General features: G+C 36.1%; 1 protein-coding gene and 2 non-coding genes across 3 annotated transcripts; 2 read left to right on the forward strand and 1 right to left on the reverse strand.

Annotated features, from left to right (window-relative positions):
- Nucleotides 1-7,081: 7,081 nt before the first annotated feature.
- Nucleotides 7,082-115,634, reverse strand: ZNF438 (zinc finger protein 438). Its single transcript, XM_049777164.1, has 5 exons — nucleotides 115,559-115,634; nucleotides 40,308-40,374; nucleotides 22,669-22,752; nucleotides 9,278-11,036; nucleotides 7,082-7,791 (listed from the first exon to the last, which is right to left on the reverse strand). The coding sequence occupies exons 2-5, from the start codon at nucleotides 40,342-40,344 to the stop codon at nucleotides 7,176-7,178; spliced, it is 2,496 nt and encodes an 831-aa protein (XP_049633121.1). The 5' UTR covers nucleotides 40,345-40,374; nucleotides 115,559-115,634; the 3' UTR covers nucleotides 7,082-7,175.
- LOC126014839 (small nucleolar RNA SNORA51) lies at nucleotides 39,914-40,043 on the forward strand. Its single transcript, XR_007497813.1, has one exon. It is a non-coding gene; the product is annotated as a small nucleolar RNA SNORA51 (small nucleolar RNA).
- Nucleotides 115,635-142,499: 26,865 nt separating the features above from the next.
- Nucleotides 142,500-142,604, forward strand: LOC126015299 (U6 spliceosomal RNA). The gene has a single exon (XR_007498178.1). It is a non-coding gene; the product is annotated as a U6 spliceosomal RNA (small nuclear RNA).
- Nucleotides 142,605-144,179: the final 1,575 nt, after the last annotated feature.

Raw genomic sequence — 144,179 nt, forward strand, 5'->3', positions numbered from 1 at the left:
GCACTGCCCATGGGACAGCATGAATTCATGGGGTGTTACTTTTGAGTAGTTTGGGCCATGTGACAGCTCAGTGAAAAGCAGAGTTTGTTCTCATTTTAGGGCTGGGTATCTGACAAGAGCAGGAGCATTTGTTTGCATTGAAGAGAAGTTGGGTCTAATTTTAGAACCTTGTCCTAGAGAGAGGATCCAGTTCACTTTGAAGCCCACTGTGGCTTTTCTTGGACTGTTTCTACAGTTGTTCTGCCTCCCTGGCCAATGGCATAATACTCAAGAAAAGTGTGGCTTTGAGAGGAAAGAAGTCTAGCCCAATGTTTTCCAGGCCCAGGAGATAAGGTAGGTGGAAGGTTTAAGGAGATTCCCTCTTGCTCTGGTTCATATCTTTTCCAGAGGAATCCTTCATACTCCACCATTTTGTGTGAATTATGTTGAGAGACGGGAGATGGCTTCACATAACCCAAACCCAAGAGAAGGCCAGTTAGGTCAAGTCAAATGGAAAAGTTATTTGGTCAAGTCAAATGGAAAAGTTATTTCAAATGCTAAGTACTGATTGGGTCAATATCTCTGAGTACCTAAGTGAGGATTTCGCTTTTTTTTTTTTTTTTATCAAAACAGTTTTCACAACTTGGTCAGGCAGTTGGAGAGGTACTCAAAACCATAGGACTCAAATTCCCAGCAGCAGCTATCTCTTCAGCTTGAAAACACCATCAAAAGGCCTATAAAAGGCAAATGTGTGGGGTAAAATGAAAATTACTTGAAAACCCCATGATAGCAGGCACTTGAAAGAGGTCATGATGAGCAAGGGGAGGGATCAGTAAGTCACAGTGATCAATTTCAGTTGTATTTGCTCATAAGCAGGTCATAAAAGCAATTTACTGTGAGGTAGTCAGCCTTGAAAAATGAGTTGGGGGTCTGGAGATGTGGCTCAGTTTCGTGTTGCCTGGCAGCCATATTGTCGCTAGTCTAATCCCCAGCACCACCTTGTGTGCTGAATGCAATACTGGAGAAATGACTGCTTGTGACCCCTGGTGCCACACCTGTGAATAATTGCTGGTACACCACAGCCAAATGTGAGAATTCGGGTCAGTGTGCATTCGACTCTGGTCATCACAACAACTAAAAGGAAGGACATAATGTTAGAGCAGGTTAAAAACTGTGATGCAATGTGCATGACTGTATACACTATGATTTTTAAAAAATCAAATTAAATGTGGGACTTAATTGGAGGTACAGTTCAACGTACCTATGACATTTTTATAACTATGTATTTATATCAGGTAAATCTGGATGGGTTTTAAAGATGTCTCTTCACTTCTTGAGAATTTTACTGACACTGTTGTAAGAAACAATATGGCTATCACTTACTTGGATAAAACCATTAATTTAAAAAAAATGAACAAAACACGCTAAGAATGCAAAAGTAACTTTCATTTCTAATATTCTTTCTCAGAAGCATACATTCTTAATAAATAATTTCTTTCTTTAAACACCGTGTTTACAAACATGATTGTAGTTGGGTTTCAGCCATAAAAAAACACCCCTCCCCTTCACCAGTGCAACATTCCCATCACCAATGCCCCCATCTCCCTCCTCCCCACCTGTATTTGAGACAGGCTTTTTACTTCCCTTACATATTGACAGTGAAGCATACATTTTTTATGCAAGAAAAATTTATGCATACACCTGTACCTCTTTTCATTTTTCCTAAAGGCCAATGAGAGGCACTTTATATACTTTGTTTGTACCTTGCTTCTGTCACACAATACAGGCTGCAATCCATGATGTGCAGTGTCAGAGTCTGCCATCAGATGATTATATTGTGACTTTCTCTCACCAGCGCTGCTGAACATGGAAGTTGTGCCTCATTATTTATTTGTTTTAAACAATGCTGCAGGGAACAATCTCACAAGCCCCTCCAAGTACATTCTATAAGGCAGACCTCTAGAAGCGAAATTCTCGGGTTAAAAATTCTTTGTGGAGGAAAAAAAATTCTTTGTGGGGTTGGAGAAATTGATGAAGGGATTAAGGAGTTTGTCTTGCATGTGGACAACTCGGTTTCTTCCCAGCACCACAGATGGTCTCCTGAGTGTGCTTGGGGCCATGCCTGATTACAGAGCCAGGAAGAGCACCAAGCATACCACTGGTTGTTCCCAAAACAGCCCCCCCCCCCCCCGCCAAGAATGTCAATTTTCAACTTTCGTTTTTAGTGGATCAAAAAGAATCTTACTGAAAAAAATTTAGAGGTGTGTGTATGTCATGATAGAGAGAAAAAGAGGAGTATGTGGGCATATGGGCTTCTCTAGAGGGAGATATGGCTAGGGGAGAGAGGAGAAAGAGATAAAGAGATAGAGAGAAAGAGAGAGAGAGAAAGGGAGAGAGAGAAGCATATGTTCAACAGAGAACACACATTTTAGATTTTGGTAGACCAATTAAATCTGCTTGTTCCATGAGGTTGTCTGAAATGTTAATTGTAACTGCTGCCAGGAGACTGAGGTCAGAACATTGCAAGGCCAGAGCTTTAAACTGCCTGGCCTAGTTGGGTCAGTATACAGGAACTAGCCTTTGGGCCATCTGAGCATTGTTTAGGAGGCCCCCACCCTCCCCCCCAAAAAACAAGAACAAAAACTTCCTCACCCTCTCCCTAAGCCCATTTAATCATTTCCTATACTTTAACTTTCCTTGGGCATTACTATTGTCGAAAAGGCTGAATTCAATGAGTTTTAACTATTTTCATTTAAATTAGATAAGGAAAAGGTAGAGTTTAGCTTCTTAAGAACATACCAGTACTTTTAAATATTACTTCCAGATATAGTTGTGCTTTGGGATGGTTATCCTGCTCATATTTGAGCCACCTAGATCCCTTCCATGGCCACATTTTCACAGTAAAAGCTGCATTACAATCTAGGCAGTAATACGATAAAATTCATCACTGTTTCTGCAAATGCCTATAGGGTACAGAAGTCTCTGCAACTCCTAGGTGGAGATTAAATTCATATTTAATGAGAGGAGGTAAAAATATTTTATTATCGTTCTCTGAATAGTACTGTCCAAAAATATCTATTATATTGCTATGTACTTGAATTTTTGCTTCCAGAATATACTAAGAGGCAAGAATTTTTCTATTATATGGTTGATTTTTTTAACTGATAATAGAGGAGTGGGTGGTCAATTTGAAGATGAGATCAAATTTCGTTAAAAAAATAACCTGTTTAACTTCACTTCAAAATTAGCGCACATAATCTCTTTCTTTTTCAGTTGTCACACTTGGTTTCCTGCACTAGATAGCAATTTTTCCTAGAGTTAAATAACACACTGAAAATTTTCACACCCGAGTATGGAAAATGTGATGGCCTGCAAAGCTAACATCTGCACAATAAGCACAACTTTAAAATTGGCTCGTAAAACTGTGGTTATTGTTTTATTCTGAGGATAACTGTGACTATGACCAAATCATAGATACAATCAACATTTCACCTCTAACAGAACCTTCTCACAGAGATCAATATATGAAAAATATATATTGAATTATACCTCAAGTCTAGGTAAGCTGCTGATTGTTTCATGTTAGGAGAAGTAAGTATAAAGCTGAAGCTAAAAACCTTTTCTGCTAAATCCTACTTCATCCTTACCAGGGCACTTTTTCTCAGGAGCTCTATGAAAACTGGAGACTATAAAATATGGACCTAACAAAGCATGTCAGCAGCTTGAATGGAGCAAACTAGTCCAGATCTGAGAATCCTAATAAATAAATGAAGTTGAGCATTTATTGCCAACAGCCATGTCACTGGGGCCACAGAAAGCCGAAGCCGTGCAGCTGGGAGGCGGGAGTGCGGGGCCAGGGAAGGCGATGGATTATTTATGGTGTGCTGATGAAGAGACAACTTTCCATATGAGGAACAGCTTAGCAGAGGAACAGGCAAGATAAACCAGGACGAGGTCCAGAGAAAGGGAGAGAAACACAAAGGGATATGAATAAAAATGACAGCTCATAAAACAATACAAATCGAAAATGCTGTAACTTTCAAAAATAATTTAGGGCCAAAAGGGAAGAAAAAAAAATCAAGTTTTTCTGGCTCTGAGACAATTTTCCAAGAAGTCAGAGACATTAAGTGAAATGAATGTGCTCTACTGAAGACCCACCTTGCCTTGAAGCCTTCCTAGCTCCAAGTCTGATTGCTTCACAGGCTGGAATTATTCATAAAAAGGGAAGTGGCAATGTGTTTGTATTGAGCTAATTTGCATGTTTCAACAGACAAAGTGTGATGCAGTATTCCTTGTCACGTGCTGTGTGCTAAACATAGGCACATGGCCTACCCTCAAAAAGCTTAATCTAGTGTGAGAAGGTGGACAAGTCCACTGTCAAGTTGAGGATATAAATAGATGCTTGAACAACAGTTGGAGTCAGGCCAGGAAGAGCCAAGGAGAGAGGAGAATAAGGCTGAAAGTGGAAATAATTTAGTGGAAGTAAGTGGAGATAATTTAGTGCAGTCTTAAAAAACTCATTGAACAGACACTTCCCAAATCCCCATTTAATGTAGACCCCAACCTAATTAAAAGTGAATATAGTTTAATGCAAAAATACAAATATTTAGGGCTCTGAGTAGTTTTTGTCCTCAAATGTGGGGTGAGGCCTTTCTGAGCTGTTCAAAATAATTTTCCCAAGGTCTAACATGCTGCCTCTTCTCCCAAGCCTAGCCAAAGGCCCAGTCTCAGTCATCACTTACTATGTGGCCCAAGCATGTCAGATATTTAATTTGTGTCTCTTCAGCTCTTCAGAACTATGCCAATGAGGCATGACCATCGCTCTGATTTGACAGATGAGGGATGGAGCTCTGGAAAGGTGACTGCCAAGGCCAGGGGGAGGAAGTACTTTCTTCACCTCACTGCCTTTGGGATTAGTGAGAGGCTGGAACTGTGCCAATGACATGGCTATACCTAAGGCAAGTTCATCAATTAAAACTCCCAGGCTTTTGATTTGAGCTATTTCCAGAGTTACCTTTGCTAAAATTTCTCTTTACCTCTGCTCCTCAGTATGAACCCTTCTCAACATTCTCATGGAAAAAGAGTTACTAAGAAGGGTCAGAAATACCTTCTCTCAAGTGACATTGAGGGTTTGACCTCTTTTGGTCTTTCTAAAAACTGAGAGTTACTATAGGCTTTCTCTCCTGAATGAACCCAACCCAGACACCTAGAGAGGACTTTCTGCACTGAATTTCCTTTATTCTTAAATAAGCATCTTTATAGATGAGTCCCCCCACTACCTCTATACCCAACAGAGCAGAGTCCTCAGTGGAAGAGTCATGAGCCAATTATACCACCCACCTTTGCTCTCTGTCCCATTCCTAACCTGCTAACTCTTCCCGAAGACTCTTGATATCATTGCTGTGAGATGGTGTGATTAAACATTGGCCATAGACATGTGTCCCCATAACTTTGGGGAGCTGAGACTTTTCCTTGAGTGACAGATGGATAAGTTCTGGTGCTACTCTTTTACTAGCTTCCATACTAGGGAACCTCTCTTTGCCCTTGGCTAGTATCTCAGAAATTCTATTTAGTCTCTGAGGAGCCTATGAGTTACTTTACAGTTTGATTTCAAGTTTCATGGTATGCTTTCAAGCCATATTTTTGGTAGGATCTTAAATGTATTTAAGAATAAACTTTCAGAAACAAAATGGAACTACACCAAAATGGTCAAAGCATTTTTATTATCAATTTAGTTCTGAAAAAATTCAACAGTGGGATCTGAGAGTTTTTTCCGATATTGGGTAGGCAGGTGGCTAAACCATAGGAACATCTTTCAAAGAGTTCCATTCCTGTCCTCTGATTCTTAAATTTTAAACCTATTTGCAAGAATTCAAGGATTAAAAGCCCTATTTGTATTATTAGGATTCAAACTGTGCCCATGAATATATGCTTTTAAAATTCGACATTAAAACAATAATTGAAGACCTAGTTATTAAGAAGTCATTTCTTCCCCTCTTGTGGAGAAAAATGTTCTGATGATGCCTGAGCCAAGCTCTGGGCAAACAGAGACAGCCACATACACAGTACTTTGATCCAAAGGCTGAAATCTTAGTAGCAATGAGAGCTCAATCGGGCCCAAGAAAAATGATTTTGCATCCTTGATCGCCAAGTACTTCAAATTGGCAATTTTTCTGATTCAAGGTAATTTCCAAGGAATTTTAGAGGCAATCATTTACTCTTGATTTTCAAAGGGAACCTGGGCTTGAAAGGCCCAGTAGAATCTAAAATTGACCAGCTAGCAACAACACTATGATATAACTTGAGATGGGAGGAAAGCAGTTTAGATACTCAACATCTGGACTGGACTATCCAGTTCACTTTCCAGGTTGCAAATTTTCTAGCCTGAAAATAACATTTTTTACTTAAAAGGCTTCTTTTGGGGGGTTTGTTTTTCATTTTACTATTTGAAGTACTCAGAGTTTTTTTTTGTTTGTTTGTTTTTTGAGAACTTGAATACGAAACAAGATTGATCTATGACTTATCAGCATCTAATCTTCAGGATAATAGATACTTTAGAAAATACAGTAGAATTTAAAAAATATGAGTCCTTAAGACCTGGGTTTTAAGGTAGGGCAGATGAGAACTTCTTTAATATACTGTTCTATAGCATATTTAAAAGAGAATCAGGTTGCTATCAAAAAATTCAATAGTTGAGTCTAAAATGATTTTGTTACCTGGATTTTGATCAGATTTGTACTTAAACAGAACATCTTTAAATAAAAGGATACATATAAACTTTAAATAAAAGGGTATACACATATATACATGCTTAAACACACATTTTTACTGAAAACTCTGGACAAATGACCCTATATCCCCCAATTTTTAATCTACAAATTTTGATCTTTTAAAATTGACACTGTGGTAACATCTAAGACATTAAGTTAGTACATAAAATTTTAACATAAAGACTGCATTAGGGTTAGAAAAATATGCACCAAAGACATATGAATATATATATATTTTCTAAGAAAATAAAACTATGTACAAAAAATTGACTTTTGCTCATTAATGTTGATTCTACCCTCATTAATGCTGATTTTACCCTGTGTGATTTTCTTTTTTAATAATTAAGCACCACCAAAAAAAAAACCACAAAGTTCTGAGAGCAATAGAAGAATGCAAACTCTCCTAAAGGCCTCTTTCCCAGCATTTCATTTTTCAATTTCCTTGGAAAGCTCAATCATTCCCTGGGTGGAAAGTGAGCTTAAAATCGTCCACAGTTTAGGAGGGTCCTCACAATTGTGCCTCTGTTCCCAGTGCAGGAGCAATTCTTCTTTCTGTCCCCAACTCTGTGCACAAAGGATGCAGTTATAGCCAGCATGGGGCCCCTGTGCTCTGGGGCGAGGAGAGGGACAGTCAAGGTCCTGGCCATCTCTCCCAGGCTCCCTGGGTCCTGGCTGGGCTCTGGCATCTTTCACTAGCAAGTCCTTGTCATTCTGGGGCTGAAGACAGGGCTGCTTTTTCAACTTGGAAAACGTCTGTGGTTCCTCCTCACAGGGTGTGGCTTTCCCCTGCTTTCTCTTTTCAAGATATTTCCAGTGGGAAGCCATGGGTTTGTCCAGTTCTTCTGGAGTGGAAGTGCCCCGGCCTCCAGGTAAGATGGCTTCCTGCAGCCGGCCCTGAATCTCCTCTCCATGAGCATAGAGTAAGTGAAACTTGATTTCCGCGAAAGACTGGGCGGTGATCTGACAGCGCGCACACCTGATTTGTAACTTGACTTCATCTGCCTGGTTTAGGAGGAGGTCTTCCAGGCTGGTCTTGTTTTCCCTGAAAGGAAAGTGGGGGGAAGAGATGGAAGATCATGCAAACATCCGATGGAACCTTCCCTGTCAGCTCTCGCCTTCAAGGTCTAGACATACTTAGAAGTGCCCAGGCTGGAGTCAAGGGAGAATATGCAGACTTCTGTGAAGGCCGCTCTTGCTCAGGCCCAACATTTCTTTGGTTACCTCAGGAGCAGGGAATTGCTGCAGGGACACTTGTGCTTGGGTGGGAGGTCTCCACCCACCAATTGCATCACTGATTGCTCTCCCAGACCATGAGCAGCAAAACAATCAGGAAGGGAGGTACCTTCATGAGGGCAGTTAGAGAAGACCAGACATCAGAAAGGGGACAGAAATGCTTCAAGAGAAGATGGAGAAGGTAGAAAAGTCAAGAAGAAATAGAAATAGGACAGGCCTGCATCATTTCTTATGACTGTGACAGAACAAGGCAAAAGTGAATGGAAAATAATTGGTGCAGCGAGGATGAGCAAGATGGACAAGGCACAGAAGTGGTGGGCAATGGCTAGATTTCAGAGAGAGGAGGGACGTTCATTTCTGAGAAGCTTTTGGGCAGTCAGTCAAGTGGAAAACTGAGGGCATATCCTGGATGACTTAACTACTCTCAGACCCAATTACCAGACTCTCAGATGACCTTGCTGTTTTGTCTAAAGCAGTTACAGTACTATAGAAATCATATATATGGTTTATATAGCTATCCTAAGGAGCAACTCCTTCATTTACTCCATCATTTGCAATGTTGCAATATACAAAGGAACTATGTAGGGAAAGGTCGTTGGTTATGACAGGAAATATACTGAGCCAATGTGGGAGCACTTTAGGATATGGTCTGTGTTTAAACATCACCCCCCCCACCATCAGTTCCCCTGCCTCTAAATACTGGTTCACCTGGTGTGTGTGCTTGGACAAATAATGCAGTTTACAATTAAACTCTAGTGATACAATTCTATTTTTAGGCCATTACATATTCAATTATTGTTATTATTTTATCAGGAATGATATTTTATTGGGTTACTATGTTGTGTTTCTTTATTTTTAAATATCTTTATTTAAGGACCATGATTACAAACATGTTTGTAGTTGGGTTTCAGTTATAAAAAAAAGAACACCTCCTTTCACCAGTGCAACCTTACCACCACCAATTCACCCTCCCTATCTCCTTCCTACCCCTACCGGTACTCACAGGCATACTATTTCTCTCTATGTTGTTTCAAATACAAAATGCATCTCTCGTTCAACTCTCCCCAGCACACCTGTGATTGGCACTGGTCCCCTGACTGAAGGAGTGAGCATAAACAAGACTTATGACCAAACAGAAACTGAAGAGAAATGAGACCATTGATTCTATCAGCAAGTCAGTTACCTTATGAAATCTTCATTGGAGGTACGTTTTTCTGAACCCATTTTTTAAAGTAAAGTTTCCCCTAACCTAAACCTTCATTCTAGCTTCCTTCCAACCCCTCCTTGGCACTCACCTTTCCTCAGATCCCTCAGGCCCGCGCATATTCGTGTCTCTGTTCTTTGCTAGGTCCCCTGGCTGTGGTTCACTGGCAGAGGGCTCTGTGCTGATTACCACACGATGCACCTCTTTAAGGTGGCCAAAATAGACTCTGACGTGACCGAACACCTTTGCACAAAATTCACAGCACACCAGTTTCTTTAGGCGGGTCTCACTGTGGTGCAGTTTCATGTGTGTGCTCAGGTTGCCAGAACGGACGTAGGCCTTGAGACAAACCCGACATCGGTACAGTCGCCGGTTCATGTGTGTGTTCATGTGGTCTCGGAGATGTTGCTTGAACTGGAAGTGGTGGTTACAGATGTGGCACCTATGCCAGGAGAATCCATTCCGAAATCCGGTGCTGCGCTTGAGGCCGGTGCTACCATCCTGCTTGGTGGTCAGATGTTTGGGAGTGAGCAAGTTACTTACCAGAGGGTCCTGCCCAGGGCTGCCAGGAATGGGAGATGACAGCAGAGTGGTGGGTGATGTCAGCGCAGCCAGAGTTGGCACAACGAGCACAGGTTTGGGCATAATGTTGCGGTATTTTTTCATAGCCTCTGCTTTGTGGTCTCTGGATTCTTGGGGGCCACTTTTTCCTTTTTCTTTACTCTCACGACACTTATTCACGAGGCCTTTTCTCCTTTTTCCTTGAAATGCCAAAATGTCATCAGGGACTTTGCGCTTTCTTGTCCTTTGCTTGGTTGGACCCCCGTTCAGCTTGGCTTTGTGGTGGAAGTCGAGCTTGGGGGCTGGACTGAGGGAATTTCCACAGAGGTTCTGCTTACAGGACAGTGGGGCCACAATCTTGTCGGCTGCTTTGGTGGTTCCCGTGACAGAGGACATCTTTCCGCAGTCTGCCTTGAGCTCAGGCAAAGAGAAATCTGTGAGGTTGCCATCTAGTTTACTCCTGTGGATCTCCGCAGCTCTCATTCTTGAGTAAGGTAAGATGGGCAGCTTACCTTTGGGGATGGACGTGATCAGCTGAACTGTGCTACCCAAAATAGGTGGTGATAACACAGTCATGGCTTTGGCAAGATCAATTTGTTCTTTAAGTTTCTCACTGGTTGGTTTATTGGATGCCTTTTTGCTCACTGAAGTCTCCTTCCTGGATGTCTTTGTTGGGCATTGCTTGGTGGAGAGCTCCGGAGAGGTGGACAACGTGGGGTTGGAAGAGTTTGGTGCTTCTTGCTTGCTGGACACTGGCAACTGAGGGTCTCTGGGGCTCACACCAGCTGGGGCTTGGGCAACAGTTGGCACTTGCTCTGTAGAACAAGGTTTTTGTGGGGGTTCCTGCTGGTCAGGTGAGGAAGGGGAAGTCTGGATTTGGGGAGGCTGTTTGATGCTCTCTGAAGGGCTCAGAACTGCTTTGTTTTTTGTGACTCTGTTGTTTCGGGGGGGTTGGTATCGAGGGATAGGCAATTTGAGGTTTTCAGGTGGGGGCATTCTGGGTTTTTGGATGGGCTGAGCAGAGGCAACCTGAGGCAATGCGACGAGAGAAAAGGTCCCTTCCTGGCCAGCCACCTGCATTAGAGCGTAATTCTGGGGGGGAATCCCCAGAGGCTTGGAGGTGATGGGGGGTCCTGGATTCCCCCGATCGGAGAGAGATGGTGAATGACATGGAAGTACTCTGGACGGTAGGACCTTGGGTACGATTTTGGGTGCAATGCTCCTAAATTGACTCTTATTCTGCAAACCTTTCCCACTCTGAAGTATTCCAGAAGGGATGTTTGATTCACCTACAGTGACAAAAACAATAGAGGGAAAAACATGCAAATGAACTTCTTACTGTTCACTCAACAGAATTGTGGGCCCAGCCCTCCCTTTTTAAAAAAATCTCTCTGTTCTTTGAGATTAGCTTGATGACTAGCTCCTGCCCACTTTCCCCAAGGACTGATTTTTTTTATTATTCCCCTCTATGATTACAAAGTCCAGATTAGAATGTTTACCATTTCCCATAATAATTTAACTGAATACCAGCCACCATATTCTCTGCAGAATAATGGCCCAGCTCCTCCACCAAGCCTGAAAACAAAATAATGGCCACTGAGAATTCCCAGGTAGCTCAGTCCAGGCTGATACCTCTGTAGACTTCTACAGAATGGGTTGGGGAGCAGATTCACCTTTTCGTATCAACTATAGCAGCCCACCACCTCCACCCTCTGAGAGAAATGACCCAGTTCCTCAACTTAACCTTATCAAACTTCTAAGCCACCACATTTGTTTTAGATCTGTAAGTTCTGAATCATGAGATACCTCCATATTTTACAGCACTGTCCACCGATAGTATTACAGGAAATCTGATGGGAAAGTTATATAGAAATCTACCAAAGATATTTAAAAAAAAGAAATCTACCAAACTCAGTGAGCCTAAACACAGAAGGCTCAACTAGCACCATCCACAGCCCAGTAAATCCTTAGACACTGATTTCAGTAACATCATGGAGAGACAGACAATAATTTCAAATTGACCTGTGTTGATCTAAGTTTTGATAATGCCATTTACCTTTGTGTTATAACAAGCAATATGAAGTAAATTTGTTTGTACCTACATAAAGGCAGGCTATGGTGGTGGGTGGGAGACTGGGGACACTAGTGAAAGAAAGGTCACACTGGTGGTGAGATTGGTGTTTGAATATTGAATGCCTGTGTTGTGAACAACTCGGCATCCAGTCATGGTGTTATAATAAAAATCAGAAAAAATTTTAATTGTGTCATTATCACTGAATTTAGAGCTTCTCATTCCCTCAATTCTGATTCATTTTCATAGGCCAGTAAAACTTCTCCCTGCTTTCTTTATTGATCTAAACTGCAGTCTCTCTCATTGGTCTCCCTACCTCTGGTATGTTTTGCTACTTTATACATGTATTCTTTTTCTATTATTCTCCTCTATGATTACATAGTCCAGATTAGAATGTTTACCATTTCCCATAATAATTTAACTTTGGCCCAAGCTTTGTGAGGACAAAGCCTCCTTTTAATTAATATGGATGTTACTCATGGTATCTTTTTGTAAGAAACTAATGTTACTTGTATCAAACTCATTTTTCACTCCATTTCAGAAGGCACTATTTGATCCACTGGCAATGCAATTTGCTTTGTACAGTGGATGGATTCTAGACTGAATGCTAGCTTTGTAGCCATTTTCCCATGTGACCTGTGAATTTTTTCTCACACCTTTCAACACTTTATATGTGCTTTTGCAATTAAATCACCAGTATTAAAAAGGCTGACTTGACACCTTAAGAATGTTGAAGAAAAACAAAAAGATGCAAAGTGATAAGAAAAGATACAGAGACAAGGAAAAATTGCAGGGATCATACCAAAGAATACCATCTAAGGCACTAGGGGAACAACTTTAATTCATGAAATGGTATTTATGCTTCTTGGACTTACTACCAAGATCACTAACACCTACTCAGAGAGAAGCTTAAAGGAACATTTGAGGCACTGCTTCTATGATTGAATCATCTCTTACTCCTTGAGGCCCAAACTTTTTAAAAGCCTGGATATAAAGGTTTCTCCCTTCCTTACCTAACAGTAAGGCAGTTTGCATTCACTCTTCTAAAGACTGGCAATGAACTTCATAATTTCATCTCCTAGAACCTTTGGAGCCAGATGTGTTTTGGAATTTACAGTTATAATTGTAAGAAAGGTAATGAGACCCTTATATTAAATGTGACCTCAGACCCAAAAGAGGATGTAGAGCATTCATAATGACACTTATTTTGGCAAAAATCTTTGAGTATTTCTTAGTGGGACTACATGAAGATGTTTAAAGTTGTTTTACTTCATTCTGTTTTTACTTCTAAATAAATATTGATATTCATTTGTAAAACAATTTTGTTTTTAGAACATTTTTGACTTTGAAGTTTGATTTAGAAACGATATAGCAATTTGCTTTAGGATTGTCAAAGCTACGAAGATGAACAGACACAATTTCTGCTTTAGGAAATAATCATAATTTATAAAAATCAACTCTTACAGACCTAGAGTTAGTGATCTAACAAGTTTAGCAAAAAGTTGATTTGTCTGGCAAAAGAGTATTTCACAAATAAATAAGTTAGAGAATAGGAGTAGGGTAGAAATAGATATTGACCAACTTATATTAGGAAGTAATCACTGGTAATGGAAAAACGTATGTGAGAGCATTTCACATAGATGTTTGCATTAGGAAAAAAGACTACTATTGTCTAGAGAAATCTGATAAGAATAAGTATACAATTTGTTCGTTTCCTCTTCAGCTTTGCTACAATGATATTCATGGGCAAATGGATAGATACTGCACCTCATAAAAATCACAAAAATGGGTCCTCTCATTTGCTTCTTTTTCTACTTTGTTTTATTCATTTTTAAATTCTATTTTCCATAGCCCTGAAATATATATGGCTTCCTTTTGAAGCCTTTTTTTCTCACCTGTTCTGGAAGCAGTAATGAAGTTGTCAATAAATAGTTTGAATCAGGGTTGAGAGAGTTTGCAGAAAGGTTAAAATTATTGATAGCTTTTGGTGGCTTAGAGATATGGCTTATACTTATGTTAACAAGAACAAAAGTCTTTATATCTACACAACAGATGGGGGGTTAAGTATGGAGAGAAAACATAGGCTCATTTATATCTTATACACATGTTCCTTTATGTGTTAGATTAAGTCGAAAATATTTCCAGCAAGAAGAGCTGGATGACAGGTGATTTTATCCTTAACCAGTCATTAAATCCTTTGAAAATATGTGTTGAGAACAATATGCACAGCACAGGACACATCAACCCACAGGTCTGCCCCAATTGTCCAATGGCTGATCATCCCAGAAGCATATCTAAAGCCATTGTAATGGCTTGTAAAGGTTTCTGCCCTCTGGCTCCTAGGAACTACCGGGATCTTCTCCTCTTCAGGCTCACCAGCTTCAGTTAGGGATCCTTTCCCATAGTCTCAGTTTCTGCAGGTATCTCACAGCTTTGCCCTAACTCTTCTGAGACCAATCTCCAATTAGCTACATTTCTCAGGTTTTGTTAAATGTTGTTTTCTATGTGAGAGCATCTTTGACTATGTCATTTAAAATTGAAGCCTTGTGACTGAACTTGAGTTCTGAAAGTTTTTTTTTTTTTTGGGGGGGGGGGGGGGTTTGAGGGCAAACATCCAGAATTCATCAGGGCTGCTTCCAGTGGTGCTTTAGAGACCAGACATTATGGGATCATATCCAGGGCTCCTGGGTGTAAATTGCTCACTTGCAACCATATACATACATACATACAAATATAGCCAACCCCCATCCTAATTCCTTATCCCTCTTTCCTGCTTGCTCTAACTTCCAGATGATATAAATGACCCCTCTGACCCATGGAGTGGGTTCCTATGAAAGTATGGAGTGGTTTCTCTGAGGACCTGTGTCTTCAGAAACTGAAACAGTGGGTGCATGTGCCTTGAATCTAATAATTATGTACAGAATTTTTAAGTGGCAAAAAAATAAAAGTGATGGAGAGTGACGTAAATATAAATACTTCACTGACTTGGGCCTAGGGGTCAGTTTTAAAGTGGACAGTTTCCAACTTTGGGAATTAAAAAAATGAAAGATTTATCTCAAGAACACTATTTTTTTTTCAAATTTAATTTTACTCACTGACAGAATGAGGAAATAAGTTAACATTATGACCAAATGCTGACAGAATGAGGAAATAATTACGATCAAACTCATTGAAATAAAGAGGCAGGGGGTAGTGTGACTGACCAGTCATCTGAGGATATAATAACAGAGAAAAGTAAAGTATGTAGCTGGGGTATAAACTAAAAAGTCAAGGAAACAAACATTCCCTGATGAAGAAACTGCTTTAAAAGAAACCAATAAATACAGAGAGGGGGGGAAAAAGATTAGAGTAAGGAAAGGAACAACTTGAAATGGAAAAAACTGAACCTCAAAGGACTAAAATGGTCATGTCAACATGAAGGAAGAGCAGAAATAACAAAGAACAGAAGATGCAGCTGAAGCAACAAGCAGTGACCAAGGTCACCTCAGAGTCCCACAAGACTGAGGTTGGGAAGGCGCTCCCTAATCTTCTTGACCAAGAGTAAGAGAGCAAACACCAGACAGCTGAGATCTCCAGAAATGAAACCAGAGAGACAAAAAGAACCGTTCCAAAAGGAAGTGAGGTAATTAGGAGGCTTTTCAAGTTAAGGTGTTTGGATTGATCTTCAAAAGTTTGCATGCTAAAATGGAAATGAAAGCACACAGGAAGAGCGATGGTACTCAGAGGAAAAAGAGGCTGGTTGGGATCCAGGAGACAAGGAAGCTCTTTAGGGTAAACAGCTGTTCTATCGAGGAAGAACAGAGACAGTAGGCTTCTCCAAACCACAGGCTCCTGGATGACAGGGATGAGGGCCTGCCAAATGGGGCCTTTCTCAATTCCCTAAAATGATAAAAAAAAAAAAAAGTAGACTAGATAAGTTTATCAGCTGGCTGCAGGTCACTACCTACAAGTACTAAGTGGAAATAAAAACTGATCAGACAAACCCCAAACCCAAAGTCAACAACAACAGAATCAATACCCCATCGACAACAAGCTATACAGAGGAAACAGTTACACTAACACTCTGGGGAGGGGAGCAAAGGAGGGAGATATGGGATGCATGCTGGGAAGGGGGATGGAGGGAGGACAGCCTTGGTGGTGGGAATGGCCTTGATTAATTGTCACTATGTACCTCAAATATTACTGCGAAAGATTTGTTATTCACTTTTGGTCACAATAAAAATTATTTTTAAAAAAGGAAGCATAAGACGTATGGAAGTTTGGTAGAGCTGGTTCCCATTTCCCGTAATCTTTAGGCCATGTCTCCAATTATAAAGTACTTAAATATCTAGTAACAGGACACTGAGAAAATACTGTATTTTTTGCTCTATAAGATGCATCTGACCCTAAGATACACACAGTTTTTATCAAGGAAAACAAGAGACTTCAGGAGGCAGCGGCTGGGAACAACCAGCCTGCGAGGCTGAAGTATATTTACAATATGCCGGTCCACAGCTGGTTAAACACATTTACCTAACTTTTTATTTACATCAGAAAATTAAAAAAAAATTTTTTTAAATACTTTTTCATTAATATAAAAAAAAAGTCCCCTGCACTCAGGCTTCAGCTCCAGGTAGCATTTGTTCCATAAGACACAGACATTTTCCCCCATTTTTTGGGGGGGGAAAATTGTGTCTTATGGGACAAAAATACAGTAATCATTTAGCCATGTCAAGTAATACTATACAGTAGTAGAAAAGAAGAATGCATTTAATGTATTAAGAAGTGAGATTTATAACATGCTAATATTGGATTTTAAAAAAAGCATACATAGGGATGTGCATCTTTATATATACATAGATAATGTCTGGAGGGAAATAGAAGAAACTAATGTGTTAGTGGTGGCTTCTGGGAATTAAGTAATTGGGAGGGAAACACTGCTTATTTTCCACTGAATAGCCTCTACAACTGGAAACACTTAGAAATATTTGTTGAATGAAAGAAAAGAAAAGGATAGTTCCCCATTGTGTTTTCCAAAGGGGATTCTTTCAGGATATTCATGATGGGTGTGCGTGTACATAACGACTGTGTCTGCATTACGCACAAATGTCTTAGGCTTGTTATTTTGCTGACTGCCTAGTGAAAGATAAGGGAAACAATCTAATAATTTGACAGGTTGTGTCTAACTCTGCTGACAGTTAAGCACTAAGAAGTTATTAGAGCTCATTACCTCCCAAGGATAACTTGAATCCTGAGAATTGTTTTCCCAAACATTTGGCTCTCTAGGATTAAAAAGAGCAATTTGAAGTAATGGTCAGTTATGCTTTTTTTTAAAAATGAGTTTCAACAATAGGCATCTTGAGAGAAACTGAAATGTCATAAAGTTAAAAGAATTCAAAAACACCAATAGAGGCTGACTGTAGAAAGTGTTTATGGGTAATGTCACAGTCATGGCGGTTTTCTTCCCTACACATTTACAAGGCCTGTCTCAAAACCCTCACCTGTCACCTTTCACCTAGTAAATTACACGTCTCAAAGAACTGTACGCTAAGTAATGAGAGGTAGAAATTTCCACTGACATACATAATTTCTGGAAATCCTGAGAAATTACCCATACCACAGTTAAAGAGATTCATAGGAGTCTTAGGTACTAACCATGAACTTTTATGAACTGAAAACATAAAAGGCTCACTCAGTGAACTTAATTTTGTTCAGTTATACGAGTGAAGACTAAATATTAGGATTTTAAATGTGGACTGCTTTTAATATTTTAAGCACATTAAAGATAACTATTTTAAAAGTGACATTTGCATTTGGCAAGAAAGGGATCTAACTAAAGATTAAAGGGAACCTAGGAGATATTGAGTCTTTGTAATAATCTAGCATCTAGACAAGGTATTTTTATTTAAAACTAACACCAATTATTTGCTTCCCACTCAAAGATTAAGGAGGAGACTTGAATGGCGATTTAGCACCAGGATAAAGTTCATACCTAAAAGTCACACTAATTATCTCCAGAATACAGTATATTTGCATTTTAAGGAGGAAAAATAATAACCTAAAATGTCTAGAGATATTCCAAACTTTAATTAGCAGCTATTATTAGAGAAAATACACAGAAAATTATTAGGCATATGAAGGTAAAAGCAGATGTTTAAAACTGAACTGACCACTGGCTAGCCCTGGACTTTAGACACATCCAGTGAGGCTGCCAGGTATTTGTCTGGAAAAAGTACAACGTGTCCTGCTTCCCCCCTCTCCTCCACCACCATCAACATTTTTTCATCTGCTTGGTCTCAGTCACAGGTTAAGAGCCAGCAGAGAGGAGGAAAAGGGCTCTGGAGTAAGAAGTGCCAGCATAGGACCCTGAGGAGCAAAGAGCACAGCCAGCAAGACATCAGGAGACAATCCCATAGAGCAAACAACTCACTAGACAGCTGCAAACAACCCACTTCCTGATCTCCACTGGCAGAACCCAGCAGGCTTTGTTGCCTGGGAACAAAGATGTTCCCCAGGTTTGTTTGGGCCCTGTTCCATTATCCCATGTGTGGAGGCCCTTAGGCTGACCACAGAGCTTGGAGCAAGGGCAGAGAAAGGGAAGAGTTTGCTTTTGAAGCAGGGTGTGGGATCTGAGCTTGGATTCAAAGTGACAATGGATCTTGGTCACAAAAGAGTCAAAAACTTTGAGGTACTGTTTAATTTTTAGCTTTGTTTCACCAAAAATCCAATGTTCAATCTTATTTGTTGGCATCCCTCTTCTCCCCCTCCTTCTTGGCTTGCAAAGGACACATTTCAGTTGTGTTTTAAACTATTTCCAAAGATGGTTTCTGGTGAAACAATCTGGTAAAATCCTAGAGAAGTCAGAGTTAAAATAAATGCCTCCTAACATAAGGGGATGTAACTTAGTTTTGCTGAAAACCAATAAGCACATGTAGCAGTTGCCTGTCCTTTCTCCAAAGCACTGTCTAGGCTCCTTAGCAAAGGACTTAACAGGATTTCAGGCCACAAGGAAGGGAGAACACTGAAAAATGTACTGGCAATGGAAACACCTGTTTTTGTTTTTAAAGACTCAGAAAATTCAGTTTAATTTCTTAGCCCACTCTATTTGCTCTACTGACCTTTGCTTCATAACCAATTCCCTCCCTTCTCCTTCAGTAAGGATATCACTGATTGCTGGGCAACTTGCCATCAGGTCAGGCCTTTCGAGCTGCTTTTGACTTAAAAAATTGTATGGGGGCCAGAGAGATAGGAGAACAATCAAAGCTCTTGCCTTGCATGTGGCAAGGTTCTATCTCTGGATAGAAGACATGGTTCTATCTCTGGCACCATGAACTCCCAGTGATCACTGAGTACAAAGCCAGGAGTGAGTATTGGATGTAGTCCAAAAAAATTATGGTACTGGGGGTCAAACTCAGGGCCTCACAACAAGCAAAGTAAGCACTGTACTACAGAGCAACATCCCTGATTTTTTCCTGAGCTATTGTGCCAGTGAATTTATGGCCTATCTTCACAGAAAGGGATTTTTTACTCCAAGGGCAGGAGATATTCATCAACTAATAACTCCTCATAATTATAAATATTGTTTCTTAAATATTATCCCAATGGAAGGGAATATTTTCTGCCAGAAGCTGTACAAGATACTTTACATGGATGCTCTCATATCATCCCCACAACAAACTGAATTAGTAATTGCTGTTTTGTCCATTTTAAAGATGAAGATTTTGAGCTGGTATGTAACAGTTCTGAAATTCAAGTCATACACATCTGACACCACATCTAACTCCATATTTAGTTCTGTAAGCAGCTATGAAGCTAGCACAAAGAAATTAGGAATGAACTAAATATTAGACAACAGGGAGACTGCAGCGCCACAGATTCACAGCTAATCTCTGAAGAAATGCAAGCCAAGATGCTAAATCTCATGGTACCAGCTGAACACTGGGGGCCCTCCGAAAAGGAGATGGGCTGAGTTCCCACTCTGCCAAAATTGTGGCTGCCACATCCACACCCCATGGCTGCCACCATACTAATGGCCAACTTTACTACTTCACAGACAATCTCAGCAGAGATGCCACACCAATAAAAACTCTAGGTACATTGATCTTTAGACTGAAAATTCAGGTTTTCTTGGAGTAGGGGCAGCCGAACTTCCCTTAGTACTGCCAGAAGCCTCAGCAGCCGCATCCTTATTCCATAGCTGCCACCATGTAAACTCATCGACCCAGTTCTACAGATCATGGAGTTCTACAGATACATACACGTGGCTGTGTATGCAGTTGTATGACAACTCCACATTCCTCAATACTGACATCCCAGTAGAAGCACACCAAGTTAGATGAGAAAATAGCATAGGAGCCAACTATGCTCAATAAACAAAATAACACAGCAACAAACAGCTTAGTAAAACCTCAGACAATGATTTAATGACTTCACTGTGAAGCAATTTTCACAAATTTTCTTTTACTGATATATTTTTGATAATTCTATTAGCTACATGGTTATAACAAGCACTATACAATAAATTACTTTGTACCTACTAAGAGGGAAGGCTTGGGGGGGGGATGTATGGAAAACAGGACAATGATGGAGGGACTGTTACACTGGTACTGATGTTGGAACATTAGGTGTGAGAAACAACTTTGTAAACCATGGTGTTAAAATAAAATAATAATAACAGAGGGGCCAGAGAGATAGCACATCTGGGTGGATGCATACTTTGCATGTAGTGGGCTTGATTTGATTTCTAATGCTGCCAGGAGGAACTCATAAAAAATAAATTCAGTATAGCTCTAGCTCTCCAGCCCCCTCCCCCCAAAATTAGTTCTTTAGAAACCAGAAAAGTTGTCTAATTGAAAGCACCAAGAATGTTCCTACTTCTTTATACTAAAGAATAAGAGGGCTGAATCTTATATCAGAAACTTCTACTTGCAGTGACAAGAACTTCCATATAATCCAGTAATTCTACTTTTTGGCATCTACCCCAAGGACCCAAAAAAAAACTCTATTCAGAAAAGACATCTGCACTCCTATGCTCACTGTAGCACTATTCACAGTAGTCAAAATCTGGAAACAACCCAAGTGTCTAAGAACAGATGAGTAGATAAAGGAACTGATATATATCCACACACACACACACACACACACACACACACACACACACACACACACACACACACACACACACACACCAGAATACTAGTTGGCTGTAAGAAAAAAATGAAATCATGCTGCTACATGGATGGATCTGAAGAGTATCATGCTGAACGAGGCTAGAAGGAGACAGAAAGATATGGAATGATCACTCTCATATGTGGGATATAAAGAAACATAGCAAGGGAACATCAAATGGCCAAAGGCAGCAGAGCTCAAGAACTCATGTCCAGAACTGAGTTCACCAGGATGAGGTGAGGTAAATTGGATGAGGTGAGGTAAATTGAAGTGGAAGATACTCTGTTGGAAGGCATGGAACACTAAATGCATCTAACCCTATCTGTTGTTAATAGTATGAGTCATGCTACCTAACATAAAATAAATTAAAAAAAAAAAAAAACAGGGGCCGGTGAGGTGGTGCTAGAGGTAAGGTGTCTGCCTTGCAAGCGCTAGCCAAGGAAGGACTGCGGTTCGATCCCCCAGCGTCCCATATGGTCCTCCCAAGCCAGGGGCAATTTCTGAGCGTTTAGCCAGGAGTAACCCCTGAGCATCAATCAGGTGTGTCCCCCAAAACCAAAAAACCAAAACCAAAACAAAAACAACAAACCACTTCAGGGATTTATTGATCAAGTGGGTGCCCTCTAGTTCACAGTCCCCCTTTCCCAAAAAATGTACTTTCTTTTTCTCTTTTCTTGTTCTTGTGACTCTGGTAGACAGGATGTTTTTCCTTTTTGAGATGGTGAGGGGGCAGAGATGGTGGTGTCTATCTATCTTTCTTTTATATGCCAACCTGGCTTATTGTCAGTGATGCCATTTTGCTATGTATTACTAGGTGTCTAGTCTCTAGTCCACCCTGTGACTGTCCTTAGAGTGACAATTATGTATGCAGTGGCCACCATCATCGGCCAGTGAAATGATCATGCAATTGGGAGTTTATTCAGCAGTGCTATAAAATCTTGTTTCTGTCTCATTGCTTGGCCAAGTAATTCCGAACCTAAATTTTCTTCTTTGTGAAATAGTTTACTGGCTATAATGTCACTACTAAGATTGAAAAACCAAAAAATACCAACAAAGGTGTCAGGGTAATGCTTACTTAAATGCTTTCACTAGCCAGCATGCATGAGTTCCTGACATTTATTTATTTATTTATTTATGCGTGGGGAGAGTGAAGAACACTAATAATGAATACTAATTGCATGAAACGGTTTGAAATCTTTAAACCGCAATTTTGCATTTAAGAGATAAATGAAGAAAAGGGAAATATATGATTATTAATTGTAATACTCACAGTAAAACTACTTTTTACCTCCTGGCTCTTTCCTAATATCTACTTTGTCAGTTCAACCTTCCCCAATTATCTATTAAAACTCGTTATTTGCTGGCCCACTCTGACATTTTGGTAAACCTGTTGACAAAACTCTAGTTAAATGAATGATTTAGTGGATGGAAGTTATCACATATATTTTAGAATTGTCTTGAGAGGCATCTCAGTTTTTGTTTATGGAAAGTAGTGATGCTGCTTCCAAACCTAGAAGCAGCTCTTCACATGGAAATTTCTGCAATGTTTTATGGATTATCCACTTGTCTTTTATGCTCATGTCACTAGCACTGACATTTGTTTAGATGCACAGCAGAAATTTAGAAGAGCTTCATAATAGAACATCATCAAGACAAAGGCCACAGATCACTTCATTTTATGTCACATGACCCATAATAAATACCTGTGCAAGTTGTCTTTCGGGGAGATTCTGACATTTTCTGAGTCAGCTCTTTCTCCACAGCACTGCTAAGCCTGGAAACATCTCCTGTAAGAGAGTTTGAGTATATTACACAAAGCCATCATGGCAAAAGAACTATCAATAAATAAAGAACTTGTTCCCTTTTTTTTTTAAATCTTCACTTAAGTATCAGTTGGAACAGTTAAGAAACTAGGAAAACTAACAAGCTACAGTTGTTGAAGAAACCTTTTTCTTAGTGGGATCAACAGAAAGATAAAGTTGCAACATCAGAAATGTGCAGAAGGCTTAAATATTCAGAAGGATTAAAGAAGGACAGATAGAGGCAGAAGGCTGGAAGGGTTTATGCCTTTGGTTAACATACCAGGATGAGGAAATAAAACTGGAAAAGATCACAAAATTTCAATAACAACACTATTAAAATACAGGACTGGAATAAAAATATATTCTTATTTTCATATTGAAACTCCAAAAATGTTTATACATAGAGAAAACATATCTTTTATGAGTATAAAAGTGATATGTATAATTTTTTTATAAAAGCAATTATTTTAATGCTGCAGAGTAAAGTTTCACTGATGCTTTATAACACATTTTTCTGTAATTTATTTTTAGGTCTCAGCTTTTATGCCAAATAGTTCATGATTTGTAATACCAATGCACATGCTATGTACTCCATTTCTAGGTGGGTAATCACTCCTTCAGAATCCTGCTTGACTGTTAAACTTGTTTCTTTAATTCAGGGGTCTCAAGCCTGCGGGCCATTTGCAGCCCTCTGTACAACATTTTGTGGCCCTGCCCTAGAGGAATCTTTTTTTTTTGTTTGTTTTAGTTGTTTGGGTCACACCCCCCAATGTTCAAGGCTTACTACTGATTTTGCACACAAGGATCACCCCGACTTTGCCTCCTGTGGCCCCCAGGTAAATTGAGTTTGAGACCCCTGAAAGCTTCTCTCAACATTGATCTCCTACAGTCCTGACACTTTAAAGAAAAAAGAAAAAATGAAGCATTGATATTGATGTAGCAATTGTGGTTATGATCTTTGTGGAACTGAGCATACTAGCTGCATTGGGTTAACGGATTCTTGAATTCAGTCAACAGAACTGGATTCTAACCTGAACTATAGAATAGAGGAGGGCATCTGATCAAGTCTGAAAGCTGTAGGTTCCACTTTGGATTTCTTTTCTCTGAATTCTGCATGGCTTCTCCTCCATCAGTGTCTTTAGTGTTCAGAGAGAGGGGGACACGTCCAAAATCTGGTTGATTTTCTCACCCTGAAGAGATTAGTTATACTCTAATTACACATTTTTCCTGAAGAGAATGATTATGCAGTCCACCATGGATCAAAGGCCATGCATGTTTGTATGTGTTTATGTTGGTAGATACATCCAGTTCATTCATAGACACACTGAGCATATACTAGGGTTCACCTCACTACCCACTAATGGAGAAATCCAGGTATTGTGCATAATGAACAAATTTAAGGTTTCTAGTCTTGAATTGCAATAATATAAACTGTCTATAATCCATTTATCACTAATAGCTTCTGGTCAGTTCTCACCTAGGATAAGCCCAGATTTCTCCCATGACTTTTCTGAGGCCATGTCCCCTATCATTTCCTTTTCCCATGATCATTTCTCTTTTGCTGGAGAAGTTTTGATGTGGTCTCATTTGAGATTTCTTGAGAGAAATTACAAGAGCCAAAATAATAGCAAAAGTCCTCTGGCTTTATTTCCTCTGTTGCCTTACTTCCTTTCTATATTTTACGGGAAATTTTATTGTAGTTTATTCCCTGTCTCTATTCATCAAATTTCTTCTGCCCTCAACCCCCTAAGTTTTCAAATGCAACTATACTGAACTAAAATGTGCCTCTGTCAGTCTTCAGTTTAGGCCCTTAATCCCTTGAGTATAGATTTATCTGTGGAAAAAAATTACATAGAAAACCAATTACAATTTTTGTTGTATGGAATATTATGTAGAAGCAGAAGATTTTTCTTTCTTTCCTTTTTTTTTTTTACTGCAAATGATACTCTCTATGCATAATGTTTAAGTTAAATATTGTCTCAATTTGAACAAGTTAGCTCAATTGTCATCTTGCACTTAGGTTAAAAAAAAAGTGCAGAGATCCAGAGGGATGGTACAGTGAGTAGGTGCTTATCTTACCTGCAACTAATCTGCATTTGGTTCCCCAAGCCTGCCAGTAGTGATTCCAGCAGAATTAAGTTCTGAGCACAGCTGGGTGTGACTCCTATAACCCCCAAAAGTGCTCAGCAAGTCTCAATCCTCAAATGGCCCCTACTCTATTAATCTTACTTAATCTTTTCAAAATTCTTCATAGTAACATCTGTCTACAGAGGAAGAGGCTTAATACTTGCAATAGGTATAAAGCTGGCAAGTGATAGCAATATTTGAACTCAAGTTTGTATGGTACCAAACTCTTCTTTCCATTTTAATACAGTGTATTTATTAACGTGTATTGTAGTTAATTACTTCATATGTTAGTCTACTTTGACAGCTGTTGAGTGCCACATAATTCATATCTATGTTGATAAAATGATATTTTTTGAGTAATTTTTTCCCATTGAAGAAAACACCCCCTCCCCTTTTAACAGGAATATCTATTATAATTACTGATAAAAGACAACATGACTTCCAGAGATATTCTTCCTCATGCTCTAGTTCTTAAAAGTGAGTGGCCATAAGTGGCCTTTTCCTCTTTTGGTGAACAAATCAGGCTCACCACAAAAACATAACTTTATTTGTTTTGGGGTCACCTGGTGAAGTACAGGAATCTCTCTTGGAGGGGCTCAAGAAATCTTATGAGCTATAGGAATCAGATCCAGATGGGTTACATGCATGACAAGTGCCTACTTGCTACCCATCTGCTCTGGTTTCATTTATATTGCTTTGTTATAACAAAATAGTAAATAAAATTGTCAACAAATACTTCAGTATAAGAAAATTTGTGAAAATTGTTATATCACATCATAGTGTTATTCAAGTCATTGCCTAAAAAATTACTAAGCTGTTTGTTTCTAGTTGAGCCTATATTTCTGTTTGTTTACTGAATTTAGCGGGCTTCTAAACTATTTTTCCACCTAATCTCTTGTGCTTTTACTGGATGATTCTTTGACTTATCATCTCTTGGGATTGGTCATGAAGTGGTGAAACTGGCCCATTTACAAGCCATAGGCTATGGGTTGTGGTTGTGGTTGTGTGAGTGTAAGGGGGTATTGAGCATAAATGTAATCTTTTTTTTAGGGGGTCCACACCCGGTGATGCTCAGGGATTACCCCTGGCTATGTGCTCAGAAATCGCTCCTGGCCTGGTGGACCATATGGGATGCCGGGGGATGGAACCACAGTCCGTCCTAGGTTAGCATGTGCAAGGCAAATGCCCTACCACTTGTACCACCACTCTGACCCCTAAATTCAACCTTTTGAAGGGAAAATTTTCACAGTGAATCTCATGACATTTTTTGGGGGGAGTTTTGGGCCACACCTGGTGAAGCTCAGGGGTTACTCCTTGCTATGTACTCAGAAATTACTCCTGAATAATTTGGGGGACCATATGGGACACCAAGGGATCGAATTGCAGTCCTCCTAGGTCAGCCGCATGCAAGGCAAATGCCCTACTGCTGTACCACCACTCTGGCCCTTGAATCTCAAGACATTTTTAACTATTGATCTAAAGTCTGTTTTTTATTTTGGAGCCACTCAGGAGGCCTGGGGGCCCTATCAGCAATCCTTGGTCAACTGGGCTGCAATGAGATTCTCCCATTGCCTACTGGAATAAATCTAGCAAGAGTATAATCCCATTGGCCTTAGTTTCCTTTCTCTACCAAGAGGATTAGAGTAAATACCCATTTCTCAAAGTCTGGGCTAAAGTCTAAAAAGAGAGAGGTTTCCAATTTTCTCTTTTCAGACTAATATAAAAATGCCAATTGGCATTTCTGTAGCAACACTAATGGGAAAGGAAAAATGGGTCAAGAGCCTGAATGATGGCAGTCACTGAGAATTGTCCAAGCAACCAGATTTTCTTTACTGCTGACCACTCTATTGAGCAAGAGGAAAGCAGGACCAAAACTTTAGCATTTTTGGGCCTTGATCCTGACATGCATTTTCAATATTCTGTGTGATGAAATGGCTCATCCTCAAATAGCACGTGTGGCGTCTGCTGAAGCAGGGAGGTTACCTTGAGGAAAAGGTCTGAATGTGACTGAATAGTGAAGCCAAACCAGCTGCTTTTTTCACGGAATACATTTTTACTTGAAAGAACATCTGACAGACATATGTTCAAAGAAAATACTCAGACTCGGGTATTTGGCAAACCTTCTCTCAAAAGTGAACAACACATGGAGCATGTCACTACAAGGCAAAATACCTGACATCTGTTGCCAATAATAATAATACAAAAAAATTTTTTCAAGTGGCAATTAGAGTTCTGGAAAAGTTGACTCCATCAATAGGTAGTTAAAGCTTCCTGACAATGACTTTTCAGATGTGACTGGAGGTAACATTAACAACACCATCAAAAAACCCACAAATGACATATATACACATATTTCAAAGATCTATAGAGCTCAGCAAACTAATACTTTCTAAGTGACCAATAACCAATACTACATGGAAAGTTGAGCCAATTCTACATGAGGAGTTGAGACTGAAAATGAACTGAAAAAAAAATACTGATTTCAAACCAGAACTAAATTTCAAAAAATTACATGACATGTTTAAAGTCAGTTATCTATATTGCTTTTACGTTGCACCTAAGAAATACATCACCGATTACCTGAAGACTTTGAAAATACTCCCACCTTTTAGCTACTATAAAGATAGAGATTTGTATCACATATACAGACATTATAAGCAACACACTTAATATAAAGCCAGGTTAGAAATGCTAATTTTTAAATTTAGTTTTGAGAAGTATTTGCCAAAAAGAGAGTCAATATTAGTTTCCGCACTCATTTTCAGTTTGGAAAATATAATCAATTACATAAATTACTACTTAAATATTTAATAGATTCTTTTAAGATAAATTCACAAATATTTTAGTTAATAACCTTGCATATATAAACACCAACTGATATAACTTACATAAACAGATGTTCTTTCAAATACTCAATCATTTTAACAATATAAAGATGGGGAAGGGAAGGGATGGGAAAGAAACAATATAAAGATGTCTTGAAACTAAAAAGTTTGAGAACTGTTCATGGAAGCAAAGTTTAATATGCAAGCTCTTTTAAGATTCTCTAATTTTTTAAAATTGTATATGTAATACTATAAAATAAAACCTGGAGGGTATTACTTTATATTCATAAGGTTTTGCTTTATTTCCTTCACCATTGTTTATGAAAAAAAGAATGACGAGACAGAGGCTCAAAATATATTGAAAGTAAAACAGCTTGACATAATTTATTCTAATAAAATATCAATTATAATTAAAATGTCATTAGTCAGAAATGTTAGAATAAGAATAATAAAATATTTGACAAAAATCTTAAAAATATGAAAGGTTTTGAACATTTATTCTATTTAATTTGAATTTGTATTTATGGCATATAATAAGTTATATTTAATGATGTTGCATTTTTCTTCCCAACATATAAACTACTGATATAGGATGATCTTAGTAGTATTTATATATATTTTTAAAAAGAAAGTACTGTTTCTGAACCTTCTTTCACAGAGTATATGCAAAATCACTTAAAATTATTTTATCAAGATATTAAGACCATTTTTTCTTAAGTATAAATTGGAGTTGGAGTTTCTATAAATGTTTTTATGATTTTGGGGGCCGGAGGGATAACATGAAAGTAGGGCATTTGCCTTACATGCAGAAGGATGGTAGTTTGAATCCCTGCATCCCATATGGTTCCCCGAGCCTGCTAGGGGGTGATTTCTTAGCATAGAGCCAGGAGTAAACCCTGAGCGCTGCACAGTGTGACTCAAAAACTTCCAAAAAATGTTTTTATGATTTTTGATGCCAATCACATTGGTGATGGTAATATTCACTGGTGAAGGGGGTGTTCTTTACATGACTGAAACCTAACTACAATCACATTTATAATCAAGGTGTTTAAATGAAGATATTATAAAAAAAAGAGTAATGCATATTCTTTATTAAGCATTTTTTTTTTGAGTCACACCCAGCAGCGCTCAGGGGTTACTCCAGGCTCTACGCTCAGGAATCGCTCCTGGCAGGCTCCGGGGACCATATGGGATGCCGGGATTCAAACCACCAACCTTCTGCATGAAAGGCAAATGCCTTATCTCCATGCTATCTCTCTGGCCCCTATTAAGCATTTTCTTTATAAAGCATTACTAGATTGATGAATTTTAATTCCTACAAGTAATCGGCTTTTACAAACAAAAATGTTTGGCTTATATTTTCAGCTTGTATAACATCCTAAATACCTGTCAAACTTTTTTGCTTTTATCCCTGCTCAACTCATCACAGCAACCATCTGCATAAATAAAGATGTGAGCATCTGCTGGATGGCAAATGGTCTCAGGGCAGATGTTTCTATCCTTGTGTTCATGTCACTGGGACTGGATACATTATTTGAACAGATGTACACAATCTGAAAGTGTTATGTCCCACAACACTTGAAATGCCTCCAACTGCTTTCTATCAAAGTACATAAATGCTATTTACACCTGCATTTATGTTAACGACATAAAGGCAGCAGGGTTTCTGACAAAGCGAGATGTGATGCTATGAAATATATTTACATAGTTAATGGGAGTTTCTCAGAGACTTTGCTGCCAAATGGCCACACTGACACTGATACATGCCCCCAAAGATGATTTGATTAGTAAGCTGCCTTCTAAGCAGTAGAAAATGACTATTTCAAGCAACAAAAAATATCTAGCATCTGAATTTCTAATAGTATTTGGAATATTGATATTTTATCCCCACGCTGAAAAAAAGCTTCCAGTAGAAGTCTATTTACTGAAAGATTTTCGAGCACTCTGGTTTAGTATTCCATTTTGTTCTACAAGGATATTGTTATAGGTGTGTGTGTTTCCCATTTGTACTTCTGTCAACAGCTTAACATACTTATAACCCATCATGGTATTTTGTAGAGGTTATTACATTGGAAAGTTCCAATTTCCAACATTTAAGAACTTAACAAAAACAAGCTTGAAAACGTCAATTTGTACTTGGTCTGCAATGTAAAATGGTACCAAAAGTCCAAAAGCAGCATTTACACCACTAGTTAAGATCAAAATGTTTCCATATGAATGTCACATATTTGGAAATGTAATATTTTAGTAACACACATGAAATGTTTCCCCCAATAATGAGGTCACAAAGCCATGTTAACCACAAAATATACAGCATCAAGTTATAGTGGTTCTCCTTGCTACTGTGCATTACATGTAAAGGCTTGGGAGCTAAATAATTTATAATATATAATAAAAGTTGTATTTGTAGATTTACTGAGCTAAAAGCTTGTGGTCACTTTCAAAAAATATACTTGTAACTTCACTAACTTGAGTTATATTAACTTTGCACATTTGTCATTATGTCTATTAAATGTTTGCTGTGTTTGTTCTTCAAGCTATCCTGATATTCATATTGTTCTTTAAAAATTTAGAAGGTTTGGGGCTAGAGAGAGAGTAGAACAGGTAAGGTGGTGGCTAACCAGATTTGATCCTCATGGCACTCAAGCCCTGCTAAAAATGATCCCAGAGTGCAGAGCCAGGAGTAAATCCTAAACTCTGCTGGGTGTGACCCAAAAGACTATAACAAAACAAAGTTTGCAAGGTTCATTCATATACAGTCAATCTTCAGTATTCACTGATACTATATTTTTGAATTTTCTCACTTGCTAAAATTTATTTGGGATGAATTGTAAAACATGCTAACACTTTGGTGGTCATCTGTGGACAGCAGAAGGTGAAAAATCTTATGCTGCCTGGCGTATAAGGTCGTCTTTTGTTTTAACTCCTGGTCTGTTTTTTTGTATTTTTGTACTTGTGTTTAGAAGAGCCCTGTGCACTGAACTGACTTAGTCTAGTGTTCTCAAGTATAAGAAGTCTGTGATGTAGCTAATGGAAAGAGTGTGTGTTAGATAAGCTTTGTTCAATCATGAGTTACAGTTCTGTCTGTGAGCTCCATGTTAAGGAATGAACTAAATAACACATCACATGGGAACATAACTAGGTCCTAAACTGGTCACTGTATTAATTATTATGAAGATGCAGCAAGAGGCTTATGGCAACCTAATCTCAATTTTTTTCTAGGAGTTATTGTTCGGTACTTGTTAATTCAGTCTTTGTCGTGGCTTTATAGAACAGTAAGTCCTGTGACAAGAATCAACTGTACCAGTTTCAGTGGTTTAGGGCAACAATTATTATCCCCACTTGAAACATGATGGGACCCAAGTTTACGGATTTACTAAAGAGCACTGAGCCTAAAAAAGCTTCAGGTTTCTAACTCTTTACTTAATAGTGTTTCTTTAGAATGATAAGGGAGGAAAGGGGTGACAGAAAAAGAAATAAAAAGAATTGAAGAAACAGCTTTAATATGTTTGAAAATGAAACTAGATTAGATAATAAAACCTTTTTATAAACCATTTTTAGGTTTAATCCTCATAAAAAAAGTGAACTCCTTCTTGGTCAGACAGTCTATTTTTATGCTTGGTCAGGCAGTCCATTTTTATGACTTGAAACTGAGCCCTAAGAGAGTAGTACCTAGTTTGGGTTTCATTTCTTACTTCTGCTCCACGTTCCTTGCCTCTCCAAAGGCAATAAATATTTGCTAAATGAAACATGGACTTTTGAACTCCAGCTTGGTATTTCATTAAAAACAAAAATTAAAATATTTTCATAGAATTTAAGACATGATTTAGAAAATAAGAGTTTAAGCGCTTTCAACATAATTTAATATGTATTTGGTAACATGGTACATGCCAAGTTGCATGTACATGCCAGGTTGCCAAAGATGGAAGATTTATCACAACCTTTATGAAGAGTCTCATCATAAGGAGACTAAAGTAAGAAATATTTTCTAAACTAAAAATGATGTTACATGGTTATCCCAAATGTACCCTACTTAATTTTTAAAATACTATATTGAACCAAAATGTGGGTCTATAAAGATACTATTCATCTGTCTATACAATAAAGCACAATAATACATTTTCAAATGTCAAAATTATTTCTTTTTCAATTTGAACCTACCCAGGGTTACATCCTGTGTTTCCCCAATGATGCCCAGGAAGTCACATGATACGTACAGATGAACCCTGGGTCCAGGGCATGCCAGGTATGTGAACCATCTTCCTGGTTCCTGTGCCATATTTTTTAAGTTATTTTTTAAAGTATTTTTAATTTATTTGTTCAAATAAGAAATACAGGCTTTGTTTGTTAACAGATTAAGATTTGAAGTCAGAGGATAGCATGGTATTGGCTTTGTCATCAAGGAATGGGCAGGTTTTAAAGATTGTAAAATTGTACATTACAGTGCAGATTTAGTTAACTGCAAGGGTGCTGAAGAGGTCATTAAAGCTCACTGTATCTCTGCATCAAAGCCTCTCCTTGCATCCAATCCCACAACTTAACACTATTACGGAACAAACTCACAATCTAAAACCTGTCTTTAAACAACACAATTGTTATGACAGTAACAATAATAATAATAATTGGAAAAAGTGGTCCAAGATTCCTTTCTACTTGCAGTAGACGCACCTAGGAAAGGGCAACACTGATTTGTGAAGCTGGGAAAGACAGACTTACTTTTGAGAGACTCCAATAAAACAGACTCTATTGGCTTTATATTAAGATTCTCTTGACCTGTGAATAGTGGGACTTGTTTTAATCAACTGTGTGAGGACCTAAAATTCATCCTTCCTTCTGCAAGGTACAGACTTGAGTCCTTAATTGGCATCATCACAGTGAACATCCTTCTAGCATATAAAAAACATAAGTTGTCCCTATTAAAAAACCACTGGACACTCACTCCCTGTTTGCTTCCTTATCTGGCAAGTAAATAAATCCATTTGCATTTTAGTCACTATAGTGGTTTTGTCTTTCCTTCAGAGAATTTAAAGTGGAAGTTACTGAAATGTAGTTGGCCTTATTAAACTGTTTTCAAGTATTTACATTTCAAAATTATATTTGATCATTTGCCACGATTTAGTTCATATTAAGAACAAACTTCATGTGTTTATCATTTGAAAATGTCATATGAAAATAGAAAGATATTAGAAAACCTCATTTGGTAGAAAATACTGTGTCCAAATTCTAAATGAAGGAGAGGAAAACTTGTAGTACAACAAGCCTAATGAACTGGAGATTCTACAAAGGGAAGATGACACTAAATTACAATGGAAAGCTTTACTTTGAAGCAAATTAAATAAAACTCATTAGAGTATTATTATATTACATTTCTTTGTAAAAAGTTAGAAAACATTTAAATAAGCAGCAATAGAATGTTTACTTAGCTCTAGTGCTGAGCATCAAACCCATATTCCCTGACCTCTAAAATCCACTTGGTTGACTTTCACAAATGTGAAAATGACCTGAGCAAATGTCAATTCCTTCTAAATGTCAATTCCATTCTAAAAACTTTTGGCTTTGTCCAGATTCTTAAAGAATATCATATTTACATCTAGCATTGAGTCTTATATGACATATTTTAGTTAATTATATAAATAACTGTTCTAACAGGATTTTCTGTGTTTCATAAAAGCAAAGGTTCTATTTATCTTTGAATTATTTTTTGCCCTAGGAAATGTTTTTTTTAAAAATAATTTCTTTATTTGAAGCACCATGGTTACAAACATGTTCATAATTGGGGTTCAGCCATAAAATGCACATACCCCCCTTCACCAGTGTAACTTTCCCACCACCAATGTCCCTCATTTTCCTCTTTTCCCATCTGTCTTTGAGACAGGCACTGTATTTTTCTCTCTATATTTGTCATGGTAGGTGTTAATATAGTTATTTCTCTAACTGCGCTTACCAATCATTTTTTTTGGGGGGTGCCACACCCGCTGATGCTCAAGGGTTACTACTGGCTATGTGCTCAGAAATCACTCCTGGCTTGGGGACCATATTGGTCCCCGGGGATCAAACCAAGGTCCATCCTGGGTCAGCCACATGCGAAAGCAAACACTCTACCGCTATGCTATTGCTCCGGCCCCACCAATCTGTTTTTTTTTTAAATATATATTTATTTCAGCACTATGATTACAAACATGTTTGTAGTTGGGTTTCAGTCATAGAAAGAACATCTCCCTTCACCAGTGCAACATTCCCAATGCTCCCCATCTCTTCCTCCCCCATTCCCTGCCTGTATTTGAGACAGGCATTCTACTTCTCTCACTCAATCTTTTATTTAGTCTCTGACACACTGGTTGTTCAAGAGTAAGCTGTTTAATTTCCAGGTGTTAAAATTTTACTGTTTGCTTTTTATTCTATTTTCAGTGCATTATGATATGAGAAGGCAGTATGTACGATTTCTTTCCTCTTTATTAAGTATGGACTAGCATGTGTTCTATTTTGGAGAATGACCCATGTGCATTTGAGAAGAATGTGCAATGGAGATCCGTATACATATCTACTAGGCCAATTTCTTCCATTGCTCCTTTCAGTGCAAGTATATTCTTGCTAGGTTTCAGCCTAGATGACTTAACAAGTGGTGACAAGGCAGTGTTGAAGTCTCCCACTCTTACTGTGTTGTTATTGATATCTTCATTCAAGTTTGTCTGCAGTTGTTATAAATAATTTGTTGGTTCCTCATTGGGAGCATATATGTTTAGAAGTGTGATTTCTTCCTGTTGTATGTACCCCTTGATTACTAAGAAATGTCCATCTCTCTCCCATATAACTTTTATAAGTCTAAAGTTTGTGTCATCTGAAATTATCATGGTCATTCCAGTCTTTTTAAGGGGGTTGTCTGCTTGAATGATCGTTCTCCAACCTTTTAGTCTGAGACTGTGTTTGTTCAGACTGTTCTGATGTGTATCTTGTAGGCAGCAAAACACTGGATTCAGCTCTTTGATCCATGTTTCCACTCTGTGTCTCTTAACTGGGTGCAGTTAGGCCACTGATGTTGAGAGAGATGGTCATGGGATTTAATGTCATCTTTTAGTAGAAGTTTGGTGTGCCTGTGGTCTATCTTATCTTAAAGTAGATCTTTCAGTTCAACCTTTAAGGATGGTTTTGAGTCTGTAAAGTTTCTAACCTACTGTTTATCTGTGAAGCTATGTATCATTCCATCAAACCTGAGGGCATGTCTGGCTAGCTAAAATATTCTTGGCATTGCATTAATTTTGTTGAATTTTGTCACTATACCCCACCACTGCCTTCAGGCCTTCAAAATTTCTTGTGACAAATCTGTGGTAAAATCTTAGGAATGCTCCTTTATATGTAATTTTCCTTTTTGATCTTGCTGCTTTCAGTATTCCATTCCTATCTATGGGGTTCATCATTGTGACTAGGAATGTCTTGGGCACTTTTCTTTGGATATCTTTTGGCTGGCACTCTTCGAGCATGTAGGGTTTGGTTGCATGCAATCTTTAGCTCTGGAAGTTTCTCTGCAATGATGTCCTTGATTATTGATGCTTCTTGAGGGTTATATTCCTGTGTTGAGTATTATTATTATTATTATTATTGCTGTTGAGTACATCAAGATTTCTATCTTCATCAGTTCACATTCTTTGAGGACTTTCCCCATTGTCTGTATATTTTGAGATTCTTTCCAACCTCTTCTGTTGTATGTAGTTGTTATGCCTCTCATCTTCCAGCTCAATAATTCTATCTTCAGCTGCTGTTACTGTTGAATAGACTTTCCAGTGAGGTTTTCCTTTCACCTACCAAGTTTTCAGCATTGTTATTTCAATTTTAAGTTTTCTTATTTCTTCTCTCATATTCTCGATTCTTTTATTTTCATCATTTTTTTTTATCCTCTTGATTCTTATTTGTGGCACATTCAGTTTGTTACATGCTTTGAGTTCTGTGAGCATCCTCCATATTTCTTCTCTAAAGTCCGTCCTTATCTGAGAGACTAACTAGTTTGTTGGTACTTTTTAGGTCATCGGAACTACCATCTTCATTCTCTAAGTATGATGGAGGCCTGCATTGTTTCCCTACTATTGCTGGTGTAGTGAGGTATTTTCCATATCCTTCACTGTAGTTTCCTGACTAGGAGGAGTGTGTGGCCATGTTCTGCAGCTATAGGTCCCCACCTCGGATTCAGTCCCTCAACTGGGCATAACCATTGTGGCTTCCGGGCCCCCAAACTGCAGACTCCACCACTGTGGCCTCTGCTCTTTCCAGTACTTCTGCAGCTCTGTGTCCCCTCACTCAGATTCTGTCTCTTCTATCTTTGGATTCATAATAGCATTTGCCATAGTTCCTTGTACTAACCTTGGAGATTTTTCAATCTGTTTCTACTGTTGGGAATTTTGTTAGGATATATAGTGAGTTATGCAGATTTCCCTTGAACCTCATAACTCTTCTGGTGCTGTTCTACCAGAAATTCAATCATAAATGTGCATAATGTCTGTTTACAAGTCTGTTTACAAGTCTGACAATTCAATTTATAGGGACATACATGATTTATTAAATAAATCACTCAGCATTTAATGACATGCCCAGAAAACTTTTCATAAATGATTATATTTATATCTTACATAAACAGAATCTAAGAATAGATAAACATATTTTCCTTTCTTAACAAGTAGAGTTTGACACTGGATTGATATAATACAGCAGGTAAGGCACTAGGCTTGTGTGCCACCAAACCGGGTTTGACCCCTAGGACCCTATATATTCTCTTGAGGTCCACCAGGAGTATTTATTAATTGCAAAAAATACTGCCAGATATGGCTCTAAAACGAACAAAAAATAAAAAATAGTAGTTATTTTCCAGGATACACACAATATTTGAGCAATAAAGCAAATAATTTTAAAATTGGACAATTCTTTATATGTACTATATTTTTTCATTATTTTTGTAACTTTCCATAATACAAACTACTATGTCTAGTTTAAAGCAGCTTTAAATATAAATTCATATTTGAATATAAAATGCATAATATGTTTGATCTGAGAAAAAGGGAGATGACTCCAAAAGACATTAGAATTATTCTTAACACTTTTATACTAATGACATAGGACAGAGATGACTTCTGGATTTTGATACACATTGACTTTAATCTCAGCCCAATTATTGATGATTTCTTAGTGGGATAGATGGTGGGGATGGGGAGTTCAGGTGGCCCTGGGCCCCTCCTGCGATTCTTGGCAACTTCATGGTTCTATGTGAGGGTCTGAGGATGTGTTGATGCTCAGGCCCTATGGTACTACAGTGGGTCTGCTGAATATAAGACAAGAACTTCAAATCCTGTACTAGCTACTATCTCTCCAGGTCCTGGTTGGTGATCTTGGTAAAAATGCATCATCTACTGGAAAATTTAAAATAAAACTGATATCTAGTTTGGAGAGATAGTACAGCAGGTAAGGCACTTGTCTGTGTATACCTGACCTAAGTTCAATCTATGGCATCACAAATGGTTTCTTGAGCCCTTCCAGGAGTGATCCATGAGCATGCTGTGTGTATCCTCTCTTTATTCCCTCTCCCCAAAATATCTGATTGTTAGAATTCAATCAATGAAAGAATGGCCTCTTAACAATAAGGGGTTTGGAATATGGCTCAAAATAGATAGAGTAGGTGCTTTGCATATCCAAGGTCCTAAGTTCAATTCTAACATTTAATTCCTCTTTACCATTGATAACAAAAACAAAGTACACCTTGATGAGAAATTAAGTAAGCAATAAGTATACTAGTTCATTGCTTAATTACTCACACAGACTAAGTTAGAAAATAATAGCTTTATTATTCTTGGCTTTGGGGAAATTCAATGAGGAAATTGAGCTTACAGGCAATTTAAGTCTTCTGAATTTCCACAGCTGAATTTCCACAAAGCTTGGGTGTTTAATACTTTTCTTCGAAACAATCACATTTGTCTCAGCTTTCTCAGGTAAAGGTAAGAACAAAAAGAAAACCAGCTTTTCCAAATGCTTCATAAATTATCTTCTATTGCACAAATCTTCTGTAGATAAATGCCAGAAACACTCACAGGAATGAAACTTGAACCCTCCTTTCTCTCGTTTTCATCTCCTTTCTTGCCCATGTTCAAAGGCTGTATCTTGGGTCTCGAGGATTCTAACTTTTCTGTTCACTCAACATCTGGATGAAACCAAGCCAAGGGACTGAGTCGATGTTCACTTTCTGTAGTTTTCCACAGGCCATCTTCGATCCTCTATGGCCATTCTGCACCCTGACCAGAAGGCTCCTGTCCATCATACTGCAGTAGCCTCAGGAGCAGAGAAAGCCCCAATAACAGCAACTACTAAGAGCAATAGTCACTATCATCTTATAAGTGTTTACTCTGCAAAAAGAAATACGCTGGGTGACTGACATGTCTTATAAATAAGAAATTTGAGGTCAAGTGAAGTACCTAATATAAAACAATTCAAAGGTGGAATTGAGTTTCAAACCTAGATTTCATTCACTTAATGGTATGAGGTTCTTTATTTTGGTAGAGAGATCAAAGAATATTTGCTTCAGTTGGAGGCTTTTCACAAAAAATTTCCCCCCATTCACTAAAAGTTATATCTTCTACTAAGTCAGCCTAATTAAAAACCATCATCATCATTTCTCTCTCTTTCTCTCTTTATCTCATACACACACCCCCAAAGAAACTTCCCTTCTGTGTGAAAAGGAATATATTTCTTTTCTATTCTTTTTTTCTTTTTCTTTCCCCTTCCTTCCTTCTTCTTTTCCTTCCTTCCTTCCTTCCTTCCTTCCTTCCTTCCTTCCTTCCTTCCTTCCTTCCTTCCTTTCCTTCCCTCCCTCCCTCCCTCCCTCCCTCCCTCCCTCCCTCCCTCCCTCCCTCCCTCCCTCCCTCCCTTCCTTCCTTCCTTCCTTCCTTCCTTCCTTCCTTCCTTCCTTCCTTCCTTTCCTTCCTTCCTTCCTTCCTTCCTTCTTCCTTCCTTCCCCTCTCTCTCTCTCTTTCTTTCTTTTTTTTTGCTTTTTGTTTTTTGGGTCACACCCGGCAGCGCTCAGGGGTTTCTCCTGGCTCTACGCTCAAAATCGCTCCTGGCAGGCTCGGGGTACCATATGGGATGCCAGAATTCAAACCACCGTCATTCTGCATGCAAGGCAAACGCCTTACCTCCATGCTATCTCTCTGGCCCCTCAAATTCTTTTCTAATGGATAAAGTTCAACCTTTACAGGGAGAAATTAAGATTTCTTATATTTTTTTAAATTCTGAAGTTTATCAGCAAACTGCCTTTTTAAAGACTCTAGTAGCTTCTATTAAAAATAATTCATGATTTTCTGGGCTGGGGAGATGGGTCAAAAGACTAGAGTGAAAACTTGGGTTACGTAAAGCCCTAATTTCTGAGTTCAATCCTGGGTACCAATGCCCCCCCCTCACACCTGCACTGAGTGTATCTCTGATGACCTCTAGTACTTGTGGGTTTGAGCAGTTCACATTACCAGGATAGAGCACTGAACTATCTGGCATGCATAGCTGAACGGGAGTATCACCTGGAGTGGCCCCTAGGACATCTAAGAATTTCTTGGAGATGCCCTTCCTCCCAAACAACAACTATTTTTTAATTAAATTAGATGAAGGAAAAATAATTTTCCTTTTATTTCTTTAAAAATGAGTATTAGAGGGGGCTAGAATGATAGTACAGCAGGTAAGGCGCTTGCCTTGCACATAGTTGACCTGAGTTCAATCCCCAGTACCCTGTATGCTTCCCTGAGCCCCACCAGGAGTAGAGGAGTAATTCCTATGTGTAGAGCCAGGAGTAAGCCTTAGCACCATTGGGTGTCAACCCCCCCCCAAAAAAAAGAGTATTAGAGGAAACAATTCAAACATCAATAAGCACATAGCCTTTCCATGTGTATTTTAAGCACACATGTGAATGAAAATAAATATGTATACATGTATATATTCTCACACACAGAAACTATGCCAGTTTGTTTTTCTAAAGTTATCACACTCCATAATACCATTAATCATCTATTAGTACCAGTCAATTGTCAACTAGTAGGCTAGGTTGCAGGAGTGTTGTATAGAATGAGCTAACATTGCTGTCAAAAAGGAGACTCGTTCTATACAGTCAGTGTAAAGAACAGAGCCTGTGGTAAGCATTGGGAGGCCTTATCTTTTCTTTTTTTATATATATAAAAAAACCCTTCACCAGTGCAACAGTTCTTTACACTGACTGTATAGAAAGAGGAGGTACAGTAAATGCACACTCCATATACACCTCAACATAGGCTCTTTGCCTGGTCTGTATTGTGAATATGGGGGACAAAAAAAAAAAAGACTTGGGGAATGTAGAGACAGTACAGGGGTTAAGGTGCTTGTCTTGCATGTAGCCAACCAAATCAGGTAGTCCCTAAGCACCTTGGCCCAAACTTCTCCCACATCCTCCTTTCCCCCTTCCCTCCCAAACTCCGGAGGAGATATGTATACCTAGATTTCTTTTTATAAGTTCTAAGAAATAAATCATCTTATCTTAAGGGATAGTGGCATTTAATGTATCAAATGAAACAATTTACACATTAGTAGTTTCCTTACCTCGATCTTTTGGTGGAACTGATAAAGAATTCTGCATTATGAAGTACTTGACTTGAACAATCACACCCTAAAAATAATGAAGCATGATTGACACTTAGTAAATAACTGAGGTGCTACCATAATGCATACTAAAAAGTTCAGATGAAATATACTTTTAAAATACATTAGTAATTATTTATTTTATTTGCTTTTTGATTCTTGGTTAACAAGAATGTATATGTTTTAGAGTAGATTTTAAACATTCAAGAAATAGACTGAACTATGAAGATACTGATGTCTTATTTTCTTTCCACTTTTATATATTAAAGATTTTATATTTTACTTAATGTGCTCTTGTAGACTTGGGAGATGGAAGCAATAATACATAGAGGGGAATCTTATGTGCCAGGGAAATAATGAAGGCAAAGATAAGCTTACTTAAAAATAAGCCTGTGTGATAATTATGTTTCACATATTCTGAGAAGAAATAAATACATAATGAAAATGCTTAACAATGTATGCAAAGGTAATATAAATATAATATAATCATTTGATGAAATTTAATATGCTCATTAAAATGTAGTTATGAAGATTATGTAGCAACAAGGACTATAATGATATAATGCTTTAGATGAACATATTAAAAGACATATACTAGGTTTACAACCCTTAATTAGGATTACAATCATATAAAACAGAAACATAAAAATTGCATGGCAGAAAACAATGCTACGGTACAGAGAGAAAACACAGTGAATTGATTTCTGAGTATATTAAAAAATGATCACATAAAGTCTACCTACATTTACTAACTGTCCCCATGCACATTGCAATTTTTTTTCTTAGGATGACAATTTTAACAACCTTTCCTTAGCAATTTTCAAATATGCCCCTACAACTCACCCCCTTATTCCTGATTCTGGTATAGTTGATGTATAAAGTTACTGTACATCCTACCATCTAAGTATCTAAGATCTCCTTGTTCCATGATCATCCTTAAGTCGACTCTGGTTCTATGCTCCTGCCCCCATTGTTTGTTAATTGACATTTATGGTATTGGTAGGAAAAAAAGTAGAAAGAAGAGAAATCATGTATATTACTACCTGTGATGTGGTCTAATGTCACTGGAAAGCATATTATAATGTTTTTCTGTGTTTTTTTTTGGAGGGGCTGTTGAAGGGGTGAACATTCAACAGTACTCAGGGGTTTCCAAAGGAATTATTTGTGACAGTATTCATTTCTAGCAAAGGTCAGAAAAATGCGCCGTGCTGGAGATCTATTGTTATTCTTTATATTTAAAGACTTAAACACAGATTTAATATATGACAAATGTTTAAATCATTTCATTCCTTCCTCCCTCCACTCTCTCTCTGTACCTTTACCTCTCTTTTTATGCTACAAATTAGTAGTTTCCCTACTGAACATATGCAATATTGCAATAAGAAAAAAAAACATTTTATTTCTGATTTGCTTGAAAAAAACTATAAAATTCGATAATAAGTGCCATGAAAGTAATTTCAATCGTTTCCACAATAACTTGTTAATATTTAAGACAAAAAATTCACTTGAGCAGAGCTGATAGTTTTTCAACCACACAAAATATTGTCATATTTAATTCTACTATAATTTAAAAAGTAAATTGTGTAATAAACTAATGCTTATTAAGAAAAGCATCTCAAGAACCACAAAATTGCATCTTTTGATTGGCTGGAAAGTATAATTATATAAATGTACTAGAAAACAGGATGCCTAAAAAAGTCACAGATAACTAAAAGTGTTTTATAAATATTACACAAACTTAGTAATGGAGAGGTAGTACAGATGACAGGTGCTTGTCTTGTACATGGCCAATCTGTGTTTGATGTCCTGCATATCATATGGTTCCCAGGCCATACCAGGAGTGTTATCTGAAGCACAGAGCTGTTAGTAAGCCCTGAGCATCACCAAACCAAAACCAAACTAACCAAAAAAGGTTAGTTCCTCTTTGGAAACTTGGAAAAATTCATTAGTAAGCTCATCTGGCTCTGAGTTTTTGTTCTGGGAGAGGGAGGGAGAGAGGGAGAGAGAGACAGAGACAGAGACAGAGAGAGTCAGAGACAGAGAGAGACAGACAGAGAGACAGAGAGAAAGAGACAAAGAGACAGAGACAGACAGAAACACAGAACCAGAGACAGAGAGCGAGAGCAAGAGAGAGGAGAGAGATGTAAGATGGCTTTCCTAGTCCTTTATAGTCTGTTTGTTTGTATTATTGTTTTCCAGTCTTTTACTTTGAGCCTGTGTTTATCTTAATTGTTCAAATGCATCTCTTTTAAGCAGCAGAAAGTTGGATTCAATTTTCTGGTTCATCCAGTCACACTATATCTTTTCATTTTGAGTTTAGGCCATTCACATTAAATGAAAATAATTGAAATAAAGGAATTTGTTGTCATTGTTTTGTGTGGATTCTGATGTTTAAACAATGATAAGATCCTGCTTTTTAAGATTTTTGCATATAAAAGAGAACTTAATGCCTTAAGGTTCAATTTTGTTATGGCACCAGAACTGTTGTAAAATAAGCTTTTAGTACATAAATTCTGATTAATAGCAGTATTCACTTCATTACAATAAAATACTTATCCTTAATTATTTCCTATACAAAAATAAAATTTTCAAATTAGTATTAAGAGATTAGAAAAGTTTAAAGATAACCTATAGAATTTTGATTCATTTACAAAACATTGATATATATCTATATCAATTACCTCTTTAAATTCAAATATCACTTTTGTTTTTTGGAAGGTGATTCCTGGCTGTGTTTTGGGTCTATTTCCAGCTTGATGCTCCTGAGATCTGAGGACTGAAACTGGGCCTCCTGCATGTAAAGCATGAACTTTACATTCCAGCCCATTGACATATTCCTCTATCCCTTAAATACAGATATTTCTGAATGTCAGTCATTGGCAGAAAAAAATTTGTTTGAAAAGCATCCAGAACACTCCAATGTAACTTCTTTTCTATTTAGAGTTAGGAAAACGTTAAGAGTAGTGTCTGTCCTTTAATTTTTTAGTCCTAATTACAAGATGGTCTTACCAGATGCTGTTTCTCAAAACCAAATCACAATAAACTAGGCCCTTGATTTTAAAACCATGTTACAGTACAATTTCAAATATACAATGAATGAAAGAGTAAATAAATTAATCAACAAAGTGTGAGATGTATGTTTTTAATGGAAACTTCTTACTGTTTGACCTTGGACAAGTTATTGAATTTTTTTTATATTTCTCCATATCAGAGTAAAATAAAAATTGTAGTTAATTATGATAATAATTATTAATAATTAATTATAGTTGTAATCATATAAATCAAAAAATGCATGTATATACTGATACCTGTATTTTTTACCATTTTTTATGACTACATAAACCAGGTTATGTATATGAGGAATTTTTTTTTTACTTCAGTAAAACCATATTGAGAAAAATATGTTATAGCTTTATACTGTTATTTATTTTCCCTTAACAGTGTTTCAATGTATTTCTGCTAACTCCTGTGGCTCTCTCTACTTACAACTAAATTTATATTTAGTTATATACTAGTTCCTAAGTTCCAGGACAAACTGTGCTTCCTAAGTTCCAAGGCAATAATTTGCTTTTAATTATCTCTACTTGACTCCCTCTAAACCAAATGTAGCTCCAGCCTCTTCTGAAGTAGTTTTCAAAACCAACACCTCACTTCCATCCACCATTACTGTCCGAGATCAGATGTTACTGATATTATAACAGCTTTTTAAATTGTCTTCTTGCCTCTTTCCAATCTAACCTTTATGATGTAGCTAGAAAAATCTTTCCCTATTTTAATAAAAAAAGTATTTTTAGATTTATTGTAGCTTAATTGACTTAAAATTGCATATAAGTAAAGTGTACAATGTGCTAATTTAATATATTTGTGAATTTATACACAGATATACCTAACTTAATAATTACCAGTTAGATTAATTCGCATCTCTTACCTTACTCAATGTGTACAAGTGTACAAACAAAGTACACTTAAGATCTATCCTCTTTGGAAATTTTAAGAACTTTTATCTAAGCTGACACAAGTTCTAAGACCTTAGGACTTACTCATTTTCATTTAGTTAGAACAAAGTGCTTTTGATTCCTAGAACTAATTTCTATAGGTATCTATCCTTTATCTGCAGTAAATCATATACTTAATTTTATTTCTTGGTTATTCTATTTTATATCTATGAGTTCACAATGACAGATAGTAGTCAACAAAAATAGTGCTTAATTTTTTTGCATATACTTCCAAGTTGAAATCTTTGAATGCAGTTTTTTTCTCTATGAAAACACTATCTAAAATTTCACAATGAAGTATCTAAGCCTATTTTCATCCATTTGCTAACTGTCTGGGGAACTTTTCTATCTCAAAACTCTTATATTTAAGATATTGAGATATTTTCTTTATTTTTCTAAAATTTACTAATCTATTTTTCTCTGCTTTCCTCTCTTGAAAGTATTTCAGGCAAATTTATATTATATTTACTTATAAAGGATCTTTTTTTTACTGATTTTGCTTTGGGGTCATACCTGGTAGTGTTCAGGGCTGACTCTTGGCTGTACAACCAGGGATCACTGCTGGTAGGCTCAGGGGACCTTATAGGATGCTGGGGATTGAACAGGGTTTGCTATGTGTAAGGCAAAAGCCCTACCCACTGTTCTATAGCTCTGGTCCCCCATAAAGGTCTTTTAAGATGAAAATTTAATTTTTTTATTTTTTTGGTTTTTCGGGCCACAGCCAGTTGATGCTCAGGGGTTACTCGTGGCTAAGCGCTCAGAAATTGTCCCTGGCTTGGGGGGACCATATGGGATGCCGGGGGATCGAACCGAGGTTGCTATCTTTCCTTGGCTAGTGCTTGCACGACAGACACCTTACCTCTAGCGCCACCTCACCAGCCCCAAGATGAAAATTTAATTTTTTTAATACTTCAAGTCATTCAGTAGTTCCTTTGTTTGTCTACTAAGTCTAGCAAAATATTTTTTGCATATCATAGAAGGTCTATAGCTCTGGTCCCCCATGAAGGTCTTTTAAGATGAAAATTTAATTTTTTTAAATACTTCAAGTCATTCTGTAGTTCCTTGATTTGTCTACTAAGTATAGCAAAATAATTTTTGCATATCATAGGTCTTAGTCATAATTATTAAAGTGCTGCATTTCAGAAGTAGGTTAAAACAGAAGGGTTATTGGTGATGGACAATTTCTGAGAACTGTGACAAGAGTAAAGGAGTTAAGTCCAAAGTCCCCTCAAATAGGGTTATTAAGGCTTTATTTGAACTATGACCCGTTCATCAGTGAACAACACTTTCTTTTTATGAAAACTCAAAGACAAAAGTGATCTCCTAAAATGGAAGATCTTCCTAAAGTGGGAGACACTTCAGGTAAAATAGAATAGAAAGAAACCCTTCAATACATTTCTTTAAAAAAAACTAATTTTAAACATTTTACCTTCATTTCAAAACATTAAAGAACACACAAGTGTAGTTTGAGACTCTATTACTATGAAAATAGTGCTCTTTGTCTTACAGGAAATATTGTATTGACTAAGGAGCAGGTGAACCTAATTAACCCAACTTCTGCTTGTCTAGATCTAGTGGCTTATTTTAGATGTATACTACTCCCTAAATCCTTTAGGGTACAACATGGAAAAACCATAAACAGGCTGTAAAGGTCATGACATTAATTTTCCTGTCATTCTCATGCTTTAAATAGGCATCAAACCTGGAGGGGTGGGGGAACCCAATTCCTCTGGGATGGAAGGAAAATCTGAAACTAATTATAGTAGTTATTATTACAATACTATTAGATTAAATACTGTGACCCTGGTTAAGTTTATTTTGGTAACTTGTTAATGAACAAAATTTCTCAAATAAGAGTAGTATATCCTTGTGGGACAAAGTAGCTCCTCAAAAATGTGGATTTGCATTTACCTAAGGCTTATCTAGGGAGAGTAATATGGGATGGGGGATAGTTAGGAGGTTCAGGTACATCACTGTATGTTGGATGTGGGTGACACTGGCTGGCACCAAATGCTCTTCTCACCATATGTAGCCCTGGAGGCTACCAAGCACAATTTGGTCCTGGAGGCCAACTTGAGTAGGCCAGGTAATCCCTAGCACCTCAAGGCTTGAACAACTTTGTGCCTTCAGGTCCTAACACTAAATCATTGGCCTAGTAAGCTGGGTATCTCAAGGAGTTGTCCTTGGGCATGCTGAGCACCCAAAATAAAACATTTTACAGAAAATGTTATCTATTATGAAGTTCCAAACTTTAAATATTTCAGTAGGACAAAATAGTTTCTGTTGTGGTTAGCAAGCAGCCCAATTATGGAGAGTTGTTGCTTATTTTAATAATAAATTTTCTAATTAATACTACTATTGGCTCGACTGAGATTTGTTCACAGCTATTACTACTTACTTAAAGAAATAAAGGGAAAAAATAAATATACAGTTTTCTTGGCTCTTCTTAATTTTCCAAGGTTCAAAGCAGTTTTAGGTGTTTCAAAGACACAAGGGTTCAGAGGCAACAAGCTTACAAGATTTTCTATTTTTCTGGTAGTTCTGGCTCCTTTATCAACTCCTGGTGTGAGTCCTGGGTGGAATGTGACACTATCGGATATGACACACAGTTTCTTGTTGCTGCTTATGTCTTAGGGTTTTGAAAATAAAAATAGAGCCACTCGGTTTGCTTTATTTTAATAAACAAATGCTGGAGAAGAGATGAGGAGTAAGGACCATGAGAGAGAAACTTGGGTGAGTAGGAAGGAAAATTAGGTGAGTACAAGGACTCTCAGCATCTGTGTAGGACGAATGAGCAGGAGAGACGAGTAAGGAGCAATCACAGAGGACAGAAAAGGAAGTAGGAGCAGAAAGAAACTATAGCAATATTACTTTAAAAGAAGAAATTAAACATGAAGGAAAAAAATCACTTCAATTTGTTTCTTTAAATATCTCAGAAGATACAGAAAACCATTTAGGAATTAGCTCTTCATGTATTCTATTATAGCTAGAAAGGATTTTTTTTGGAGCAGTGTGAATTATCTTTAAAGTCAATAACTATTGATTGGATCCTCAAATCAAAAGTTATTGACCAGTTGTTAAATTGCTGGTCTATTACAATAGTGTATTAGCATCTGAGTGGGGGAAAAGGACAGTTAAATGAGGGTATCTTTTATTTCTCTAAAACAAAACAATATATCTAATCTCTCCTTGTTCCACAGTGTTAACTGATGGTGCAACAGTGCCACACAGGAAAGAGAAGAGAGGAAAAGAATGTGGATAAGAGACGGCTGTTTAGCTCACTGGGTTTCTCCAATGGTTTCCAGTTGAGCCACAGGGATTCCTATTAAAAAGGTAAAATTAGGAGTGCTTTCCTGACCCCCTGTTTGTAAGTATTTGACTATGTTTCTATTATGTATTTCTTTATTCTTTATAGATCCAAATCTCAAACTGCCTTTTTTTTTTTTTTTTTTTTTTTTAGTTTTTTCGGTTATACCCAGTGATGCTTAGGGGTTACTCCTGGCTATGCACTCTGAAATCGTTCCTAGCTTGGGGAACTGTATGGGCAACGGGGATCAAACTGCATCCTAGGCTAGCGCTTACAAGGCAGACACCTTATCACTTGTGTCACCTGCTCTGGACCCTCAAATTGCCTTTTGTGTTTTAAATGTTTATTTTCACATTAGCAGCTGAAGTATTTTTTCAAGCTAGTGTTAGCTGGTGTTGCCTAGCAGCCCAGAGTTTACTTAGAGACAATGATCACGGTGATTTTTATGTTTATATAAAATTATATAAAAATTGACTATTTAATTGCATCTTACTTTTATTTTAGAAAAATAGTGGCACTCAAAAGAATCAAAGCAAGTGTGATTATTAAGCTATCAAAGCACAGGCAACCGAGGTAAAAATCAAAATCTCCCATGTCAAAATAAAAAACTTTTATGCAACTTTGTCAATCATTCAGGATATGCCACGTGGGAAAGTCTTTAGCACTTATTGGAAGCACATAGACTAAGCCTACCTTTATGTGTTATAATGTGAAAGAAAAATATGATTGTGGAATGCTTATAATATTTATACTATATCTATGTCAAAATTAATGATAACATTTTAAGAAACTATTACTAAACAGCTATCTGGGTATAGAGTATCTTTTTTACACTGCGTTATACACAATTTCTGCATAATTTTTTAAAGAACTTGTTTTATATAAAAGTAAATACTGTTTATAGACAGGAAGTAGCAGATTAGGGTACCAGGGGGCCACAAGTAGATTGGAAAAATGTATCTGACTTCTTTCTTTCTGGTTTTCTCAAACAGGTATTTGTGCCAAGTTTTCTGGTTAGTTTATCAAAAAGGCAGAGGATTATAGGTATCTTTTGCTATGAGGCTACCTCCACATTAGCAGCTAAGGTAACAAAAAGTGCTTCAATAAATAGGATCAATAAATAGGTTGACTCAAGTAGGAGTCTCGACCCCACCTGATCCCCTTCCACGCAATTCCCCTATTAGCTACTTCTCACTCACCAGGGTCTGGTGCTATAATAGTCAAGGGAATCAAGTTAATACACGTGGTTCTAGATTTAAATAGATGTAAAGAACCTCAGAAACTTTTTTTTTTAATTGAGAATAGTATTAGATTGAGGTTTGAGATTATTTACCAAAGATCACTGATTCTTGGGGTCCCCAAGTACTAGGTCTGTGCTCCCTCTAGCAAATCCAGTAGTGTGAGCAGACACAGATAAAGTTTTATGGAGGCAGTACAGAGTAATGCAGGGTTTTCTGTGCCTTCCTCTGGGAAAACTCAGTTGCATTTTAAAGATCTAACACTGGCAAAGATGGATACGAACCACAATATGAAGAGTCACATAGCATGAAATACAAAATTGAAAAGCAACTAATGGAAAATCTTTTTTTTAATGTTGGTGCACAATATTAAATGCTGATTTTACAAAATCAATTGGTTGCTGCTGTAAATTCACTCAAAGCAATTTCCCTATAAATCACTAAGCAGGGAGTTAAAGGATGAATTCAAAGGATAAAAACTACATGAGTGGTTGCCTCTAGAACAAAAAGGTTTGGGAGGCATATTTGTAACCAACTTCCTCTATTTACTCTTCAGTAAATCTTTTGGATATTTCACAGTGTGCATATACTTCTTAACAAATGATCAACAGAGATAGTTCAAAGGGTTGGAGTAAATGCAGAAATCTAGATTCAAACTCAGGCACACTACAGGACCTCTCAGCACAGCCAGGAGTGACCTCCAAGCACAAAGGACTGAGTAGCCCATGGGCATTGGCAGGTCTGATCCCACCAAAAAAAAAAAAAAAAAAAAAAAAAGAAAAAAAAATCAACAAGATCAAGAATGAACCAAAGATAGAAAGGTAAATCTCTATCAATAAACAGTAGAAAGGAAAGATCTATGAAGCAATTCTATGAGAAGCAAATTGTGAAACACGTGGGTATTAAGATCTATTTGTCTTTTAAAAATAATGTTTATTACTACAGAGAAACATCAATAGTGGTTATATTTGGGGCTGTTTTGGAACTCTCCTTTCTCTCTGCAAGTCTGTCTCTCTCTCTCTCTCTCTCTCTCTCTCTTTCTCTCTCTCTCTCTCTCTCTCTCTCTCCTCTCTCCTCTTTTTCCTCTCTCTCTCTGTATTATTATATAACAATCTTTTTTTAATGTTAAAATAATTGCTCTTAAAGAAAAAAAGGCCTGCTATGAATTCACTTTAAAAACACAGTTTTATTCAAAGAAGACATACAGTTTTTTGTTTTGGGGTCACACCCGGTGGTGCTCAGGGGTCATTCCTGGTGGGCTTGGGGGACCATGTAATGCCAGGGATCGAACTTGGGTCAGCAGCATGCAAGGCAAAAACACCCTACCCACTGTACTATTGTTCCACCCCCCCAATAAAGAAGGCATATAGTTTTCAGTATTAATTGATAAGTTACTTTTCTCTTTTTATTTGATAATACCAAATCCAGGGTGACCAATTTATTTGATACACAACTGTCAAAATTAAATGCACAAGATTGATTAATCTTCTAATATTTATGAATAAGTGGCAATTTATAGATTGTGCTAATATCAGTGAGAGGAACATTAGATGTTATTTATTAAAATTTATTATTTCAATACTTTTTCTAAATCAAAAATAATTATCAACTTTGTAACAAACATCTAGTTAAATATGGCTTTTCAAAACGAATATAAAGATTTCCAAGGAAACAATATTCTCTGATTCCATAATATGCTTAGATCCTCTTCTTTGTGGGGATCAGCAGTGGGCAGTGCTAAGGGATTACTCCTTGATCTATGTTCAGAGATCATTCTTTGGGGGCCCAAAGGATGAACTGTGGTGTTGGAGATCAAACCTATGTCAGTTGCATGAAAAGCACCTTACCCACTAGATTATCTATCCAGTGCAATCTTAGGTCCTCATAATCTATGTTCACAAAGAACAATTTAATTCTCTTTCCCCAAAACTGATCATACTTGTAAGTAATTTAATGTCCATCTTTTCTGACAAACTCAAAACTCAGGGTTCAAATCAGTCTTGTTCCCATTTACCCCAAGGCTTTGGAGGAGAGTTCTTCAAAAATATTTGATGAAGTAGATATAGAAACCTAAACAAAAGTAGTTGCAAGATTTACAGATATTCAAAGGAAAAATAGATACTGAACAAAGGTTATACAGCCAAGCAAACAAAAAAGATCAATATAACAGTTAAAAATAGCATAAGGATAGAAGAAAAGGTTATTTGCCTAAATAATTGGTGTGACAAAATCAAAGCATATGTTCTCTAAGCACACTTGCCAAAGGCCTTCAGAGATTTGGCTTACTTAAAAATAATGTCTCTGATTGACAGAGCCAAAGACTAAAAAGACAAAAACAAAAAACCCACAAGTAATTTCTGAAATGGGATTATAATATCATATTGTTAAAGTATATTATCACTGAAAATTTTAACTTATTAAAGCAAATTGTTCCAGAATTGACTTTATTTCAATAATCTCTATCTGGGTGTGTGTGAATTCTAGCAGTGCTTGAGGGACCTTGCAATGCAGGAATTGCACTCCAGCCCTTTGTGTCATCTCCCCAGCATGAATTCAGGAAGAAAAATGTCCTCACACCCATGCACACATACATGCACACACATGTGTGTGAATTCAAATCACCTTTGACCCTGTGTTTTGATCATTCTTGAGAGAATTCCAAATCTTAATACTCTTTACTGAATATGCATGACTTTTGGAATGCTTTTCCTTAAGCAATCCACTCAACTTAAGTCTACTCATGAACTCAGATGCCAGTTTCAATAGAATTTCAACCAAGCTGGAAAGTTACACATTTTTATAAAGCAAAACAAAGCAAAAGCTTTCTGGCTACAAGAATAACTAATTAAAGACAGATGCCTTCTTATCCAAGTTTATATCTTTTGTCAAAGCAGGGTAGTGTAAAAGTATTAGTTCATTTTTTAATTAATGTAACTAATAACTCACAAACCAGGCATCAGAAAACCTTCCGTAGATGCTGAGATGATAAATATTTTCAGTTTCATGGACCCTACAGTTTGTTCCAACTGCTCCTTTTCACTGTTGTAGTATGAAAAGCAGCATAAACAATATAAATGAATAAATGTGGCTGTGTTCCAATAAAAAAATTTATGAGTAGTGGAACTTGAATTTTATAGAACTTTCCTGTCTCACAAAGTAGTACCTTCAATTTCCCCCCAAAATTTGATGCAGAAAATTAAAAGCCAATTTTTACTGGCAGGTCATACATAAACAGGACCATTTTGGCTTCAAACCATAATGGCATGTTAACCCTTGACTTAAACCAACGCTTGAGTAAATCTAGTTTCTACTACTTAGCATCCAGGGAGTATTGAGATTACTCCATAAACAGAACCTCCAAAGAAACAAAAACAATAATCATAAAATGAATTAACTACCTACATTTTCAGGTGGTTAGTCATTCTATTGGGTAAGCAACTAACAATTATTTTAAGCTTACTAAATTTCAAGTAGACTTCTAAGAGGCCACACACATTTGGCTATGTTGTCCTGCTTGTACATACTGGGGGAAGAGGAGGCATCACACTCTTTACTATGCTCCTCCTTGAACACATCTGGTTGCAATGCTTGTCAGATCAGACTTTGCTGTGACATTGTGGCACTTGGGTTCCAAATGGCAGCAGTGCCCAGACTGTGTTTGTGGCTTTGTGATAGGGAGGAGGTCTGCTGATTGCAGGTAGGTCCTTTGCCACTAAGCCGTCCCCTGAGGCCCTGTTCTAAGTATTTTTAATGTGGGCTAATATAAGTCAGACTGCAGCCCTGGCAAAGGCCTTTTATTCATAGGGTCTAGGCATAGAGAGGTTTGGAGTGCATCTGTATTCACACAATAAATTAAGGAGCTGGAGGGTGAGGACATTGGGTTCTGCTCCTAACCATACCTAACCAACCTCAATATTGCCCTATTATATTTTGAGGGTGGTAGGACCTCTTCATTGGTGCACAGGAGTCTGGGAGGTTACTCTTGTTAATGGGTTTAATGCTCAAATCCAATGACTCATGCTTCTTGGTTAGGTATGGCAGGGCCTAGAGCTACCAGAACTCCCTGAAAGCCCTCAAGGGCCATTAGGGCTTTATTCAGTGGTATGAGAGGGATCATGCATTGTCAGGAATCAAACTTGGTGCCTTTCGCAGGGAAGGCATGCACTATCCCTTTCAGTTATTACCAAGTCCATTCTGTAAACATTCCCATTTTCTATTGTAAAATAATTCTCAGAGTAGAAATGCTCAATAGGAAAAATACTTATGGTGATGGGGAAAGGTAATAGAGTTAAAGCTCATCAGTGAAGAGATGACTCTCATACTGAGCCTTCACTGACAATGAGAAAAATGAAACTGATTCCAATAGATGTGACCTTCAGTGTTCTTGTGGAAACTTTAGGAACCATACTCTCTGACACCCTCGTGGCAATGCTGCCTCATGAAAGCAAACTGTTGAAAATGTCCCAACAGGGCTCCCTGTGTGTGACACCAGGCGGGGAAAATCCGTGAAAGTACACCGGCCCAGTGGGGCCCAACTGTGAAAAACTGTGAGTGTGACCTGTCTATGTCTGTCTACTGTCCTCTTGCGTGAAACTCTTGCGAGTGGGGCAAAAAGAGGCTCCAGCGGAGCACGGCCGCTCCGCTTCGCTACGCGGCCGTGCACTCTTTCTAAGGAAAGATCTCCATTGCAACAAGAAGGAAAAATCACACTAAGAACGGTGCTATATCACAAAAGCAAACATTTCTCTCCGGACTGTCTTCTCTGTTGAATGCTCGGGCCTAAGATTTGACCCAGTGTGAGGCTTCATCCACGGAGGACTCCCCTCCCTTAGAGGCAAGTCAGCCCATCCAGAAAGAGAGGAGCCAGAGGAGTGTGCTGCCTGCATCATATAGACAATGAATACCACCACAACACGTAGAAAAACCCACAATACAGGTGTGACAATGGGGAAACAACGCAGGCCAGCATCAGACATAGAGAATGAAGATGACAATTCTGAGGACCAGATAATGACCAACCAATTAATCAACCTCTCAGATAAGGACTTTAGACTAGCAATATAGAAGATGCTCAACGGACTCCAAGAAACCATGGATCGAGTTGAACAGAACACTAATAAGAACCAAGAAAATATAAAGACAGAAATCACAAAACTCCAAACTGAAATAACATGTCAACTAACAGACCTGAAAAAATCAGTAAACGAAGTGAATGACAAAATGGATAAGCTCTGGGACAGGGTATCAGAAGCTGAGAATAGACTTGGTGCTGTGGAAGATGAGATACATAACAATTCCATACAGCAGGAGAGATTGGACAAAAAACTTAAAGCAAATGAGCAGACAATGGAAAAATTAGTCAAAGAATGGGAACAGACGAAAATAGAAGTCTATGATAAGATCAACAGAAACAACTTAAGAATCATTGGAGTCCCAGAGACCCAGGAAGAAAATTTCCAGGAAGAATCAAAGGTCAAGAACATCATTAAAGAGAAACTTCCAGAGCTAAATAATATATGTGATCAAATCCTGCATGCCCGAAGAGTACCAACCAAAAGAGACCCCAGAAAAACCACCCCAAGACACATCCTAGTCACAATGACAAATCCCACAGATAGAGACAGAATTCTGAAAACAGCAAGATCAAAAGGGTAAATCACGTTCAAGCAAGCTTCCCTGAGATTTACAGCAGACCTGTCACCAGAAACACTCAATGCCAGAAAGCAGTGGTGGGATATTGTGACAAGACTGAATGAAATGAATGCTTCACCCAGAATACTATACCCAGCAAAACTCACTTTCCGGTTTGACGGAAGAATACATGGCTTCACAGACAAAAAACAGCTCAGAAACTTCACAGACACAAAACCAGTCTTAAGAGAAAAACTGAAAGACCTAGTCTAAGACAAGACTACCCAAAAGACACACCAAATTTTGAAATAAAGATGGCGTTAAATCCCAGGACAATTCTTTCTCTCAACGTCAATGGACTAAATGCACCAGTTAAGAGACACAGTGGCTAAATGGATCAAAAAACTCAATCCAACCTTCTGCTGCCTACAAGAAACGCACCTGAATAGTCAGAAGAAACATAGACTCAAAATAAAAGGCTGGAGAAAAATTATCCAAGCAAACAACACCCATAAAAAAGCTGGAGTGGCCATACTAATATCAGATAATGCAAACTTTATACTCAGGAAGGTTGTAAGGGACAAAGATGGACATTTTATATTAATCAAGGGGTACGTAGAGCAGGAAGAATTCACTCTCCTAAACATATATGCACCGAATGAGGGGCCAGCGAAATATTTAATACAACTGTTGACAAATCTGAAAAATAATATCAACAACAACACAATAATTGTGGGGGACCTTAACACGGCTTTGTCAACACTGGATAGGTCAACCAGACTGAAACCCAACAAGAATATACTAGACCTGAGGAGAGAAATGGAAGAAAGAGGCCTAGTGGATATATATAGGACACTCCATCCCCAGAAACCTGGATACACATTCTTCTCCAATGTACATGGGACATTCTCCAGGATAGACTACATGCTGGCACATAAAACATACCTCCATAATATCAAGAGGATAGAAATTGTGCAGACTACCTTCGCTGACCACAAGGCTCTGAAATTATTTGTGAACTCCAAAGGGACTCAGAAGAAACACTTTAACACCTGGAAGTTAAACAGCCTCATGCTCAATAACCAGTGGGTCCGAGATGAAATCAAGGAGGAAACAAAAAGGTTCCTGGAAACAAATGACAATAAAGACACAAACTATCAGAACTTATGGGACACAGCAAAAGCAGTACTGAGAGGAAAATTTATAGCTTTGCAAGCACACATCAGGAAGGAAGAAGGAGCTTACCTGAGTAGCTTAATGACACAGCTAATAGAACTAGAAAATGCTCAACAAAAGGACCCAAGAATAGGAAGACAGAAGGAAATAACAAAGCTGAGAGCAGAAATCAACGAAGTGGAAACCCAAAAAACAATCCGAAAGATCAACGAAAGCAGAAGTTGGTTCTTTGAAAAAATAAACAAGATTGATAGACCACTGGCAAACCTAACAAAGAAAGAGAGAGAGAGAAACTTGATAACTCGTATCAGGAATGAAAAAGGAGAGATCACTACTGATATGACAGAGATTCAAAGGGTAATCAGAAACTACTTTGAAAAACTCTACGCCACTAAAAATGAGAACCTGGAAGAAATGGATAAATTCTTGGACTCTTATAATCTTCCACGGTTGAAGGAAGAGGATGTAGCATATCTAAACACCCCCATCACCATTGATAAAATTAAAACAGTAATCAAATGTCTGCCGAAAAACAAAAGCCCAGGTCCAGATGGATTCACTAATGAATTCTATCAAACTTTCCAAGAGGAACTACTGCCAATCTTGGCAAGACTGTTTCATGAAATTGAACAAACAGAAACACTTCCAAATAACTTTTATGAAGCCAACATCCCTTGATACCTAAACCAGACAGAGACGCTACCAAAAAAGAAAATTACAGACCAATATCACTGATGAATGCAGATGCAAAGATCCTCAACAAAATCCTGGCAAATAGGATTCAATGCCTCGTTAAAAAGATCATCCACTATGATCAAGTAGGTTTCATCCCAGGAATGCAAGGCTGGTTTAACATCCGTAAATCTATCAACATAATACACAACATCAATAACAAGAAAAATAAAAACCACATGATCATATCAATAGATGCAGAGAAAGCATTTGATAAGGTCCAACACCCATTCTTGATCAAAACTCTCAGCAAGATGGGAATGGAGGGAACCTTTCTCAATATAGTGAAGGCCATCTACCACAAGCCAGTGGCAAATATTATCCTCAATGGAGAAAAACTGAAAGCCTTCCCTCTAAATTCTGGCACAAGACAAGGCTGTCCTCTCTCACCACTCCTATTCAACATAGCACTGGAAGTACTTGCTATAGCAATTAGGCAAGAGAAGGATATCAAGGGAATCCAGATAGGAAAGGAAGAAGTCAAGCTCTCACTGTTTGCAGATGACATGATACTCTACTTAGAAAACCCTAAAGACTCTATCAAAAAGCTTCTAGAAACAATAGACTCATATAGCAAGGTGGCAGGCTACAAAATTAACACACAAAAATCAATGGCCTTTCTATACACCAATAGTATTAAGGATGAAATGGACATTAAGAAAACAACCCCATTCACAATAGTGCCACACAAACTCAAATATCTTGGAATCAACTTGACTAAATATGTGAAGGACCTATACAAAGAAAACTACAAAACTCTGCTCCAAGAAATAAGAGAGGACACACGGAAATGGAAACGCATACCCTGCTCATGGATTGGCAGGATTAACATCATCAAAATGGCAATACTCCCCAAGGCATTATACAGATTTAATGCCATCCCTCTAAAGATACCCATGACATTCTTCAAAGAAGTGGATCAGACACTTTTGAAATTCATTTGGAACAATAAACACCCTCGAATAGCTAAAGCAATCATTGGGAAAAAGAATATGGGAGGAATTACTTTCCCCAACTTTAAACTGTACTACAAAGCAACAGTTATCAAAACAGCATGGTATTGGAATAAGGATAGGTCCTCAGATCAGTGGAATAGGCTTGAATACTCAGAAAATGTTCCCCAGACATACAACCACCTAATTTTTGATAAAGGAGCAGGAAATCCTAAATGGAACAGGGAAAGCCTCTTCAACAAGTGGTGTTGGCACAATTGGATAGCCACTTGCAAAAAATTGAACTTAGACCCCCAGCTAACATCATGTACGAAGGTAAAATCCAAATGGATTAAAGACCTCGATATCAGCCCCAAAACCATAAGATATATAGAACGGCACATAGGCAAAACACTCCAGGACATTACAGGCATCTTCAAGGAGGAAACTGCACTCTCCAAGCAAGTGAAAGCAGAGATTAACAGATGGGAATGTATTAAGCTGAGAAGCTTCTGCACCTCAAAGGAAATAGTGCCCAGGATACAAGAGCCACCCACTGAGTGGGAGAAACTATTCACCCAATACCCATCAGATAAGGGGCTAATCTCTAAAATATACAAGGCACTGACAGAACTTTACAAGAAAAAAACATCTAACCCCATCAAAAAATGGGGAGAAGAAATGAACAGACACTTTGACAAAGAAGAAATACACATGGCCAAAAGACACATGAAAAAATGTTCCACATCACTAATCATCAGGGAGATGCAAATCAAAACAACGATGAGATACCACCTCACACCACAGAGAATGGCACACATCACAAAGAATGAGAATAAACAGTGTTGGCGGGGATGTGGAGAGAAAGGAACTCTTATCCACTGCTGGTGGGAATGCAGTCTAGTTCAACCTTTATGGAAAGCGATATGGAGATTTCTCCAAAAACTGGAAATCGAGCTCCCATACGATCCAGCTATACCACTCCTAGGAAAATACCCTAGGAACACAAAAATACAATACAAAAATCCCTTCCTTACACCTATATTCATTGCAGCACTATTTACCATAGCAAGACTCTGGAAACAACCAAGATGCCCTTCAACAGACGAATGGCTAAAGAAACTGTGGTACATATACACAATGGAATATTATGCAGCTGTCAGGAGAGATGAAGTCATGAAATTTTCCTATACATGGATGTACACAGAATCTATTATGCTGAGTGAAATAAGTCAGAGAGAGAGAGAAAAACGCAGAATGGTCTCACTCATCTATGGGTTTTAAGAAAAATGAAAGACACCCTTGTAATAATAATTTTCAGACACAAAAGAGAAAAGAGCTGGAAGTTCCAGCTCACCTCAGGAAGCTCACCACAAAGAGTGATGAGTTTAGTTAGGGAAATAACTACATTTTGAACTGTCCTAATAATGAGAATGTATGAGGAAAATGGAGAGCCTGTCTAGAGTACAGTCGGGGGCCGGGTGGGGCGAAGGGAGACTTGGGACATTGGTGATGGGAATGTTGCACTGGTGATGGGTGGTATTCTTTACATGACTGAAACCCAAACACAATCATGTATGTAATTAAGGTGTTTAAATAAATTAAAAAAAAAAAAGAAAATGTCCCAACAAAGGGTTGCCAAAGGCAGGTCACAAAGATGTTTTTCCAAAATTACCCAATTCCTGTAATTTAAAATAGCCTAAGTTTTGATGTATACTAATTCCATTGAAGGTTTATAGTGTTTATATTACTGACATTAAATCATAAACTGGAATTCTTATCAATACATTAATAAAGAACTAGTAACTAGGAAAAAACCCTTCTGATTTATAATAACCTAAATCACAACCCATTTGCAAGACAGGTTCTCCTCACAGGGTATTCTTCTGTCATTGGATTATGGGTCCTGACATTCCAAATCCAATTGGATCCCCAGTGACTAACTTTTCAAGGGCCATTTGCAAAGAAACATTTAGGATATAGATTAGACTTGACTTCAACATGGTTCTTAAGTTGCTAGAGTGACTTTTAGAAAGTCTAATAAAAAATTGTTTCTACACAATTGCAGAATAAAAACATCTTTGAAGAACCTGACATTTTCAGACCTTGGCTAGCCAAGGAAATAAGAACTGCCAAAACTGAATTCATCTCAGTTATTCCTCATTGGAAGGTGGATACTTGCCAGAAAATTATTTCAGAGCCTATTTTCATTACTTACACTAAAATGAGGAAACTTAAGTGACAGATGATCTCTACAACATTGCAAGCCCAAGAACATTAGAATAAGACACTGAAAATGTAGGCGAGGACAAATATGACTGCAAGAACAAAAATTCATCTGATAAATTTTTAATTGTCTATATTTCTGAAAAATATTTCATTCCTCCTTATAAGCTGTTACAATTACATCATTCTATATTATGTATCACAGTTACTTATAAAAATAAAAAATTTTGATAGGACAAATGTTCTTCAAAATAAAGTGTGTCCTAAGGGAAATTATTTTGGTATAGAGAAAAACCCTATAGCCCATTCACTCTGAAAGAAAAGCATCTATGCCATACTTTATACCAAAGCTCCCCTACATCATACACCAAAGCTTTCACAAGTCACCCAATGTTATCTCCAAAAACACCCTCAGATATGTCTACTTCTCATCTCCACTGCTAACATCCCTGGTGCTAGTTGCTATATTATCCCAAGCTTGCAATAACTTTTATAACTGCTTTGCCCATTCCTTCTCTAACCATTTCAATCGAAGTGGCACATTTAAGACATAAACTAGAACACATCATCCCAAAATAAAACCCTTAGAAGCCGTAACGAGATCTCTCTTTTTGCAGTCTAGTCCCAGCCTGCTGCCATTTCTTTCTGGTTTCCTAGGCTCTAACTTCCCAGGACCAACCCGCACTAGCCAGCCTTCAGTTTCTTGAACATGATATGCCTCTTAGGACACTGTCTGAGAACACGGGATGTCTTTGGTTTACACCTACCATAAATTTCTTTATGGTTCATTCATTTATTTAATTCTATCTCATACTTTTGTTAAATTTATTCCTAAGTATCTGTTCTTTTTTGAAGCTACTGTAAATGAAACTGGTTTTTTACAATTATTTCTAGATTGCTCATAGCTATTATATATGCATATAATTGATACTTATACAGAACTGGAATCTTTTTTTTTTTTTTTTTTTTTGGTTTTTGGGTCACACCCAGTGGCACTCAGAATTATCCTGGTTCTGTGCTCAGAAATCACTCCTGAAAGGCATGGGGGACCTTATGGGATGCCGGGATTCAAGGACTGGAATCTTTCTAATGAATTAATTTATAAGTTGAAACATTATTTCAGTAGACTATTTAGAGTTTTCCTATGCATAAGAACATGGCATCTGCAAATAATTTTGCCTGTCTCTTTACTCCTTCTTTTAAGCACTCTCTTTCTCCTTACCTCTTCTTTCTCTCCCAAGTTCAGCCCCTCTCCCCTCTACCCAACACAGACCTGGTTAGAATGTTCAAAGTGGCAAAGCTTTTAGCTTTTAACTGATATGTTATGATCTGAGTATGATATTAGCTGTGCGTTTCTGCAGACTCCTTCTATCAGGTTAAATGAGCTCCTTTCATTCTAAGTTCAGTGATATTTCATAAAAGGGCTCTGTCAAATTCCTTCTTTGGGTCTATTAAGATAATCATGTAGTTTTTCTTCTTTACTAATGTGACATCTTTTTCTGTTGATTGATTTTCAGATATTAGGTCAACCTTGCACTACTTTTTAAAAATAGGAGACTCCAAAGGCTCAGGGATTACTATCCATGACACTAGGTCAGTTCTTGTGTGACTGACAGTCTGGTGCTCAAGTCATTGATAAAGTGCTATATGGGCTGGCAATGCTCAAGGTTTTACCATTCACCAGGGCCACACCAGGCAGTATTTGGGGAGGGTACTAGGTAGATGATGAAACAGAGGGGACCTTGAGTGAGTAGAACTTGTTTGCCACCCTTTTAAATTCACTCTCCAATTCCAACTTTGTGTTTCTGAATTACGTTCCACTTGGCGTTTGATTTATTAACCTCTTTCTGTTAGTAGATTGAGTTTGACAGCATTTTGTTAGAATTGCTGCCTCTATATTTACATGAAGTAATGTTTCCTTCTACTATCTTTTTTTTTTGGGGGGGGGGCCACACCCGGCGGTGCTCAGGGGTTACTCCTGGCTGTCTGCTCAGAAATAGCTCCTGGCAGGCACAGGGGACCATATGGGACACCGGGATTTGAACCAACCACCTTTGGTCCTGAATCGGCTGCTTGCAAGGCAAATGCCGCTGTGCTATCTCTCCGGGCCCTCCTTCTACTATCTTTAGTTGTTGAATTAGAGCAATAAAAATAGGTGAATCTAGCAAATGAATTTGGAATATTTCTAGTTCTTAGAAGAATTTCATGACTTGGAGTTAACTATTCTTCAGTCTTTAATAAATTCACAAGTGATGCCAGCAAAGTCCAAGATTTTATTCTTGAATTAATTTTGGTAATATTTCTCTTTCTATTTTTTTCCTTAGTAAGTTTGAAAGTTTGTCAATTTATTATCTTGAAAAAGCCTTTCCTTCTATTAAATTGGTCCCTTTATTTTTTATTTTATTTCAATAATTTTATTTCAATATTCATGTTTCTTTTTCTGCTTGGTTTGTTAAGTTTCAGTGCACTTTTCTCTTTTAGTTTTTTAAGGTAGAGATTGGTTATTTGCATCTTTCCTTTAAGGAAAAAAACATATAAATTTCCCTTAAACAGTTTTCTGTAGTTGCACTCCCTAAATTTTGGTATACTGTATTTTATCTTAATAAAGATATTCTAATTTGCTTTCTTCTTTGACACACTGGTTATTTAGGAATGTGCTGTTGACTTCTAACATTTGTGTCTATTTCTCAAATTTCTTCCTGTTGTTTATAATTCTATTTTCTATTGTGATCAGAGAACAGATTTTTAATATTTCAATACTCAAAACAGTTATCAAAGTTTATTTTGTGACCTAGTAGATGGTTTATTCTGGAGGATGATCCCCTCTGCTCTGACAAGAGTATATATATTCGACATGTGTCAGGAGGAATGCTATACATGTGCTTTGTGGGTCTAATGGTTTATTGGCAATGGAATCCTGGCTGTTTGGTGTTATAAATAGTGCTTTTTAGTGCTTGACTATGCCATTTAATATCAACCCAAAGCTAAGAAGTATGTATAGCAAATCCTCATGTTCTATTTTTATGAAACACATCTAATCTGAATGACTCCAAAGATAGCAAGGTAGGAAATAAAGATAGCTTTCTTTCCTGGCCATTTTTATATATCTCATGGGCATATTATAACAAGTGGTTACAAAGTATTCTGAATATTATATATACATACATAAATAGTAAAATATTGTTTCAAGTATAGAATACTTTAACCAAGAACTTTCTAAAATATATCAATTTAAACAACAGAAATTCTTTTTCTCTTTTGTTTTTGTGCTACATCCAGTGGTGGTCAGGGGCTATTCTGACTCTGCAGTGACCCCAGGCAATGTTTAGAGGACCACATACAGTGTTGGGATTTAAACCAGTGTCACAGTGAAACCACCTTACTTCCCTCTGACCCAAAAGAAGTAAATTTATGATGAAATTTATTTATAAAATATGTTCTAGAAAGTAATGTTCAAGATACATTTTAAAAAAGACTTATAAGAAAAATCTGGGAATTATGATAATAGGCAAAAATAATATAATAAAATATTTTCCTTTTTGTTTTTTTGTTTTTGTTTCTTTATTGTTGTAGTTATTGTTTTGGGCTACACTAGGTGATGCTCAGGGGAATTACTCCTGGCTATGTGCTCAGAAATCGACCCTTCCCTTGAGGGACCATATGGAATGCTGGGGATTGAACCCACGTCCATCCTCGGTCAGCCAAGGCAAATGCCCTACTGCTGTGCTATTGCTCCAGCCTGTAATAAAATATTTTCATTGTTTTTGCACGAGTTTTGTGGTAGTTTTACTCAAAATATCTGTAATAGTAATTTTCAACCTTCTTACATATACCTGCATACTAATAAAAATAAGAAAATCATTTCCCAAATACCTAAGGTAAAAATAAAAAACATATAATTAATAATAGCATTTTATATTTTTAAAGTGTTATTTATTTATTTACTTATTGGTTTTGGGACCATACCTGGTGGTGCTCAGGGGTTACTCCTGGCTCTGTGCTCAGAAATTGCTCTGGCAGGCTATGGGATGCCAGGGATCAACCCTAGGTTGGTCCTGGGTTGACCAAGTACAAGGGAAGGCAAATGTCTTTCCCGCTGTGCTATTGCTTTGGCCCCAAAGTAAATACTTTAAAACTAAAATTTTGGTCCTATGTAAGATGTTTTAGGCATAGCTTTTTCTATGGAAAATTTCTAGCAGGAAAATTCATCCAACCTCTGCTAGTCCATGAACCAAGAGTTGAAAACCACTGGTTTAAAATAATTTTTTGAGTCTGTAAAATTTCTAAAAAAAATATTTGAGTTCTCAACTTAAGAAAAACACAAAATACATTGTTCAGATATATCATTAAGGATGCAGTACATTTATTGGAAAATAGAATCTTAAGAAAAATGCAGATAGTTACCTTTTCATAATGTATAATATAAATGTTTACTACCTTAGTAAAACACTGTGATTTCCTAACACTTGGTATGAGGAAATTAGGGATTGTACAGGAGTTGCACAGTAATTGCCTTTTATTGTGACCCAAGTTTGAATCACAACACCACATATGGTCCCCTGAGCATTGCTTGGGCCACTGCAAAACAGAAATAGCCCCTGATCACCACTGGGTATAGCCCCAAAACAAAACAGAAAAATGTTTGGTGTTATAAAAGGTGCTTTCCAGTCTATTCCCTAATACAACTGTTTGGCCATGGACCTATCTAGATATTCCATCTCAGTAAATTTTCCGTCTTCCATTCCCTCTTCATGAAGTCTATAATCCTACCACACTTCCAAAGTCATCCATAGCTGCTCTTCAGCCCTCCCCTTATTTCCTTCTCTAGACCCTCCTTCCTCTGAGCTTCCATCAACTGCAAATCTTTAACTTTTTGGCCCTCCCTGAACATTAAATCTTACATGGTTTTTTTTTTTTAATAATATATTTAAGCACCATGCTTACAAACATGTTTATAGTTGTGTTTCAGTCATAAAATGGACACTCTTTCACCAGCACAACTTTCCCATCATCAATGTCTCCATTTCCCTCCCCCTCCATCTGCCTTTCTAGGCACTGTATTTCTCTCTCTATCATTGTCATGGTAGTTGTTAGTATAGTTGTTTCTCTAATTGCATTCACCACTCTGGTAAGCTTCATATCATGGGCTGGTCCTTCTAGTCCTCATCTCTATTGTCCCTAGATATTAACATACTGTCTTTCATTTTTCTTAAAAATCATAGATAAGTGAGATTATTCTGTGTCTATCTCTCTTCCTCTGATTTATTTCACCCTGTATAATAGCCTCCATGTCCATCCATGTATAGGCAAACATTATGACTTCACTTTTTTTCCTGCATAGTATTCCATTGTATATATGTACCACAGTTTCTTTAGCCAATCATCTGTTGTCAGACACCTGCGTTTTTTTTTTTTTTTTCTTTTCCAGATTCTAGCTATTATAAGTAGAGCTGCAATGAACAGGTACCTGGCCATTAAATCTTGGGACTTTTTTTTTCTAATAAAGAATTTTATTTTATTTTTTATGAAGACAAAGATGCAAGGTGAAGTTACAGTGGGAAGAGGACAAGGTGAAGTTACAGTGGGAAGACAATCACCCATAAACAGAATTCTCAGAAGAAATCCCCTTGCTGACACCTTCATATTGAACTTTCAGGCAAAAAACATTAAGAAAAATAAAACGAAACACATGCACAATTACTTTGTCCCTCAAGTTCCCAGATTGTAGTACATCATAACATTTCTTTTTTTTTCTTTCACTTTTTTTATTGTGACTGAAGTTCATTACACAGAATTATTTACAGTACATAGTGACAATGATTGAAGGGCTTTCCCACCACCAATGTTATCCTCCCTCCACTCCTGTTCCCAGCTTGTCTCCCACATATCCTCCTTTACCCCCTAGAATCCTAGTGTAACTGGTCTCCACCTTACAGCTTGTTATAGGTTGGGTATCTATTCTGTTTGGTGTTCCAGTCTGGTCATTTTTTATTTACACTACATGTTCATATGACTGGTCCTGGTATCATTCTTCCCCCCCTCACTTTATGAGGCTGAATGATTCAAGTTATCTTGGGACTTTTCAAAATAAGCATGCATGAGATCTCACTTTATATTCACTTACTGATCATTGGAGCTTCACTACATTAGAAAAACATAGGAATACACAGGATAAATATAATTATAACAGGCTTTTAAAAAGCTACATAACTGTAGACTGGCAGAAGAAAAACAATTAAATAGCAAAACTGTAAGATCAGAACAAAAATCTGACTTGCACAGATCAGTTAGTAGTATTTCCCCCAATTTTTTTTTTATATGAAGAATGACTGTCAGGGAGTAAAACAAAATTTTTTCACTAGATACATACTTTCAGTACATAAGAAGCAATTCATCTGGTCTTAGTATGTTAACAAATAAATAAATCCAATCTAAATTACAAATATAGACACCTAAAATTTGTATGTAACTAATAGTTTGGATGCAACAGTGTTTTAAACGTCTTTAAAACTGATGTTTTATGTCACGTATGTCCATGTGAAAAACTGAAATATGTTTTGATCAAATACTAATCAACAGTAAAAAGAAAAACACTATTGAATAATACCCCAAATGAATATCAAAGGAATAATGCTAAATGAAAGTGTCACATAGAAAAAGTTAACATCTTCTACTATTTCATTCATATATTATTGAAATGACAAAATTATAGCAATGGTGAGCAGAGAAAAAGAATATGTCATAAAAGGCAACATGAATCCTTGTGATAGAACGGTTCTATATCTTGGGTTCATAAAAGGTATACAGGTGATAAAAATCGCAGACACTAAATACACAGACAAATGGATTTCAGCAAACTTAGTTTAATCTGAGTAAGACATAGTTTGTACCTTACTGGTATAAATAACCTGTTTGTACCAGTGTTAAATACTGAATATAATCATATTAGGGAAGCCATATATCTGTATATATAACTTTACATATGATTATATATAGCTTTATCTATAATGGATAAGATTTGCATATTTTTATAACTACATATAAAAATTTTAATTATCCCAAAATTTAAAATTTAGTTAAATAAGCTCCATTATTTGAGCTGCACAGTCACCAAGATCTCTAGATACAGATGTCTAATGTTAACATCCAAGACGAAGCAGAAGTCTTCCATATACCACAAAAGCACCAAGGGGAGAGTAAATGATCATGCAAGGAGTCTAGAGTTAATCCCGTGACAGGGGTGGAGACACCCTATATCTCCTAGGCCAAGGGAATTCCCTCTACAATATCCCCAATAGTTACTGTGCCTATGAAGGGGTAAAAGAAAAGAAAAAAAAAAGCACAAAACAATCATTATTCCACATATTTATTTATCGATAGATCGATTTTTTTGGATGTCTTTATTTTGGTGTAGAGATTGAAGTTGATGTCTCCAATATTATTTTATTTTATTTTATCTTATCTTTCTCTTTCTTTTTGCACTCCAGCATGATTTAATTTCAGAACCGAGACTATTGAATGGTGCTTGTCTTTATTGCTGTAGTGCTCACTGGATATTTAATTTGATATTTATGTATTGTTGTGGTGTTTCAATTACCTTTTTCACATCCTCTCTCAAACTGAGGTTGAAAGCCTCTAGAAGGACTCCGCCCATTTCCAGCATATTTGACTTTTTTTTTTTTGGTTTTGTTTTTTCTTATTTTGTACCCTAATCTATTGCTTTTCTTTCCTTCAAACAGAACCACATAACTCAATTTATCTAGCTCTGCCTCTTAAATAGAGGGGGAAACAAGGGAGGGTAACAGGACCAAACAGATGTATGATCACTAATAGTAAGTTAGACAAAGAGAGACCACCTACTCTAGCAGCCCAGGGGGGTGATGGTGGGGTATATGGGTTGCAGAAAGGGAACTGGGATGGGGGAGGACATATTTGGTGATGGGTATCCCCCTGATTAAATGTTAATATGTGCCTAAAATACTACTGTGAAAGATATGTAAGCCATTATGATAAAAAAATTGTTTTAATCAGAAATGTTCTTTAACTTACATGTATTATTATATTATATTAATTATATTATATGTTATGTTATGTTACTATATTATGTTGTGCTAGTTCACCTCAATATGTTAATCAATTTTGTCTCTTGAATAAATTCTTACAATTAAAAAAAAAAGCTCTAACATGCCTATAGCACATTATCAAAGACAGTTACTGTTACCGATATAGAATCTATCCCTGACTACAAAATTCTAAGATTTAAGAGTAGTCTTCCTTATGTGACAAAGGAAACTAAAAACAAAATACTTCCAACTTCCAATAATTAACAAATTAATAAACTTTCTTTAGTTTATCCACATCTCACCTCTGTTGGTGTAAGTTAAGCAGACGTAAGAAAAATGTCCTGCATTTATAAAGAACACTAAAATATATAATATTAATATCTTAAAATAGATCTTGAAATATGCTTGAAAGTTTGATATCATAATGACATAAACAAGTATTTATGACCTAAGGTAAATGTCCTTCATTGGTACTTTAAAGAATTAAAAAAAATCACATAGAATTAAATTACAAAGCTAACACATTTGTTTATGCAGCTGGTCTTTTTAAAGTCGAAGAATGTTAAACCTACAATTCTAATAGGCTTACTGGTGACACCCCAATCCTTTGAAAAATAAATGAAATATCATAAATCATCTGACAGTTTTAAGCTTAGAATTTTATCATCACTCAGAGGCTATAAAAATAAAAAGCAATATGAAAGGATAGGATCCTGTTTTGTGCCTTAAAATGTTTAAAATAGAAAATAAATCATACCATTAAACGTCATTTAGAACCCTAACTTCAATACTTAAGATTGAATTGGAATAATATTTTGGGTCATTCCTATGAGAATTCATGCAAGTAGAGTAGCTTTTCTTGCAAAATATTTCAGAAGTCTGGCACTTCCTGTGATAAATGAAGCAATAAGGCTATGGAATTGCAATTGGGTATATTTAAGTACTTCATATAGGCAACAGACGATGTCATCTTACTGGATAGTTAGTACTATAGATTTATTATTTGACACCCAATGGAATGTTTGAATACTTATAAAGAGTAAAAGGTTGTGGTAAGACCTTTTAATTTTAAACTACAAATTTAGGACCTGTATTATAGCTCAAGAGTTCAACTTTTATTTCTGGCAAGTTGATTGAAGGAGAATATTCACATATTTTGCAGGAAACGTTGAAATGAAAAAAAAATCTATAAATGTTCTGCAAATATTTAGATTCAACCCTCAGAAGTCTCCTGTTAGCATTAGGTGAAAGTTAGACATAAAATTAGGGGCAATGTATGACACTGATAATTTTCAATTTCAGTGATTTTATAATTCTTTTTTTGTTTTGTTTTGGGGGCCACACCCACTGGCACTCAGGGGTTACTCCTGGCTCTGCACTCAGAAATTGCTCCTGGCAGGCTTGGGGGACCATATGGGATGCAGGGGATCAAACCCAGGTCCAACACAGGTCAGCACCACACAAGGCAAACACCCTACCGCTGTGCTGTCACTCAGGTCCCCAATTTTTTTTTTAAGTAATAAAATGGTACTTTAGATAATATTAACCATGTCAGATCCTTTCAGGTAGTGTAAGGAATGGCATTTCATAAACATTTAACTAAGTGGCTGAATTAATAATACCAGAAAGCTTACTACTCACATCTTCTATCTCATAATATTAATAATGAGGGATTATCAATAATTAACTTTAAAATGTATGTTTTATCAAAAAATTAGTATCAAATACTAATATATACATATAAAATATTTTTAACAATGTAAGCATAGGACTTTGTTACCTGTTTCCAAGCTAACTTGACTTCTGGCCCACATAATCATGACCAAGGATTTCAAGAATATTAGAGCAAGAAGCATTTGGCTTTGACTTTTGAGCAGAAATCACACAAGCTCTTTTTCATCCGCATAATACAGGCTGTGTCCAAAGGCTTCTTATGTTTCCTACTTGGTCTTCTTTCCATTGCAACTCAAGTCGTTTCACTTCTGCCATTTTATTGTCCATTTACTGCCATCTTTTCCTGTCCTCTATATCTTCAGGGCATTACTACTAATTGAGTTTTCCATATCTGCATTCTTTGGGTCTTCAGGCTTCTGTATTTATCAAGATCTGAGTGTAAATAGATCAAATACATCAATCTAATACATCAATCTAATCCTAGAAAAATTCTTCGCTCGTTCATATTTGGCCTTTACTTGTCTCTTTTATGCTTCCTTTTTTGAAGTTTTTTTCTCCATTTGTTTTGTCTTAATTTTCTTTTCTTTTTGACTTCTGGGTCACACCTGGCAGCGCTCAGAGGTTACTCCTGGCTCTGTGCTCAGAAATCGCTCCTGGCAGTCTGGAGGGACCATATGGGATTCCAGGATTCAAACCGATGTCCTTCTGCATGCAAGGCAAACACCCTACCTTCATGCTATCTCTGCAGCCCATTAATTTTCTTCTCTGGTCACATTAGTCCTTTCCCTGAAGTCCTTCTTTTGCTTCTATCAAGGATCCTTTCCTTTATATCTGTCACAATATTTCCCAATGTTATTGGCTGCTGGTGAATCAATTTCCCTTCCTTAGTACACATGATTTTTCTTAATATTTCTTTCCCCTTCATTTTTTCCCACCCCCTCCCTCCTCAGAGTTCCCACCCTTCTTACCACTTCATTTCTGCAATTTCCTTTATTTTTTCTTTCTGTGCTTCCTGAGTATTTGGAGTGGAATGAATTTGAGGCACTTTTGTTTTTGCCATTCTCTTCCATTTTATTTAATTACCTTTCTCCTCCACTTCCCTTCTTTTCATTAATACCATGAGGCAACTTGTATTGTTACTTTCCTGCTTTTAATTGACTGAGAAATAGGTATTTTCTTACTGGAAAAGGGTTTCCATTCCTCCAATTATTCCAATACATCATTGGTGAGATACAGAGTCCTTTGGTCAGTTGTTTCTAAATTTTCTAAAGAGATTTTATTTAAGGTATCACAGAGCAAGAGGTGAAAAAAATATATATATATATATATTTGGGTAAAATATAACTTGAAGATCAAACAATCCATTCTTCATCTGAAACACTAATACATGTGGAGGGGGAAAAAAACCAATTCTGATCTCTTTCTTTTAATGTTGATTGTGAACTAAAAATGACTCAGTATTTTTATTTTTGTTTTTGTTTTCAGATTACATGAAGTTATCTGGATTGATTTCCTTCATGGGCATTTTATTCCCACTGTACTGTCTTTTTCCTTCACAGGAGTAAAATATAGTTTCAACATCATTCTTCAGGCTATCTGCTCCAAGACTACAAGTTGAGCAAATCTGAGCAAACTTAAGAACTCAATTCATGGGCTGAATGGTCATCAGCCCAACTATAATATTGACAGCATATCTGGCAGATAAATATACAACAGACATCCCCAACCCTCCCATTTTTAAACCACTGCTGTTACCAAAGAATTCCAGAACAGAAAGAGCAACACTTAGGCAATAGGAAACTCACTTTAGATATTAAGGCTCTTGATTAACTAGGAAAGATATATATGTATATGTAAATATACACATATTTTATATAATAATAAATTATATATTATACTATACACAGTAACATATATATCATATGATATATTAATGATCTTCATCAACTGGCTTTCCAAAAAGACACATAGAATTCTTTTTTTTTTTTTTTTTTTTTGGTTTTTGGGCCACACCCGGCGGTGCTCAGGGGTTACTCTTGGCTGTCTGCTCAGAAATAACTCCTGGCAGGCACGGGGACCATATGGGACACCGGGATTCGAATCAACCACCTTTGGTCCTGGATCGGCTGCTTGCAAGGCAAACGCCACTGTGCTATCTCTCCGGGCCCAAAAAAAGACACATAGAATTCTTAAGGTTTTACTACCATTCACATAGTTATGTTCCAAAGTGGCAGTGATATATTTCACTTTTCTCACCAACTTAAACATATTTAGAATTTTAGAAACTCAAACATATGTCATCTTTTAAAAGTCTGATTTGTCTAGGGAAAAAAAGCAAAGTATATGCATTGGGAGATTTTATTTTGTGGGTGTGAAAATTTTGGCGTGCTTTGGGGGTTGAGATACATATAGTGATTATCAGGGATTACTCCTGGCTCTGTACTCTGGAATTACTTCTGGAAGGTGCTCAGGAACATGTGGGATGCGGGGGTTGAACCCTTGGTCAGCTGCATGGAAGGCAAGCACCTTATCCACTGTGCTATCTCTCCAACTCTGAAAATTTATTTTTAGAATAGGAGGGGCCGGAGAGATAGCAGGAGATAGGGTGTTTGCCTTGCATACAGAAGAATGGTGGTTCAAATCTCAGCATCCCATATGGTGCCCCGAGCCTGCCAGGAGCAATTTCTGAGCCAGGAGTAACCCCTGAGTGCCGCCAGGTGTGTCCCAAAAACCAAAAAAAAAAAAAAAAAAAAGGATAGGATTCATATATCAGCAAGATTCTACTTTGTCATGAAGTAACCTTGGGAGACTGGTATCAGAAAAACTTACTGGCCTATCATTGTGTTGAAACATGTACTGTTTATCTTCCAAACATTCCTTTTCAAATTAAAAAAATTGTTATTTATATAAACATAGTTACAGTAGTTTTAATATTTACAGTTTTGATGACCAAAATCTTTTTGTTCTATCACCACCACCAAAGAAACAAAACATCCTTAGTGTCACATCTTTTCTGCTTCTTTCTTCTTATCCCATCTTTCCTCACTGTTTGGTAATCATTTTTATAATCTAAGGCCAAGTGTTGCCACATTTTGATAATGTCTATGAATGAGATCATCTAGTATTTGTCCTTTCTAATTTATTTCACTTAACATAATACTCTCATTTTAACTATGTTACAAAAAACTGCCAAGATTTCACTTTTTATAGCTGATGAATATTATATTATGGATATACATACCATGCTTCTTTAATCATTTCTCATTTGGGTGTGAGACTGGGTCGCTTCATTTCTCACTATTGTACTTAGTGTTATAATGAAAATATGTGTACATCTATATTTTCAAGTTAATGTTTCTGTGTTCTTTTTATGACTTTATTTAAAAACTATGGTTACAAAAATTGCTCAAAAAGTAGATAGATCTAGATAAATAGAGAAATAAAATATAAAATGTCTGTCTCAGAGCTAGGCAGGGAGAGGATAAGAGAAGAACTGGGAATATTGGTGATGGGAAATGTGCACTGGTGAAGGATAGTGTACACTGTATGACTGAAACTCAATTACGAACAATTTCTCAATTATTTTTTCTCATCCTAACCATCAATGATTAAGACTGTAAAGAGTCCAAACTCTTTTCTACTTTTTGGAGAACAAAAAGAATGTAGAGATAGATCAATTTCTCTCATAGGTAGTATTATGAAAACCCACACTCCATATGTCAAGTTCATTCCATGATGAAAGGTCACCAGTAATTGGGACAAAGACAGTAAAAAGCTTGTCATATTCTGTTCTAGTTGCTTCAAACACATATTACCTTTGAGAAAGAAAGGAAAAAAGTCTGTTATCTAGCATTTCCCTTAAAATGGTTCCAAATTTTCTTTCTTGACTCTTTTAAGCTCAAAACTATTTTTCTGTTACTTGAAGGACTGTTTGGAAGAACATAAAAATCTTTAACCTATCTATTCTTTTCCTGTATAACTTTGAGGGATACTCTATTATCTTGTATTAAGTGAAACCCGAGTCCCTTTCATAAATAACTCATCAAGTTTGCTTAGTTCCCAGTAGTAATTTTCCTTTACCTTTAAGGCCCAGCACCTTTACTAGACTCATACACACAATATGGCCCTTGTACTACTCAAACTCAAGCATTTTGTTTTACAAAAACTTAAATTCTAATTGATGATTTTATATAATTAATTGAAGTATCCTATCTATAATTATATACTTGAGCTATCCATCCTCTCCTACTCCTTGTCTTATAGGGAATGTTTCTTCAGCAAAAGTATCATGTATTCTCTTTTTGATCATCTTTTTTCCTTCACAATCCATTATTTTTCTGGTTCAGGAAAACAACCCATACCACTGACTTATCTTGGTAAGTGTACTCCCTGGGATGTGAAAATTTTCTAGATGCCAAATCTGTAAAACTTTCTTTAATTAATTTACTATAATTAGTTATTGTTTTTCTCCCTACTATATTATATATTTTTAAAGGTAAGAAATAAAGAATGCAAGCTGGTGCTAGTATAACATAAATCTAGATGAACAAGCAATAGGATATTTTTACTTAAAAACCTTACCTCTTCTGTCTGTTTATTATTATTATTAGGTATCAACTGAGAGATTTTAGAGAGCACAGATACCAAAGGCAGAAGCAACTTTTTGTATCTAGGCAACAAATGGTAAAGCTCTGTGCCTTACCTATTTATCTTTATTAGAATTAGAATTCAACTATGCGATGGTTGTCATGGAGACATATATTAACATATTTATTGAACAGAAAAATCAAATTGGACTTTTACTGACAGAAGAAAGACTGATTTGGAAGACGGGTTTAAAATTGAAGATTAGCTTCCTTTGTCAAGTAGATAAAATGGCGACCATTTCTCCTAAATGAAGTGGTCTACATTTATGATTATAAGGCTTTTATTAAAATGCATTTCAGAGTGATTGTTGGAACTGATGACTCTGGACAAGAACTGGTGTTGAAAGGGGATACAGTGACATGCATGGAACCCTTTAATTAATAATAGTACAAACCAGAGAGAGTCAAAGAGAGAGAGGAGAGAAGAGAGAGAGTGAGAGAGAATGAGGAAGAGAGTAAGAGAGAGTGAGAGAGATTGCGCCAGAGACAGGAGGATGAGGTGGCCAAGAGTTATATGGAAAAATACTCTGCATCAATTATCATAAGGAAAATGCAATGAGACACCATTGCATACCAGTGACACTTGCATTGTATATGCCCTGAGCCCACCAAGAAAACTCTCTGAGCAGAAAGCCAGGAGTAAACACTGAGCTTTCATTACCAAAAATGGCCCCCCAAAAGAAAAAAACAATCTAAGAACTGAAGCTTCACATGACCCAGTAATTTCACTTCTTGAGGTCTACTTCAAGGGTCCAAAAACTCTTCATAAAAAAACATTTACTCTCCTATGTTCTTGGAAGCACTATTCACAATAGCCAAAAATCTGGAAACAACCAAATGTTCAAGAACAGAACAAAGATATTATGGTGCATAAACAAAACAGAAAGTAATCCATTATATATGCTATGTGAAAAGACAAAATCATGTAATTTGCTGCTATGTGGATGAATCTGGAGAGCATTATGCTGAATGTAGTTTCTCAAAAGAGGGGAATAAAACAATGATGCCTCTCCAATGTGGGACATAAAGAATAAAGAAGCATAACTAGGGGCTAACAAATGGCCAAAGGCAACAGAACCTGAGAACTGGTCTGAGCAGCTGAACTCTTCCTAGTGGGAAGATGATCAGGGGTCACTGAGGGAAGAACATTCCCCAAAGGGCCTGGGGTTGGACCATTGTATGCTATGCAGAAAACCTTATCATTAATAGTACTGTAAATCATGGTGAATAAAATAAAGCTTTAAAAATATTCTACCTGTCGATGCTGAGTGATCATTTTAATTTGAATCATTTCAGAAATATAAGTTGGTTGGCTTTGAACCACAGAATATTTACCTTTACAATTTTTAATGTTGTTATAATAAAACAAAGGACTAACAAGAAAAGCACTGTAATACTACTATATTACTAAAGAAAAGTAAGGCTGCTGAATTAACCTTGTTAACCTATGGACTAGTCACCGCATTCAAACTTGACTGTTCTTCTCTCAATTGTTTAGTGCTTCCTGGTGAGCCAACATTTCCAAACCCATCTCCCACCACTTTCTTTATAGTCATGTCTTGTGAATCATTTTCTCTAATAGTTTATCAATGGCTAATTGAATGCTGGTTCTCAGATGGGGTCTTTTCAGAAATGCATGAAATCTATTCATGCTCTTTTCCTAGCAAGAAGGTAAAGGTTTTATAGGAAGGAATGATTTACCAGGAACTTCTTCAATGCACGGTCTCATTAGCAATAAATGTATGTTAGTTGAATGTATCTTAGTATATATTTTGAGGCTCCTTTATTAGAGCAGTTTACTTTCTCCCTATTTAACGTAAAAATGGTATTTTTAAGTGAGGTGCTGACCACATCCCCCAGAATCCTAAACTATACAGCAATTGTTTGGCAGTGAGAGAGCAGGAAATGAAGAAAATGAATAAAGGGTGGAATGATAGTTATGCTATGCAGTCACAAAACACTTAATAAAAATATTGCTGTGCTAAAAAGGATTTATGGTAATAGAAGTCAAAAAGAACGCCTCTAGAAGTCCAAACTAGAAAAATTACTATAGAGGCATCCAAATTGGGTAATGAAACAAATATCTTATTTGGTGTTATGGTTTCCACAGGCATACTGTTGTGATAACATATTGACTTGAATGTTTAAGAGCTTTGTGTATATTGTATATAAATGTTATGCAATGATTCATACTATTTTTTGGGGGGGGATTTGGTTCACACCCAGTGGTGCTTACTTCTGGCTCTACACTCAGGATCACTCAGTGCTCAGGAGACCATATGGGGTGCCATGGATTAAACCTGGGTTGGCCAGCTCCCTGCCAGCTGTAAAAACCCCAGGCCCTATAAGTTCAGTTTTTTAAAGTGACTTGGTAGCTTCAAAGGCAATCAAGCCTATGGCTATAGGAAAGAAAGTAAACAGAATATCAGAATTATTAGTAATACAGTAAGACTCTATATTTATAGAGAATTTTTTTTTCCTTTTAGTGAAGCAAGATAGTTTTCGCTGAATGAAATTTACTTAGAAAATTGTGAGGAAAGCAAAAAAAAAAAAAAAAAGACAACAACAAACTTTGAGACTGGAGTGATAGCACAGTTGTGGGGCATTTGCCTTGCACAAAGAAGACCCAGGACAGACCTGGGTTTAATCCCCCAGCATCTTATATGGTCCCCTAAGCCTGCCAGGAAATGATTTCTGGAGTGCAGAGCCAGGAGTAGCCCCTGTGTGCACTGGGTGTGACCCACCCAAACCAAAAAACAAACAAACAAACAAACAAAAAATGAAAATCATGAGGGGACAGAAGACAGGAATATGTGTTCAAGAGAGAACATGGGCTTCTCCAAAATGGAAAAAGCAGGAGAGAGATTATGTGTTTAAGGGAAAATATGGGCTTGAGAGAGGAAACCAGCTTTGTAGAAAATTTAAGAAAAATATGCCAACATATGTGACCTAACAACTTAAGAGCAGAAATTCAAAAAGAAATGGGTGCATGCAGTTACAAAAGCTGACTCTTACTAGATTTTCCCTAGTCAGACTGAAGTGTTTGAGTTAAAAGGGGGCTTTCTGTTTTCTCAGGTAAACAGGGTAGTCAGCCTAAATGCCAGATCTTTTAAAAAGGTTCACTTTCTGGGAAAGTGATTTCAGATGCCATATAACAGGCACCAGGTCAGCTCAGAGAGAGGCACAGTTAGAATCAGATAATTAATTGGGCTCAATATTATGGAAGTGCTTTTTTGGATAGAGCAACTATCATTTACTGTCCAAACTGGAATTATTTGAGGCTGTAATATCAATTAATAAGAGCAACAAATATAAACTGAAAGTATGTTTGCCAGCATGGGATATATAGTCACTCAAGTATTAGAACATGTAATTAATTACCAGGAGACAAATCTGAGTGAATAACAGTGCCAAGAAATCCACAAGCCGTTCCTATCTGACTTCTACTATCTGATGCTTAAAAGTGCCCAATTTGGCATGTCCTAAATCTTTGAGGAGGACATATACGCCCTTGATCATATAAGTCTGTGACCTTAGAAGAAAATAGAGAAGGAAGATAAGGAAGAACCTTCCAGAAGGCATACTCCAGTAGAGAACAATGAGCAGTGAATGGGAACACTTGAATCAAGGTATATCTCTAGGCAGGAATTCCTCAAAATGCTTCTTTTCATCCAGGCTTTTTTGTTACTCAGTGTTCTTGTTTCCGTTTTCTCAAATTATGAAAATTAAATGCAAATTAATAATGTGATAATTAGGCCTAATGGTTAATTAGGCATACACACTGTACACAATGTGATAGTGGTAAGGGAAAAAAACCAACTTGAATCTATTACCAAGATTCCTGAATTCTAGCCAGGGGACTGTCGATCTTATGACACCTTGTTTAATTATAAACTACACAATCATGGACAACTCATGATTTCCAGGATTTGGCATTCTTTATTTGTAAAATGAGTATGAGGATGTCTTCCAGTTTAATTATTCAAATGTAATATTCTTGACCTCACTAAACTTAAAGAATGGCAAAAATCCACTACAAAACATTGTCTGGAGAACCCCAAACAGCTGGTAATTAAAGCAAAGGTAATTTTATAGTCTAGAAAGCTATGCTTTCAAGAAAAATTCACGTAGCTTTTAATTTCTTGATTTTTTCTATATTACTTCATTCGCATTGCATAGTACATTAAGAAATAAAACATTTTTGAAGTGAGCAAAGATACTGCCTTTCATTTCATTAAGCTTTAGAAATCAAACCAATGGGGATGGGGCTGGAGCAGTGACGCAAGTGCTAAGGTGTCTGCCTTGTCCATGCTGGCCTAGGACAGACCTTGGTTTGATCCCCCTTCCCAGCCTCTTATATGGTCCCCCAAGCTAAGAGCAATTTGTGAGCACATAGCCAGGAGTCACCCCTGAGTGTCACCAGGTGTGACCCAAAAACAAACAAGCAAACAAAACAGGGGAGAGGCTCCAGTGCACTTTTACCTTCCATTCTTTTGTAATACTTATTTATTAAACTTGGGAATGCTTTAAAAACCAAAATATAATTTGAAGATGATCTTACACACACACACACACACACACACACACACACACACACACACACAAACACACACATACCACAAAACAAGCAAAACTTGGCTCAGCCTAGGCCTCTGATATGTAGGGATCATAAGAGGTCACAGCCAGCAGTGAGCCACGAGGGTCACATATATCAGTAACGGGATATGTATGAGTGATGCTAGGAAATGAACTCACAATCTTGCCTATTATAAGCATGGGCTCTACCACTTGAGCTATCTCCCACACCCCTGGAAATTTTTTAATCTAAATATACCATGTTTTATTCTCTATGTAGTCAGAATTTGTTGAAACTTAAAAATATTTGAAAAATATATGTACTGAATTTTAATTTTTAGAGCCCTATCTTTTGGTAAAAATAACACTTAGAATTCAATCATCTTGTTCCGCCTCTCAAATTGAGGGGGAAATAATGGAGGGTATCAAGACCAAAAAGTCATATGAACATTGAGTAGAAATAAAAAATGATCAAACTTGAACACCAAATCCAAAGCCAACTACAACAGAAATGCTACCCAATCTACAAGAGGCTAGACACAGAAGGAACCACTTGTACTAGCAGCCCGGGAGGCAAAGGAGGGGTGATGTGGGATGCAGGCTGGGAACAAGGGTGGAGGGAGGACAACATTGGTGGTGGGAGTGCCCCTGATTCAATGTCACTATGTACCTGAAATACCACTGTGAATGATTTATAAACCACTTTGGTCAAAATAAAAATTATTAATATAAACAACAACAACAAAAAAGAATTCAATCTTCCTCAATGTAACAGATAAGACAAAAACTAATATTCCACATGGATATTTGTAACAATTATTTAGTTTTACATGTTCCTAAAAAGAATAGTAAAATATTTTAAGAGAATAGGACACAAGTTATTTTTCATTTTAAATCACGATGTGTTAGGACAGAAGGAAAAAATGAAAACATTTTATAATTCCTGCTATCAGATGCTCTAAAATTACCCGTGAGTTTCTAAATCAGTCAAATTTGTAGCCACTGACCACACAACTATGAACTAGAAGCTAAATTATCATTAATACCATAATTAATTATGCACTACTTGGAGAAAAGAGTATTCGTTGGTCAACCAGTGAATCAAATATCATGATTCAGGGACAGATAGTACAGTAGGTAGGACACTTGCTTTGCATGCTGCTAACCTGCGTATGAGTAATTCCTGAGTGCAGAGACAGAAGTTAGCCCTAATCATTGCAGGTATGACGCAAATTTTCAAAATAAATAAAGACAGAAGTTAGCCCTAATCATTGCAGGTATGACCCAAATTTTCAAAATAAGTAAGAAAAAATTAAATAAAAGCAAACAAAAAAGGGTGAGTAGTCAGATCCAGGGGTCTGAGAGGTGGTACATGGAATAAGACTTGCCTCATAGATTCTGGTTCAATCTCCAGTATCACATATGATCTCTTGAGCACAGAGATAATCCTAAGCAGAGAGCTAGGAATAATCTTGGAATACCATCTAATGTGGCTCAAAACATAAAACCAAAGATATTAAAAAGAGGAACCATGAAAATACTCTAATATCTACAGTGAAAAATTTCAGATCAAAACTTACTTGTCTAGGTAGAATATTTTAAAACCAGTAAGGAAACTATTTAGTGGTATCCAAAATGACTCCAGTAAAATATTCTAATGATAAACATGATCACTTAAGAGAATACACTATATACTTAGATGGTTCCGTATCAGTAATGATGTCGCAAAGTCTCTCTTTGTTTTAATAAAATGTACCTGGCTTTTAGGATTAGGTTTGAGTGTCAGGTATCCAATGTCCAACACCATTTATTCACCTATGCATATTTCCTGCTACCAATGTTTGCAGTTTCCCTCTCATTGATCCTTTGCCTGCCTCTCTGGCAGACATTTTCTTCGCTTTCTCTCCCCATTTTTCCTTTTCGGCACTGTAGTTTGCAAATATTGTTACTAAAGGGGTTATCATAGGTAAGATGTGACCAATTTTCAAAAAGTGAGTCAGATAATTTGTTCCTGTCTTCCTTTGTTTTAGATAGGAAATTTTATTAGGAGAAGACAGATTTCTTTGCTACCTTAAAGTATTAGTCTCAATTATTTCACATAGTTTTTTTCTTTCTTTTTTGGGGGGGATGGGGGCACACCCAGTGATGCTCAGGGGTTACTCCTGGATATGCGCTAAGAAATCGCTCCTGGCTTGGAGGACCATGTGGGACGCTGGGGGATCGAACTGCAGTCCGTCCTAGGTTGGCACATGCAAGGCAAACGTTCTACCGCTGCACCACCACTCCAGCCCCTCACACAGCATTTTTTAATGGTTTGAATTCTCTGTAGTTTTGTTTTTTTTGGTGGACGGGGTTTGTTTTTTTGGTGAGCTGAGTCCAGAGTACCATATCCTTTCTTGTTACTCTTTTGGAGAAAGTCTCCCTCATTTCATGATATCTAGTGGGATTTTCAGTTATGGGCCACAGTCCTGGAAATGCCCCTACACAATACTGGGACGCTGACCTACTAGATTATCCTATTTCTGTGCCACACCTAGAGTCAAAATCAAGTCACATCTTTCCAGGGGTAGACAACTGGATATGTGACTTAAGTTCTCTTTCTAGTGGGATTCTCAAACACCAGGAAAATAATAGTCTGTGTATTGCTGACCATTTTACTGATCATATTCCTGTTTTTGAGAAAAAGGAAAAAAAGGTAAAACAGGTTTAGGGCCCATAGAGTACCAAATGGAATAAACTCAAACAGAACAAAACCAAGACACGTTATAATCAAGATGTCAAGAACCAAAGAGAGGGATATATTACTTAAAGCAGCAAGAGAGAAGCCAAAACTCAAATGTAAGGGAAACAACATAAAATTCATAAGAGATTCTCAATTGAAGCTCTACAAACAAGAAGTGGAATGAAATATTTCAAGTATTGAAAGAGGAAAGCCATCAAACTACAATTCTCTACCTTGCAAACATGTCACTCAGATATGAGGAAGGAACAAAAATGGTCTAAGACAAACAAGAGCTAAAGCCATTTGTTACATCTTAAACAACTCTGTAGAATACTGAATGCCTCCTATAAATTCAAAAAATCATGGAGTAACCTATTTAATCTGACTTAAACTTAACTTCCTTATCTACAAAAAAATGGGATCTTAGCATCTCTTAATAGAGTCCCCAACATAATAGTATATTCCTCCTACTCTTTGAAGTCAGTTTAGATTTACCATAAGTCGACATCCATCACCTAATTATCAGTTAAAAGGTTAAAACATAACAATGAAGTACTGCATTCACTAATGCAAAGGCATTTCTAGAAGCCTCTAGAAATAGATACATGTTTTTATATATGTTTTACAAGTTATATGAGTTATACAAGATTTTTTTAGGAAAATATGTAAAATTTTATTAGATAAGGAATAAGGTTTATAATGGAAATGGTATTATATTAGATGCATATGATCTGAAATACAAAGTAAAAGGACATTTGGGGGCTGTCCCAGTTTCAAACTCAAGAGGATCATTATCAGCATCTGTAGACAATGCTGAAAGGCACTGAATAAGCAGCTCTGTCATGATCATATAGTCATAATATGTCGATATTAACCTAAGCATTCAGAGTTTCTTAATCCACGAATCTCTTCTTAAACATTACTCTGAATGCCTCCAAAAAACATTCCACATGCAATGTTAAAGTTCCAATCCCCAACAGAAAAATAATATGGGCTTGAAAACAGCACAACTCGCTTTCTTATGAAATGAAAAAAAATCTGGACACAGAGGGAAGACATAAGAAGACGGGAAGATACTGAATCAAACTACTTCAAACCAAGGAAAGTCTGTGGAAAAAGATTATTTTAGAAAATTCTGAAGGAGGTTAGTCCTGTCCTGTCAGCAACTTGATTTAGACTTCTATTTAGACTTCTATCTTTCCTAACAGTGAAAGTGTAAATTTTTCCTGTTTAAATCTACCCAAATTATAGAAGTTTGTTATAATTGCCCCAGGAAACCAACACACTGTCTCTCGCTTACACTGAAACATGCCATACCTACCAACCTGTTACTTCCAATTTTAAAACAGATGGCAGTATAGGTAATGTTGAACTTTTATTAATTCTGTAAAATTATAATCTTACTTTTAAGTAAATATAATCAATGCCAGGATGGGACCAGCTTACAGAGACTTACAGCTTCTACATGGATGACTTTGGTACTTATGAGGCTTGTTGCCATTATATATAGAGGAGTGTCATTCATTATCCTATAACCTATGCAGGCTGCTCAAAACAGAAATCTGTTTTGTGAAAGAAGTTTTATTCTTTTATAGGCCCATTAGGATTTTCCCTTTAAAAGTTTCTTAATTCTCTTCAGTTCCTACTAAAGATTATATTTATAGGATTTATCCATTTCTTGTAAATTTTAAAATATATTATCACGGAATTATTCATTTTTTAAAATATTAATTTAAAACAGTTATACCTCTAAAAGTATTTCATTATTGAACCACATTTGCTTTTTCAACTTAGCATTGACTTACAATTTTGTAAATTTTCAGGAGACTCGTTCTGTTCATCTATGTGTCTGTAGATGTTACCACCTACATACACACACACACACACACACACACACACACACACACAAAATATCTCTCCCATATGTGAGATTAAAAAAAAATAAAGGTACAGCAAATAGTCAAAGTCATCTGAATGGAAAATTTTGTCTATATAACTGAGTTTACATTGGGCAACTGTTGTTAGGAGGGTTTTTGGGACAAGGATGGAGAGGGACTCTCTGGAGATGTGTGTGGTACTGGAATGATATGTGCATGAAAAATATCAACAGCAGCATTGTAAATCCCAGTACCTGAATAAAAATGTACTGAATAAAATATCAACATTATAAGCCATTATACAACAATAAAATAGATTTACACAAAAATTAAAATATTAAGAATTCTTTTGATAATGTTAGCATTGATTGTAATCAAATCTATTTATTAGCTTAGAATCTCTTCAATCTTTCACTGGCCATAAACAATTCTTTTAATACCTACCATAGTTCAGACCTATTTGAGATAATTTTGAGGTAATATAGATAGAAATTATTTCTTCAGGTAAATTAAAAAGGATTTCAATGGCTATCAGGATTCAGCTACATTGAGATATTAAATTAATTGAAACAGGTTGGTAAACTAGAAAATTTGGGATTTACAGCTAATGAGGTTTTTTCTTTATTGTTAGAATAAAAAAAAATCTCTCAATCTTCTATTGGCTTTCAATCATCTAAAATTATACTAAAAACTACTAGATTACTCTAAAAACAAACCCAAACATTTACTAAGGATCATTTTATCTACATAGGATAAAGAAACGAAACTGAAAATGTTCAAACTCATCGGAGAGTGATCACTTAAAAAAATAATCTCACACAAAAAATAGAAGTCACTTACAGAGCCATATTTAATTTTATCAATTAATAATTGATGTACAATTTTGTGAAATTCAGGAATTCAGCTTTTTTCACCTATGTGTGTGGATATTATCACCTTCACAATTAATTAAAAAAATTCTTTCATATGTGGGGTGAAACACAGTAAGAAATCAACAAATGTCTGAATGCATTGGAACTGGAGATTTTGTCTACAGTACCAAGCTCACCTGGAAAGGGAGGTGGTTAGGAGGGCCCTTAAGATACTGAGACAAGAAAGCACTCTGGTGACTGGTGTGGTGTTGCAACAGCATATGCATGGAAAGGATCATTAACACTATTGTAAATCATGATAACCTCAATAAAAATGATAAAGAAATAAACCCAAGTTCTGTGGCTAACTTGATTTTTTTATTAAATATATTTTTTTATTTAAGTAACATGATCATATTTGGGTTACAGTCATAACCAGAATGCCCCCCCCTTCACCAGTGCAACATTACCCCCTCCCCCCTTCCCATCCCCTGCCTGTTTTCGAGACAGGCATTCTACTACAATAATTTGTTTTTAAGTTCAGTAAGTTGTATTTTTTTTTTCCTTAAAGGATAAGAGTAAAAAAATATAGTAAAGGTGTGATAGTGGCAATCGTCAATGTTTGCATAGGTCCAGAAAAATGGAGAAAATGGGGGAAAAAATCCTTGACCTGATTACAAAAAGGCCTCACCCCAGAAGTTTATTGGCATAAGACAGACTCTGGGTTCCAGGCATACCAGTCTATCCAACTGCAGTCATTCTCAAGGTCCCGGTGAAACTTTTTCACACTTTAGCTATAGTTGGTATCAGACTTTTATATTTAAAGACTCTGGATTCTGTGCATTTCTTTCGTTGATGTCAGGCTGATGTGGAGCATCCTCTAGTTTCAACATATCATTAAATGCAGAGCTCTGCATGCAGACTGTTGCTGAGTTTCTTATTTCAAATCCTTTTGTTTAATTCACTAATTCCAAATTCCCTCATTTGTATAGTGGAGTTAAAATGATAAATCCATGTAAGAAACATGCATTAGAGCTGTAATTAAATAAATACTAGCTTCTTTCTCTTTTCTAGAAGATCTCTCAGACCAAAGATTTCCCATTGCCTGGATAAAATTGGGGGTGAAACTCACTATTAAAAGTTCCTATTTGGGATGATAAGTGAAAAAAAAATAGTTATAGAAAGTGATAATAAAACATGATGTAAAACAAGGGTCATTTTGACAATGCAATAGAACTTTGTAGGTTAGTACAGTAAGTCTTATACTCTGGTAGAGGTATGAGGTTTTAGAGAATAAACAAAAATTGTTTTTAAAAAATGTAGCCCAAGGGATGTGGATACATCAATGATAAAATAATTGTCACAGGCAAAGAGGAGCATAGAACAAAGAGTTGTCATGAGCACACTCAGCTCGGGGTGGTTCTTATTTTTTCTTTTTTAAATCCATAATATTGATTTCTTTTTAAAGAAACAGGTCACATCAAAACTTTATGCTTGTGCTCACTTGGGCAGCACATAGAGAAAGCTTCACACCTTGATCTTATTGACTGCTGGCTAATAAATATGGCTCACTGTTTCTAAACATAATAAGTGGAAAACACATAATTGGGTGTGAAATTTTCCCAACTTATGGTGTGGTTTGAGATTCCTGAATGTGGATATCCTAGCAGCTGTCATTTTCCACATGGGGCACAGTGAGAGTAATCAGTCTGTCAGTCCCCTAGAGAACTTTCATTCAAACTCCTTTGAAAACAGACTTAGCTGTTCACCTGCATGAAGATGAACTGGGAACACACATGCATGAGTCCGCACGGTGGTGGGTTTGCAATGACTGTGGCTATGGGCAAGAGAGATGGAGGTGTTCATCCTAAGCACAGCGACTGTGGTCAAGAAGCATACACAGATCTAAAACCAAAATCTGCAAACAATAATCAAAATTAACTTTTAAAATATTAAATGCAGAGCATGATTTAGAATATCTCTTCAAATTTCGCCTTAATGCTAGAGAACCATGCCAATAACTCTCACACATGTGGTTCCTCCTATGCAGAACTGAATTATGCTATGCAGAACCGGAGTTGTGTTATTGCATATGTGGGTGGTTATTAAATGCTTTATGATGATTATGTTAAAGGTCATATTTCTCATACATATAACTTCATTTACTATTATGAGTGAGATGTGTACATGGGCAGACAATGGTCTCCTTCCATTACATGTAAAAGCTTAAATTACTGCTTAAGTTGCCAGGTTGTAAGTGAAAAGTGATCAAATTAATGAGGGTGAAGTTGTATAATTAGTTTATAAAACATATCATGCCAAGGTCAAGCTGACACCAACCTCCTCCCACACATCCAAGAAACTTACAAGTGTTACTCTTCCCTTTTATTTCCCACCCCTACTGCTCTAACTCGGTCTATTTCTTATTTCTCATTCAGGGACATACAGTTGACAAATCATTTATCTTGGCAAGCAGTAGTTTGATCATGTCATGCACCTCAGAAATGTATGAAAGTTCTCACTGTTTCAGGGACAGAGGCCCAACTCCTCACCAAACTTGAATCTTCTATCTTTGGCTTATCTTGCTAACTCTGTGGTTTGAAATCTCTAAGGTTTATTTATAAAATATAATATATTTATTATAAAATATATTTTATTATAAAATAAAGCAGGATCGAATCTGAAGAGATAGTTCAGTGAATAAAGTAGTTTGCCTCGCATGCAGCTGACCTGGGTTTACTCTCTTGCACCACATATGGTCCACCGAGCCTGTCAGAAATGATTCCCTAGTGCAGAGCCAGGAGTAAACCCTGAACACAGACAGCTGTGGTCCCCACAAAAAAAAAACAAATAACCACAAAACAATAAACAGGCTTATACCATATGTTCCAGAAATTGTATTTATCATTTCTGCGTAAGACCCAGGCCTTGTAATTTTAAAATATCTTTGGATGACCTAATTCACTGCCAGGATTGAATAACTGCTATGATTCTCCCCTTTCTGTTATTTTGACAAACATGAATTAATGCTTTTGGTGTATTTGTATCATTAATTCTCTTTTCATACTATTAATCCAACCTGAGTTATCAGTTCCTCTCTCTATTTGTTTTTATCTTTTGGACCACATCTGGCTATGCTCAGGTTTCCTCCCAGCTCTGTGCTCAAGAATCACTCCTGGTGGTTATGAATATATACCAGAGACTGGTATATGATCATATGCCAGGGACTGAATCTGGGTTGGCTGTGTGCAAGACAAATATTCTATGTGTTGTGCTATAGCTCTGATCCCGCTCAGTTCTTTAAATATTCACTATTTCCTAAGATTAACTACAACCCCATCACTATTTTTTTTTTACCTATGAAGAATTTAAGGATATTGACTTTCTGACAATTCTAAGATTAGTTTGTTAATTTGACAAAGTACTTTCTTTCATTCCTTAATCTGTAGTACAGGTTACTGGAGGAAAGAAAACTTTTCGTAACTTTTATTTTTCACTCCCTCACCCTTTGCACTTACAGAAGTAATAAGCATAGAGTAGATATTTACTCATGAGCTCAAAGCTTAATAAGACTGAACAAATTAAATTCTCTAAATATATGAAGTGTTTTTCTTACAACTTGACAACATAAACTGTCAACCTCCAAGACTGTTTATGCTCACAGTGATGTGTTTTTCACAAGAAGCATAACTAAGCCTATGTACAAATGATAATTACTTGTCCACAAAAACTGATGTGATGTCAAATGGTAAATCTGGTGTCAATAATTTTTTTCTCTCTACAGATCTAAGAATCCTACATGTTTACAGAGGCAGTGCCACTAAATTTTGGAACACTAAGAAGAGTTAAGTTATAAAAAGTTTTCTACCGTTTTTACACTGAACTAAAAGTAATTTATGTGATTTTTGTGAAAAAAAAAAAAGTAATTTATGTGACTAGACATCTGAAGCCCTATTTACCATCCTGATCTGTTCTGGGGAGGATCAGAAGAGCAAGTATTTCCTTGTCCTCAATTTAGAATTAATACTGATATTATCAGTAACCAAGAGGCAAATGTCTCATATCCATATTAAAAACAAAACAACTACTAATAGGAGACCCTCCAATATGTCGATCCACTGGCAGAATGTTCTTGCTTAGATTCTTTTATTTGCTCCAAGTTGCCAAGAAATTTACCACTGTTTCTATGTATGGTAGATACTATGTGTCCAGATCCAAAGTTACAAATTATTTACAAAACACCTGTATATGTTTACTGGCTTTAAAATAACATAAGACTTCTGGTACATAAGAGTTAAACAGTCTGAAGAAAACTTGCTGAGAAACTACTATTTATAATATAGGTTTTTTTTTTGTGGAAGAAATGCACTTCAAATAACACAATGAGATATTAATTTGTGTAATAATCTTTGAATTTTACTTATTAAATTTGGAACTGACTGCATCTTGCTGATTACACTACGATCAGTTATTTTCCCAGGATAAGATTTTCCATAAGATATAAAGGTCTGCTAGGATTGCAAAACAGGAATGAACACTTGTCACAACTATAGACCCTATGAGCCTATAAGAATGAGAAATGGGTTAGGGGAAGGAGAAGTGATGGATGAAAAAGCCAGTCATTCTTTTTGTTATTGTTTGGTTGTTTATTTATTTTGGTTGCAGTTCTGACTATATTCAGACTATACCTGACTGGACCTGACTATGTTCAGGTCTTATATATATGTATACAAGTGTATATGTATATTCAGGGCTTTTATAAATATATACATATATATAAATATATATAAATATATAAATATATAAATAAAATATATATATTTATATATATATATATATATATATATATATATATATATACTGTACCTGACTATATTCAGGACTTAATTATGGCCCTGCACTCAGGGATCATTGAGGGCTCAGGGGACCATATATAATAGTGAGGGTGGAACCCTGGTCTGCCTCTGCAAGGCAAGTGCCCTACCCACTTTACTATTGTTCTGGCCCCAAGCAGGCACAGGCTTAATTTATTCAACAAATATTTACTAAGCACTATTAAAGGTTAAGCTGAGTTTTTTGAAAGCCAAAGTGAGTCCAACAAAATCTTTTTACTATAGTCCTCATAGACTAGGATTAAAGATAAAATCACCAAAACACAAATAACAAATTTGCATAATCAAGTATACCATAATAATGGCAATATTGAAATAGTGTTTTGGGAAGTATCAAGAGGGGTAAGAAAATCTTGGCAGAGCTAAACATAGGCTAATATCGGGGAAACTGTCATAAGATTTCAACAGACAGAGAAAACAGTAAGGGAAGAGCAGAAAGCATCACAGAAAATTTACATCAAGAAAAATAGAAAAAATTAAGACACAAGAACATAAAAGACAATAAGGGCTTAGAGAATATGAGAGTTCAGTTGATTTAAGTACAGAATATTTTTAGGAGTTTGGTAGAGGCTTTGAATGCCCGGCAAAAAGGAGCACAGATTCCCAAAGCAGTGAAGAGACTAACTACAGGGTTTTCAAAAATATTCGAGAGATTCAACAGGTAGATTTTCTGACACAATAGCAAATGAAAGAAGAGAATAAAAGGTTAGGTAAGATGATATTTGAAAATTTTCAAAAAACATTTATAGTTCAAGTACTAGTTAATTATTGAGTTTATACCTTTAATAATCAAAACCGTATAAATCATTTAAGACATCTATAAAAATACTTAAAAATAGAGGAAAATAAAGAATTAGCTACAATGGAAAAACCATTTGCTAATAGTTTGACATGAAACTTGACTATGCACCAAAGAATGCTTTCATTGGCACATCTGTAGGACTTTATGAAAAGACTCGATACAAATAAAAGAAAGGCCGCTTTGATTTTTTAGCATTATATTTTTGTTAAGCATATACATTTAATAATGAATCTAATAAATTTAAATTTAATAATAAATCTCTTTTCCACTATTTTCTAACACCAATGATTTGACATTCTGAGATACTTAAGGTCTATATCATAAAAGCCAAGGGACTAAACTATATTTTAACTCAATCTTTTTTACAACTAAGATGGATATGAACAGACTTACCCAAAGTGAATTCACTTAGACAATATCTTCTACACTTCAGGTTTTCAATATTGAACAAGTCAGAGCATTCATTTTTACCTGAAAAAAATATATAATGATAACAATAAAATAGAAAGAATCAATAAGTAGCTTTTTGAGGCCAGCACTTAAAGACCATAGTTACAGGAAATCCTATAGAATTGATATTATTTATACAAAAAAATGATATAAAAGTCTTTGCTTTTAACCTATGATCTATATTTGAGGAAGATTTCATAGTTAAGTTTTCTTTTATAATAGGGCCCACACTCAATAGTGATCCAAGCCTGATAAATCAGTGCTCAATCCAGAAATGGTGGGGGTCATTATGGCTATTACAGTGATATATATGTGTGTGTATGTGCAAGGAGGAGAGAGTATGAGATGTCATAAATCAAACTCAGACCTTGCACTTGCACTAGTAGAGCCAGGCATATGCTCTACTACTTGAACTATTTTCTAGCCTCAGGTCTTGCCTAGTCACCCAGTGTGATGATCTCTGCCTTTACAGAGTAAATTTTAATGATTTACACTTGATGTTATTACTTAAAAACTTGAAAAAATGTAACCCTATCAAAAAATAAGAAAAAGAAATAAACAGAAACTTCTTCAAAGAAGAAATACAGATGATCAAAAGGCAAAAGAAAAATGTTCCGGGGCAGGCGAGGTGGCACTAGAGGTAAGGTGTCTGCCTTGCAAGCAGTAGCCAAGGAAGGAACGCGGTTTGATCCCTCCGGCATCCCATATAGTCCCCCCAAGCCAGGGGCAATTTCTGAGCGTTTAGCCAGGAGTAACCCCTGAACATCAAATGGGTGTGGCCAAAAAAAAACAACAAAAAAATGTTCCACATCATTAATAATCAGAGAGGCAAATCAAAATGACAACAAGATACCACCTCATACCACAAACACTAGCACACATCACAAAGAACAAGAGCAATCAGTGCTGGCACAGATGCAGAGAAAGAAGGATTCTTGCTACTGGTAGGAATGTTGATGGTCCAGCTTTTTGGGAAAAAATATAAAATTCCTCAAAAAACTAGAAATTGAGCTTTCATATGACCCAGCAATACTATTCCTGGGAACACACACACACACACACACACACACACACACACACACACTCGAAGCTCAAAAACACAATGTAGAATAGGAATCTGCACTCTTATGTTCTTCAAAGCACTATTCACAATAGCCAGAAATTATGGTACATCTGGAAACTGGAGGGATGGTACAGTGGGTTGGGCATCTGCCTTGCATGCAGTGGACCTGATTCCATCCCCGACATCCCTTATGATCCCAGAGCCCACCAGGAGTGGTTCCTGAATGCAGAGCCAGAAAACTACAGAGCTTACCAGGTGTGGCCCAAAAAGCAAAAAAAAAGAGGGGGAGGGAGCGATAGCACAGCAGTAGGGCATTTGCCTTGCACTCAGGCAATCCAGAAAACTACAGAGCTGTTAGGAAAAATGAGTCATGACATTTGCTTATACATGTATTAATATGGAGAATGTGAGAATATGATGCTGAACTAAATGAGTAAGAGAGAAAGGGATAAATATAGAATGAGATTGCACTCATTTGTGGAATATAAAATAAAGTATGGTAATAATATCCCAAGATATTATAGATGAGGGCCAGGCAAATAGGTCTATGGTAGGAAACTTGTCACAAAGAGCTGAGAGTGCAGTTAAGCCACAGAAGGGACCACTATATCAATGATAGTTGGAAATGACTACATTAGACAAGAACTGAGTGCAAAAAGGAGGTAAAGTGATACCCCTTCAGAAAGATTGCAAACCACAATGTCTAAAACAAACAGAAAGGAATAGTGAGAGAGAAAAGAGCATGAGAGGGAAGAGAGAAAATGAAAGAAAGATGTCTGCAAAGATGTCATGCAGAGAGGAGGGCAAAGAGAGAGGGTGAGAAAGAAACTGGGGACATTGGCAGGGGGAAATGTGCACTGGTGAAGGGATGAGTACTGGGCATTGTATAACTGAAACTCCATCATGAACAACTTTGTAACTGTGTATCACACGGTGATTCAAATAAACATTATTTTTAAAAAGTAAAAATAGGAAAGAAAAATAAAACAAAGGGATTAATGTTTCATAAGTAGGTTGTTCAAGTGAACCTTCTCAAATTTACAAACATCAAAATTTTAAAGAAAAAGTGGAATATTCAGTAAAATAAAATTTGAATTTGAGTTAACCATCACTGTATTTTATGTCTGTCCCAATCTGCTACTTGTTGATTTTTCTTTTGTTTACATCTTACTTTTGGTCTCATGCACTGCCTTATACCATATTTTTATTCGTTTCTCTACTTCACATGTAAGAATTTTACAACAAAAAAAATCTATTTTCTCATTCTTGTCCTTTTACTCCTGTCATCATAGTTTAACTATTAGACTGAGGAAGACAAGTGTAGAAACACATGTTAACTGTCCCAGCTAAAAATATTGCCAAATTATCTTTGTAATAGTTTAGAAATGTGAGTTAAGCAAGTAGCCTTAAACCCTCCAAATCAGCTCATATGCTAGCTAAAAACCAAATGACTTCAACTGAAGCTACAGAGAATAACTACTAGCTTAGGTTGACCTGGTCATTGACCCACCAAATAAAACATACAATAAGATTAGTATTTTATTTCAAAATTTAACATTTTCAGGTAATTTTCAAAAGTAATAATCATAAGAGTATGATGCACAGAAGTGGGGTCCTGTAATAAGTCTTAAAACATGTGGCATTCCTTTTAGGGTCAAGTGGTGAGTAGAAGTTGGAAGGGCCTCAAGAATCTATTAATGAAAGCATGGTAGATATTACTGCAAATATTAATGAAGAATTCCTTGCATAACAAAGAAAAGAGAAATATAACCAGTGAAGTTATATCCTGCTAAGGAGACTATTAGGCATATGAATGAAAGTGTAAGTTTATTTTAATAGCTCTGATAAGGTATGCATATAGAAAGCTAACCTAATAAAAAAAAACTGCTTCATTTTGAAGAAGAATTTGGAGGGAAAAAAAAAAAAGACCCAAGATAGCTCTTTTCAAAAATGAGTTTCTCATCCCCATTCTTTCTAGACAAAAAGGTAAGAAACAGCTTCTGAGTAAATGTACAGCATAGATTTCTAACAGTAAAATATAGTATAGGGTCAAAATCTCTAGAGAGCAGCTGTAAAATGGCTGGCACTGCAAAAATGATTTAAAGTGTGTCTTCTCTCTTCTTCCGTTCCCTAGGTCTTTGGAAATACTAAGGCTATATGTTTTCACAAAAACAAAGGGTTCTAAGAATCTTTTAAAAATAGTTATTATTTTATTTTTATTCTGATAGTAGGGATCAGAAGCAAAGGCATCCTTTCTCCAATTTTAGACTAGTGTCCTGCTTGCTACACTATCTCTCTAGCCCAAGATCTTGAATCTTTTTTTCCCAAAATCCTGAATTTGAAATTTGATGCTGAAGCTACTGTAGAATGAGAATTTGGAAATTCTTGGAAGGTTTGTTTTGAGATATAAGAGACATATAAATCATTTATGAACAGAGGGTGGTCTGTGGCAGATTAAAGATGGTAACAAATTCTGATACCTACCCATGGTTCTATCACTCTGATTCCAAGCCAGTTTATTCATAGTAAATATATTTTTACATGCATAATTAAACCAAAGACTTAGGCTGATAATATTTTACTTTACTGAATAGCTATTTGAATACTTTCTCAGGACTGAAGACCAGAATTACAAATATAATAGACAACTTATGGTAGTCTAAAAGTTATTTTCAAACATAAAGGAAAACTGGTATATGATAAATTAACTATAAAATGCAATAGCTGTTATTAAAATAACTGTGAAGTTTATGCACATAGTGTGAGTGTGTGCATATGTGTATTCACTCATATTTAAATAAAGAGGTGCCTAGTATCAATTTGTTTATTATAGCATTAAAACATCTAATATAAACATGCTAAGAAGGTAGAAAAGAAAGAACTTCAATTTTCTACATAGATTATATATGGGACATATGAACCTAAAATTGATAGAAATGTTTTACAACAAGCATTCCTCTCTTACAGAATTTACCATTAAAAGTCAACTTTAATTAATGACTATGGCCAAGTTCACCTGTCTCCTAGAGTAAATCATCTCTCAGTCCATGCTCCAAATTAACAGTCAAATATTTCTGAGAGAATTGAGACCCGTCAATATCCTCAGGCTGCTTTTACTCATAGATGGGAGACAGTAAGTTCAAATACTTTTTCTCTGAAGATTCTCAAGTTTTCCTATGATGATGCCAATCCTAATCCCAATTTAGATAAATTAAGCAAATGGTTTCACATCTAATCTGTATCTTAATTGCATTCCAGGGAGTAAAATATGAAAATTACTGTTATTCAATTTTTATTTTAAAAACTGCAAATAAAAATATACCTGTAGGTCTGGTTCCTGGCTCTTTAGTCCACACATTCACTCTTCTAAAACTATACATCTGGATTAAAATACCAACAAAGAACATCATACTTGGCTTTGACTTTTTACTGCTTTCCTCTCTATTCACCCAGGTTTACTTTGTTAGAAAAGTGTCTCTGATACATTAGGCTTCATTAAAGAGTTTTAGAAACAGTCCAAGAAAACAGACATCATTATTATTTATAGAAATGCCACTGAATACAAAGTCCAGTATGCTTATTCTACATTTTTCTGCAAACTGCAATTATTAAGTTTTTTTTTCTTCCTGAATCTTTATGTACAGTTTCCAAGTGTATAATAAATATCAGCTAAAGAGATCCTAATTTCTTTGTTTTGGTTTTTATTTATTTATCTTTATTTTTTTAACTGAACCCCAACTACAAACATGTTTTACAACCATGGTGCTTAACCAAAGACACTATTATAAAAAAAGAAATTAAAAATAAATCTTCAGTCCATTAGCTTTTTTCTTCTCTTCTTTTCCTTCTTCCTTTCTCCTCTTTCTCTTATTCTTCTTCCTCTTCTTCCTACTTCTCTTCTACTTCTTCCACTTTTTCTTCTCTTCAATTTCTTCTTCCTTGTCTTCTCCTTCTTCCTCTTTTCTTGTCTTTCTTCCCTTCTTTTCCTTCTTCCACTTTCTCCTCCTCCTCCCCCTCCTCCTTTCTTCCTCTTTCTCCTCCTCCTCCCTCTCCTCTCTCGTTCTTCTAACTCCTCCTCCTCTTCTCTTTCTTCCTCTTTTCTTGTCTTTTTTCTTCCCTTCTTTTCCTTCTTCCTCTTTCTCCTCCTCCTCCTCCTCCCTTTTTCTCCCGCCTCCTCTCCTCCTTCTCCTCCTCCTCCTCCTCTTCTTTTCTAACTCTTCTTCTTCTAACTCTTCTTAATATTCTCTTCCTCGGTCTCTGGGACTCCAATGATTCATATGTTGTTTCTGTTGAATTTATCATAGACTGCTATTTTCATTTGTTCACTTTTTTGTTTTGTTTTTGTTTTTGTTTTGGGGCCAAACCCGATGACACTCAGGGATTACTCCTGGCTATGTGCTCAGAAATTGCTCCTGGCTTGGGGGACCATATGGGATGCCAGGGATCAAACCTTGGTCTGTCCTAGGCTAGCGTGGATAAGGCAGACACCTTACTCCTTGCACCACTTCTCCAGTCTCATTTGTTCATATTTTTTGAGTAGTTTACTCATTGTCTGATCAATTGTTTTAAGGTTCTTTTCCAATCTCTTCTGCTGTAAGAAAGTTGTTCTGCATTTCATCCTCTGGCTCACTGACCCTGTCCTCAGCTGCTGTTACTCCATTGGAGAGGCCTTTTTTTTTTTTTTTTTTGGTTTTTGGGTCACACCTGGCAGCATCAGGGGTTACTCCTGGCAGGCACAGGGGACCATATGGGATGTCGGGATTTGAACCACCATCCTTCTGCATGAAAAGCAAATGCCTTACACCTCCATGCTATCTCTCTGACCCGTAGAGAGGCTTTTCATTGAGGTTTTCATTTCATCTGCCAATTTTTTCAGACCTGTTATTTCAGTTTGGAATTTCCTGAGTTCTATCATTGTGGTCTATTCAGCTCAATCTATGCTTGCTTTGAGTTCTTTGAACATCCTCCATATTATTACTCTAAACTCTTTATCTGAGAGGATAACTAGGTGGTTGGTACTTCTCAGGTCATCTTCATTCTCTATGTGTGGTGTTGTCCTGCATTGTTTCCCAATTGCAACACTTGTATAGTGGTTTTTACTATATGCTGTGCTGGGGTTCATGGGTTAGAAGATTCCTGAGATGCTCATCTGGCTCCACCTTATTGGGTGGGGCCCTTACCGGGGTTGGGCCCTGGAGATTGTATTCGATGGTGTCTTCTTGGCTGTCTTGTGCAGTGAAGTCCAATTATTAAGTTCATCCTAAAATGCTAGCAAACTTTATTCTTGTGTACTCTGGAAAACATTCCATTATACAAACTATTTCACAGAGAGCTTTGAGCAAACTTTATGAATCACCACAAGCAAATATAGGTGCTTTAATTAGATGCATCATGTAATTCTTCCTTAGTCAACTTGGCCAATTATTACTGAACATTTTTATAAAGTACTATAGTATAATTTATATGCTATAAAACATACCTGTTATAATTATATACTATATTTTAGTCAGTTTACATAGGTATGAAATCATCCCTATAATCTTTAACTTCAGAGCATCTCTAATACTCCCTATCTCAAAAATTCCTTTATTTGTAATCTCCAATTCCACTCTAACAATTTATCTACATATGCAAGAGCAATAATGTAACACATAATCTTTTGAACGTAGTTGCTTTCCCTTAGCATATTTTCTAGGTTCATCTATGCTACAGCTTATACCAGTATTTTCCTTCTACTCTCCCCCTCCCCAATTACTAAAGAATATTCCAATGTATAGACATACTACATGGTTTTTCTATGTGGTAGCTAACTGACATTTGGGCACTTTGTAAACTATAAATAATACTGCTATGAACAATGACACATAACACTTTATGGGAATATATATTTTCACTTCTCTTGAATATATTCTGAAAAGTGGAATTGCTGGGTTACATGGTGTGATGTAACATTTGATGGTTCTGTCATAGAGTTAGAATATTTAAAGTATTTAAAATATTTAAGTATCAGAGAGGGAAGTCAAAAATTTAACATTTAAATTTCTAAATGCTGAGTAAGGCAGATTGCCATTCGTAGTGTGAGTGGACCTTATTCAATTAGTGAGGTCTAAGTAGAATAAAAATCTAACATCTCTGTATAAGATGAACTTTACCATATGAGGATCTTCACATTTCATCAGCAACCTAAGTTCTTCCTGATATTTCAGCAGACTAGTATGAATTCAAACCACAGCTTCAAGAGATTCCAGCTTACCAGTCTCCCTTTTTAAAAGTTAGGCTTGCCAAGTCTCCATAACCAAATGAGCCAGTTCCTTAAAACAAATCTATAAGCAAACATTCCATCAGAAGAACTGGAGCAGTGGTGTGGCCAAAAAAACCAAAACAACAACAACAACAACAACAACAACAACAAACCATCCAATTGGCTGTTTCTGGAAAATGTGATAACACATACGCTAAGTAGGCTTAACTTCTTATAAAGATGGTTAAACTCTTTCCCACATTCCCATCAATAATGTTTGAGATCTTCCATTTCTTCATATTCTACACATATATTGTTTTACTACATTACTAGATATGACAAAGTATCATTGTGTTTTAATATGTATTTTCCTATTAATATGCATCTTCTTACTAATATGCATTTTCCTATTTTAATATGAATTTCCTATTCATATTTCTATTTCCTATGAACTATTTTCCTTAATGGTGTTAAGCATATTTTCATGAGCTTATAAATAAGTTGCATGTAGTTTACAATGAAATGTCTATTCTTTTGCTATTTTCTAAAACTGGGTTAGGTGTCCAATCAATTGATTTTTATAAATATCTATAATAATGTTCTAATGCTTTTATCCAGAGGAACGGGTATAGAATGTATCTGAAACTGTATGGTTTCCCACTACAGTGCTCACTATAAGTAATTTTTATGTCTTTATTTTACTATGTCTATAATAACTCCTTGATCTTTATGTCCACAGTGGTACTTGGAGATATAGGTTGGCCACCCCAGTTCCACATCGCAATGCTATACATTAGACTCAGAAAGCAGGGTTCATTATGATAATGTCAAGACAAAAATTCTAATCTATTCATTTTCTACTTGATTATGCCTGCTAATATAAACCAATATTTATGTCCACAGATAGCAATGGATTATGCAAATGCATGCCATGACTCCTGTTACAGAGCTCATTCATTGAATGTTATTGTAATCTGTTTTCAATTGTAGGTAGTTTATCATTATACCATAATGCTAATAATTTTACATTGCTTTAAGGAAAGGAAAGTGGATGCTCAAAACCCACTAGACAATATTTCATGGTATAGACTCATCTTATTGTGCTCATTACCGTATCACTTAGTTTTTTAGATTTGAAAATTATAATTGTTCTTAAAAATGCTCTATACACATGAGGATTTTCTTCAGTAAAGTTTAACCTTACCAATCATGATTTGCCTAGAAAATGGAAAACCTTTCCATCTGACTTGCTGGCTTTATATGTTTTTAAGTATTCTGTCCAATTTCACCTGGATCAACTTTTCAACTGTAATCCATGGATCGATCCTCAGTATTTGTCTATGTGTACGCATGAGTGTATGTGTTGGCCATTTCAATGCCTGTCTAATGTACATCTGTAATCCATCCCCTCTCATATGTAACCCCTTCTCCCCCCTTTGCCTAACACCTTAAAAATTCTTTCCTAGCCTGTCACTCTCTCACCCCGTCTATTCTTTCCCCCTGGTTTAACTCTTTTTATCCTAAGTTCTTAGCTCCTCATGAAGCAGAACATTTCTCCAACCCAGCTAGCTGCCAACCAACTTCCAAAGTGAAAAGATAGATTCTCAACCTGAGAAGAAGTTGGTACCCAACTGCTACTGATTTGTTCTCAGCAACACTTTTTTTCCCAATCTCCCTTCACTGTGGACTTTTGCTTACTACCAGATCTGATTTCTGAGAAGCCCCGGGCTCAAGGACATGTCCTGATATGTGCCTGCTAGGAGCAATTTTTTTAGACTCTACAAGACCAAATCACAGGTTGAAGCTGTGCTCCAGATTTTACCCCCCCCCCACACACAGACTATTTCAAAAGACTTAAAGGGGACATGTATATATCATTTGAATATTTCTTTAGATGTATTTCCTTAATAGGTATAACCCTTAATAAATATCTTATGTAGTAGCAATTTCCCCCATTTTTTGGAATCTGTTTAGTAGAGAATTCTAGTAGATAAGTTTCTCTAGTGTTAAGAGTTCATGTTAGAACCAGGTTATGGGAATTGCTGGGTTTGTACCTCTGTCTCCATATGCACCAATAAAGCCTTGCAGCATTGTTCCTTTTTGAATAGGCACATTAAAATGGGGAACTCTTGCATGCGCAAACAAGTTCTTATCTAATAGAGATAGGAACACACAAATTTTATATTGCAGTGGGGCTTTACACCCTGAACACTTGTCATAGTGACTTGGCTTAGGCTTCAAAATTCTGACATTAACTATTTATCCCCTGGACATTGGATCCATCTATGGAAACAACCACGGTTTTTCTTTTTTTCTTTTTTTTTTTTGTTTTTGTTTTTTTTTTTTGGTTTTTGAGTCACACCCAGCAGTGCTCAGGGGACTCCTGGCTGTCTGCTCAGAAATAGCTCCTGGCAGGCACGGGGGACCATATGGGACACCGGGATTCAAACCAACCACCTTTGGTCTTGGATCGGCTGCTTGCAAGGCAAACGCCGCTGTGCTATCTCTCCAGGCCCAACCACGGTTTTTCTACACCATCACCAGGAGTCAAACTACTACCAGGGAAAGCCCTATTGCTGCCTTGGCATCAACTTACTCCAGAGAAGGATCATATGATAACCTGGTGACTTGGTAATAGCTACAACCTGCTTTCAGGGCAAGGTTCTCTGCATCAGACCAAATGGTAATAAAACCAGAAGATGCTCCATATCACACTGACTTTGACATTGGATCTGTACAAAAATCAGTATCTCTAACTATAGAATCCTGACAGCAACACCATGATTGTGAAATGCTTTTACTGGGACCATTGAGAAAGACTTTGGGGTTGGACAACCTAGTATGCCTGGAGCCTGCAGTTGATCTTATGCCAAAATACTTCCTGGGTAAGGTCTCTCTGTTTATAGGCCAAAAGTTTTTCCTTTCTATTTCTCCATTATTTTGCTGTGCCTATGCAAACAACAACTGCCAAACACACACACAACTTTTTTTGGGGGGTGGGGATGTCACACACCAGCAACACTCAGGGATTACTCCTGGCTCTGCACTCAGAATCACTCCTGGCAGGCATGGAGGACCATATGAGATGCTTGGATTCAAACCACCATCTGTCCTGGATTGGCTATTTACAAAGCAAATGTGCTATCTCTCTAGCCCAAAACACACCTTTTTTATTGTAAATTTTCTTTATCTGTTATTTTTAAAAAAGAGCTTACTAAACCTTTTCTTATTGTATTAATGAGTTTATTGGAGATACAATAATTTTCACAAATACACTTCTACTAAACTTTTTCTTTATCTTTTTTCTTCCATGTTATCTTTTTTGTTTTTCTTTCTATTTAACTTTGCTTTCCATCATCTTGAAACAAATGTATTATGACCAGTTATGTGAACTATGTGATGCATTTTCTTTAAATAAAAAATAATTAAAAAAATCAAAACCTGTGTTGCTTACTATAGTTATTGAGTTGAGTTTTTAATATGGATGCTGTCCTATATTAGACTTGCAAATACTCTGTGATTTATCTTTTCAATTTAACAGTACCATTTGAAGCGTTTTTAATTTTAATGAGCGTTTTTAATTTTAATTAAAGTAAATTCATCTACTTTTTCTCATGCTTTTTGTGATATTGGCTACTCTGCCTAATCCAAATGATAAAGTTTCTTATATGTTTGCTTTTAGAAGCTTTAATTTTATCTTTAACATTTAGCTCCATATTGATTTTAAATAAGTTTTATGCAATTTTGTAAGAAAGTTCATTTTTGAGCATTCTCAATGTTCACAGAACCATTTGTTTAAAAGATAATCCCTCCTTATTGAGTAGCTTTAACATCTCTGTCAAAAACCATCGGATCAAAAATATAAGGAATTTATTTCTGAACCCTAAATTCCACTCATTTGATTCATAAATTTATCCTTATGTTCATACCATATTGCCTTGGTTACTGTCACTTTATAGAGAGCATTAATACTAAGTTGCAACAGTCTTCCCACATAGTTATTGTATTAATTTATCATCAATTTAGCCCTGTACTATAATAAATAGTATCCTGCATTTTTGAGAAAAGATGCACGAACAGAACCTTAAATAAACCATTTAAGAGCACATTTTTCGTAAGATTTAAGAGTGGCAAGCATTAATGCATTCTCTGGGAATAACTATAAAATTAAGTCTACCTCATCTCTATCTATAACCATGTCAACAAACTTTTACTTCATATCTACTAGATACAAGATACTATGCAATACTGGACATAGAGACAAGTACGAAACACTTAACAAATAAAATGAGAATGATTGCACAGTGTATTATGGCAATAATAAAAAGTACAAGGCATATGGGTAATAGTTAATTTTATCAAAACAAATTAATATGAAAAGCTCATTTTTGAAAAAAATTGTTAAACATTTTTGGTATTTTTTTAAACAAGGGAAGTTTTAAAATAGAAAGACTAGTACTTACAGATTGGGAGCAAGGACCCTTTTTAAAAGTAGTTCTTTCAATTAATCAAGTCTCTTAATTACTTCTGTGGGGTTTTTATGGTTATAAAATAACTTTGTATTAGTGCAAAATTTGAAACAAAATAGAAGTATTAATAGTAAAAATTAAAAGTCTCATTTACCTCTAATCTATTATACTCTTCTCCCCAGAGGTAAATAAATTTGCTGTATTTAGTCAAATTCTAGGTTTTTCAAAGCTATAGAAAATATGGAAAATATGAACTTTTTAAATTCTCAAATTCAAACCTCGTTTCAGTGAGGAAATAGCTTCTTCCCACTAAACTTGACATGAGAATAGCTAGAAAAACTAAAATAATTCATTTTCCTCAAAAATCCTACTCCATGGCCTGGAAAAGATGGGAATTAATTTTTTAAAAAAATTCTTAGCAACACAATAAAATTAAATTAGATTTAAAAATAAATTTAAAAAATAAGTCTTAGCAACAGACCTGAATAATGTTTGAGTGTGAACTTCATAATGATGATTCCTAAAATCTGTCCTATGGGAGATCTGCTCTTTAAAAATAAAAGAAATATAAGAAGTCGGAGGGAAAGGAGTAAGGGGTAAGTGGAGCTTCCAAGGCAAATATTTGAAAAATATTTGATATTCAATAAAATATCAAGATATAATAAAATATGCCTCAAATTCTCTGCTCTAAAATGATCTGAGCACCAAACTTATTAATCACTAAATTTGAAATATACTATATCATCATAAAATATAGAATGTTAAGGAATCATTGGTTATACTTATTCCTTTATTAACATACTGACAACAAAATAACAATTGAACAGATTTAATTATTCAAAAATGTTCACAGGACCATATGCAGACATTGGTACTAGACAATCTAAAACGTAAGTCAGCAGATTATCTTAGGATTCTGTCTTTTTATGCTGGAAATACTGGTTTCATTTTTGTGTTATACATTTTCATTTAGCTAACTTACAATAAAAAATCTATAGACCTAAACCAACAATAAAATACCTCCATTTTTATTTGCTTTATAAAATCAAATAAATTTAAATAGATTAAACAATGAACACAATAATTACTAAAGGTTTATCAATAAATATTATTCCCTTCAACAGACGAATGGCTAAAGAAACTATGGTACATATACACAACGAAATATTATGCAGCTGCCAGGAGAGATGAAGTCATGAAATTTTCCTATACATGGATGTACACAGAATCTATTATGCTGAATGAAATAAGTCAGAGAGAGAGAGAGAGAAATGCAGAATGGTCTCACTCATCTATGGGTTTTTAAGAAAAATGAAAGACATTCTTGCAATAATAATTTTCAGACACAAAAGAGAAAAGAGCTGGAAGTTCCAGCTCACCTCAGGAAGCTCACCACAAAGAGTGATAAGTTTAGTTAGAGAAATAACTACATTTTGAACTGTCCTAATAATGAGAATGTATGAGGGAAATGGAAAGCCTGTCTAGATAGAGTACAGGCGGGGGTCGGGTGGGGAGGAGGGAGATTTGGGACATTGGTGATGGGAATTTTGCACTGGTGATGGGTGGTGTTCTTTACATGACTGAAACCCAAACACAATCATATATGTAATCAAGGTGTTTAAATAAAATACAAAAAATATTATTGATAAATTATATTAACTTGTACATGACTAATGCAATTAACTTACATATTAAAAACAACCAATTTTGACATACCACCTTTAATATTAGATTTTAAATATGAATATAACTCAGTTGTGAAGATTGTTCAACCTTCCATTAAGACTTAAAGAAGGAACCAGGGTGGTGGCACAAGCAGTAGCCTAGGAAGGACTGTGGTTCAATGCCCCTGAGTTCCATATGGTCCCCTAAGCCAGGAGTGATTTCTGAGTGCAAAGCCAAAAGTAACCCCTGAGCGTCACAGGGTATGGCCCCAAAACCGAAAGAAAAAAAAAAAGACTGAAAGAAACTGTACTACCAAAGTTTAGTCATAAATTATAACTTCATTTCAACTTATTCCTTTTATTCTGCTGAAATTTCAGTTGGGTGAGAAACTTTCTAAGATTTCCTACTGAAATTTTTCAACAACCCTCTGATGGTTATTAAAGAACCTGCTTGATGTTTGGAGAAATCAGTATTACAGAGAAAGTTTACAGCTGCTCAAATACATACTTGGAAGAAAGAACAGGCTCAAATCAACATGTTATACTTACAACCAGAGAAATTTGAAAAAGAACAATATGTAAAAATAATTAGACAAAACCATAATCAAGTAGGATTCACCTCAGGAATGCAAGGATGGTTTAATATATGCAAATCAATAAATGTAATATGCCATATCAAGTAAAAGGCAAGAGATAATACAATAAACTGAAATCATATTATAGAAAACAAGAAAATAATACAAAGATTCAATGACAGCAAGAGTTGGTTCTTTGAATAAATACCAGGTTTACAAAATTATCCATTGAAATTCCAAATAAAGGGGCTAGAACAATAGTATAAGCGGTAGGGCACTTGCCTTGCACACAGCCATAATCCTCAGCATCCCATATAGTCTATTCAAGAGTAATTCCTGAATGCAGAGCCAAGAGTAACCCCTGAGCACTGCTGAGAAACCAAAAACCAAAAAAAAAAAAAAAAAAAAAAAAGCAGCAAAGAAAAAAAGAAATTCCAATGATATTTGCAATATATTTCCAACTTTCAACTATTCTCTAAGCTTGTAATAATTAAAACTGCATAGTACTGAACTATAAATAGACCCAGAGACCAATGGAACAGTACTGAGAGTTCTGTGTTAAATTGCCATATATCTAGGCAGTTAATCTATGGAAAAGCTAAAGATAACTATATGGAGTAAAAGTCCTTTCCTCCAATATATGGTGCTTAAGCATCTTGAGATTAGACAAGAATAAATAAAGTACACTGAAGAAAATATTGGCAGAACTATTCAGAAAATTGACCATAGAAGTGCCTTCAATGAGATGACCAGAGCAAAGACAACAAAAACATGGGGCCGGTGTAGTGGCGCAAGTGGCAAGGCATCTGCGATTCAATCCTCCAGCCTCCCATATGGTCTCCCCCCCCCACAAGCCAGGAGTGATTTCTGGGCACATAGCTAGGAGTAACCCCTGAGTATCACTGAGTGTGGTCCCTCCAAAAAAACCAAACCATAAAAAAGACAACAAAACCAAAAATAAACAATTGGCATTACATAAGAAAAAACTTTGCATGGCATTAAAAGAAAAGAAATACACATACACACTAACCCTCAAGCTATAAAAAATACATGTTTCTGAATAGGAAAAATAATTGCACACACTATATCAGATAAAGGACTAATATTACATCTATAAAGCACTCACAAAACTAAATCAAAAATCCAATGGTTCTATTCAAAAACTGAAGAGGAGATGAACAATTTCCAAAAGAAGATATACAGAAGATTAGCAGGCAATAAAAACATGCTCATCACCATTCATGATTATGAAAATGCAAATCAAAACAACATTGAGATATCACATGCCAGTGAGAATGGCAGACATCAAAATGGGTACAAAAAGCCAGTATTGGTAGGAGGTGGTAAAAAACAATTCTTATCCACTGTTGATAGGAATGTCACCCAATTCAACTCTGTAAAACAATAAGAAAAATTCTCGAAAAAAAAGAAAGAAATAGGACTCCCATACAACCACTTCTTTGCATCTTTACTAAACAGAAAACAATTTTATTTGGGGGAATAGGGGTTGGGGCCATACCAGGTAGCACTCAGGCATTACTCCTGGCTCTATGCTCAGAAATCACTCCTGGCAGGCTCAGGGGACCATAAGGGATGCCAGGGTTTTGACCTGGATCAGTTCCAGGTTGGCCACGTGCAAGGCAAATACCCTAGCCGCTGTTCTATCACCCCAGCCCCAGAAAAACATTAATTTAAAAGGATATATGCACATCTACGTCATTGTGGTGTTAAGTACAATAGCAAAGATATGGGAAAAACCAAATGCCCAGATGGATGAACAAATCAAGAAGTCATGATGTATAGACATAATAGAATACTATGCAGCTCTAAGAATATACAAAATCATATAATTCACTATGACATGGCTGGAACTAGGGGATATCATTTTGAATAAATTCAGTTAAAAGGAAAGAGGACACAATAATGTCTCTTGTATGTGGAATTTAAAGCTACACAGTGTGGGACCAGAGCAATAGCACAGCTGTAAGGCATTCGCCTTGCATGTGGCCAACCCCAGATGAACCCAGGTTCTATTGCTGGCATTTCACATGGTCCCCTGAGCTTTCCAGGAGCAATTTCTGAGCAAAGCTAGAAGTAACCCCTGAGTGCAGCTGGGTGTAGCCCATTAACAAAAATGAATAAATAAATGTTAAAAAAAAATAAAGCTACACAGTGAGGTACCAACAAAAGGCTTAAGGCAGCACAGTGGGAGAACTGATCCACACAAATAGTTTGTGGGGAGCATGGGAATGAAAAGGAGAGAATTTAGGGGCCTTGAAGGAGGATTGTGGGTACTCTGGTGATGGATGTAGTTTTGGAAGTAACAGTATTGTAAATCACACTACACTCAGCCAATAAATATTTTAAAATTTTAATAAAATAAATAAAATTTGAAAGTTGTTATTTATCCTTGGTAAGGCCTTTCTAAAATTTCACTTTAATTTAAAAACTAAGGACTAAGTTGCCAAAGAAAGTAAATCTCTACCATATATTTCAGTTTGTTGTTATTTCATTTTGATTAGAAAAAGGAAGTTTTCCATATTTATGTCAACTATCTCCCATATTTTTAAAAGACAAATAGCCAAGTCACTCTTTTATATCCTAACACAAGTGTTTGTTTGATGCCATCAAATTTAAGATATCTTTAGGAAATCTCTCATCACTTTCTAATTCAAGTCAAAATGATTTTTCTCTCCTCTAAGTTACCTGATTCTTTTTCATGCCTCTTCACTTAGCATATAATCATATTTGATGTCCCTTCAAGTTGTATTTAACTTGATAGTGTGCATATCCCATTCACTGACAAGTCTGTAAATGGCAGGACCAAGGTCATGCATATCTTGGAAGAAGGTAAAATACCAGTTACAATGCTGAATGCATTAAAATTCTGCAAGTATTTGTCTAATGATTAACATAACTATACAGTTCTTTATGAAGGTTCATGGAAGAGGCAATCCTTGTGAGGAAATTTAAATATGTTTTCTTTATAAAAATTATAAATGTGTTTACTAGTCTTCTAAATGTTGACATAGACTGTCTATAATATAAGTAAAGTTGTGTCACAATTTGGCCAGTAAAGTGGAGATTACTTAAAAACTCAGAGTTACTGTGAGGGAATGAAATGTTTAATAACAAAGGACTTTAAACAGTCCTATCATTTGAGACTAATAGAAAGGGTGCAAGGAACATTATTAGACATATCCATAATCATGTCATAAGAAACAATTAATAATCTCTAAAAGTAATCTGGCACTATAATTCATTCTTTCAACAAACCATTGTTGAAAGCCAACTGAATGTCAGGCCTTAGGCATTGGGGAACAAGATATGAATGAGAAATAACCAGCAGATTTAATCAATCTAAATGTTCATTTACCCATCTCCATATCAAACCATATTACACATGTTTGTGGTGAGCACACACTTAAAAAGAAACTAATTGCTCTGGGCAATGCATACAGTTTAATTTGACCACACACCAGACAACTTAAAATCATCTGAGGAACTTTTTCAAAGAGATTGTTTTGTTTCATCTTCCACAAACTCCAAATTTCCCCCAAGTCATTGAATGAGGACCTAGAGGATGTGCTGTAAGTAACACAAGTAAACCTACTAAGGGTTTTGGGAAAACAAAAGCTCACTGCATGCAAAGAGGACCAGGCTGGGCGTGGGACCTCCTTGCCCTTATCAATTCATCAACAGCTGCTAGCACACAGTTATGCTTCATAGGACCACAACATTCTCTTCTCAAATTAAAGGAAAATGATAAAATAGAAAACTTTTGCCAACTTCAAAAACATACATTTTAAAATGTGTGAAATAAAAATGAGTTGCTAGGTACTTTTGCTTCATTACAACCTTCTAAATTGAAATGACATCAAATCATTGCCATTTCATTTATACTGGCTTTCACGGGGGGAAATTTAAAATGACATACCAATTAGATAAGGTAAAACTGAGGCAGAGGGAAGGTCCAATTTTACCCTTTCTGATCCTGAGTTTAGAAGAAAGGATGTAATCTTTCACAGATTAATGGGCTGTCATTCAACCTGAAAATTTTAAATCAAGAGTGAGTATGTTCTAAAAAAAAAAAACCCACACATCTAATTTGACAAACAGATGCTGAATCCAAAATTTAAAATTGAAATGGTACTCCTTTATTCTTGTTTTAATCAAAAGGATTCCCTCTCCACTCTCCAGAATGAGAAAGAATGAGCATTTAGTCTATCTTACCAAAGAATGATTTCCAGTCTTACAAACAGAAAGTTCGCCCACATGATCACCTGGGACAAGCTTGGCTAGTGCAAGCAAGCTAGAAGGTTATAGGAGCCTGGGAATGTTTAACATCAAGAAAGGAATTGCAGCTCAGTAAGATCAGAGGGAATTAGACAGGAAATATGAACAGTAACCCTTTCATATCTCTACATCCCCCGCCCACCGCCTGTGATAAATGGAGTCCTGCTGCCTTCCAGCTATGTGAACATACAATCCAACAGCAGAGGGGGACTGGGAAAGAGAAAAAAAAAAAACACAACACGTTTAATAAACACACACAAACACAAATAGAGCATAAACTCTTAATGACATGATTAAATCATGTTAGTTACTCCAGAAAACCGTCTCTAGCCTAATTGCCATGTATGCACTGATTTATTCAGCAGAGCCCTAAGTAAAAATTTCCAAGAAGCTTGAAGTATGGTGAGGAGTGAGGGGATAGAAGAGTTTGGCAGATTCAATGTAAGTAGGAAAATGTCGTTCCTCTGAAGCTGACCAAACAAATAGGTCTCCACCCTGGCTTATGTTTAAACATCTTGTTCCTAGTGAGTCTGTAGGGAAAACATTCTTTCCACAATAAATAATATGCAATCAAGTCAGAATTCCTTACTCCATTCTTTATCTATTCTAGGTAAAAGTTACTGCAATATTGTAAGCCAGGAGTTTAGGGGATTCAACTAATTGTAAACACTGCCTCTCTACCCCCATGGGTAACTTGTTAGAGTCAAGAAAAATATATTTCTACTTGTTAATTTGGAAAAACATATCTAACTACGAACAGTAGGATCCTTTAGTGACACTTGGTTGGAATCTTAAAAAATACAAGTACTTTACCACATTTGCTTTTCTTCCCCATTTTTGGGCCATACCTAGTAGTGCTCAGGGATTACTCCTAGCTCTGCATTCAGGAATCTCTCCTGGAGGACTTGAGGGATCATATGAAATGCCAGAAATTGAACCCAGGTCAGCCACATGCAAGGTAAGCATCCTACCAACTATATTATCTCTCTGGCTCTAATCTACTTTTTTAAACAATGCTCCATTTCTATAAACAGATGAATCAGGAAAAGATCAGTTAAAAACAATAAGAATTAAGCCCAATAGCCTCAGATAGTGAGGGCATAGGTGGGAAGTAAAATAAAGAGAAAAATGGGTAATATAGGGGCCTGAGAGATAGCATGGAGGTAGGGTATTTGCCTTACATGCAGGATGGTGGTTCGAATCCCGGCATCTCATATGGTCCCCTGAGCTTGCCAGGAGTGATTTCTGAGCATAGAGCCAGGAGTAACACCTGAGCACCTCCAGGTATGACCCAAAAAAAAAAAAAAAAAAAAAAAAGAAAAGTAATATAAACAGGTAATAAGACAATGAGATTTCAAAGATCACTTTGAAACAAATTTACCTTTTTATTCACCAGTATAATTTTAAGAATAGGTAATTGTCACAATATTTAAGCCAAGAAATAAAATTAATACAGAGATGACAAAACAAATCACTGATAAAAAGCAAAGCAGTTTTAGGTTTTTTAGACTTAAACCAGAAAGGGAACAATAAAATCAAAGAATTCTTATTTTCCAGAAAAGTGCTTCCTCTAACTCATACATACATAATCTTTTTCAAGAAATAGCCTATAAAAGTACTGTTTTTAAACTATAAAAGGCACATCACTCAAATGTCAAATTAGATTTAAAGGAGAAATTTTTCTAGTTGCTTGACATTGAACAACTGATGTTAAATTTTCTAGCATTCTCTCCATGTAGGCAACCCCATGGTCTGCAACTAACTAAAATTTACTGCTCTTTCTATGAATTCTGAAACGATAAAACTTATATTAGAAGGCTAGAGACAGAGAAAGTACAGTGGGTAAACATTAGCAGAACAAGAAGAAGCTAAATATTATTATTTTTAAAATCAAAATAATAAACCAGACTTCTGATTGTGCTTCTAAACCAGAATCAGTTTTCCCATGATAATGTAGACCCTGAATCATACAAAATGAAAACAGTGGAGCTAAATTCTCATCTGGTAAAATGCTTTAAATTTTTTTTATTGAGATATCATAGTGAACATATTATTGTCATTATTTTCTAGTTATAGAGCACTAGACCAATTTCTCTATTACTGACTCTAAGTCATTCTTCAACCATTACCCCAGGGTCTCTTCCTTTTTTTCTGCTCCAACTCTGTTCCAGGTTCTATTGATCACATCTCAAGATTTGTTCCCTTTGGGTTTAGTTTTATCCCTTGTTTAGTTTCACTCCGCATAAAAATGAGAACATTTGGTATTTAACTTTTACTTCTTGATTCACTTTACTTAGTATGACACTGTTCGATTCCTTCACTTTTTCTCATAACTGAATAATATTCCATTGTGTGTGTATATATATACCACAATTTCTTTATTCACTCATGAAAAGCTTCTTCTTTTTTTTTTTTTTTTTTTTGGTTTTTCGGGCCACACCTGTTTGATGCTCAGGGGTTACTCCTGGCTAAGCGCTCAGAAATTGTCCTGGCTTGGGGGGACCATATGGGATGCCAGGGGATCGGACCGCGGTTCTTCCTTGGCTAGCGCTTGCAAGGCAGGCACCTGAACTCTAGCGCCACCTCGCCGGCCCCGAAAAGCTTCTTCTTAGCTGTTTTTAACTTATAACTCATTTTGATAAGTGTTAAAACCTCATTAAGTGTTATTCAAGATATTAATAATGAGTTTTATAATAGAAAAATAAAAAAACTTGATAGATAACTGGACTGGTCTTTCAAACATATTCTTCTGCAATAGAATTTAATAACTACTTTTGGGGGGATGGGAAGTCACATCCGGCAGCGCTCAGGAGTTACTCCTGGCTCTATGCTCAGAAATCGCTCCTGGAAGGCTCAGGGGACCATATGGGATGCCGGGATTTGAACCACTGTTATTCTGCATGCAAGGCAAATGCCCTACCTCCATGCTATCTCTCCGGCCCAACAACTACTACTTTTATATATAGATAGATATAAAGGCTTGTATATTTTTACTATAAAGATTAAAGATCGAAAAATGCTGTCACACTAATTAATGTACTTGTCACAATAAAATAAGATTTCCAGAAACTAACAGCATATCTCCTTTCCTCTAAAGTCACTACAGATGATTTATTTCTTCAGTTCAATTTTTTAGGAAAGCCTCCTAACTGCCACTCAGGGGGCCTCATGGTGATTTCTGGTGAAATTCAGCCAAGTACAGCAGGTGGTTCAATTCCAGAGTCCTTGAGGACAGGATGTCTGGGCCCTGTGGTGCTGAGAACCACCAGGCTCAGCCCAGAGGTACTTAGACCTCCAGCCCTTATCTCTGGGAATCAAACCGGAACCTGTGCAGGCAAAACACATGTCCTTGACTCCAATGCTATCTCTATAGCATAGTCTTTGCAGTTCTTACATTAGGATGGTAATGCATAACAAAAATGTTTATTTGGGGCCAGAGCGATAGCACAGCACTAGGACATTTGCCTTGTATACTGCTGACCCAGGAAAGACTTGGGTTCGATGCTTGGCAACCCATATGGTTCCCTGAACCTTCCAGGAGCAATTTCTGAGTGCAGAGCCGGGGTAACCCCTGAGCGCAGTTGGGTATTGCCCCCAAAACAAAAAAAATTAATTTTTGAATTAGTATTTTGAATTTTGAATTAGTATTAGAAATATTTTTAAAATTTTTTAAATTTCAGTACTTCTATGCATATTAGAAGTACTGATTTGGTTTTGGACTAGCCCAGTGGTGCTCAGGGCTTATGTGATTGTGCTCTGTGCTCAGGAATCATTCCTGATGGCACTTAGGGGACCATAAGTGATGCTGAATATCAAACCCAGGTAGGCCAAATGCAAAACAAGTGCTTGAACCTCTGTCCTCTATACTATATCACTCCAGACCCCACCTCTAATAATTTTTAAATAATTCAGCAATAAATTTCTTCTTTATTAAAAAGGTAAGAAAATAGCAAAACAATTTCCTTTTTTCATGTAATACAGGATAGAAGCAAGCAGAGTATTCAGTAGAGACAATATGAAAGAGGCCAACCAAAGACCCTGAGAAAATTAGGAAATGAATAAGAGTGGCATTAATATTTGCTAATCTAAAGAGATGAGAGCTGGATGTTACAGCTGACCTCATGAATCTCACCACAAAGAGTGATGAGTTTAGTTAGAGAAATAACCACATTGCGAACTATCCTAACAATGAGAATGTATGAGGGAAGTGGAAAGCCTGTCTATAGTACAGGTAGGGGTGGGGAGGGGAAGAGGGATATTTGGGTCATTGGTGATGGAAATGTTGCACTGGTGATGGGGGGGGGGGGTGTCATCTGATATGACTGAAATCAAACCACAATCATGTTTGTAACCAAGGTGTTTAAATAAAAATATTAAAATAAATATTTGCTAATCAGTATAGCACTCTGCAATACTTCATGCTATTTCAACCTCCCAATTTGATGAAGTAGATATTATTATCATTTGATTAAAAACATTTGATTAAAAATGGCTTTTTCAAAGTCACCTTGCTGGTTATACAGCAGAACTGAGATGTAACCTTCAGACAAATGTCCCGTTCATGACAAGCTCCTTACTTTTATCACAAAACTTGGAAAATATCTTCATCTAGACTAAAACTGGGATGTATAAAATAAGCAAGCTTCATTTCTTTCCATCTACCTAATATCATTTACTTTCAAATTCTCATAAAAATTCTCGAGAGTTCCCATCACAACAATCTTTATATTTTTCACTCAGACCAGTATGACTAAAGCAACTTTCAAAACAAAGCAAGCAGGTCTAATAACCTTGAACTGTCCCTATAAATAAGCACATCATCATGGGCAACGGCTTTCAAAACCATTAGCCACTGAGGAAATGTCTGGGGTTGTTTGTTCTTTGTTTAGAATGAGTCAAATATGACACATACTACCTCTTCATTCCTAAAAGGTGAGTACAAATCACCCTCATATCCCGCTTTCTGGTTTCAGACACCTAATCCAGGAACTCAGTAGAAAACAATACAAAAATAACAGAACTAAAAGTTGATACTCTTTCCAATTAAGCAAAATTTATAGTCTTATATTATAAAGGTTGAATCTGATCTAAGGTATAATAAAAGTAGAAAATTAACTATTTTTATTTCTTCTAAAGCTTGTTAGGAAGATTATGAGATCAAATTAAATGAAAAGTGCTAAACATGACTACATGTAGTAACTACTTAATAAATGTTAGCTACAGCAATAAATGTGAGTAACATTACATTATGAATTATTTAAAACAAAACATCATTTAATGTGCCTGTTAGATATAAAAATAAAGCAGAAACTATATATTCGCTGGGTTAATAATCATCTGCTTGGGTTAGAGAAAGAGTACACTGGGTAATGCACTTCCCTTGCACAATGTCAACCAGTTCGATTCCTGGCATCCAGTATGGCCCCACTGAGCACTGTCAGGAGTGATTTCTGAACACCAGCTGAAACCCTGAACTTTACCAGATGTGACCCCAAAACAACAACAAAAAGATCCTTTGCATCATCTGTTCTATGTAAATATATGCATATAAATGCTCAGAAAATGACTAAAACAAATACATGAGAAAATTTTACCTGGGAGATAAGTAGGTGATTATCACAGGGAACTTAAGTCTATAATTCATTGTTTTTTTTATTTTGTTGGGGCTTTTTTTGTTAAAAAAAAAAAAATTTATCAGGCTCCTGTATCAGATTGGGCAAATAAGGGACTCAGAGTTGGAGAAAAATATAAGTATTCCTTCTATAAATAAAAATAATCTTCTAGTTTCTTTTAAGTTTGGAACCAGCCCAGGAATACTCAGATACTCAGCAGTACTCAGTATACTTACTCCTCTTTGCTCAGCATCCATCTCCTAAAGTGCTCAGGAAACCAAATATAGTACCAAAATAAAATCAATTTGGTGGCTCACAGGACAAATGCCTCTCCAGCACAGTAAAATAATTTCTTAAAAAGGAAAATAAAAAGGGCCGGAGCACTGGTGCAAGCATTAAGGCATTTTCCTTGTATGCACTAACTTAGGATGGACCACACTCGATCTCCTGGCGTCCTATTTGGTCCCCCAACCCAGGAGTGACTTCTGAGCGCAAAGCCAGGAGTAACCCCTGAGCATCACCAGGTGTGACGCAAAAACCAAAAAAATACATATATATAAAAGGGAAGGAAAATAAGATACAGATTTTTGCAAGTTTCTTCAGTTTCATAGATGATTTCAGAATTATATAAAAAATATTTTTTGTAATATGTTAAAAAAAATCTAAATCCATTTTACTTAGTAATACTATTCATCCTGTTAGACACTTTTAAATAATCTTCCTAAATATATTCCTAATTACAGTACTAAAAGTATGTTTAAAATTATTCATTTATTTAAAAAAAAACACTTTCTTTCAAAACTTTCAGTATTTGAATCAAGGTTTGAGGAGGCTTTCAAAGTACTGGCAGCAATAAATCAAAAATTTTCATTAAAAGATCATCCTTACCCCTTAAATTCTGTATATGTTTATATTTAATAATCACTTATTGAAAGCTTAGAGCCTCATTATTTTTAAGGTTATAGTGCTGCTCATTTAAAAATCCACATGACAATTTTAAATGCCTCCAAGGTTACCATAAGTAATACCATAACCATACTAATATATGGTTTTATTTCCTCCTAGGCTCACCCTTCCTAACTTCTAATTCCTGCCTGTACTATCCTGATGATGGTCATAAAATTCAAACTTTCTTTCTAACTCGCAATCCCAACTTTATTTTTAATCTCATACTTTTTCCCTTCAGACATCTAGATTTGAGCCTATAAACTGTGGCCAAACCAGGTAACCAAACCTCTTATTAGCCCCCTCAGAACAGTGAATAGCTGAGTCTGGAGCAATCCACAGGCCTGGCAGATGCCCTGCTATTTAGAAATTATATTGTTAAAAAATAAATTGTTGGGGGAAAAAAAAGAAAAGAAAGGGGGAGGAGGAAGGAGAAGAAGAAGACGGGGAAGAGGAGAAGGACAAGGACAAGAAAACTAGCATTTCAATAAATGAAAGTCATCAAGGGAAAACAGATTTTTCTTGACCTAAAGCCACTGGAATAAACAGGAAATCTACCTCAAAGTGCTGTGGGATTTGGCCTCTGGGGGAGGTCCTGTCATCTCTTTTAGACACAGTCAAAATCGAAGAAAACTTCTTTCTGTAAATTAATGGAAAACAAAATTTGATCTAAAATTCTTGATTGAATCATGTTTCTGTAATTTAAAATTCTAGTTATACTTATAGTAGGACAGTATAATTTCCCAATAATTATCATGCTAGTATATAATATATACTATATATAGGTATATGGGTTTTATATAAGGTATATAAATCATATAGGTATATGATTTTATTCCTAGACAATAAAAAATATATGTACTAAAATTTTTTTTCTTCAAAAAGCTCAGCTATGGGGTCAATATATTAAGCTGCTGTACAAAAACACAACAATGACTTTTCTAGTATCTAACTCTTAAATCTAAAAGTTTCAACCTAAAGCAATAGTATAGACCATGAGTGTGTTGCCAAATTCAAGATCCACTGAATATAATTGTACTTATAAATTATCTTTTGATCCTTTATCAAAAACTAGGTGATTGTATGTCTGGGGAACATAAGACTCGAAACCATAAGATATATAGAACAACACGTAGGTAAAACACTCCAGGACATTGAGACTAAAGGCATCTTCAAAGAGGAAACTGCACTCTCCAAGCAAGTGAAAGCAGAGATTAACAGATGGGAATATATTAAACTGAGAAGCTTCTGCACCTCAAAAGAAATAGCACCCAGGATACAAGAGCCCCCACTGAGTGGGAGAAACTATTCACCCAATACCCATCAGACAAGGGGCTAATCTCCAAAATATACAAGGCACTGACAGAAATTTACAAGAAAAAACATCTAATCCCATCAAAAAATGGGGAGAAGAAATGGACACTTTGACAAAGAAGAAATACAAATGGCCAAAAGACACATAAAAAATGCTCCACATCACTAATCATCAGGGACATGCAAATCAAAACAACTATGAGGTACCACCTCACACCCCAGAGATTGACACACATCACAAAGAATGAGAACAAGCAGTGTTGGCGGGGATGTGGAGAGAAAGGAACTCTTATCCACTGCTGGTGGGAATGCCGTCTAGTTCAACCTTTATGAAAAACAATATGGAGATTCCTCCAAAAACTGGAAATCGAGCTCCCATACTACCCAGCTATACCACTCCTAGGAATATACCCTAGGAACACAAAAATACAATACAAAAACCCCTTCCTTACACCTATATTCATTGCAGCACTATTTACCATAGCAAGACTCTGGAAACAGCCAAGATACCCTTCAGCAGCTGAATGGCTAAAGAAACTGTGGTACATATACACAATGGAATATTATGCAGCTGTCAGGAGAGATGAAGTCATGAAATTTTCCTATACATGGATGTACATGGAATCTATCATGCTGAGTGAAATAAGTCAGAGGGAGAAAGAGAGAAAGACACAGAATGGTCTCACTCATCTATGGGTTTTAAGAAAAATGAAAGACATTCTTGCAATAATACCTTTCAGACACAAAAGAGAAAAGAGCTGGAAGTTACAGCTCACCTCATGAAGTTCACCACAAACAGGGATGAGTTTAGTTAGAGAAATAACTAAGTTTTGAAGTATCCTAATAATGAAAATGAACAAGGGAAATAGAAAGCCTGTCTAGACTACAGGTGGGGGTTGGGTGGGGATGAGGGAGATTTGGGACATTGGTGATGGGAATGTTGCATTGGTGATGGGTGGTGTTCTTTACATGACTGAAACCCAAACATAATCATGTATGTAATAAATTTGTTTAAATAAAAAATTAAAAAAATAAATTATCTGTTCATTTCTTCTCCCCATTTTTTGATGGGGTTAGTTGTTTTTTTTTTTGTATAGTTCTGTCAGTACCTTGTAAATGTTGGATATTAGTCCTTTATCTGATGAGTATTGGGTGAATAATTTCTCCCACTCAGTGGGTGGCCTTTGTATTCTGGGCACTATTTCCTTTGAGATGCAGAAGCTTCTCAGCTTAATCTAGTCCCATCTGTTTATCTCTGCTTCCACTTGTTTGGAAAGTGCTGTCTCCTCCTTAAAGATGCCTTTAGTCTCAATGACCTGAAGTGTTTCACCTACATGTTGTTCTATATACCTTATAGTTTCAGATCTGATATCAAGGTCTTTAATCCATTTGGATTTTACCTTTGTACATGGTGCTAGCTGGGGGTCTGAGTTCACTTTTTTGCAAGTGGCTAACCAGTTGTACCAACACCACTTGTTGAATAGGCTTTCCTTGCTCCATTTAGGATTTCTTGCTCCTTTATCAAAAACTAGGTGTTTATATGTCTAAGGAACCTTCTCTGAGTACTCAAGCCTATTCCACTGATCTGAGGGGCTGTCTTTATTCCAATACCATGCTTTTTTTATAACTATTGCTTTGTAATACAACTTAAAATTGGGGAAAGTAATGCCTCCCATATTCTTTTCCCAAGGAGTGCTTTAGTTATTTGAGGTTGTTTATTGTTCCAAATGAATTTCAGAAGTGTTTGATCCACTTCTTTGAAGAATGTCAACTTTGAAAAAATGAAGAATGACACTTTGAAAAAGAAGAAAGGCAAATGGCCAAAAGGCACATGAAAAGATGCTCAACATCACTAATCGTCAGGGAAATGCAAATCAAAACTACTATGAGGTACCACCTCACGCCACTGAGACTGGCACACATCACAAAAAAGGAAAACAAGCAGTGCTGACGGGGATGTGGAGAAAAAGAAACTCTTTTTCACTGCTTGTGGGAATGCCGTCTAGTACAACCTTTATGGAAAGCGATATGGAGATTCCTTCACAAACTGGAAATTGAGCTTCCATACGATCCAGCTATACCACTCCTAGGAATATACCCGAGGAACACAAAAATACAATACAAAAATCCCTTCCTTACACCTATATTCATTGCAGCGCTATTTACAATAGCCAGACTCTGGAAACAACCAAGATGCCCTTCAACAGATGAGTGGCTAAAGAAACTGTGGTATATATACACAATGGAATACTATGCAGCTGTCAGGAGAGATGAAGTCATGAAATTTTCCTATACATGGATGTACATGGGATCTATTATGCTGAGTGAAGTAAGTCAGAGGGAGAGAGAAAAACGCAGAATGATTTCACTCATCTATGGGCTTTAAGAAAAATGAAAGACATTTTTAACAGTATCTCAGAGACAAGAGAGATGAGGGCTGGTAGGTGCAGCTCATGACATGAAGCTCATCACATAGAATGATGAGTGCAGTTGGAGAGATGACTACACTGAAAACTATCATAACAATGTGAATGAAATGAGGGAAGTAGAAAGCCTGTCTCGAGTACAGGTGTGGGGGGTGGGGAGGAGGGAGATCTGGGAAATTGATGGTGGGAATGTTGCACTGGTGAAGGGGGGTGTTCTTTACATGACTGTAATCATACAACTATAATCATATTTGTAATCACGGTGTTTAAATAAAGATAATTATAAAAAAATAAATTATCAATTGCATCAATTCTTAGTTTCTAGGATAATATAGGATTACTAAAAGGATTATATCACTTGTTACATGAAAATCATAAGAACTAGACCAGATACAGAATTATACATTATAAAACTGACTATTATCATTATTCTTAAAGTCAGAAATACACAATTTTTAACTAGAATTTTAAGCACAGCTAACTACAACTATAAAGCATCAGGGCCCGTCGTTATGATGACTTAGTTCCAATGTTAGAAAAATAATCAAAGTTCTCAGTATTCTTCTCTCCTATTTCCCCCTATACATTTCCCTGAAAACCAGTGCTCTTGTTACACATTTACTTAGCTCCCACTAGACAACAAATCCCTTGATAAAGGAACCCTATCTTACCTGAAGTCTCAGAATCTAGCACAACACCTTGTACACTGCTGATGTTCTAAAAAATCTAAATGAGACACAATCAACACTACCACTTATTTATTAATCTCATTCAAGTAAATTACTGAGAGCAGAAAAAAAAATGACTTGATTTTTCCTTCCCTTGTAAGACCTATTATACAGTTGACACTATATTTTTTTATCCAAGTCTCTCACTGATTTTTATTTTTATTTACATTTGTTTAAAACCTATTTTTACTTAACAAAAATGTACTTCTAAAGTGAGAAATTCTATCTCTTTTCCCCTCCTTAGAAGCTTTTGAAAGAGTGAAAAGAAATTTAGAAAAACATCTCTGGATGGAGCTTTTGTGCTTCACCTTTCAGAGTACAACTAGAACAAAAGTCTAACCATCTCCAAAAAGAGATGGTTACTCTTTACATATTTTATTCACTCTTTACATATTTTATTCAGACAGCTAGCTATGTTGCAAGCTCTTCCACAAGTGTAACTGGCTCATTACCTGAAAAATCTCTTCCCCTCTGTCGGTGACCATGCTCAGCTCAGTTTTTGACAAAAGGCCAGCTATTATTCATCTTGTGAAACATGAACTCAGTGCTAGAAACCTTTACATGTCAAATGTTTCAGTGTGACCTTAATTCTGATGTCTAATTGTTAACACACAGTGGGCCCCACCCCAACATCCTCAATATCATCACAGGTATATCCAATGGAAAAGGTATTAGCCTTCCTGGAGTCTAGATAAATATTTCTCAGTTTCCTCGGGGAAATATGGTGACTTAACATCCCTCTGAGTCATTCTATTACCAGATTACTTCCAGGTGTAATAATTGGGACACTCCACCACAACATGTGTCACTTACCTAATATTAGGTCAGAATAAAAATACCTGAGTCACATTTGATCCCTTCTTTTAATTCTCCTTACTCAAGGCAGTAAGTGATTTATTCCTCTTGACTTTATGAGATGAAATTAAGCTACTTCTTTGCTTTTAATGAAATTAAAAATAAAAATGCTGTCAAATAGAAACTTCATTGCTGGCAGTCATGGACTTTTAAAGTTAGAATCTTAGAGTCATCTTCCTCATTTAAGAGATGTAGCCTAAGGCCCAGAAAATTTGAATGCTTCACCATGGTCACAAGAAAAAAACAGAGAACTGGAGTTATAATAAAGGTCTTCCTGCTTCCTCCATCCATTTGCTTTCCAAACGAAATTGTGTCTCCTGCCAAGAACTTTAACCTGACCCACAACCCTAGAGAGGTTGTTCTCAACTTCACTTCTATTCCTACAATGTGGTAGTACAGCTACATTATTATCTCTTATAAAACAAACAAACACCTTTGAGAAAGACAAGATTTCCATTTCTAAAAATAACAGCAACATCATTGTTTTCTTCAAAGATACTACTCCTAGCAACTAACTGCTACAGGTTTCTTCCTTCCATATCATTTCCAAAACAAGTCTCAATGTCCACTAAGATCCACATACAACCCTTATTTCCAGAAATACACTGGAGCTGATGTCTACTTGAGAATATCACATGAGTGAAGGCACTCAAGATAGCTTATCAGACATTTAAGGAAGAAATTAAACAGATGGGAATATAAATGTTATCTGATACAAAAATTGACAGGGACAACTTAGAAAGCAAACTTACTACATAATTGGCAATATTTCTCCAAACAGCATCATGAAATTTATGAATCCAATAACATGAATTATGATCTAAGTCTTTTTTTTTGTGTGTGTGTGTGTGTGTGGTTTTTGGGTCACACCCGGCAGTGCTCAGGGGTTATTCCTGGCTCCAGGCTCAGAAATTGCTCCTGGCAGGCACGGGGAACCATATGGGACGCCGGGATTCGAACCGATGACCTCCTGCATGAAAGGCAAACGCCTTACCTCCATGCTATCTCTCCGGCCCCATAATCTAAGTCTTATACTCTGCTATAGCAAATACCAAATGAACACAAAATTTTATATTTTAAGTTTATATTTGATTTTTTCCTATCTGTTTTTTTCAGGTCTAATAATGCCCAAGGAGAGTATCTATTTGAGACAGAATATCAGACAAGAGCAAGAATATGAGGAGGATCAGATAAGGGGCTAATATCAAAGATATACAAGGTACTGACAAAATTTAACAAGAAAAAAAAAACTCCATCAAAAAATGAGAAGAGGCTGGAGAGAGCATGGAGATAAGGCATTTGCCTTGCATGCAGAAGGTCGGTGGTTTGAATACCAGCATCCCATATGGTCCCTGAGCCTGCCAGGAGCAATTTCTGAGCATAGAGCCAGGAGTAACCCGAGTGCTGCTGGGTGTGACCCAAACCCCCCCCAAACAAGAGAGAGAGAGAGAGAGAGAGAGAGAGAGAGAGAAGAAATGAACAGACAATTTCTAAAAGAAGAAATACAAATGGCCAAAAGGCACATAAAAAAATGCTCCACATCACTAATCATCAGGGAGATGCAAATCAAAACAACAATGAGGTACCATCTCACACTACAGAGACTGGCACATATCACAAAGAACAAGAACAATCAGTGCTGGCAGGAATGTGGAAAGAAATGAACTCTCATTCACTGCTGGTTGAAATCACCTAGTCCAGACTTTATGGAAAACAATATGGAGATTGCTCAAAAAACTAGAAATTGAGCTCCCATATGATCCAGCTACACCACTACTAGGGATATACCCTAGGAACACAAAAGCACAATACAAAAATGCTTTCCTCACACCGATATTCATTGCAATGCTATTTACAATAGCCAGACTCTGGAAACAACCAAGATGCCCTTCAGCAGATGAATGGCTAAAGAAACTGTGGTACATATACAAAATGGAATATTAAGTATCCATCAGGAGAGATGAAGTCATGAAATTTTCCTATACATGGATGAACATGGAAACTATTATGCTAAGTGAATTAAGTCAGGAAAGAGATAGACACTGAATAGTCTCACTCATCTATTGTTGGGTTTGGTTTATTGTTGTTGTTGTTTTTGGGGGCGGGTGGGACACACCCAGTGACACTCAGGGGTTACTCCTGGCTATGCGCTCAGAAATCTATTCTGGCTTGGGAGACCATATAGGACGCTGGGGATTGAACCAAGGTCCTTCCTGGGGTCATCCGCATACAAGGCAAATGCCCTACCTCTGTGCTACTGCTCCAGCCCCTATTGGCTTTAAGCAAAACAAAAGACATTATTGTAATAATGCCCAGTGCTGGAAGGACTGGCTCTGAATATGAAACTCACCACAAAGAGTGGTGAGTTTAGTTAGAGAGATAACTACACTAACTATCATGACACTGTTAATGAATGAGAGAAGAAGAATGTCTTTCTCAATTACAGGCAGAGAGTGGGTAAGGAGAGAGATGGGAGGCATTGGTGGTGGGAATGTTATACTGGTGAATGAACTGGTGAACTGAAACCCAACTACAATCATGTATGTAATCATAGTGCTTAAATTAAGAAAAATATTTCCATTTCATACATAATTTAAAATAGAGAACATAAAACACAATGAATAAAACAATCAAATAAATGTTGGCAATAAATATAAATGAGCTAAGATGCCTTTTAAAATTCAATGGATTTTTTTAGGTTAAATAAAATGAAATTTTCTTAGGAAATATACATAAAAGAACTGAAAAGAAAAGATAAATACAACAAATTGAAAGACATATACGGGAACGCAAGCTAAGATAGTGATCTTAATGCCACTTAAAACAAAGTAACAGGAAGGCATAAATCAGGAATTCATATTCATAAAAGGTATTTAATCCTCAAATGACAAAGTAAATAATATAGAAACAAACATATTACAACAATAATTGATAGAAATACAAAGAAAAATCAGGTTAGAAATCCTTTATTTAAACCCTTGACAGGATATAGGCAAAATAGTTTATATAAAATTTTAACAGAATTTTTTTATAGAAATTAGGTTCATTTTAAAAAATATACATTCTTTTTAAAAAAAAAATAAGTTAAATAGGGGCCAGAGTGATAGTGCAGTGTTAGGGCGTTTGCCTTTCACAAGGCTGATCCCAGGACAGACCTCGGTTCAATCCTGGCTGCCCTATATTGTCCCCAAAGCCAGGAGCAATTTCTGAGTGCATAGCCAGGAGTAACCACTGAGCATCACCGGATGAGGCCCCAAAACAAAGCAAAAAAATAATAATAATAATAAGTTAAATTTTGCAAAAATTGATTTAAAAAATCCTTAAGAAAGTAAGAAAAGCAGGGGCTGGTGAGATAGTATGGCAGTAAGGTACATGCCTTCCACACAACTGACAAGAGTTTGATTATCCATATGGTCATCCCATATGGTACCTTCACTCCCTAGGCACAACCAGTAGTCATACCTGGGTATCTGGTGTGGCCCCAAAACAAAACAAAACAAAAAATGCTAATTATCAATTTATTTATAATTAGTACCTAACATTTAAAAGTAACTTTGAAATTTGAAAACCACCTTCCTACTATCTACTGGATCAATGAGAACTTATTTATAAAATAAAAATTTTATATAAATAAAATTTATAAAATAATTTATAAAGTAGCATATATAAATGCTACTTTATAAATTATTTTTAATTGAAAATTCATACCAAAAATACTGGATATGGGGCCAGCGTGGTGGCACAAGCGGTAAGGCGTCTGCTAACGATATGAAATTCCAACTAAACAAAAGTTTCCAATTTTGTTGAGGAAGGCCTCAGATTACAAGCCATACTATGGCAAAGGAAACTAAGTAATCACTGAGAGAGAAATTCAATCAGCTCATGGAAGAATTGATTCAAGTGTCAGTGTTTACACAACTATAACTGAAGGAGTTAAGAATACAGTAGCAAGACACAGCAATAGAATTCAACAAGAGAACCATATCAGTGACACTAGACTAAATATTAGTTAACAACTATAGTGAAATGGAAAAGGGAAGTGAAAAATAAACAGAAGAGAATGTAAGACTTTTAATGATTTTTGAAGGAATAAACTCCTAATATTAAGAATACCAAACGAGGGCCCTGAGAGATAGCACAGCGGTGTTTGCCTTGCAAGCAGCCGATCCAGGAACAAAGGTGGTTGGTTCGAATCCCGGTGTCCCATATGGTCCCCGGTGCCTGCCAGGAGCTATTTCTGAGCAAACAGCCAGGAGTAACCCCTGAGCAATGCCAGGTGTGGCCCAAAAACAAAACAAAATAAAACAAAACAAAAAACAAAAAAAAACAAAAGAATACTAAACGAGAGGAATAATTCAAAGGGAAGAACAAAGTTGGTTCTAATGCAAAGTAACAGAAGAAGGCTTCTGCATAAAATCAAGAGGCCAAAGAGGACCATATAAATTGCACTCAAACAAAACGAAACAGTATCAAGATATATCATAATCCAAACAACCAAGAAAGACTACTTAAATCTTCAAGCAAGAAAAAAAATCCGGGTCCGGAGTGGTGGCGCTAGAAGTAAGGCGTCTGCCTTGCAAGCACTAGCCTAGGACAGACTGTGGTTCGATCCTTCGGAGTCCCATATAGTTCTCCAAGCCAGGAGCGATTTCTGAGCATAAAGCCAGGAGTAACCCCTGAGTGCCAATGGGTGTGGCCCCAAAACAAAACAAACAAACAAAAAAGAAAAATCCCTCAATTACTAAGGAATAAATAATAATTACAAAAGATCTCCAATATGGTTCCATATATGCAAGAAAAGAGTGCAATGGACATATTCAAAGAACTGAATGAAAAAGACTTTCAATTTAGAAATCACTACCCTGCTAATATGTCATGTAGAGTTGAGGAAGGAATAAAAGTCTTTTCAGATAAACAAGAACTGGCAACATTTGCAACCAATCAAATCCTGCAAAAATTACTAAAAGGCTGCCTATAAAAAGAAAAAAAAACCATTTGCAAGATTAGCTAATTCCTTACCCAGATTATAAAAACTACATTGAGGAAAACTATAGGCAGAACCTTCCAAGATTTGAACCACAAAGGTGTCTTCAATGGCATCATGCCATTGGCAAAGGCAACAGAATAAAAAAATAAACAAATAGGACTACATCAAATTAATGACTGTCTGCTTTTGCCATCATAAATTCAATTTCTTCTCTTGATTTATGATGTAATAATCATGAATAGTACATCAAATTATATACTTTTATTTCCTTTTGTTGCCTTATTTTACTCAGAATAATGTTTTTAATATTTGTTTACATTGCTGTAATATATCAGAACTTTATACCATTTTATTTTTAGACAGCATTCCAAGTATTTCATTGCATGGATTTACAACAGGCATTTACCAGTTCAATAGCTGAAGGATATTTGAGTTTTTAGCTCCAGACTATTATGAATTAAACTAAAAACTATAAATAAAACTACTATGAATACTTATTATGTACAAGCCTTTTTGTGTGAAATGTAACTTAGGTCCCCTTAAAATACTTAAGAGTATGGGGCTGAGGCCCGGAGAGATAGCACAGCGGTGTTTGCCTTGCAAGCAGCCGATCCAGGAACAAAGGTGGTTGGTTCGAATCCCGGTGTCCCATATGGTCCCCCGCGCCTGCCAGGAGCTATTTCTAAGCAGACAGCCAGGAGTAACCCCTGAGCACCGCCGGGTGTGACCCCAAAACAAAACAAAACAAAACAAAAGAGTATGGGGCTGGGCGGTGGTGCTAGAGGTAAGGTGCCTGCCTTGCCTGCACTAGCCTTGGACGGACCGCGGTTCGATCCCCCGGCGTCCCATATGGTCCCCTAAGCCAGGAGCGACTTCTGAGCACATAGCCAGGAGTAACTCCTGAGCATCACCGGGTGTGGCCCAAAAAACAAAAAACAAAAAACTTAAGAGTGGAATTACTGAATATTATACTAATACTATGCTAAACATTTTACACATTGTACTATACTAATTGTACTATACTAATACTGAATATTATACTAATACTATGCTAAACATTTTACACATTGTTAAAATATTTTTCTTAGTTTTAAATTTTACTTTCCCACTACAATATAAGAAAGTTCTGACTGATTTACCACTAAGATAACACTACCTATAGTTTATCTATTATGATGAGTATTTCTTTATTGCATTACTTTTCATTTTTCTGATAATAATGATATTAAACCTTGTTTTTGGTAATAGCATAAGCTATTCATTATCTTCCTTTGCCTACTTTTTTAAACTGGTTTAATCTTATTATTAATGATATGTGAGAGTTCTTTATATATTCTGGCCACAAGTCATTTGTCAGGTATATGTAATTTTGACTATGATCTCTAAACTTGGGGCTGCTCTTTCATTTTAATGATGTCTTCTGAAGTACAGAAATTTTAAATTTTGATGGAGTCCCATTTGTCAATTTTTTCTTTTATGTTTCATGCTTTCTTGTATCCTAAGAAATCTTGGTCTATCCCAAGTTCATTTTTTCTCTGGTGATTTTTTTTAAGTTTCATTATTTTATATTTAGATCCACAATTCTTTTCAAATTATTTTTGTATATAGAAAAATGGGAGATTAAATTAACATTTTTATATTTCATATATTTTTATATTTTTATATATACAGGTGTTCCAGATCCATTTGTTGAAAAGACTATTTTATTTCTATTGATTTACATTGGCACTACTGTCAAAAATCAACTCAAACTAACTGTTCAAAGCTAATACGTACAAATACATCTGATTTTATTTATGGAGCTATATTCTGTAATTCTTCTCAATTCAATTAAAATTTTAAAGTATTTTTAAATATTTCTTAGCATTTTCTTCACACAAACACATTATCCATCTTCATTTCTACTCTGCCAATCTGTCTCCATCTTTTTTTTTCATTTTCACTGCCAATTATTTGTACTGCATAGGATTTGTACCATAATCCCAAACCTTCATTACAAAAACAGAAAGACATTAGGGAGCACAATGAAAACAATTGCCTTGTTTGCTACCTTAGGAAGAGAGAACTCTCTGTTTTAATATTAAATGAGGTTTCCCTAGAGCCCCGGAGAATGCTGTAGATGGTTTTTATCAAATGGAGAAAGTTCACTTCCTTTCCTCAAAAATTTTATCATGAATGAACATTAAATTTAGCCCAATGCTTTTTCTGCAAGGAATGATAGGATGTACATGATTTTAACTACCATTTTTCTATTAAAACAATGATTTATGCTAGTGGATCACACCTGGGAGTGCTCAGACCTTATTCCTTGATCTTAGTTTAGATATCACTACTAATAGAGCTTGGGAGACTCTCTGTAGTGTCCAAGAGCACCATAAATTAGTCCAGAGATTCAAACTGGAGTTGGTTGCATGCAAGGCAAGAACTTTTTTGATCTGTCTGGCCCCGAATTTTACCATTTTATTTTATTTTTATTATAATTCTTTTTTCTTTTCATTAAGTCATTATGATACAGAGTTAAAGTTTTTGATAGTTTGAGTGTGAGTATTACAGTGTTCTAACACCAGTATTCATTTCCCACCATCAATTTCTCTAGCTTTCCTCCAGTCTGATTTACTATTTTAAAACAACCTGGCATACCTAAACTAAATTCATTTGTTCTGTGTAGGTTAATTAGAGCTTCTAATGGTTTGTTAACAAATTTCTCATCCATGTTCATCCATGTTTTTAATTATCTTTCTCTAGTTTTGTTATTAGCATGATGCTGGCTGAAATGGCCTAAATGCTGGCCTAAACCCTCTTCTATTTACTGATTTGTTTCTTTAAATGTAAGAAAGGACTCATCTGTTAAATGAAATTGGAAGTTTTTACATTGGCCAATGTAGGGGAGGCACTTAACATTTTTTTCTTGATTGCATATAAAAAAATAATAGTTAAGAATATTTCTTCTCTATTAGATTCATTACAATTAAAATTTTATATTCTTTCCTCAGTCAAGGACATCATTTCTGTATAAACACCTTCAATTCCAAGGAGTTTATATATATAGGGAAATGAAAATATGTTTTGTATGTTTATATATAATATATATTTATTGTTATATATTATATATTTATATATATGTTATATGTTTATATATATTCATCAAACATGGCAAACTTATTTTTAAGACATGTATGTTATTTCTTATATGTGTATCTAATTTCTATAGGATCTATCGTGTGCCCTCCTTTCCAGTTCTGAAACTATAGTTGGTTATACAAACTCTTTCTTTTTCTTGATCACACTAGCTAGCTTCATCTTTTCAAGATCTGCTTTTAGTTTTATTGATTACCTTTATTCTCTTTTAATCAATTTCAGATCTATTTATAATTTCCTTCCATTTATTTTGTCTTAATTTGCTCTTCATTCTTTTTCATACATTTAATATTACATAGTTATCTAAGCTTTGTTTCAGATATAGTCCATATATTTTGTTATATTTTTATTATTCTAAATCAACTTTATTTTCAACAGGGGTCGCACTCAGCAGTGTGATATTCAGGTCCTGCAATTCCACACTCACAGTGCTTGGGAAGGAGCCATGCCTGCTGAGCTCAAACTCAGGGCCTCCTCCCTAACCTAAGCATATATATGCTCTATAATTTAAGATACCTCTAGTTTATTTAGTTTAATTCAGTTTAGGTAACACGGTTACAATAATGTTAATGTATATGGTAGTGAGACATTACTTGCCCCACTATATCAAGGTTAGTTCCAAATCTTATGTTTCATTCTGATCACTTCAAAATATCTTTTTTTAAGGATCAAGAATACAGAGGACTGGTACACAAACTTTGCAAGGAGGAGGGCAAGATTCCATCTTTGCTCTGCATGGTCCCTGGAGTACCACCGGGAACGACCCCAAATCAACTCATGAGGATTGATTTGCCCAATTCCCAAATCAAAACAAAACATATTTTCATTTCCCTAGTTTTCCTTCTTTCTTTTTTCTTACATTTTTAAAATAAATGTATTAGTAGGATATGAAATAAACTTAAATACTGAGAACTTTCCAGATATTTTTCTGATAATGATTTCTAATTTAATATAATGTAGTCAGAGTATACATGCCATAAAATTTCCATCATTTTACTTTATTTTTATTTTTTGGTTACACTCTATGTTTTTAAGGATTATTCTGACTTGTGCTTGAAAGCAACCCTTAACAGTGCTCAGAAAAACCATATGTGGTACCAGAAATATGAACTGTGTTGACTACATAAAAGGCAAGGCTTTATCTCCTATATTATTTCTCTGACCCAATTCTCATCACTTTAAATTGAATTTGTGTTTTATATACTAATATGTGATGGCAAATAGCAAATGTCCCATGTGCACTTGGAAAATAATGTTAATTTCTGCCTTTGTAGGATGTTCCATGTCAATAAAGTCACATTTTTGTTATTGTCAAATATTTCCACATGCATTCTGGTAGTATATACTTATTCTGTCAAATACATGTTGAAATAACCAACTATGATAGACTTGTCAAGTTATCAGAGACAAGGGTTCATAAACAGCAGTGTCAGAAGCATGAGCACTCCTATCAGTGAGGGAGTCATGTGATGCTAGGAATAGAGCAAACAACCTTATAAGGCATGGCCACATGACAGGCCCTAAAAAATCATTGACCTCTTACAGTTGGTTATTTTTGTTTATTTATTTGGTTGTTTTTTTTTCTGAGAGCCACACCTGGCAGTGCTCAGGATTTACTCCTGATTCTGTATTCAGGTATCACTCCTGGTGAGATTTAGGGGATCCAAATGGGGTGCCAGGGATTTTCAGCTTTATCAATTTCTATTTCATTATTTTAACAAGATAGTCCTGACTGCATTTAAATTTAAAAATATTATTTTTGCGATTAATCATTATGAAATGTCTCACTTTGGCCATTTAATATTGTTCTGTAGTTCACTTTAATATTAATATAGCTACTTCAATTTTTTAATACTTTGTGCTTTGCCTGGGATAGTTCTTTTTAATATTTCCAATCTATTTTGATGGATTCTTGAAAACAGTAGAGATTACTCATATAAAATATAATTTGATCACTTGTCTCAGTTTGAATAGATTAATTTAATGTGATAATTGATACAACTGGTTGTAATTCCATCATACTGTTGCTTGTTTTCTATTGTCACATCTGTACTCTTTTTTTTGCCCCTGTTGTCTTCTTTTAGATTACAGTTTAGGAATTTATTTCATTTCCACTATTTGATTCTTAACAGTTACAATTATTTTTTTACTTTTTAAGCCGTTGTTATTTATAATGTACTAAAGTCCAACTTAAAAATATTAAGCACTATTTGTATAAAAAAATTTCCCTGGTAGTTTTGTTATTTTTTGTGACCTCATCTGGCTGTGATCAAGGTCTACTCCTGGTTCAGGGCTCCCAGGAAGCTTCTAGTGGTACCCAGAGTACTATGCAATACTAGGAACTAAACCTGACCATCCTCATGCAAAACATGTGCTCCAACCCATTGACTAGCAGACGAAATATATCTCTAGTAATTAGTTATTTGAACTAAAGAAAAAAATGTATATAAAGTATTTTACAGACCTCACAATATTGACATAGCTTTTGCTTGGTCTTTTTTTTTTTGTTTTTTTGTTTTGGTTTTTGGGTCACACCCGGCAGCGCTCAGGGGTTCCTCCTGACACTACACTCAGAAGTCATTCCTGTCAGGCTCAGGGGACCATATGGAATGCCAGGATTCGAACCACAGTGCTTCTGCATGCAAGGCAAATGCCCTGCCTCCAAGCTATCTCTCCAGCCCCGAGCTGGTCATTCTTAAAGATAATAAAATAGGAAGGTTTTTGTTTTTGTTTTTTTTTATTTTCCTGCATATAAACCTAGATGCTTCATACATGTCATTCCTGTGTTGCTCAAGTTTCCATAAGGTATTTTCTTTTTACCTCTAAAATGTCTTATTTTTTTACTAGTACATGATAGTTTTTATCATGCACAAAGCTTACTGGATAGAAATATGAGAGCAAAGGAGAAGAAAAAGAATATATTGTTCAAGAGAGATCATGAGCTTGAAAGAGCACGCAAAGAAACATAGATAGATATGTGCTCAAGAGAGAACAAAGGCTTGGATGATCAAGCCCCAAAACTTCTTCTAATATTTCTAGGAATAGAAGTCCTCTGGTCATTCGGTTTTCTCAACTTTTATCTAAAAATGTTCTACTTGTATCACATTTCTTTTACTCCTATATTTTCTAAAGATACTTTTAATAGATATTGAATAGTAGGTTGACTATATTTTTTTAGCATTTGAAGGCCATCCTATCACTTTTCATTTTGTTCCATCATTTTTTGGTTTATCATTTTTTATTAAATTTCACTGTATGTCTAAGTTCACTGATATTTTCACCTAATAGTTCTAGCCTTCATTTAGTCCAATATAGTTTTTCATTTTAGATACTATAACTTTTACTTCTGAGTAGTCCAATATTTCTTTTTCTAATATATTTTTACTTCTCTCCTCTTCTATGTGTTCATTAATTTATATATATATATGTTATATTTAAAGTAGTTCATTTAGTGAACTTAACTGGTAAATCTATTGTTTCTGTGATATTAGGGTCTATTTCTATTTGACTCCTGTCATCACATTTTTTCTATTTTATTTAGTGATATTTGATTAGATGAAATTCACTATGAACTTTATATTAATGAGAGCTGGATTTTTTTCCCTTTTTGCATTATTTCTGAAAGAGCATTGTTGGACAACTAGCAAACTTGTGCATTGATATGATTCTTCTGAGACTAGGTTTTAAGTTCTTTTAAGGCTTGTGTAGAGGAATTTTTATCCTAGGGCTAATTTTATCTCAGTTACTGTGACCTGGCAATTTTTCTTTCTCACAAGCTGACCTTGCCAGCTTCTTCAGGTTTCATCCTATGCATGCAACTGTTTGATATTTAGCCAGATCCTCAAGGGCACCTCTATGTAGATTACAGAATTATTTCTCTGCTCAATACCCTCCAATCTAGGACTCTGTTTTTAAAAACTAGTCACTTTCACCTCCTTAAACTGTATACTATTACATTATTATATTATATTATATATAATATATATTATATATTATATTATATTTATATTATATTATATTATTATACTATTACATTACAGAGAATGAATGAATATTCATTGCTAGGTTCTGTCTGTATTCCCTCTTCTATATCAGTCTGGAAATTTTCTCTACTCCTAAGTGTCATTAGGGTTCCCCTTGCTAATTCCAACCTCTAAGGATCACATTCCTAATCTGTTAACCATGTCAGAAAATATATTTTGGTTATAATTTGGTAGGAATTTTAGGCCTTATTATTCTCTTGTGCTCAGAAGCATAAATTCCTTGACAAGGAATCATTTGATAGTCATCTTATGTTTGTGAATGATCCAAAATGGTTATCAATACAAAATAATTAATTTGTCCTTCAATGTGTAAATTTTTATTTGGGAATTTTAAAATATAGCTCATTTTCATGGAATATACATTTTTTAAAACTATTGTTTTTAATAAATCAGGCTTATTTGTTTGTTTGTTTGTTTGTTTGTTTGTTTTGGGCCACACTCAGTAACACTCAGGGGTTACTCCTGGCTATGCACTCAGAAATCGCTCCTGGCTTGGAGACCATATAGGTCACCGGGGGTATCGTAGCATGCTTAAGGCAAACACCCTACCACTTGTGCCACCACTCCGGCCCCTGAATCAGGCTTTTCTATCTGTTATCTTTATATTTAATTGTCCGCTACTCTACCGGCAGGATCAAGTATATCAATTCTATATTACAGTTCCTCGGGTTTACATTTTGAAATAACTAATCTCCTTCTAAAATCTTGCTAAGCTTATCATACTGGGAGAAGAGGAGGCAAACTAAAGGTTACTAAAATACTGAAAAGTAAGGTTTTACACATGTGCCCTTATTCATTGATAAGCATTAATATTAAGGCTGAGTCAGTACAGTGGGTATGGTGCTTGCTTTGCACATGGCCAACCTGGGTCTAATCCCCAGCATCAATTATAGTCCCATAAACCCCATCAGGAGTAATTCCTAAGTAAAGAACCAGGAGTAACTCCTGAGCTATGCCAGGTATGTTCCCCCAAAACCCCAAAACCAAAAGATAAACAAGCATTAATGTCTAGTTTCTTATTCTTAAAAGATTTTAAGTTAAAATAAAAATCATGTAAATGGCAGAGAACAAGTATTTCGTTTAAAGTTAGGTAGATATAAACCAATTTTGAATATATAGCATAACTGACTGCTAAAGAATCATTAAAACATGATTTCTAATAAGGAATTGGGCTATTCTACTAAAACATAAATTGCAAGAGGTAATAAATATAAATTACTTTAGTATAATAAAGATGCTGAAAAATCTTTTCTGTATCATTAGTTCCAAATTCCAAAGTTAGTTATTATAAGAAATGTGAATTTCTAAAATAATCTTATTCAGGTTTAACTAAAAACACTTTTAATTTGGGAAATTATTATATATATCATATTTTTCCTAGGAGAATATAAAGCAGTGGCTATATAACTTTTGATGAAGTCAAGTCACTACATAAAGAACTTCTTGAATACTATGAAGGAAGAATGAATTTTTTATTGCTAGCAAACTCTTACCAAAGACAATTTCCAAATATTATACTTTTAAATTTGTATTTATTAAAATCTAATAGGTAATTGGCTATATGTATATTATTATGTCATAGAAAAACACCAAAATTAAAGTTAAATTTTAAGTGACAGAAAAATTTCAAAGTTAATCCCTTAGATGAGGACTTGGCTAGAAATCAAACTGGTGATAGATTATCTTTTACCTCAAATATTAGAATAAACTTTCTGCTTTACTGATGAGTGCTTCCTGGTATAAATACACAAAAAAAGAATGTAAGGATTTAAGAATAGCAGTGAAAGGGAGGAATTAAAAAAACTGATATAATCTCAAAGTTGGGAATCTTGGGAATCTCTAAATTCTTAGAAATCAGTGTTCCTCTCCTTTAATCCACTATATTTCTTTTTCCACAGCTTCATTAGCATGCACACTATTAGTAAAAGTCACTCATATCAAACAGCCCTATCTTTCTTTCAAGCAGATTATTACCAATTTATTCAATACAGATGCATTCAAATGAGCAGAAACAACACTCTCTGAATTCTTTCCATTGGTTCTAGTTGTATGTGTCTATCTGTATTTCTAGTGCAATTTTCCCCAGTACTTGTGCTAAAAATCTTAAATATGTAATTTTCTTCTCTCTTTAAATCTGCCTCCACTAATACCAAACAAAAAGGCTAAAAGGTTGGAATAAATAGGTAGAGCTGGGGAGTTAGTAAGGAGTATTAGCAGATTCCAAATAGATTTTATGAATCAGAGGAACAGCAGAAAGGCATTTTTGGACAGAAATGTGAACAAAATAGAGAATAGTAAGAGATAAAATCAGCACGCAGAAAATAAAAGGACTGGGTTAGAGAGACAGTGCAGAGATTAAGGTATTTGCCTTCCAGGTAAGTCAATAATAAGTCCTTGACCCCATGTGAGCCCCAAGCACCCTGGGAACAACCCGTAAGCACAGCACTCAGAGTAGCTGCCAATCACAGCTGGATATGACTCCCCCATCCCAACTTTCTCCCAAACCTCTGCAAAATATAAGATGTGATATAAGGTAATGAGACTTTAGGAATTTTTATCTTTAGTGTGTTGGGTAGTCACTAACTAATTTTGAATAAGGGGTGACAAGCAAAGTTTAACATTAAAAACAAGAAAAAAGGCAACAACATGTTTTTGGTACACAGTACTGACTGGAAAGATAAAGTACGATGAAGCCAGTTAGGGGACTATCAACTAGGGGTGATCTAGGCAGGGGAGCAAGGGAGATTCTTCATTTTTGCAAATAGGGCGTTTAAACCTGATAATATGAATATAAGTTACTTCTTTATTTCTTTTAAGGAGGGCGCAAAGAAAGTTTATAGTTTTGGTCCTGAGTGATAGGCTGGACTGGACCAAAAAGGAAAGAACAGCTTAGGAGATGAGAGCTTAGGAGCCCATTTCAGACATAAATTCAAAACATGCAATGGGCTTTTAGATAGTGATGTTGAATTGACAGAGGGATGTGAGGCAGGAACTCATGGAAAAGATCAAGACAAATAATCTGGGAGGTTAAATGGCATTTAAAGCAAGGGATGTTAAATGGGACTGTGTAGGGAATAAATGCAGATGGTGTCCAAGAAAAAAGCTTGGAGAATATTAACTATTGAAAACCAAAAAAAAAAAAAAAAAGAATAATGATAGAAAAGAAATGGGCATTAAAAAACATCCCATTCACATTAATGTCACACAAACTCAAATATCTTGGAGTCAACTTAACTAAAGAACTAAAGGACCTATACAAAGAAAACTACAAAACCCTGCTTCAAGAAATAAAAGAATACAAGAAAATGAAGACACATACCCTGCTCATAGACTGGGATGATTAACATCATTAAAATGGCAATACTCCCCAAAGCATTCTACATATTTAATGCAATCCCTCTAAAGATACCCATTACATTTTTCAAAGAAGTGGATCAAACACTTCTGAAATTCATTTGGAAAAATAAACACCTGTGAATAGCTAGAACCCTTGGGAAAAAGGAATATGAGAGGCATCACTTTCCCCAATTATAATTTGTTTTACAAAAGCTATATTCATTAAAACAGCTTGGTACTGGAATAAAGACAGATCCTCAGATCAGTGGAATAGATTTGACTATTCAGAGAATGTTTCCCAGATATACAAACAACTAATCTTTGATAAAGGGGTGAGAAATGCAAAATGGAGCAAAGAAAACCTTTTCAGCAAGTCGTGTTGGCACAACTGGTCAGCCACTTGCAAAAAAGCAAACTCAGACCTCCATCTAACACCATGCACGAAGATCAAATCCAAATGGATTAAAGACATTCATTATCAGACCCCAAACCATAAGGTATACAGAACAACATGTAGGTGTAACACTCCATGACATTGAGATAAAGGCATCTTCAAGAAGGAAACAGCACTCTCCAAACAAGTGGAAGCAGAGATAAACAAATGGGAAGCTTCTGCACCTCAGAGGAAATAGTGCCAAGGATGGAAAAAAACCATTCATCCAATACTCAACAAATAAGGGGCTAATATGGAAAATATACAAGGTACTGACAGAACTTAACAAGAAAAAACATCTAACTCAATCAAAAAATGAGAAGAAATGAATAAACCCTTCCTCAAAGAAATACAAATGGCCAAAAGACACAAGAAAAAAATGCTCCACATCACTAATCATCAGGGAGATGCAAATCAAAACAACTATGAGGCATCTCGCACCAGAGACTGGCACACATCACAAAGAATACGAACAATCAGTGCTGGTGGGGATGTGGACAGAAAGGAACTCTCATTCATTGCTGGTGGGAATGCCATCTAGTCCAGCCTTTATGGAAAACAATATGGAGATTTCTCCAAAAACTGGAAATTGAGCTCCCATATGATCCAGCTAAACCACTCCTAGGGATATACCCTAGAAACGCAAAAATACAATTCAAAAATAGCTTCCTCGTGCCTATATTCATTGCAGCATTATTTACAATTGCCAGACTCTGAAAACAACCCAGATACCCTTCAATGAATGGCTAAATAAACTGTGATACATATACACAATGGAATATTATGCAGCCATCAGGAGAGATGAAGACATATAATTTTCCTAAACATGGATGAACATGTAAACAATTATGTTTAGTGAAATAAGTCAGAGGGAGAGAGATAAACACAGAATAGTCTCACGGGCCCGGAGAGATAGCACAGCAGCGTTTGCCTTGCAAGCAGCTGATCCAGGACCAAAGGAGGTTGGTTCGAATCCCGGTGTCCCATATGGTCCCCGTTGCCTGCCAGGAGCTATTTCTGAGCAGACAGCCAGGAGTAACCCCTGAGCAATGCTGGGTGTGGCCCAAAAACAAAACAAAACAAAAAAAATAGTCTCACTCAGCTATGGGTTTTAAGAAAACTAAAAGAAATCATTGAAATAATGCCCAGAGACAATAGAGTTGAGGGCTAAAAGGACTGGCTCATAATATGAAGCTCACCACAAAAAGTGGTGAGTGCAGAGGCCTGAGAGATAGCATGGAGGCAGGATGTTTGCCTTGCATGCAGAAGGACAATGGTTCAAATCCCAGCATCCCATATGGTCCCCCGAGCCTGCCAAGAGCAATTTCTGAGCGTAGAGCCAGCAGGAACCCCTGAGTGCTGCTGGGTATGATCCCCCCCCCAAAAAAAATAGAGTGGTGAGTGCAGTTAGAGAAATAACTATACTGACAACTATGGTGACAATGTCAGTGAATGAGAGAAATAGAATGCCTGTCTCAAATACAGGCGGGGAGGAGGGGAGGGATATTGGGGGCAGTGGGGATGGGAATGTTACACTGGTGAAGGGGGTTGTTTTTTATATGACTGAAACCCAACTACAATCATGTCTGTAATTAAAGTGCTTAAATAAAGATATTATTTAAAAATAATAAGTAAATAAATACAAGAAAAACTATTAGAAAGCACAATCAGAAAGCACTTAATATAACTTGAACTTAACTCTCCAAAGAATCACAAAATTTTTTTAAAAAATAAAATAAAACCAAGAAGAGGAACTAGCAAATATAAGTTTCATGCTTTTGAGTAAGAACTGGAGGCTAAGAGCTACAGATATAGTAGACCTTATGAAGGAAAGTTACAGATAGATTTCTATTTAGTTTAATGAGCACTATAATGAATAATTCAAATACTGATTTTTATTCTTCCTCAAAAGCTGTCATAATTATTTCATATTTATAAACTATGAAGTCTTTAGCTAGTCATAAGAATCTTTAAACACTGCCATTCAAAATCATATGCCGACTCTATTTTTGACTCCTGACCTATTGACTGAGTCTAGATAACAACATTTCACCTGTCAACTTCTCAGCTACCTCCATCTGGCCTCAGGCAAGTATTCTAGCCCCAGAATCCAAGTTCTCAACCCACCTAACAGCCTCCCGTTGCTCAACACTGACCAAGAGGCACGTTGAGATCATGTTCCCTAAAGCTGCCAAAAGTTCTTGGCATATGATCAATGAAGCATACAATGAGTGAGTGTTCAGCAATTAATCAGGTGACAAAGAACAACTGACATGTTAGGGAACCACAGACTGAGCCAGATTAAGGCTCAAAGAGGGAACAAGAGACTGGACTCCAGACTTGTTACCTCTGAGGAATCTGTTCTTGGTCACCCAATGTAAACAGATACCTTTTACTCAGAAAAGCTAAGTAATCTGCCTCAATATCTATGAATTTAAGATTTCCTATATTGATAACATTATGAACCAGGCTATAGATTTTGTATACATCAGGCTCATGTTCTTTCTGCTACATCATCCCAAATTCACCCATGGATATTTATTACTCTCCCAGCCTCACCTGTAAGGAGTTTCAAACTATCTCATGGTACTTGTGATAGTTAGATAAAATATTGTAAATAAAGTACCTGGTATATAGAAAGTATGATTGGTTGAAAGTATATTATTACTGGTTATTTTAACTTATACTTTAGATGATGACAAAAATAATTGGAATAGTGGTCAACACATCTTAAAAATATTAATCTTCTAGCATAGAATAATTAAAGTTTTTGGCTGATTAGACCTTTTTTAAATAAATGTCTATATCCTTTTAAGTATAATTTATTTCTATTTCCTTTTTTAAACTTTCAGTTTTACTAAAATCATTAACATTGGCAATAGAAGCAGGAAGTCATTTATAAGACCAGCATGGGTATTTTACTTTTATTAATGGAAAGTTATATAATTGTTTTAGCAAACTACAGAATTCCATTCTCAAGGTCTTTTAATATTTATAGAAATTTAAAAGAGTTTTACTGCTAGAGTTCATTTTGGAAACTGAGAATTTCTATTATCTGACAGCTATAAATTATTTTAGCTCAATTATAGAAATGGCTATTTAAGAGTTATGGCCATCTTTATTCATACTTTTTAACAATAGGTCAACCATGTCTAGTACATGGTTAAGAATAACAACTGAAAACTTCACTAAAAGGGTCTCAACTACAAACCACTGTGTCACATCATTGGCCTTTTTTTTCCACTCAAGATAAGAGAAAGGAAAAAGAAGAAAGGGGAAGAGAAAACTGTAGTGCACTGGGAAAGAGTTTAAGGACCTGCTTGTACTAATAAAAATTTCTGTACTAATCTACCTAGAACAGGGGTCTCAAATTCAATTTACCTGGGGCCGCAGGAGGCAAAGTCAGGGTGATCCTTGAGTGCAAAGTCAGTAGTAAGCCTTGAACATTGGGGGATGTGACCCAAACAACTAAAACAAAACAAAACAAAAAAAGATTCCTCTAGGGCAGGGCCACAAAATGTACAGAGGGCCGTTTGCAGCCCCCCAGGCCGCGAGTTTGAGACCCCTGACCTAGAATATACAAATACCTTAAGGGAATCATAGTGCAAGTCTGTCACCAAGGAGAAGAATGTAGGCATCATACAATGTCCAAAAATGAAATCCCACACACTTCCTATGAACTGGGAATCAGGCTTAGAGTCACATACCTCCATTCATCTCTATTTCATGCAATATGTGTTTATTAACTATTAATGTTTTATTCTTCAATTTGCACTCTTCATTTTTGAACAAAATAAACTTTAATTTCATGTTTTTAAAAGTCTTGATTTACTTTTGCCTACACTGAACACTTATTTTTGAATGATTTTATATTTAAAGGAAAGTTGCAGATACTAGAGTTCCTGTATCCCTTTCACCTAATTTACACTAAATTCATGATGCATTTGTCCAAACCAAGAACACAATGTACTTTAGAACATTTCTACTGACTAAGCTTCAGATTTTAATTGTATTTGTCTGCTATTTCAATAATGCCATTTTTTTTTAAAATATAGGGGACTTTAATTACATTTGTCTGCCATTTCACTAATGCCATTTTTTAAAAATACAAGGTACACTTGAGCAGTGTTCGGTGGCACCAGTGGCCACTCCTGATAATGTTCAGTCTAGTGCAGACCCTCTGGTTTGGACCTGCACAATATTTGGACCTAGCAGTATTTTTGATCCAGCAGGCTGCTGGACGCACCAGGGCAACACCCAGTAGTGCTTGTGGTGTTTGGGATCAAACTCAGGGTATCACACATGCTAGGCATGTGCTCAACTTCTTGTGTTATCTCTTGTGCTATCTCTCTAGCCCTCTCACTAATACTTATTTTTTAAAGTTCTAAGATCTAATTCAAAGTATCACCTTGCTCTAATGATTTTTTTAAATGCTTTTAAGTATGGGAACTTGCCAAGATCATCAATAAGGTTAATTAACAAATATCCTCATTATATTATCTCATTATATTGCAAAAAATAAAATTAGAACACCTTGGAAAATATGACTTATTGGATAGTAGGAAAATGTTGCAATAAGATTAACATAAAGAGTGTTTATACAAATGTCTTATTAAGGATAAACTGAGATAAATCACTGAAATAAAATATGTTTACCAATACTGTCAAAAAGCTATAGATAAAATTATTTAATGTTCAGAAATATCTCTTCAAAAATGCTTGTCACTTACCTATCTCCCAAGGCTCCAGTAATGAGTTATTAGATTTATGATAAATGCTTTTAATTAGTCCTGAAATAAAATACAAAATATTATTATAATCATATTCAGATCATCCACCATTATCTATATATTTTATTTGTGTACCTTTTCATTATCAACTTTCATTTCTAATTAATATATATTTTATTTTTATTAAGAATACAAAAGAATAATTTAAGGAGGAACAGTTACTTAATTTATTATATACCTTTAGTTTGAAAATGAGAGCATGCAGAAATATTTAACAAAAGTTTCAGATGAATTAAAAAAATTCTCTTGGAAAAAATAGAAACATCATAATGAATAAAACTGACTGAAGAGAATGCTTCACATTCTTTTCCATGTGCATAATACTGTGGAAATTATAGTGGAAGTCACAAACAAGTGAATCATATTGAGGGTACAGCCTTTTTGATGGGAAAAGAGTAAATGATGAGTTTGGGTTAAGGAGTTTTTTTTTAAAAGACATAAAATCTGGTCAAGTATCCATGTATATATCAGTTTGCCTGAGACAATTTCAGCCTTTTTCTGTTGTTCCAGAGTCCCACTCAATTTATTTGTTTTGGATTTTTTATCTTCTGGTGACAATTTTTGTTTTTGTTTTTGTTTTTTTAATGGTAGTATTAAGCCAGGACTTTCTATTTAAGTTCTGGTATGATCTCATTGAGTAGTGTGAGATGCAAGTGTAGTGAACCCAACTGTTATCTGAACATCTGAATTTTAAATCTAAAAGGCATCTAGCAGAACACAACTCTGAATGGACTGTAATTAACACTTCACTCTGAAGACAGCACACAAAGTCACCTGTAGAATAGAAGAAAGTACATCTGACCAGAAGTAGGTGGGAACAGTTAATCCCTTCGGTCTCAGTATGCAGAGAATTCTAAGAAATAGTCAAAGTTGCCATTCCTACTTATGGGTAGCTTAAATATACACATTTCAGAGAAAGAGAAAGTGAAGAAGGTTGACAGATGGCACTATAAAGAATGACTTTTTCTTGAGATTAAATGGCCATTCTTTTACATGAATGTGGATAAGCTTTTAGAAAAATTGAGGTAATGCTGGTTTAGTGTACTTGATATGATTTAAGAGATCAGATTCACACCTTTTCAAATATATGTCACAATGTCCTTAATTCTGACAGAGACACAGTGTTTTCAAATCCTAAATTTTTTGATTTACAGTACACAGTGATTGTTGAAACAGTTTCAAATTTTGTGACCATAAAAATGCAAATTTCTAAAGAAGACTACATGGAATTTTATTTAAAATAACAAAGAGCCAGAGATAGTATAGCAGGTAGGGCACTTGCCTTAAATGCATCTGACCCAGGTTTGATACCTGGAGCCCCAAAGGGTCCCCCAAGTTTAGCCAGAAGTGGTCCTATATTAAAGGGCAGGAGTAAGCCCTGAATTCCTCATTATTCAGACAAAAGAACAACAAAAAATAACAAAACTATATTTAAAAATTGTATTTCTCGTGCTCACTTTGGCAGCACATATACTAAAATTGGAATGATAGAAAAGGTTAGCATGGCCCCTGTGCAAGGATGACACGCAAATTCGTGAAGCATTCCATATTTAAAAATATATATTGTATTTCTCAGGGGCCAGAGTGAGAGCACAGAGGTAGGTTGTTTGCCTTGCACGTGTCTGACCCAGAACAACCTGGGTTTGATCCCTGGTGTCCCTTATGGTCCCCCAAGTCAGGAGCGATTTTTGAGCACATGACCAGGAGTAATCCCTGAGCATCATCGGGTGTGGCCCCCAAAAAACAAATCAAAAAAAAACTGTACTTCTCAGATAAACAGAAAATAGAAAAAAAGAAAAAATTTTAGAGTAACAACATTGAATACAACTTTTGACTAATAATACATGGAACTTTTCCTGAGGTTTCCATTTGTTCTTAGTACTATGAAAATAAATGTGAGACAGATATGTCTTGCTTTAACAGGGGCAAAATTTTAATATTTGAAGAAATATTATTTTTAATAAATAGCTAATAGCTTTTTGTAGGTTTAGCAACATGTAAAATCAATTTAACTCTCAGCAAGTAAAATTACAAAACTATATTATTTTTATGATACATTTTCTCAAATTAATCTAAAATAACTAATTATTAAGCCAAGATTGATAGATAATTTTATGTGGCTACTTAGGAGGACTATAATGCTGAATTGTTTAGAACAGGTTCTCAATTGCTGTGAATGGCATTATGAATGTGATTAACATTGATAATCTGCCTTAAATAAAGCATAATGTTGGTGGCCTCATCTAATCAAAAACAAGTCTTCAGAGGGCAAACTAAACTTTTCCAAGGAAGCTGTCCCACCTGACTATCCCACATGAGTTCCAGCAAGCCTCTGGCCTACCCTACAAATTGCAGGCTTGTCAGCTTTCTTAATGACATGAGCTAAAGCTGCAAAATAAACATAATGGATGGATGGGTCATTAGAATGTATGGGTAGATGGAGGATAGATAAATGGATGGATACACATATGGACAAATAAAGAAAGGGAGAGACAGAGTAATAGTACAGCAGGTAGGGCATGCACATGGCCAATGCAAACTGGTTTTAATCCCAGGCATCCCAAATGGTAGCACCAGCCTGCCAATAGTAATTTCTGAGGGCAGAGCCAGGGGTAATCCCTGAGCACGCTTGGATTGTGGCCCAAAAACACACTAAAAAGGGTAAAGATGAAAGTAGACAGAGTGAGATAGTAGAGTGAGAAAGGTAGGGCAGAAAGAAAGATAAAGGGGGGAAAGAAGGGCCAGGGGAAAAAAGTGAAGAATAGAGGAAGAAGGGCAAAGAAAAAGGTGAGGGAAGAAGAAAAGGAAGAAAAAGAAGGATGGGAGGGAGGAGCAATAGTATAGTGGATAAGGCATCTGCCTTGCATGCAGCTGACCCAGGTTCAATCTGGATATCTCACATGGTCCTCAGAGAACCTCAAGAAGTAATCCCTAAGCACTGCCAGGTGTGGCCCAAAATAAAAATAAAAATAAAAAAATAAAAAAAGATGGAGGGAAGTGGGGAGAGATCATATTAGTTTGATCTTTCTGTAGTTATCTAACTAATAAATAGCAAAAGAAAGTTTGAAGTATCAATGATTTATACACAATCAAAGTTAATTCTAGATAAGAGTAAACAGTAAAAAAAAT

This window comes from Suncus etruscus, chromosome 7 (genome assembly GCF_024139225.1).
Source record: "Suncus etruscus isolate mSunEtr1 chromosome 7, mSunEtr1.pri.cur, whole genome shotgun sequence".
Lineage (NCBI taxonomy): Eukaryota > Metazoa > Chordata > Mammalia > Eulipotyphla > Soricidae > Suncus > Suncus etruscus.

Coding starts and splice junctions, on each gene's coding strand:
- ZNF438 (XM_049777164.1), bottom strand. CDS start 40,344: ATGCAGAATTCTTTATCAGTTCCACCAAAAGATCGAG. Junction 11,037..22,668: donor CCGAAAGACAACTTGCACAG/GTATTTATTATG, acceptor TTGTCACTGTAG/GTGAATCAAACATCCCTTCT. Junction 7,792..9,277: donor CCTGAGGGATCTGAGGAAAG/GTGAGTGCCAAG, acceptor CTTTCCTTTCAG/GGAAAACAAGACCAGCCTGG.